Consider the following 144,179-nt stretch of genomic DNA (forward strand, 5'->3'; position numbering starts at 1 on the left):
AGGTTTCCTTTTAATGAGAGAGGCTTCTTTTCTATTACCACTTAAAAAATCTTCCCAATGCTATTGACTAGGGTTTCACTCTCCCCCTGCTGGACAAGCCTTCATATGCTCTTTGCACCTCCCCATCTGCCAAGTGTCAAAAAGAAAAAGAAAAAAACGAGTCGATAAGTTTGCTCTACTCTCCTTAAGACTGAGAAATGTTACAATCTCTTTTGACTTGTACTCATGCATATATTTATTCTTTTGACATTGCAATAAATGTCAAAATTACTGGGCAGGAGTTAAGAGCTGTGTGAACGGGCCCCTAAACACATAAGTTTCTCTTTGCCATTACTTGTCTGGGGCTGGACTCATTCAAAATGTATTTTATTATGAAGGTCATACCTTATTTATGAAGGTCATATCTTCAGCTGATGTAAATCTATTGCTTTCCAGGGTAGCCAAAGGAGTTGTGCCAGTTTACAGTGGCTGTGAAACTGTCATATAAAGATATATGGACACACACACAGTCCTGAATTCAATAAATTTGGAATTCAGGTCCTTTCTTTTTTTGCTGGAGGAGCAATAACACAGAAATAATTAGCTATTACCCTATAGGTGGCGCTGTTGTAACTAGAGACAGATTTAGAGCTCGGAAAGGCTGCAAAGTTTTATTCTGTGTTTCAACTTTTATTGTTCCTGAACTGATCAATTTTGTTGGTATTGCTAGATTATTTTAGTGTTCAGTTATGCTTTTTTGAAATGCGACTGGCTGGCTCGATATCCATGTCTAATTCTGAAGCATGTTTCTAGGTGACAATGTGCTTTTCCGTTCCCTTAATCATTTTGTTTGTCTTTCGAATGGCAGCTCCTCGACATTCAAAGCATCCCCAGTCATACAAATCATGTTTCAAAGACAACCTTATATGTGTTTTCAGATGTATGTGCCTTTATGAAGGCTTCTGCAAATGAAGAGACACAGACTTGGAAGGAATTTGATGATAAATGAAGGATAAAGCTATTTGTTTTGAAATTGAATACTGTTCTACAGCATCTCTGTTTCATCAGAGGCTATGGGTGGGATCCATCTAACCCTCTTCCACTGCGCCACTCAACATTCCCCCTGAAATTGGCTGTTGCAGGTTTGGGAGAATCTCCAGAAGAGGGAGGAAAGGGGGATGGTTTCATTTGCCAAGATGATATGCTTGCACAGATTGAATATTTTTAATAGCATGACATTTGAATTCTACCCTTTGCGTTTTAAAAGTTTCACAATGGATCACTTAAAAGGACAAATGGGATGATTGGTGTAGGTGCCTAATCTGACCTGCCCACCTCCCTCTCCAAACCATCAACTTGGAGGGGAAGGCAGTTGGCAAAGGCAGCAATGAGAGGGCTTCCTTGAGTATTAAGGAAGTGATGCCCAGAGCACCAGAAATAATGGGGCAGCAGTTAGTCATGTACACTCTCAAGGGCACTCTTTCAAAATGGCTGATGAGACAGTATATGGAGTGAGGATCCAGGCGGGGGTGGAGGCAGTGGTAAGAAACAGCCCCGTGTCTTATCAATGTAAAACCTCAAAGGGAGATCCCTAGCAAAAATGTATCATACTCATGATAATAAATGCTGGAAATGTAAGGAACAAGAAGGAACCTTTTACCACATGTGGTGGATGTGCCCCAAGGTAAAAGACTTCTGGGAAAGGATTTATAATGAACTGAAAAAAGTGTTGAAAAACACATTTATTAAGAAACCAGAAGCCTTTTTACTTGGTATAGTGGGGGGCGAAATCCCCCAAAAGGATGTTCCTTTTTTTCTGTATGCCACGACAGCTGCGGGAATATTACTAGCGAGGAATTGGAAGAAACAAGATTTACCAACTATCAAAGAATGGCAGATGAAGATGATGGACTATATGGAACTTGCCGAACTGACTGGGAGACTCTGAGACCAGAGAGAAGAGATGGTGGAAGAAGACGGGAAGAAGTTTAAAGAGTATTTGAAAAAATATGTTAATATTTAAATCTTAGAATAGCTTTGGAAGTGGATATAGGCTGTGGGGTTAGAAGTAGGAGATAATGTATTTTAAAATAGTATTATTTGTAAGTGATCAAATGTGAAGATTTTTATGGTAAAAATCTTTATGGTAAAAATCTGTGATTAAAAAAATGGTTAAAAATTATGATATATGTAATCTGCTAAAGATGATTTAAAATGAAAATCAGATGGGGGCACTTGGGGAAGCTCACCCAACAATGTTTAGAAAAAATAAGGATAAGGCAAGAATTTGTTTGTATTGTTTGTTTTTCTGTTTTTGTTGTTCATTTGTGTTACAAAATGAATAATATTTTTTTTTGAAAACAAACAAACAAAGGGAGATCCCTAGGATAGCAGCAGTTCTATGTCAGGGGAACACACACATGCCCGATAAGTGACTGATAGTAACTTCCAGGACTTCTACATGTTGGTCATTTCTGCATCTCCCATTTCTGCATCCCTGCAATGCCTTTCATATTTGGAAGCCACATATTTTCCTCCACATATGTGTGTTCAGCTTACTCCAGATCTAGCAGGTCTTTCTCTCAAAGGGAGAAGAGGGAGAACTGGAGAGAAGAAGCAATTGGCATTGAGTGTCAGGCAAATGGGAAGTAGAGGTCAGATGTGGTGGCGGGGGGGGGGACCTATGGTTGACGAAAGGGACAGAACAGCAGTAGATGAGCTGGGGAGTGTGGCAATGTCAGCAGCTTCACCTATGCCCACATCAGCCAGATAAGTGCTTTGGAGAAAGTGGTGATGAAGCTTGCATCTCCCACGCCAACCATGTTGGGCCAGAGCAGCTAGCTGAGCTCAGGAGAGTCTTCTTCTTCTTTTTTTAAAGGAACAGAACAGTTTCCTTTCTACTTCCTTACCTTTCATTTTGGATTTTCCATTTTTGTGACCCCTGCCTTGTGGTTAACACTTGGGTATGCAAATACAGAAGCAGTCCTTAGTAAACCTAACTACTATGAGCGTTCATCAAGCAATCATTACAATTTGTGCTCTTACCTATTTAAAACCAAGAGTTGTGGGTTCTTTTTTTTAAAACAATTCTGCAGCAGGAAGCTCAAAGGAAAGTTTCAGAATTGCTGTTTATATATACAATCGGTTAAAATTTTAATTAACATTGAACACTGCCAAGGCTAATATATATAGCTCTCCCTCCACATGGGATTTTAAACTACTAAGTGAGAACTTTAAGATGCCAATTATAAAATGATGCTTGTACAATTCCTGTCAGTTTAAAACACAACAATGAGCTTTTTTTCTTACATAAGCGAAAGAAAACACAGCATAAGGAACACTTTGCAAGTTTTCAAGCATTAAGTTCAGTATTAATGAACCTCCAGCATAGTTAGCCTATTTCCCCTAACCCATCTTTCATTTTTCTCTCAGTACAATAACTGCCCAATAAATATACATCATCCAATTTTAAGTGACCTTCTTAAAACAATTGGTTGACGTTTGGTCTTATGTAGTTTCTTCAGTGTAGTTCAAGGTTCAAAAGATGCCAAAAACACAACATGAAATTTATATAATGGAGTCTTGTTTATTAAGAACACAGCTCTGAACATTGCAAACACTCTGAGCATCTAATTGAAAACTGCCATGCTTTTGGTGAATCTATTGTAGTGTTCATTCTGAATCAGAATGTTTTCATTATGGCCAAGATTACTACAATGAGCGTTAAACATTTTCAGGGTATCTGCACTCTTGAAATAGGGAAATGTTACTAAACCATTATGTGATGGATCTATAACTATCTCCCTTTTGCACGTTACTCTTTTCTGTGATCAGGTGTGGCCAAGAATAAACTAGATATGCACAAGAAACATCCTTAAGATCAAAAACTTGTAAGAATTTCTGTGGGTTATAGCCAAATACAGTCATACCTTGGGTTGGGAACGTGATCTGTGCGGGAGGCACATTCGCAACCCACAGCATTCACAGCCTGAAGCGCCGCGTCTGCGCACACGTGTGATGCGATTTGATGCTTCTTTGCACGAAGTCATTTTGTGTTTCTGCACATGCACGAGTGCCGAAACCCGGAAGTAACCCGTTCCGGTACTTCCGGGTTTGGCGCGGTCCGTAACCTGAAAACACGCAATCCGCAGCGTTCATAACCCGAGGTATGACTGTATAACTTTGTGCTTGCCTAAGTGCTTCTGTAAAGTAGGGCAGCTGATTTTTACTGACCTCCTAACCAGTGTACCCTCCCACCCACCACCCAAAAAATTCTGAGGACTGGGAAATTCTCTGGAACTGTATGGGATATGACATAGCATGCTGAAATTGGTAGGATGGTACCTGAAAACGGGGTGTCTTGCCTTGGGCAAGTGTAAGCCCCTTCTGATAACGCAAAGCTGTATGATTATGTAGCTTTAATACTATATAATGCATTGTGCCCTTGCATCAAAATGTATGTATGAAAATATGCAGGGCCTTGAATTACACAGTTTATAAAATACTGAGCCAGGGAAAACATGACTAGAACTAGTGAAACTTGAGTCAACAGATGAACTGTGTACATGGAAAGGAAACAGAATTGGAATTTACATATATGAATACAAGAAGCTGCCTAAAAGAAGATGTGCCACAGGTCCATCTTCCTTTGTATTGTCTGCACTCTCCCAAGCCCACATTCCCAGCATATTTGTACCCTTGTCTCAGTGACATCTACAATGGCTTGGTCATGTCTACAGAATGGAAGACGGCAGGATCCCCAAGGACATGCTCTAAGCTGGCTTCAGGCACCAGGCCCACTGGCCTTCCAACTCTTTGTTACAAAGATGTATGCAAATGAGGCATGAAGGGCGGCACATCAACCCCACTCTGTGGGAATCCATTGCAGATGACTACAGTGCCTGAAGACAGACAGCCAGGTTGTGTACTCATGGTAGTGACCAGAGGAGGAAATGACCACTGGGAGGAGTGCAGAGATAAGAAATGCCACGGTGCATGTGTAGCAGCACAACTGGATGCCTTCATCTGCCCCAGCTGCAACAAAACATGTCTCTCCCGCATCGGTCTTTGCAGCCACAGCAGGCGCTTTAACTCTTCAGTGGTTTGACTTCACCTCCAAAGGCGCACACCTCCGTTGTTTCCCGAGACAGCTGCCAACAGCTTATCAGGCAAACTTCACAAAGTAGTTAACTTTAAAAACAACAACAACAACCCAGTATTAAGCATCAAAAAAAGTTGTGATGGACCAGTCCATGGTGGCCGATCACAAATATATATGAATGAATGCTAGATTGTGTCTCTTTTCCTTCCTGCTTCCTGCAGGACAAGAGAGCCAGTGTGGTGTAGTGGTTAAGAGCGGTAGTCTCATAATCTGGGGAACCGGGTTCGCGTCTCCGCTCCTCCACATGCAGCTGCTGGGTGACCTTGGGCCAGTCATGCTTCTTTGAAGTCTCTCAGCCCCACTCACCTCACAGAGTGTTTGTTATGGGGGAGGAAGGGAAAGGAGAATGTTAGCCGCTTTGAGACTCCTTAAAGGGAGTGAAAGGCAGGATATCAAATCCAAACTCTTCTCTTCTTCTTCTTCAGTTCTGAATAGTTCTCTGGTGGCACATGTGGAAGGAAGAAAATTGCAGTTCACTAGGCTATTTATATCACAGTCCTATGCATGTCTACTCAGAATCATGTTTAATGGAATGTACCCCCAGGCAAGGACAGAAGAAGAGCCTACTGGATCAAGCTAGTGGCCCATCTAGCCCAACATCCTGGTCTCACAATGGCCAATCAGATGTCAACAGGAAGCCCACAAGCAGGACCTGAATGCAGTAGCAGCTCTATGGTTTTCAGTAACTGGTTTTCAGAATCCTACTTCCTTTGACAGTGGAGATACATGTGTATAAGATTGCTTTACCCATTTCCTTCCTGCTTCCTGCAGGACAAGATGGTACTCAAGCTGCAAGTTTAAAGTGCATTAAGTGTTTAGTATATTTTGCTGTGGTGTTACTCACTGAAAAATGTTATGAAATCTGTGCCAAAAAAACTGGAATTTGTTTTCCTGTGGCATGAGAATATAGTGAACAAAAGAGCCCCTCCCCTTCTCAGAAAAATGTACTACTTTCAGAAAACAAATTATAGCAACATTTCAAGATATTTAAAGATGCTGCTGCTGCTGACATTGAAATGTGTGCAACATCTGTGGAGGAAGAATGCAGAATAAGGAAAATCTTTTTACAAACTTGGGTGAGAAAGAAATTGCAACTCTAAGTTACTCTTTTCATAATGTATTAGCAATGGAGTATTTGACTGTAGCAGTTATATTGATGGCCCATTGAGTTGGAAGTTAAACATTTAATGGAGCATCTAGTTCAATGTCTTACACCAAAGAGGCATACCCTATACTTATACCTGTCAATGTAGGTTTCTCTTAAACTTTTCAAAAGATATTATATAGAAACATAGGGAATTGCTTAATATGGAGTCAGAAAATAGGTCTATCTAGTTCAATGTTGTCTACTCTGACTGGCAGCATCTCTCCACGAAATCAGACAGACTTCTCTCCCAACCATAACTGGAACTATTCAAGGTATAACACTAAATCACAAAGTTCACAATAATGTGTTATTTCTTACCCATAGGAATGCCAAGGAAAATTGGCTGTGTTTGGTAAGGTTTTAAGATTTTTAATTATTAGAAGTCCAACATTCCTGCTGGGAAGAAACATTTTGAGAATAATTGACCATCTTGAAGGACCTCCTCTTTTATCTTTTCCCATTGGGGACCTTGCAACTTGTCCTAGAATTCCAGCCCCCCACTGGAAAGTGGCAATGTTCCATTAATCAATGGGAGGGCCCAGTACCACCTACCTGTTTCCCACAATACGAGTTTTTGCCTTTGTGGTGGTGGTGGGGACTGCAAGAGAGGAATGAAATAGGATCTGGGTGGGGACCTGCTTGTGTGCCTGCCTGGACTCTGCACATGGTCATTCAAGAAGAAGTTATCGATACAATAAAGATATCGTATATCGTATATATCGTAAGTGCTTCCATATTTAGGCACCCCTGCTTTAAATGTTCACCATATTCCTATTGGTGGCAATTAACGGGAAATCGGGAATCTTGTTGGCATTGTCATCTTGGACAATAAGATCTCAGATCATGTCGCCATAAAGAAGGTTGCACAGCAATCAATACAAGTCAAAAGATAAGTTTTACAGGATTTATTGAGATGGAAACTCTCTGATCATGCCCTTGCTACAACACTATAAGAATCTATTCATCCTTTTGATTGTACTATCCATAATATTTACCTTGTCTTTGTTGAATTCCAACTTATATCTGCACAATGTTTCCCCTTTTTTCTTACCCTTTCCCCTTTACTCCACCTCTCCCTGCCACTAGCTACATTGTTATTTCCAGCTATGTATAAAACTTCAATAAGAAATCTTCTAATCCAAGACAGTTTAAAAATAGAATGGGGAAAGCAAGCACACAGAGAATTCTTCCCAGCTCTTTTCTAATTTTGGATTCTTATTATCAGTTTCATTACAGGTGATATGCATTGCCTGTCTAACTAGCCTTCTGGTGGGGTTTTTTGATCATTCAAAAACATACTAACCACAGCAGAAAAATTAGGTCTGTCATTCTGGAACATCAGATGGGCTTTTTGTAGATTCAAAAGACTCTTTGTCTATTGCTTCTGTCTGAAGCTATCAGAAATTCCACATAGGTCAATGATACAATTTGCAGCCGACTTTTCATGTGTCTCTTCATCTTGATTATAAGGGGCTTCACCATCAACATCAAGAGCTGTTTAAAATAAACCTGCAGGGACTTAAAAATTGAACAAACATTAATTCCTAGCCCATTTTCGTATATTAGACTGTTTTCTTTATTAGTGCTGATTTCATGCACTTCTTTTAAGGGTGTAACATCAATGCAAGCTTAAGCTATATATAGTTTGGGAGGTTTTGCTGGTGTGTGTATGTATGAATTTTTAGAACAGCTTTTTTTTTTTTTTTGCCTTGGTGCTTACAGCTTGACAATAATGTATGTTAATTGCTATAGTTTAAATTTACTAAATCATTTCTGCTACACCAATGAAATTATTTTTATTTTTTGAAGTCTGTCAAGCATATTTGAAAGAGTGATGTGGGTTGATTTCAACACACAGTTTGTTTTAATGTATGGAACTGATCATGGATTTTGATTGAGCACTTTTTCAGAGAAACCTTTGCCATTTTGAAGGTTAGACATGACAATTATATGGCCAGTATACTACTCCAGATGTATTGCGGAAAATATTTTGATGTTTTCAATTGTGGGAATTGTGAGAACTCATAAGATGGCTTTATTATTTGTTTCTCTGACAGTTTATAGCTGTAAATAAGGATGTCTCTTTATAATATTAGAGATTTCAAAGAATAAATAAAAACCGAACAGCTTATATTGGTCTACTTCACTATTATTGTTATGTTTGGCTGTTTTTACATTGGTGCATGTCTGTATGCATCCACCTTGAAATCTATTTCAAGAGTGAATATAAACTTAAGAATAGATAAAGCAAATAAATACTATTTACTCCATATGTCACATAAGATTAATTGTGCTATCTCTTTGCATGTCTACTCAGATGTTAGTCCCAGGTAAGTGTGTGTCGGGGACTGGTTGGATGTAGAGGAATGGTGGGAGGAACCAGCTGGGAAACCCCCAAGGGAAGAAGGCTCAGAGCCTGGGGATTGGTGGAGGGACAATGGTGAGTGGTCAGAGGGAGAAGACTGGGAGGAGGAGGTATTGGAAGCTGAAGAGGTAGCAGGGCTTAATGAATGGGAGAGTCTGTGGCAGAGAGAAGTCCGGAAACAGACGCTGCAGCAGAGGAGTGGGAAGAGGGAGGCCAAGAGGCAGAGATGAGTCAGGCTGGTGAAGAGGCACAGGTGTGCTTCCATCCTGCTGTGACAAACTCCCCCCGCCCCGATCTCCCAGAACCAGGAGAGGCATGAAGCAGGAGGAGCAATGACACATGCAGGCACAGTCTCAGGTTGCTTGGAAAAAATGCTGGATAGGAGGGGACTTAGCCAGCTGTGCAGAGGTGAGGACCTTCAGTCTCTACAACTTCTTCATAGGGGCAAGACCTACCAAAGGAGAGTTGCTATGCTCATTAGGCCTGATATTGCTGTGTAGATCCTGTTTTCTTCTAATAAAAGTTAACTCCACTTTGTGTGATTTACTGCTAGTTCACTCCTGACCATGTATATAACAGGGATGGGAAAACTGGCTTTCCAGCTACTGTGGAGCTCCCATCCCTGTCCATTGGCCATCCTGGCTGAAAATATCTGGAGAGCTACAGGTTCCCTACCCTGCTGAAAAAGATATCAGCCTACCTGAGAATATATATATATATAGACCAGGAGCAGCCAACATGTTTCCTCCAGGTAACTCTGCATTACCACCCCCCATCATCCTTACTGTCTGGGGATCATGGGAGTTGGGAGTCTGGCAACATCTAGAGGAGTGCCTGTGTCTAAGACTGGCATATCAATGCATTGTTTTGTGTCTCTTAAGGGATGTGGATGCACAGGTGTCTTTAGTGGAACAGGTCTGATTTGTATGCTTTCTGGCTGAAAGCCCATGCTACTTGTAGGTTCTAAGACTAGAATGCAATTGGAGCTATACTAAAATGTAAAGTAGTAGTGCTTAATTTCACAATGCTGTCTTATTCTTTGATAGATTCTTCCCCTCCCCAGTTCCATAGGCACATGCTCAGTTTGACAGCCTTCTAAAGCTAAGCGTGATCTACAGTATTTAGGATATATGAAAGATGGACATTCTTAATTAGAGGGCTATTACTTGGAAAGAGTGGGAGGACGTGTGGCTTTTAAACCTGTCAGCTGCCATTCACAGTGCCATTCTAAAGCCAAGAGCTTTCGCTCAAGCAGAAAAGGGGAAGGTGGGCATAAGAAATGAGTGCTGAAAATAATCTGATCTGTCCTCCCATTTCTTATTGTTTTTAGTCCATGAACTGCCTTCATTTTGTCTCTCTGATCTCATTGAATGGCAGGTGTCACTCAATACCTTCCCCTGCCCTTTTTGTCGTGTGCTGTTATTGGTACTATTGCTGCTGCCCTTCTCTCAGTAATCTGCAACATCATTCAGTAAGGTTCATTTAAACAGCAAGCACATATGGTTATAGTCACACATAATCTGTGCTTTTAGTCTGTGGTTTTAGCAAATGTTGAGGTAGAACTATTCATCAGAGTAAATGCTTCAATGGAAATGCCAAGGTCAGCTGTTTCTAATATTGATCATCTGCCATGCCAATTTAATTATTCCCTGTATTCTGCATTGTCTCACAAAACATTTCTAGTACAATCCTATACATGTCTGCTCAAAAGCAAGTCACACTGAACTCAATGGAGCTTACTCCCAAGTAAGTGGATATGGAAAAAGTGAAAAAACCCAACCCCTTAATTACTTGGAAAAAATGGCCAGGTTTTAGGCACTTAAGCATTTTGAAATCTCAATGAGTACATGTCAAGGATTTCAAGCTAAAATCAACAGGACTCAACATGCTTAAATCTCCTTGATTTCAGTGAGAAACTTATGCTTGTCCTAAAAACTGTCTCTCGTTCAAATCAATGAGACTTCAGAGAGTCTGAGTTGAGTTATATCAGACCAGAGCCTGGCCAAGCGCATTTGAAAAAGGATCTAGTTCAAATGCAACACGTCCCAAAAAGTACTAATTCCAGTTCGTATTCATTCCTTTACAAAACAAACTGGTTTGGTTCATATTCAGCTCACAGTTCAGTTCAGGTTCATCCACATGAGCCTCTGAAAAAAAAATCAGCATTCAAAATATTATAAGTTGCTGTGATGACATATAAAATATATTTAAGACCAGGGCTTTTTTTCCAGCTGGAACTCACTGGAACTCACTTCTGGCACCTCTCAGGTGGGTGCCATTGCCATTATAAGAGGACAAGGGAGACATTCATGGTGAGTTCTGGTACCTCTTTTTCTAGAAAAATAGCACTGCTTAAGACTAAGTGAACATCAAAACACACACACAGTGGAATGTGAATTGTTTAATTGACCCCCCCCCAATTTTTTTGTGTGATATTTAATCTTAAAGGTCCAAAGGGTTCCAAGAGGAAAAAAACCACACCCATGTGTAGGAGAATGAAGATAAACTGGACCCCCCCCCCCCAAAAAAAATCAAACCCCAAAGGAACTGAATTAATGTTCAGTTTACCCAGCAATTATGTCAATCAGTTTCAGGTGTAGTTCAGTGATTTTTGAACTAATTTAGTGAACTTTGTTAAAATGAACTAAATCACTCCAAGCATTGTGTCAGAATAAGCTAGTCAGGACTAAAGTCCATTCATTTCAGTGGATTGGAAGCAAATGCTTATATCTTTCCCTATTTTCTGCCCAGTTCTATATTACTCCTCCTCAGAAAATATAGGTGCATATATGTTAGCTAAATATAGTGGTACCTTGGGTTAAGTACTTAATTCGTTCCGGAGGTCTGTTCTTGAAACTATTCTTAACCTGAAGCACCACTTTAGCTAATGGGGCCTCTTGCTGCTGCCGCGCTGCCGGAGCACGATTTCTGTTCTCATCCTGAAGCAAAGTTCTTAACCCAAGGTACTATTTCTGGGTTAGCGGAGTCTGTAACCTGAAGTGTATGTAACCTGAAGCGTATGTAACCCGAGGTACCACTGTACTGTACCTCCTAACCTGATTGTATTGTGCTGTCTGAAGTGTATGAAGAGGATCCTTCCCATTTGTACTGGGAAGCTGTGCCAAGGGGATGGAGGGATTCTTTACTGGAACTCTAAAACCCAGTTCCAAATTGTACTAATGGAGAAGATGGCTTGGATCCTCAGCACTGATGTTAAGAAGTTCCCTGGCATGAAGGAAGAACTGTCTGTCTTTCCAGAGGAGAAGTTTCTCTAAAAGAAAGAGACTTAAGAAATGACCCATTAATAAACACACACAGGGACTCAGTTCTGTTGTCCATTTCTTTTCTCGAGTAGCTGATACAAATTCCCAGAACTGTCATTCCTGCAACTCATCAGTTCTTTTAATTTTTTTGTCTTTGGGGAAAGAAAAAACTCAGATCTATAATGTTCTTTAATATTACTTACAATGGGCTCGGGGAAGAAATGAGGATTTAATGGGCAGGGACTCAAACAGGCCAATACATCAACTCTGTATGAAAGGTTTTGGCTCCAGCACATTTGAAAGTGACGCCCTCCTGCAGCTTTCAGTACAAAGGTTAGTATTAAAAAGCTTACTTGAAATGCATCAATTTCTGCAAAGGGATTAAGCCTGCAAGCTTTACCAAATGGGAATTGAAATTTAGGGCAGATTTATATCCTTTTTCTCTGCCTTTCCACCCCATACCTTTTTCTAAGTTTAGCACTGTTTCATCTTGGAAAGTTTGAATTAATCTTTCTGCCTTGGTACATTTAGGGATTTCCAGCTGTTTATTTATGACTGTATGATTCTACTGAAAAGGTTTTGCCTCATGTCATATGAAGGATCCTCCCATTCCACCAATCTGGAATCTAACCCACTATGTACATTCTTAGGGCATTTTCAACTGCCAGTCATATATTATATCCCTCTTCCTCTTTATTTTCACCCATTGTTCTTCAAATTAGACACGGAATACCTTTTGAATAAAACAAGAAGAGTTAACGAGATGCCATCCAAATGTTGTGAGACTACAGTTTCCATTACCCCTTCCTCTGGCCATTGTAGATGAGGCTGAAAGGTATTGTAGCCCAACACCACTTGGGTGGCAGTATGTTGGCCAGCCCTGCCACAAAATATTCCAAATTGCTATTCCTAACAGTTTTGTTGTTGTTGTTGTTGTTTAGTCGTTTAGTCGTGTCCGACTCTTTGTGATCCCATGGACCAGAGCACGCCAGGCACTCCTGTCTTCCACTGCCTCCCGCAGTTTGATCAAACTCATGCTGGTAGCTTCGAGAACACTGTCCAACCATCTCGTCCTCTGTCGTCTCCTTCTCCTTGTGCCCTCCATCTTTCCCAACATCAGGGTCTTTTCCAGGGAGTCTTCTCTTCTCATGAGGTGGCCAAAGTATTGGAGTCTCAGCTTCACGATCTGTCCTTTCAGTGAGCACTCAGGGCTGATTTCCTTAAGAATGGATAGGTTTGATCTTCTTGCTTTTCTCCCAAGAAGCAGGCGTCTTTTAATTTCATGGCTGCTGTCACCATCTGCAGTGATCATGGAGCCCAAGAAAGTAAAATCTCTCACTGCCTCTATTTCTTCCCCTTCTATTTGCCAGGAGGTGATGGGACCAGTGGCCAGTTAGTTCATCCAGAAAACTTAATTTCATGAAGGGGGAGGGGAAACTATGAGTTGGCCTGGAGGTTTTTGAAATATGCTTTCATTTAAAAAATCATAATCTGCCAGAAACAAACAAAAAAACCCCCAACCAACAAAATAAGTGCACATCATTTCATTATAATTCAGGAACCCACACTTTGTATTTAAAGTGTGGTTAAATTGTATAGGGCCTTTCTGATTAACAGCATTTGCAATTTACATTGGGCACATCGTAAGGAAGGCTACACTGGGTGCACTAGCCTAACACAATCAACCTTTACTCGTTCTGGCATAGTGATATTGACGTGATTAAGTGCACACTCTAGCATGAATAATATTAAGAACCACAGTTCAGCCCTCGGTTCGTAAGGTCTGAGATGTTACAGTAAAAGTAATCAATGTTTCAATTCTCTGCAAATACATGTGTGAAAAAGTGCATCTGAAAGCAATAAGGATATTAAGGCTAGAAATGGATGCTAGTCCCACCCCACCCCCCAAGTGCTAAAGGCTTATTTAAAGTGTGCATGCCCAATCCACTATCATCTCTGCTCATTGGCATTGCTGGGTTTGTTTGACCAAAAAAAAAGTTCAGGCAAGGCAACAGAACTCTATCATATCAATGGCAAATCTCTTTGAATGTTTGCCTTTCTCTAGACTCTGCTAGTAAGATAAGTTATTAATGCTTGCAGCATATATTGAGGTGGGTTGACTTACGTTTTGCATAGGCTCCTTTTTTTGTTTTACCAGAATTTGTATGGTTGAGGTATGGGTCTAATTTACTTTTCTGTGATCCTGAGCAAACGTTTTTCTTAAGAATCTTTTCCTCTTGTTGGATGCAAGCAAAGTCCATGTGGTCCAGCTTTCTTCACAAGAATTCTAGCACTAGGTGGTCCACCAGTGGTCTGTATTGTTGCTTGTGCCCATGCTAATTCTGGGTGGTGAAAGTGTATATTGATTACCTAAGACAACTACAGTGGAATGAAAAAAAACGCCAGTGTGTTTATTGTACTTACGTAAAAAGGCAATGTATATTAGTTTATTCCAAAGCAACATGAAAATTATCTCAAAGAGTCTCGGTAGTCTGTAGCTGAGAGGTGATTCCTTGCCCTCACTCAGGTTAAGTGTAGTGAGGGCTCTCTGAGGACTTCTCAAACCCCAGTGCAGAATTACTAATAGAGAACCATTTGGCTTGTGTGTGTTAGGATGGCCAAGTATGTCAGCTTCAGTTCTTCTTAATAGGTTTCTCATTTTCCAGTCTTAAAATCAGTTTGAATTTTTGAAAAAGTCTCTAGGAAAAGCTATACATGTTTGTGTGCATTTCTCCCAATGTACACATTTTTGCAAGTGATTTCTCCCAAAACAATGCAATTTGTATGCAGTTTCCCTGCTATTTAGCACATTTTGTGAGTGTGCGTGTTCCCCTAACAGACATATTTTTGTAAGCATTGTTTGGCGAACCACATCGCAAAATTCAGGAAGCTGTGAATTTCAAAGGATGGCTTTGTTTCAGTTCACATATTGGTTCTAGAAGTGCAAATTAGGTAACTAAATTTCTTCCCCCTCTTATGTGAGGGAGCTTGACTGAAGGAGAGAGCTGTTCTTGCCAAAGAAATAAAACAGGTAATATGCGTACATAAGCAGTTCCACTTGAGTTTCCACTTTCATTGGACTAGAATATGCAACACTGTAGCCGGATTCAGATACACCATTTCTTTCCCAAAAGTAACGGAATTAGAAAGGTGTCCAATGGGGTTTATCCCCCCCTCTTTTGTCCTGTCAATACCAAAGTAAGAAAATAGGATAATTTGTAAATCGGAAGTACTAGGTTTTTCAGTAAGTTACTTCAGACATTTCCAAGTTGATTTGCAAGTTTTCACATTGAGTGGTTTCTTGCATCAGTACTTGCAACGTTTTGAGTGTGCACTTCCTATAGAAAATTAGCTCCTACAGCTGGTAATTTCAACCACCTTTTCCTGAATTTGGCCTCATCTAATTTTCAGCTCTAGCAGCAAAGCTTTTGAGAGCAATACTGTTAATTGCTCAGAATGAATTAATGAGCATTAGATCTATCAGCCACCAGTAAATATTTCTGGCAGTTAAATGTGGTAGGTTCTGTGATTTAATTTCACTTCAGCAGATGCTTGAAAACTTTTCTTTCTTTCTTTTTTAAGCTGTTGGCTTGCATACCTCAAATCTGCTGTCTTCCCTGATTTCCATGGGTCAAATAGCCATCATTTTACAACTTAGGAGCACACAGAACAAGACTGGCATGCAGTTTGCACAAACACAAACCTCCCCTAAATCACAAGGGTCTTGAGATGAAGTACATATTTCAAATACTATGAGAAAACAGAAAATTAAGAGAAACCACACATTAGGGTGAGAGGAGATATAAATGACTAAAATTAAAGTGTCATTTTACCAAAGTGTTTGATGAATGTTTATGAGGGTCCACTCCCCCAATTCACAAACTGATGTGGAAATTGGAAGAACTGAACTTAAAATTGTAAAAATGAGAAACAGAGACACAACAAAATTCACACATTCAGCCACCCCTGGGGGTTCTCGTCAGGCCCATTGCAATGGCCTTCTGTGTGTCATTCCCAGCTCCTCCTTCTGCCTGACCTTCATGAGTTCAGCACAAAGGTGTGTTGAGATGCAGTTAGAATTGTCCTTTTGGTCTGAAATACGTTGGTTTTCCATACATGAGGAGGCTTCTAACTGTGTTCAGCTGAAAATGGTTAGAATCTATTGGCAGATCTTCATGCCTAAAAGTTTGGGAGAGAAGGGAGCAGAAACAATGTGAATGCCCTCATGGCCCCCCTTCCTCTAAATGCTAGTACCGTATTTTTCCGTCTATAAGACATCCCCATGTATAAGATGCCCCCTATTTTGGGGGACTCCGATTTAAGAAAATGGGGGGGGGAGAGATCTATCCATGTATAAGATGCCCCCAAATTTTGGACATTATTTTTTAGGGGAAAAACCTAGGGGAAAAACATACACGGAAAAATACGGTATTTTATCTGAAGGATAACTCTGCTGATTTATATGTGATTTAGAATCAAAGGCAATTCACAGAAAAGGAACTTGCAGTATAGAGAGCACTTGGATGTCACCCTCCTTTTCATGCCCACACAATGACTGGTGGTTTCATTTTATGCCTTCCATTTATTAAACTTACAGTAGTTATGAAATAAAATAGAAAGAGATTGGTGGGACCTCTTAGATTAGTTAATTCCTCTGTTCACACAGAGCTGATCTTGTAACATATTTTTAGCAGAATCTGGCTTCAAATGTAATGCGTTAATAACGGCAATTATGACTTAGGCTTTTATGGACGTGAACTGTATGAAGGAAGATGGGGCGGGGGAGAAGAAAGAGATGTTAAGTGGGGGAGGTGGAGAAGAACTATAGTCAAATTAAGCTTTCAGTCATTCCACTTGCAACGTTTAACTGGTAATATCTGGAAATATTTAGGTGGTGTAACTGGTAAGATTAACCCATTATTATTACATTATGCTCAGCACACCAGCTGTGGGAGGAAGGCATGGACTGCTCATGCAAGATCTCATGGGAATTTGGATTTCTGCACAAGATCTTGTGAGAGCATCCCAGAGCCGCTGCACTAAGGGGGCGTTGCCCCACTCCCAAGCAAGGCAGACAGCTTTAAAGTGCTTTCTGCACCAGGTAGCACCAAGGAGACCTGGTGCAATAAGAGTTTTTAAGCTCTCTGCCTTGCTTGGATTTAACTTGCACAGTTTCAACCAGCCTGCCTTGAACCCTGCATAGTTGAAATTGTGCACATTAGATGCACCTAAGATATGATCATGTTGTATTGCTTCATGTCCACCTTTATGACTCTGTGATCTGATTATTGTGCCAGATTCTTTCCTGACACAAGAAGTATGCCATCCTGGAGTGAGCTATCATGCCTCCATGCTTCTCCCAGGTACTGGCTAAAACCAACAGCAAGAAGGCATTCAGAATAGCCTTTTCATGACACAACAAATGTGAAGGCATCTCTTGTGTTTCCTTTTGCACTATTTTGCTTGACACCCAGAGAGTCAGTCCCCCAAAATACAACATATGAACTACACACATCCAGTATTTCCAATAGGATCTAAGAAAGTTTATTCTAAGATTGAAATTTTGCTGAAATACCCCAGGAAAGAAGCACAAATTAGCACAAATGTCTTTTGGCTCTTCTGATAATCCCTGGAATAGAACTGATTAAATGGTGTGCAAGAATAGGATGCAGGCCAATGAACTTAGAAACAAAGTCCCTATAAATGGGCCTCCTTTAAAAGAAGATGTACCGTACTTGTCATTCCTAGGGCTCTAACTACCAACCCTATAGAAGCAAGGAGTCTTTTTTTCCTGCTGACTTCAGTATGATTTCATTTGTGCTGAATTTCTCAAAGAATCACTTGAGCCAGCAAATACTTAAAATGCTTAAGTTTATCCAAAGGAAAGTGACTTAATTCTTCATGAATCAGGTCAGTGACCACATTGTAGCAAAGCACCCATGGCTTCTGTTTACTTACCCCAACTGAGTTTGCCGAAACTTTTCTTGGAGGATCAATTTCTGACATTTGCGGAGGATAAACTGCTGAAACCTTTAATAAAAGATAAGGAAGCACTAAGCTCTATCCAAAATTACACGAGGAGGAAGAGCAGAAGTAGCTGTCTTTGCCCACAATCCAGCCTACTTACAATCACAACCAGGACACTGCTTCACAGAAAAATGCAGGATAGGACTACCTGTAGTTCTTCCCTGAGAAGGTTGCTGTCTCACAGGGCAGCCACACACAGGTCCCAGTAGCTGCAGATATTCTGACAGTGGCTGCCCAGGGTCTCAGAATAAGGTCTTTCCCATCACTTAATACCTGAGATGGCAGGAGGGGGCAGACCTGGGCTGGCCATCTTCTAAATCCTAAACCAGCCCAGCTGCTCCTCCTGGCCCCCAATGCTATGCCAGCTTGGAGCAGCTGATGCAGCAGAAATCACTGCCCACCCCCTACTTTTTGAACAGTCCAATATAAGCAGAAGGGCTCTGCTGCCTAACTGGGAGTTTGGATTCAGTCCTAAACTAGTAACCACAATCTCATCTTGTGTGTCATTGCCTTCTTTGTCTTCATCTTCTTGTCTATCCATAATCTCATACCACTCCATTTCATGGGATGACCCTGAGCTCTAGGATTATGGCAGATTTTAGCCATTCTCTCAACAACCAGCCTTCCCCAACCTCTATGACCCAATAGTGATGATGGGAGCTGGGGTCCAAAGCATTTGGATGGAGTTGGATTGGGGAAGGCTGCTTTACAACATCAACATATGTACTAGTCTAGGAGCTGGCAAGATATGGGAGCTGGGGGCACTCTAGAGGCATTGGTGTGGACTGAGGTGGAACCTAAAATATATAAATTGGAATATAAAAAACGCTCTGAAAATGTTTTTTTAAAAACAAGTTTAAATCTATATACTGAATTTGCCAAGAGCTCACAATCGTCACCTAGTGTCACATTTGTATAATGCACTTCAAACATATTTGCAGCTGTATAGCTTGAGTCCTTCTGCAGACTTCTGGTGGATGGTGCCCATTGTTCTGATAAGGTGTCACTTCAGAGTAACTCTGTCCAGAGGCGGTTGCTGATGTTAAACCAATACAAATAGCTGCCTTTTGCAGCTGTGTCTGATAAAACAGCGAAAATACACCGAAATCGTACTCCTGCTCATGGTGCCTTTTCATGGGGCTGTTTAACCATTCTGCTTTGCTTGTTACATCCTTTAAAAAAAATAAAAATCTTTGGGTAGGGCAGAGATGGGTGGGGAGGTCAGATGCGATTTGAGGTTGAGTTCTGACGTGAAGAGATAAAACCTGTAACAGAGTGCTAGTCATTTTCTTCCCCATGACCACCTAAATGGCTTTATTAAAGCATCTGCCAGTTCATTCTGCCCCTGCTGCTAGCTGTCATTAGTGGGATAAAGCATCCATTTTGCAGCAGAGCCTCTGACAAAGAAAAGCTTTGCTTCAGTAGGTGCAGATTTAGTGCAGCTGATGAGCTGCTCTGCCACTAAATGGGTGCCCCACAAGGGAAGGAACGTGTTCAGAGAGCAGCTGAGGGGAGCGGCATGCTCATTTCAAAATGGGAGGTTAATTGAGAGGAAGGAAATGTGAATGTTCTCTTACACACCCTCACATATAGTCATGTTCCCATTGTTGTAAAGAAAACTCTGACCTATAGCCCTAATAGCTGAATCACAGACGAAAAGGGATGAACTTGTAAGAGAGGTTGCCATCATATGAATATAATTCCTGCGTAAACTAGTTATGCTAGATGTTTTATGCAAGCAACTAAAATCCATTCCCATCCGCTAACATCACAGGTAGCTTGGAAAACACTCCTTTTGATTAGCGGACTCCCCAGCTGCACCAGTTTTATAGGCTCAGCATCAACGTCTTCACCTACATTTGAAAGGTTGGCTGAGGTGTACAGAGTTTGCATCTAATACTGGAGCTCAGCTACCACTTGTACTTATTCTGGTTGGCATTATGCTGTCTGCCTCCCTTAATGATTGGATCCAGCAATTCTGGCAGCACATCCTTCAGCTTGAGCCACAGCTGCTGGAGTGGTAGCATGGGATTGACTTGTCTGTGTCCCTCATATCTTTTCTGTGCCTTGCTGATTTTTTAAAAAAATCTTTGAATTTCCAACCTCTTGGCCTAGTATTAATATTCATTTACTTGGATTCGTACCCATCACCATTCCAAAGAGTAATATCAGTTGCAAGGTTCTGTATCTATGCAAAATGGGACTGATGGCTCCTTTGGACTGGCAGTATTCTGTGGGAGGGATTCAAGTGCTTATTGACAAATTTAGATTTGCACAATTAAAGTGGGGATTAATGTTTTCTGCTGACATAGTGCAACAAATCCACTTTTAGAAAAAGAACCAGACTTTTGTTGTTAAGAAAGTGTTTGGGAAATGTATTGAAAAGTGTAGCAGGAAGATGCATAAACACCCCATGAGTAAATAGAGGATGAATGCTCATTGTCATATGATCACCCCACAGACAGATTAGAATGAATGCTCAATAAAAACCTAGCATAGTCTAACTTCTGTGTAAGCTTTTTGCAAGCAAATCAGGGTGAATGCTCAATAAATTAATCATCTGGAGGAGCCCTAAAATCTCAACAGAAACCAGCTTAAACATTTATCCTATCTACCTGTAGTATCTTGGACCAAGCAATCTTCCAAATGCATAGGTCCCTTAGGTACAACCTATTGGCAGCTATTCCTATGGCTACCAGGTTATATAGGATTTCTGTGCTAGCTGGGGAAATAAAAGGTATTGTTAGGGTATCTGCAGTCTTAAGAGTTGCATTTTGTGCCTCCCTCCCCATTTTTTTTTAGCCCTTGAATTTAACAGTTGTTAGGAACTCAGAAGCAATCCAGCTCAATGCATTGTGAAATGATATGTTTTATTTTTTTGCAGAAATATTATTTTCTGTGTGATGTTTATCTCATGGAAGATGATCAGAAGGAATATGCAGCAGTAATTAAGGCTTCTGGTTTTGTATTAGAGCCAGCATCTCATCAGCTGCAATAGCAAACATAACCAAACCCATCCCATAAACATGCTGAGAATCAACACTAAGCATTCAATTTTTTAAGCTAGTAATTTTTTTTTGAAAAAACAACAACATTAAATTATTGATTCACCCAGCAGAGTGTTTTTCTGATTTCTTTTCTCTGTGCATTACTGGGGGGGGGGGGGGAATCAGAGAGAGAGAAAGATCAGTTTGAAGGTTTTGAATTAACTGAAACTGTTTTAAAAACTCTGATTTGCTAAAACACCTGGTAAGTTATTCCACAGGTTATATTTTTCTTTTTCTTGTGGAATAAATGTACAGGAGACATTATAAATCTTTCAGGCAACAAAGCTAATATTGTGAGAGCAGAAACATAGATTTTCAGGGAAGTTCATAGCTAATTGAAATGGTCTGAAATTATTCTAGGAGCTTAGCAAAGCAATTCTTAAAAGTTCCCCACCTAAAAATAGTGGCCTAGACAAGATAGGGAAATGGACAAATAAAAGATGCTGAAATACATTTTTTGATGCTTTTTATGTGATTAGGCGATCAGATGGAAACATCAGGAAATAAAAGTGAAACAAAAAAACATAAACCCAAAACTAAATCTTTCATCTGGCTTGTACATACAAGGAATGCACGGCCAAGGATCAGGAATATGCCAGCACTTCATTCATCCTGCAACCCATGCCCTCCACAGATGTATGAAATGTTTCTCTTACTGCACTTGTTGCTATTGGATATGTTGGCTGTGTTTCCTAGATATGCTGGGTGTGAATGCCAGTTGTTGGAGTCACAAATGGGAAAGAACACTTTCTCTTCTTCGTCTCTCTCAGCAATATGTCAGGGACTGACAGGGCTCTGAAGGGTGTGTGGCAGAGGCAAGAGACCAGGGAAGAGACCTGTGGTTTTTTTTTCAGAGATGGGAACCTGGCCTTATGGTTCAACTTTGAACCTTTCTCAGTGCATTGGACCTGAACCTGTATTCAATTATTGAATGCATAGACTGTCAGACTCCTCTCTAGCGTTGCCCTTGGGACTGTGATCAATAGAACCTTCTGCTTAGACTACGTTGCTCACCATGTACAGTATCAGGACTTAACCTCAGAGTGCACCAGGGTTTTCAAACCTCTCTTAGTTTTCAAAAGATCAGTTTTTCACAGACCACACTTATGTAACTAAATATGTACTGTATTTTTTGCTCTATAAGACTCACTTTTCCCCTCTTAAAAAGTAAGGGGAAATGTGTGTGCGTCTTATGGAGCGAATGCAGGCTGTGCAGCTATCCCAGAAGCCAGAACAGCAAGAGGGATTGCTGCTTTCACTGCGCAGCAATCCCTCTTGCTGTTCTGGCTTCTGAGATTCAGAATATTTGTTTTCTTGTTTTCCTCCTCCAAAAACTAGGTGCGTCTTGTGGTCTGGTGTGTCTTATAATAATAATAATAATTTTTATTTATACCCCACCCTCCCCAGCCAAGGCCGGGCTCAGAGCGGCTTACAAGCAATAATAAAAACAAGTTGAATGATTACAACTTAAAAACAAAATTAAAATACAACATTAAAATATTGAAACATTAAAATATTAAAATGTAGCCTCATCGCAGGAGAAGGAAAAGAAAAAAGAAAGAGAGGGTACATTGTGTCTAAACCAAATCCTGTTCTAGTAAATGCATTGTAAAAGGTCCACACCATGGGTGGATCCACACACAGGAAAAAACCGCTATAAATAAGTCAGAAATTAAATCATTATAACAAAAGTGTGTGTGTGTGTGTGGGGGGAACCTATGTAAAAATATTATAGAAAGGTTTTGTGCTCTCTGACATCATCTAGTGTTGCATGTTTATAACACATTCAAATCACTGTTTTTGACTACTGTAGCTGAGTCCCATGTCTCAAACCATTTGTGAGCCGCTTTTCAAGATAATCAGTACTTTACTTTGTGGCTTTTCATAGAGTATTTGTGAACACTGAAGACATTACCAGTATCTGAAGCAGATCATGTTTGGGCTATTAATGTAAAGGCCATAAACTGAGTTGGAGCCTACAATATGTTTCAGGGATCCCATTGACACCCTTGCTTTGTGATCACTTAAATTAGGGGTGGGGAACCTTTGGTTGGGTTCCAAGTCCCATCTGCCCTAGCCAGCATGGCCAGCGGTCATGAATCATCAAACTTGGAGTCCAGTGTCAACTGGAGGACCACAGCTTAGCTACTGGCTTAAATATTGCTAGTCCTCCAATGGCTGCCCACACAGTCTTTACAAGGAGTTGCATTTTCAGCTCTCTATAGCATTCCTTATCCAAAACTGACACTCATTCCCCCACCCCCGTAGGCTCGTTCTCTATAATAATTTTGTGTGGCTTGTCTTTTGGCAAATATCCTGTCCTTCAGAAAACCTTTTTTCTCTCCCCCCTCCCCCCTTTTTTGCTGTATGAAGGATTAATTGCTCTAAACATGGGCCATGCTTCTGTGAGTTCAGCAACATCAGTCAATTCCTGCCAAATTAATTTTCTGTTTGTAGTTGGCCCATTAACTGCAATATAAAGCCCCTGTCCCCAGGCTAAAGATGTGCACAACTTTTTAATCTCCCCCCCCACTGCCCCCGGTGATAGAGCAGGCAAAACAGAGAATAAATACTTCTGCTGTCAACTTCAGACTAGGTTGGTTAGAACTGGGCAATTTTCCAACCTTATTGTTTAGGTGATGGGCAGGCTGTAAATACTTCACTTTCACAAGTTAAGCTCATAAATTATTAGTTTCAGGCTTGTCTCTCTAAAATATTTGGTGTCAAACCTCTCCTGGAGAACAGAATAACATTACCATCCTCAGAATATGATATCTTTGTTTTTTGTTTTTGTTTTAAGCTTGTAGGAACATACTGATTGTTCCTAGCCATGATGGGAGGTGGGAGCGGGAGCTGGAAGTTTTGTTTTTTTAAACAGCTGTGGGGGGCGATTCCAGCTGAAGAAGGGTGGAAATGGTTTAGAATACATATGATATATTATAGATGAAAATAGGGACACTTTCACTTCCTCTTAATGTCCCACTTGTAGATCAGATGCTGTTGCGGACATGGACATTTATAAGCAAGAAGCAGTAACCCAGTAACAGTTCTGCTAGGAAATATTATTAGGGAGGAGAACGGGAGAAAAAACAAACTATTGGTCTATGACTCAATTCGGAATGTGAATTATTCACGCACGGAGCTTGGAAAAATCAAAGAAATCAATTCAGAGTTTGTCCACAAAAAAGGCCTTGTTTTTGTAGTTTCTAAAATGATGCATTCAGGGAGCAGAGTGTTAGGTTGTAGTCATTGGGTGTAATGGATGGTGAGAGGGAGAATGGGTGAGTAGTTGTATGAATAGCATGTTTTATGCTGTTTGGGATTTTACATTATGATTCATTGTAGTGCTCTCTGGTGTTATTTACTGTATATTGATATCTTGGTTTTTTATGTGATTAGGCTATCAGATACATATGAATCTTTTGGGTTTTATTTTTTACATTCTTTTTGTTGTACTTACTGTGTGTGTGCCTTCAGCCTAAGGGTTAGAACCAGCCTCACTTAACCTCAGTCTTCTAAGGATTCAATTCTTCAAAACTCTATAATTGTCACCTTGAAATTGTCATAAAGAGTCATAGTTACGCCTGCCATTTACCCGAGCACCATTTTTATCAGAGCAACTGATGAAGGCAGAAGCAAAATATTGATAGAGGAATTAAGAAGTTCTCTTTTGCTCATCACTGTGTGTGTGTTGTGTGTGTGGATTGTAAACTGCTTCATGATTTCCAGATAGTAAAAGTATTCTATAAACAGAAATAAAAAGATTTTACTAATTGTAATTCACAGTTTCATTGTTTGACACATTTATAGACTGTCTTGTAGGTTAAAAACCATTAACACATGAATATACACCACTAGATGTGTCACTGCTAGCTTCCAGTTGTGTCTGTAGTTTAAACGTGACTCCGTTGAAAATAATTGTGTTTGAGGTCATAAGCTGACATAAAGGTTCTATGTGTGGTGTTTGATCCATATCCATAATATCTCATTCATAGATGCAATTGATGAATTCACACATTTGACCCAGTCACTAGTGTGATTTGTAAGTTGTAAGTTTATGGATCGTCTTGCCTTGATATATAGTGAATTAAAATTAATTATTGAGCTAAAACTGGCTTAAAAAACCCAGATATATGCAATATTCAGTACATGGAACTGGGGCATGTAAAACTGGATGTCTTCCTCATAGGATTAATTCAGTTTACTGTGCTGTTGTAATAAAATAATAGCACAAACCTAGGGTTCCCAAACTGTGGTCCCTGGACCACTGATGATTCATGAGCTTCATTCAGATGCCTGGGGGTATTTCTGGTTTGAAGATGGGAGACGATACATCCATCACACTAAATATTCAAATTAATGTTTTGTCAATTTTTACTGCTTCTTTTCTTTCTTATACATTGCATTTTACGATAACATGCAACTGAAAACCATACAGCATTGAGCACAGCACATTGCAATTGTTACAACAGGAAGAAAAATGATTAAGTGGTTCACCAAGACCCTCAGCAATTTTCAAGTGGTACAAGGAGGGAAAGGTTCAGGAACCACTGGTATAAAATCATAAGGAAGAGGTAGAAGAACAAAATCTGTAATTTATTGCACATGCTTCAGCTGTGTGCCTTGGATCTGAAGGATATACCTGCCTTTCTCCTATGTGAACACAGAAAAGAATTTATACAGGTCCAATAAATATATTGTGAGTTCTCTGTGTTTCCAGCTCTATCTTATCACGTCTTGTAAAAGCTTTCACAGATTCCATTCCTTCTTTGCTGAAATTGGGATTATATTTAATTCATAGCAGGAGCTGCTAGTATAATAACAAGATTCAGTCTTTCAAAAATTCTAGTGGCTAGGGATGGCAGCTGGCACAATAATGTAGCACTGGAGCAAATGAGTGAGGAATTGCTATGTTATATCAAAAGCAAACTATCCCACAGCATCACACAAGAATCTTCACACCGAAGCATTTATCGCCTTTTCAGTTTTTCAAAAACTGAGCTTTTTCGTTGTTGTATTCTTGTGGGCTACATGTGTCTACTAACGTTAAACCAAACAGAATTTGTACATATATGGGGAGAATTTACCACAGAACAAAAAGATAATTTGATCATATAAATAATGTCTTACACTAATTGATGGGGCAATTTTACACTTGCTGATAAATCACATGATTGGTTTTTTTTTTTAAAATTTAACATAGAACCTTCTGAAAAGTAGACTATAATCCAGGTTGTATGGAGCTAGGGATTGCTTACAACATGCATATTACCAAGGCAAAATAAAAATAAGCTGCACTTTCAAGTCAAAAAGGTATAGTGCATCCACCCACCACTCCCAATGCTGTTGGGAGTATGTGAATCTTCTGAAACAGAATGGGGAGGTGATATGGGAGAGGGCTTCAACCTGGAGGGAGAAACTGGTGAAAATCCATTCATGGCAGCCTCCATCCTTTTATGGAACTTTATGATCTCCACACATTGCCTCCTCCACTCAGCTTGACATCTCTCTCCACAGATAAGCTTTGCTCCCAAGCATGGCTCTGCCACTGGGTGCTAGGCTCCATGCCTCCTTTATCAATCTGTCTTGTTTATAGCAGCAGTCATATTTGCCCGACCATCCTGGGGAAGGATAGCTCAGCTCTTTGACCTATTGACAGCCCACCCTGCTTTTCCAGGTAGGCAGAAAAAGCAGGAGATTTGTTTAAAAGGACCCCACTGATACTGCACAAACTCCCCTGTTTATCCTTTGAACAAATTGAAAATTGTAGTAGTGATGGAGTACTATTGTTGAATGACTTTACTCTCACAATCCAGGCCACAAATGCTTAGGGAGTCTGAAATGTGCCACTTAGGTGTTCTCGTATTAAGAGAATATAGTCCAGCAAATGAGAACTTGTGGACCGGTGAATATAAAAAAGAAAGACCTCTTTTGGTGGCCTTGCTGTACAAAGACAGTGTAGCACCAGTATACCAACCCTGGAAGGTGCCATCTTCCTGTTCCTCCTTACTAGTTTAGATGCGCCTGTGTGGTGAAATGGTTGTTCCTAAACACCTTCTGGTTCATCTGAAGCAGAACTTTTACATTTCCCCTGATTCTGATCACACACACATATTTAAGCGGGGAACTGTGACTACTCTATTTAGAACAACAAAACAAAGTTAACTTTGTGCAAGTTATAATTGACTGTTTCTCTGAAAATCTAAAATGATGCAGAATGAAGTTTAGCCACCTCTCACTTTTCTATTATGAGCTTCTGATTTGTTTTGCTTTGATGTTAAAGGTCGCCACCAGGTTATTTAGTGGCGATCGGAGTAACATTGTGGAAAAAGCAATCCAGCCCAAGCGTACAGTGGAATTTCAATCCTGCTATATATATTCGAGTTGTCACCTAGGGAAATCTAGACTACAGCCTCCAGTAAAGATCAATTTACCCTCATGGACTCAGTCTCTGGTATAGATTGCATGCATCATTTTTATTAACTACCACACATGTCAGCAAAGGCATAGCAGCACATTACCCATAATCTTTATATTTAATTACATTTAAATTTTTAAGAAAGCAAATAAAGCTGAGTGTGAAATGTGGATTTATGGTGTCTTCTGCACAATACCCTGGCTTTATTAAGCATGCATAGAATAGCCTTCTAAGAATGTAGATGATTTCTATGAGATCTATATCTATATATAGGCAGTACTTAACATTTAAGGCACACTTAGCACTTTGGGTTTTCAGAGTAAAATCACCATGCCAAGCTGATCCAAGCAGCAGCTAGACATAGGGCACCGTGGAGCCATTTACACACGTCTTCCCCTCCTTTGTCATCCATCAGTGCCTTTATCTATGACAGTGGTTTTGACCTCAGCTGATAGAGCGCAAATATATATTTGTTGACCATTCAGATGATTATAAGTCTGTGAAGGTCTGTCGAGGGAGAGAAGACAAATATGTGGGAATATACATACCTTTGTTCTTCAAAGAATAAAGTAAGGAGAAACCTTTAAAAAGAGAGACAGAAAATAGAGGTGAGGATTGTAAATGTTTGATTCATGTGCGGCTGCTTTTGTTGTTGATATTGTTTCATACATTAGTCTAGGCTCTCCTGGAAGCAGAGCAGTTTGGACAATAACACCTACTAGAAATATCCACTACAATAAAACATACTAGGAGTAATAAATATCCATAGTAGTAGCAATTACACATCTACTATAAACACTCTGAACACGTGACACAAACGACACAAAGCCCCGTATAAACCATGGCTCACATAATATGCCACACACACACACACACACACACACACACACTCACAGCGAGAGAGAGAATGTCAGCTGGGGCATAAGAATTGGAGTGCATAAAAATTGGCCATTGTGAACACCAGGCTTCATGGACACAATATTTATCTTTCTCCATTGGCTTGGCTTAGGGACACGGGTGGTGCTGTGATCTAAACCACCGAGCTTCTTGGGCTTGCCGATCGATAGGTCGGCAGTTTGTATCTGCACGACAGGGTGAGCTCTCGTTGCTCTGTCCCAGCTCCTGCCAACCTAGCAGTTTGAAAGCATACCAGTGCAAGTAGATAAATAGGTACTGCTGCGACGGGAAGGTAAACGGTGTTTCCGTGCACTCTGGCTTCCGCCATGGTATTCTGTTGCACCAGAAGCGGCTCAGTCATGTTGGCCACATGACTTGGAAAGCTGTCTGTGGACAAATGCCGGCTCCCTCGGACTGAAGCAAGATGAGCACCACATCCCAAAGTTGAAATCAACTGAACTTAACCATCCAGGGGTCCTTTACCTTTACCTTACCTTGGCTAACGTAGGGAAACAATATTCACCATCATCCTATATTTCCACGGCACTGAAGCTGCATCAGAAGCAGATTCAGAGTTTTGGTTCTGTGACCCAAAGAGGGGCAGATTTGCATCACATACATAGCCCGCTCCCACAGTTCAGTCTCAACATATTCCAGTGGCAGGCACTTTTTTCTAAGGAAAGATAATATTGCTTTAATTATTATGTGGGTCTTGAATACAGTTTGAGAAATAGGTTTCTGGTTACATTAAAAACACTGCCGTTTTTCTTTCCTTATCTGGCATGAGCTCCCCCCACCCCCCACACTTTGATTTACAATAAGCTTTCTCATAAGGTGAACTATGATCACACAAAGAAAACTTTAATCATTTCAGAGGCCCACAGCGCCTCTGAACATTGTGATGCTGTCATGGTAACAAGCAGATCCACACGAGGGACATGGCAGGCTCAAGTTCTGGATTGTGCTGTTTGAGTGAGAAAAGACAACAGCATGTTTAATCTTGGAACCCCAAATGGAGCGGTTTAGAGTTAAAAAAAAAAAGCAGCGCACTAATCCCAATGCACATTTTTTGTTTATAGGCTTCATCTGAAATGATTTAGCTTCCATCTCAGTCGGTGCGACTGCTGGAAAGAAGGCTGGAGGACAGCAAGAGCGGAAGAAAGCCTCAACCAGGCTGATTAAAGTCTTCCCTCTGAACTACAATGCTGTTGACATCTCCAATGATTTGGGTAAGTTTAAAGCATGCAGCGCTGGAAGGAGACGGCTGTGCACAAACGGAAGAAAAAACTGGCCAAGACCGTAGCAGTAAAGGAAGGTGGGAAAGCTGGATGGTGGTGAAAGCAAGGAGAAGGAATGGAGTCACATAAGAATGGGCAAATCTGTCAATTTCATTTGCTCATTTTTTCAACTTTAAGTTTGGTTTTCCACATAAATTTTCATTTTAAAAAAATCCTCATGAATATTCATCAGCATTTCAGTGGAAATTTCCCTTAATACACACATTTTCCAAGCAATCTTGCCCCAAATACATAATTCTGCAAAGCAATTTTCCCACATGTAGTGCATTTTGTATATTACCCTTCCCTTCTATATGAGTTGTTATGCACAGTTGGCAATAATATATATATTTTCGTATGCAGTACTTGGATGGAGAACTGCACCACAAAATTTGGATAAGTTTACATTTCAAAGGATGGCTTTGTTTCAGTCTATGTATTGTTTTAGGAACAGGAAATAAGGTATGCTTGCCTTTAGATGTTAACTCAGTTGAATTCCTCTGCCAATCCCTAGGTGAGGGTGGGGGTGGGAGATGTCAATTTCAACAAGGGGAAATATGTTTTCATAAGTTTTTTTTTATTATAAAAAGCACACTCTTGAATACATTTAAAATACAGTTGTTAAAAAATCCCAAACACTTGTTGTTTCAAGACATTTGCTATAACTTTTATGTGCTTTGTAATAAACTATGGCAGTGTAAGTAGAGTCTTGCTGCATAAGATAAATGGTAAGGTAAAGGTAAAGGGACCCCTGACCATTAGGTCCAGTTGTGACCGACTCTGCGGTTGCGGCGCTCATCTCACTTTATTGGCCGAGGGAGCCGGTGTACAGCTTCCGGGTCATGTGGCCAGCATGACTAAGCCACTTCTGGCGAACCAGAGCAGCGCACGGAAACGCCGTTTACCTTCCCGCCGGAGCAGTACCTATTTATCTACTTGCATTTTGACGTGCTTTTGAACTGCTAGGTTGGCAGGAGCAGGGACTGAGCAACGGGCGCTCACCCCATCGCTGGGATTCGAACTGCCGACCTTCTGATCGGCAAGTCCTAGGCTCTGTGGTTTAACTCACAGCGCCACCCACGTCCCAAGATCAATGGTAAACTCTGCCAAATCCAGGATTCCATTTTTTTCAATGGTCAGCCAAATGTCCACAAACAGGACATGAATGGAAGGGCATTAGATTGCAGATGATTCATATGTTTCTTCATCATTGCATGAAGCCTGGAATGGTTGAAAGCGCAGTGGTTTGACTAGTGGTCTTTCTGTGTTTCCAGAAATAACTGAAAAGGACCTGACTGTGGGCAGTAGCCAACTAATGAATCCAAGGATTTCTACTTGTGTAGCCGGACTCCCCCCTTCTCTCCCTGTGTGTGTCCTGAGCCCTCCCCAAAATCTGCTTCAGGGGGTTGGGAGAACCCCTAGAACAGATTTAGGTGAGTGTAGGGGGAGGAGAAAACTCAGCACTAGTTAAGCTGCAAACCTATATTTTGAACCCTCTGGAGTGGCATATAACAACAGGAACAACTGGCCTATGGGTTAATCTCCCCACGAGCATGGCAGCATCAAAGTAGAGCTGAGTCATGAAAAAAGCAGTAGGGGAGAAAGCATTCTCAAACAACAGCTCCCATCATCCTCGACTATTGGTCATGTTGGCTAGGACAGATGGGAGTTGGAATCCAGCAATATGTTGAGGAAGCCTGCCTGCGTAAGAACATAAACGTTGGATTGCTTGATCAGCAATGAGATGATCCATCTCATTCAGCACTAACTAGGATTGCCATGTGTTGTGCTTTACAGAGAACAGGACTCTGTTTGAAGAAGGTCTCTATGTGAAGGGGTGTCCAGTTCAAAGAACCCTAAGAAGTGAGAATAGGGGCCTTGAAGTTGCCCATCAACTCTTAGCGCTTGGGCAGACTGAGGAGCCCCAACAAAACCTGGTGGGCATCAGGTCGAGGAAGGCTGTTCTTATGAGTAAGGAAAGGTTGTTTCTCACTTTATATCAAAGAATCCAGTTTCTGTTAAAAAGGCAGACCTAAAAGTCCAATTCAGAGTGCTCACTGGCAGCATCTCTCATAAAGCTCAACAAGCTGGAGGTGCCATTTATTTGTAACTGTGTGTACTCACCGTTGTAGCTGATTCTCCAGCGAGCCATTCTGGTCAGCAGCAGTATAAATTGATTTCCCAGTTCGCACATAGCTTTGGAATAAATGCTGCTGGAACCCAGGTATACCCAGCTCCTGTTCTGCAGCGGCTGCCCAGCAGAAAAACTAATTAATTGTTGTGGCCATGGCAAACAGTGCACGCTGCTCAGGATGCTAAGATCTCTGACTGGGGGGAAATGCTCCCCAATCTGTACTTTTAGGATATGCTGCCATTGGGCTTGCATAAACATTTGTGACAAATAATTTATAAATATATATTTAAAAAAGAAAACGTCAGAGGCATTTCTATGTAAAGCCCCCATTCTTAATTTTGATTTTAAATGTCTCGGCTGAACAGCAGGTGCTCCAGACAGCCACCACACCTCATTTTATTTCTCTAGTACTGAACTATACAGTAGTTATTTCTCATATAAGCCTGTTCCAGACACAAAAAGCTCAAGATAAATGCTCACTTTTCAGTGAGAGCCTCCATATTAACATATTGCCATGTTGCTCCGTGTTATGTTGGTACTAGATACTTTCATGTAAAACAACCACCACCACCAGAAATATTGATGACTAGCTTGATTTGAAATGAGCATTTAATCTCCACAATGCATTTAAAGGAAATTGGCCATGAATTACTTCTGAACATCATAATCTCCCAAAACAAAAGCCCGCCTATCGTAGAAACGTGAGTCAAGTTTGTGCTTTGTATCTAATGCAGTTTCACCCACACACATTAGTGTGGGAGTGACTGATTGCTTCGGGTTCCATTTGCGGTGCCTCAAGAAACAAGTTAATGATAAAATAAAATGGAATCTCAGTGTTGATGAAATCCTGGACTGAAAGATAGAGGCGACGGAGGCCTGATCCTTATGCGTTACTTTTCTGGTGGTGATGGCGGCTGGATGCAGTGGTGCACTGGAAGAATCTTGGAAAGGCAGAGGCCTTGTGGGTGGGTGTTCCCATGCCCAAGAGAGAGGTCAACTGCCTGTTCTGGATAGAGTGGAACGCCCTCTGCAGGAGCAGGTGCACAGTCTGAGAGTGCTTCTTGATCTATCACTTAGAGGTCCAAGTGATGTCTGTGTCCAGGAGTGCTTTTTGCCAGCTCTGGCTGGTAAGACAGCTGTGACTGACAGCTGGACTATGACAGCCTGACCACAGTGGTCCATGCATTGGTAACTTTATGGTTTGGTTAATGCAGACCCTCCAAGTGCCCCTATTTTCCAGGGACAGTCCTGGATTTTCAGAAGCTGTCCCGGTTTCTTATTTGATCCTGGAAATCCACTCCACTTCCCAGTGGGGAGGAGTTGTGGTGGACTGCGTGGTCACCCACTCCCCTCGGGGGCGGGGGACTTACCGTAGTCCCCTGCTTTTACTTACGGCAGAGAAATGTTGGAGAGTATGGAGTTATGCAACCCGCGAGCCAAGGAGATAAGTAACCAAACAACCCTCAGAAGACATCTGAAGGCAGCCCTGTTTTTTAATGTTTCATGTTTTCTTCTGTTTTTATATATGTTGGAAGCTGCCCAGAGTGGCTGGGGCAATCCAATCAGATGGACAGGGTTGTTGTTTAGTCGTTTAGTCATGTCCGACTCTTCGTGACCCCATGGACCAGAGCACGCCAGGCACTCCTGTCTTCCACTGCCTCCCGCAGTTTGGTCAGACTCATGTTTGTAGCTTCGAGAACACTGTCCAACCATCTCGTCCTCTGTCGTCCCCTTCTCCTTGTGCCCTCCATCTTTCCCAGCATCAGGGTCTTTTCCAGGGAGTCTTCTCTTCTCATGAGGTGGCCAAAATATTGGAGCCTCAGCTTCAGGATCTGTCCTTCCAGTGAGCACTCAGGGCCGATTTCCTTAAGAATGGAGAGGTTTGATTTATTTGCAGTCAATGGGACTCTCAAGAGTCTCCTCCAGCACCATAGATGGACAGGGTACAAATAATAAAATTCTTATTCTTATTATGGAATAGGACATCTTTCATTAGAGAAATGATGGTGGGTATGTTAGTGTGGTTTATAGCTGGGAAGCTTCAGCTAGTGAAGACCGCTCACAGGAGCAGATTACCGGCAACATGTTACCCCACTGCTGAGAAAGCTGCACTGGTTGCTGATTTGCTACCATGCCCGCTTCAAGTTTCTTATGTTAATTCACAAAGCCCTGAACAACTTGTGCCCAACAACTTGGAGAACTGTCTGATCCCTTATGGTCCACTTTGATCACTGAGATCCTCTGAGAGGGTACTTCTGGTGGTTTTCCGCACCCCTGAGGTTCAGTTGGCCTTCACTGTAGACCGAGCCTTTAGTGTGGTAGGCCCTACCCTGCGGAACTCCCTACCACAAGGAGTTTGTCAGAAACCATCCCTCCCTTCCTTCAGATGTCTTTTGAAAACTTCTTTGTTTAGACAGGCCTTTCCAGCACAAATTTTCTTCTTTAATTCAATCAGTATTGATGCTTGCCATGATGTTTTTAGAGATAATTTTTACATATTCTATCCTGCTTTGCTTTATTTATGAAAGTACAGATTATAAATTCATTTGTAAATAATTGAGTACTACAAGATATTTTGAGCATTATTCTTTGATATTCTTTTGCAAGGAATTGATCTTTTGCAAGGAATTGAACTCCCTTGATATTAATATCAGGCAATCACTTTTTGTACACAGTTTTAGAACATGCTAAACCAGTTGGATAGAGCGTGATGCCGATAACACCAAGGTTGCAGGTTCGATCTCCATAAGGGACAGCTGCATATTCCTGCATTGCAGAGGGTTGGACTAGATTATCCTTGGGATCCCTTTCAACTCTATGACTCTATGATATGCCAGTGTGGGGTGGAGCCAGAGTATCTAATGTGAATTTCACCTATGTACAGTAAGCTACTCACACTCCTTTTTATCAGGACAAGGAAAAGGCCTTGTCAGAGTTCAATGACACATTCTGGCCAGGCAGGGCCAGTGAGGTCTGTGGCCTGGGGACAGTTCTGAGGGCCAGATACAAAGGATTGAAGGGCCACATCTGCCCCCTGGGCCTGAGGTTCCCCGCCCTCGAATGACAGTCTTACAGCTGTACTTCAGCTTTTCATAAAGTTGCCTTTTCATTCCGAGCGATGCCACAGACTGCTACTGCTTGTCCAGTTGCTCCTACATTTCTGTCAAAGTGAATATATTTCACAGTTCATCAAGGGTTAACTATTCAGTTGGCTGGAGAAGGATGAGGGGCAAAACAACTCCATATGTGGACCATGAAGGAAGAGGTGAAATTATATGTACTGTTCCCTACAGCTCCTCTGTTATATTATTCTCCACAGCCCTTCCCCAAATTTATTGAGCTATTTCACTCGGCAGATAAAAATCCCTCTTTCGGCTGTGCGCTGAGGTCTGCAAATAAAATAGAGCCTGAATCGGAAGAGGAAAGCACTTGGTTCCCCCCTCCCTCAAAAAAAACCCAAAAAACGGTGCAGGCATAGCAATGCCGCACATAGAATAAGTTTGCGAATATTTTCTAAAGGCAGGACCATGCTTGGGGCTATATCTGAACTCATCATTGCCAACCGCCCAGCTGACAGACCTGCTGGAGTATTCATGGGGTGCCCAAAAGCCACCATAACAGTGTGACTGCCAATCTATCATTCTACTAACTGAAAGTTGCAGTTTTACTGTCATGCAGTGGATTAATTTAGCTCTGCAAAGGGGAGAGCCTGTGGTTCTTCTGTCGTGGGCAGTGAAAGGATTGAGCCAACATTTAAGCATCCTGCCTTGGTCCTCTGTCAAAAGAAAACAGCAGGGGAAGGTGAGGTGGGCCTCTGCTTCCCCTGGAGAAAGAGTGATTTAGGAGTAGATTTGTTACCTTTTATATACGTACACATGAGTATCAGACGCCATTCTCTTTGGTTCCAATCCTGCCTAAGACCAGGCCTTTGGTGAAATGAATGAGAGACTTGTTTCACTAAGGGGCTGAGGTTTCTGACCCCAGCGACAGTAGGTTTGAGATATTTGTGACACTCTTGATCCTTGGAGAAAACACTTCTCGCTGTGCTGCCATACAGGTGTGAGCAATTGACCCTGGACAGCCATTCTTTATTGGTTTTTATTTTGTCAGATGCTCTTTCACTTTAGCTATTACAAGGAGTAATCGCTTCAGACAGGCAGGACTGAGATGGTTGGCTGTTGCCTCTTTTTTCCAGAGTATCACAATCATGCACTGGTTGGAATTGGCTTTGCAGCACAACAGCTGTCTTATGTTTTCTGAAATAAAAAATCTGAACGTTTCAGTTTCTTTAAACACAATACTTATTCCATTCATAAAATTAAGATTCAGCTTTCATTTATGTGTAACTTTCATTTTTTAAATTAATTTGATATGAATGTAAAAAATACTGAGCTATATAGACCATTGGTGCAACTCGATATAAGGCAACTTGCTATGTTCCTAATTTTGGTGAGTGTAACTAACAAAGTGATCTGTGTGTGAATTCAGGAGATTACCACCATTGATGTTTAGTGAGCAAATTAATATTCTGTTGGGTAACACACACAAAGCAAGTCTTCATTTCCATCCTAATCACTACTGGGATTTTTATCTGGAGAACTAAACTTAGTTTGAATTTCTACTGATCCACTAATGTTGCTTCAGTGATAATATTTAATAATTTATTTTTATTTCTGTTTATATTGATTTAAGAGTTTTCTTATTCTAGAGTTATTAAAACATTCCAGATTAGGCAGGCTGATGGGAGTTCAAAGGTGAACCATAAATAGCTTGTTGGATTTTTTTTAAAAGAATAAAATTACAGAAATCTCTGTGTTCACAAGACTGTTACCTGTAATTATCCTGTCTTTGATTCAGCAGTGAGGGAATGAATTGTATGGAACTATACGCACAGAATTCTAGCTAGCACCTTCTTTTGTTTCCTTTGTCTTGAGTGACCCAGAGTGAAATGAGCTTATGGTTTTCTTCTTCTTTGTGATGAGTCGTGTGCTTCAGTAACCAGTAGGGGTTGAGCCAAAACTTAGTGGTACAACAGAGGCTAGGTTGGGAAAGGTTTCTGCCTGCCAGAACAGATTATTGGCATTGCTGAATTAAGGACCTGACTAAGTATAAGGCAGCTTCATAGGTTCTTAAAAGACTATGTGAATTTTGAGAAAGCCATTAGTTAAAATACAAAGAATCAATAAACAACCTTCCCAATACTAGACTTGCATATACACTGGCTCTATTCACACATTACACTGAACAGTGGTTTCATGGTATGTCCATGAGCTGGAACAAGTCCGAACAAGTTCAATCCCACATGATTGAAAAGAGGACTTTGGAACCACGTACTTTGTGGTTCAACTTTCATTGTGTCTAATCCTGGGATCATGGTTTAGCATTAAGTTTGGTTTATCAAAAGAAAGTCAGGTTCAAACTTTGAAGTGTGAAGCTGGCTTGTTTAAATTAAACATAGTATATAAACCACAGTCCACAGTTTGAATGAAATTGCAAGCTGTATTGAAGGGAGACTGAAAATAAATTTGTCTGAAGTTAGTTGTCATCCAGAGTGGCTGGGGCAACCTTGTCAGGTGGGCGGAGTATAAGTAATATATCACCACCACCACCACCACCACCACCACACCCTCTCCACTACAGTGGTACCTCAGGTTAAGAACTTAATTCGTTCCGGAGGTCCGTTCTTAACCTGAAACTGTTCTTAACCTGAAGTACTACTTTAGCTAATGGGGTCTCCCGCTGCCGCCATGCTGCTGGAGCACGATTTCTGTTCTCATCGTGAAGCAAAGTTCTTAACCCGAGGTACTATTTCTGGGTTAGCAGAGTCTGTAACCTGAAGCGTCTGTAACCTGAGATACCACTGTATGTGGGAAGAGAAGGCACAAGGAGGAACAGGTGAGCCTAGGGCTTGCTTGACCTTATTCCCATTTGTACATGTTCCACTAAACTGTGGTTCAGCTTGACATGTTGACATGGTTATTGAGTATATACATAAGTGTATGGTTCAAATTTCATCCCAGCCATGAACTCACTGAGTAGCCTTTGGCAAGCTCCTTTCTTTCAGCCTCCATCTGCAATAGGGAGATGAAGACGATACCAGTCTACATATTTGTTGAAGGGACTTCTCAGTTAAAGAAATGTGGAGCACATGTCATATAAATTAGTGCTGTGCCTAAACCTGTTCTCCAGTTTCTCAAAAGTTTTCTTCCCCAGCCAAGGAGGATTCTGGTTCCCTGTCTTATTTTCATGGTACATTAGACTTAAAAAACAAACAAAAAAAACTTGGTGTGGATGTAGCTTACCTTATGCTTGTGAGATGGCTGGCAGTGGTGTATAACCTTCACCCTGACTAAACATTTATCTGGCATTTTTCAGCCTCCCTGGCTGTCCCTTTTTCCTGATCTGAAAAAAAGTTCTACAGTTTAGTGTGAGGTGTGAAAACATGAGTTGCCTTATGAAATATTCCTGGTTTTTTAAGTGAAATACTCCAAGATGAGACGTACTACACTTTCCAAAAGATATCCTTGGCTTTTGGATGAGAGAGAAATGTATGGAAATGGTTGTTGTGTCATGTTAGTGGAATGTTTGTGAAGCAAACTGAGTCATATAGCCTTTTATTTTTCTTTGGAATTTGACTCCCACAATATGTTGCAAGGGAAATTAAAAGGTGTTGGAAATCATCTACAAAACTCCCATAATACGAGTGTGTAATGCCAGTGGTGAAGTTGGAAACTGAACCAAATAAAGTCATGTATGTTCTGGCACACTTGCTTGAGAGTCAGCCTCATTACACTTGATGGGATTTACTTCTGTATAAACATACATTGTGCTGCATGGCTTCAACCCTACGTATGCTTCCTTGGGCTCATGCCCACTGCGCAAATTGGCTCATCCTTCAGAGTAAACATTCATGGACTTGAGCTGCCCAATTTGCCCGCCTTCCTCCTAGAGCGCAGGTTGACAAATTATGCTGTGTCTGATGATCGTTAGGTGGCAGATGGCAGGTGATCAAGATTTCATTATCAAACACCGATTTTCTTCTAAAGGTGAAAAGATGACCAGCTGTTCTCTACTGCAGTGCCTAAGGGAGCTAATAGCTCTGGTTTAGCCAGTTACAAAATATAATAACAAACGTCCCTTAATTAATTTACATACAGCATTCAGCTTGGATTATTGCCATTCTGATATCATTTCAAACGAACTGAGGTGAAACTAATTATGGTCCGCGTAATGCAAATAATGACATTTCCTATGTACTATGAGCAATTGACTGAGGAACATTCTTATTTGTTCATTCTTCCTCTTGAAGGAAGCGTTGCCCATTATATTAAAAGGTGACAGATATAAAGACCAGATTGCATCAGCCTGTCTTCTAAAATGCCATTGTGATAATTTACTTAGGAGATTTACAGCTGCTGCTTCTCAATTGCTCTTACCGGAGAGTTTGCTACGTCTTAAGATTCTCAGAGTCAGTACTATGGGATGCTGGCCACAGCAGTATTTGCCAAGCTACCAGGGCCGAGCTAGATGCGATTTGAAATGCTACAGACATCATCAAGAAACTAAAGCTTTCCTATGTATACTTCATGTAGATTATATACTTGCTATCCAGTTGTGGCAGCTAGCTTGTGTGACAGTCATTTCACTAACAGGGACCATTCTTAGCACAGCACAACAGATAAATTTGCTTGCGCAAAATATTGTACAACTCTTAGTGGAGCTGCTATTGGTGACAGTTAAGCTTTGTGCATTACCTCCTCTGCTACAGCTTGCACCCCCTGCCAATGAGTGAGCTAAAATCTCAAGATGCTTCAAATTTTCCTTCCTGTATTGTCATGTGTATTAGTGAAAGACCTTGATGCCTTATCATGACTTCTTACAGTTTATATAATTGGGTGCCTTTAGATTGTATTTTTTAGTCATTAGTGAATTAACTATGATCAGAGAGCTCTTCAGACTGTTTCTACATTTTATTCTAATCAAGAAGATATAGACGTATAATTAGTCTTTAATTATTGAGAATTTATGTGATATATTGTCCCCTCTACAACCCCTGATGAAGGCTTAAAGTAACTGCAGACTGAAACATGTTTTTCTTTTGTTTTACTAATATATTTCATTTTCTTTTGTTTTACTAATATATTTCATTTGCAGTATCTTGAGATTTTCTCTCTCGGTTATTTTGCACACATAACATTTCCCCCTCTATTTTTGGAATCATTAGCACAGCAACATCAACTCTCAAACTTCTTGTGCTAGCATTATGTTGGATCTCATCCTATGAGCTTAACAGGAGAATTCATGGGGGTCTTTCCCACTATTGGAGAGGAGAAATCAGTATAAGCTATGCAGGACGGTGGCAGGCAATCAGGCAGGGCAGGATGATAAGGCGATGATAAGGCTGAGGCTTGTTGGAAGTGGTACCATGCCCTTTAGTTTCATATCAAGCCATGAGTGTGGCTGATGTTCATGCAGTGCAGCCCTAATCAGGTTGACTCAGAAGCCAGTCCCATTACAGTGGTACCTCGGGTTACATACGCTTCAGGTTACATACGCTTCAGGTTACAGACTCTGCTAACCCAGAAATATTACATTGGGTTAAGAACTTTGCTTCAGGATGAGAACAGAAATTGTGCAGTGGCAGCGCAGCAGCAGCAGGAGGCCTCATTAACTAAAGTGGTGCTTCAGGTTAAGAACAGTTTCAGGTTAAGAACGGACCTCTGGAACGAATTAAGTATGTAATCAGAGGTACCACTGCATGTGAAATGGGCCTTACTCCCAAGTAGGTATGTGCAGAGTTGCGGCCTACGGCTGTGATCTTAAAGACCACTAAAGTATAACACAAAATCATTCACTCACAATTAGGTAGTTATGCTGTCATCAGTTGATCTCCTGCAAAAGCAAGAGCTATTGTCAGGTGTATAACTAGCCACTCCCCTGATCATTCTGCATTGAATATTAACAGCTAGGATGGTAACCAGGTCTCATAACTGAGATAAGGCTTCGCAACAAAACTGTGATCATTAATTTTTCTTTTCTGATTTCTCCGGGTTTTGAAGTTCTGCCAAAGCTTTGTCCCAGATTATTGCCTGAGGCACCACTCAGGGAAATGATAGCTCACTGAACTACAAAAAAACAGACACCAGAGTAATTTTTTACAACCTCTTTGCCAGTTCCTTTGCTGCATGAGAGACAAAAGTAAAACATGGTATACTTTCCTATAACAGTAGACATGGGAATTGGAATTCAAAAATATGAAGCAAAAGCTTTAAACTTTCATTGCAATTTGCAAGCAGAGATAAGCATAAACTAATAACTTGCTTACTTTTATGCTTATTCCAATGAGGATAAGAAAGACCTAGAGCTTAAACAAATGCATCCCATAAACTTTCCTCAGGAATCTCTCTTGTAAAACTTGAATATTCAGCACCAGTATTTTAGACCCACTGATATTTAATATAACATTTTTCCATTTCACTGTAATAAGTGTTTAGGATTTGACAATCTCTGATGGGTGGCCTGCAGTGGTAGATAGTATTTCACAGTATTTGATAGTTTTTACTAAGTTTATGTTGGGGGAAGTGGGGGACAGTTGCTACATTTTGTGGGCAAAATCTGGCCTAAGGAAAATTGCTAGAAGACACCATGATTAAGCTGGGAGTGTTGCTGTTTCTGTCTTGGTCAACACTATAAATCAAGAGAATGCATTGCTCCGGCTAATAGTGAACTTAAGTAGTGAGTGCAGATGGGTATACAACTAAAACAGGGGACTCAGCTACATTAGTAAAACAATAACCACCACAGCACTTGGTTATAAACATGCAACACCAGATGGCTCTAGAGAGCAAAAAAATTCTTCGTGATTTCCCATAGCATTTTCTTTCTTTTGTTATAACGACTTAATTTCTGACTTACTTATAGCGGTCCCCGCCCCCCCCCCCCCCCGTGTGTAGATCCACCCAAGGTTTCTGAAAAGCAACAGAAGAGATGCCTGCATGCTTGGTAAGTGGAAAACAACTGCTTGAAGGGTTGGGCTGGCTTGTTCCCTGGAAGCACTCTTGTCAAAAAGGACTAAATACACTTGTTTGATGTTGGTTTGATGGCCAAATGAATGGAATGATGGAAAGATTATACTGTCAAAGGAGAGGAAGGAAAAGCAGAATGAAATATTTGTGTATGTGTAGGGCCCAGTGCTTCCTGTTGATCTGGATGGTATTGTGTTTTGTTTCATACGTTTGCTTGGTTAGGAGAAGTGTGGGAAGCTGTATGCACATATGCTTTCATTGCATTTGGGGCACATGAAGATGTCTCCAGTCTAGAATAGAAACTAGAATACCCCTTCAAGCAAACAAAATGACTTGCTAAAATGGCCATCTTGAAATACGTATGAAAGTAGAGGGCAAATGAAAATGATAGAAAGGAAACCACATGTCATCTTAAATTATGTATGCATACCAAAGCAAGTTAATGAATTACCATTAATTCTAGTTCATTTAAATTAGATTTTTGATGCAGTTATGTACTGAGTTGAATAGGATCCAAAATGCAGCAGTCTGATTGGTCCTAGAACAATAGGATTCAGAATGCAGCACTCTGATTGGTCCTAGAACAATGCAGCAGTATGATTGCTCCGCAGGAGCCACCCAATCCAGCTCCAGGTGGAAGTGAATCCGCAACCTGATTGGCCTACAGGTGAATCCCAGAATTAGCCAATCACGTGGGGCCCATTGTGTAAATAATGTATATAAAGCAGATATTTTGGGGGAACATTCATTTCTCCTCACCACTATGAGCTGAATAAAGAGCATGAAATCCACTCTCAACTCCGAGTATATTTCAGATGCCATGTGTCTGTTAAAAATACACACAGTAGCAGCAGCAGCCATTAACAACAGCAACAACAAATAAAGCACCAGAGAGCCATTCCTTTCCTTGGAGGTTTTTAAGCAGAGGTTGGATGGCCATCTGTCATGGATGCTTTAGCTGAGATTTCTGCATTGCAGGGGGCTGGACTAGATGACCCTTGGGGTCCCTTTCATATCTACAATTCTATGAGTCTGTGGTTCTAGGAAAAACATCAGCCAGGAACACTATCATTAGCAGCTGGGAAAGATTTTCAGGGTGTATAAACAACATGATCTTGTTTCAGATCTGCACCTACAAGACCACTTATTAGAACACACACACACACACAACCCCCAGTAACTTAATATATCAAAATCTTTCTTTCTTTTTTTATTTAGGACAGGTGTGGGGAGCTCCAGACCTACAACTCCCATCAATCCTGGCTGTTGGCCATGCTTGCTGGGGCTGTTGAGTTGCAGTACAGCAACATCTGGAAGAGCAAAGGTTTCTGTACCAAGTTCAGGGCATAGGAGAACCTATTTCTACAAATGGGCTAGCCTCCACTCAAAGGGCTTTGCTTGATTTACTAGATCTGGTACCATTGCCGAACACTCGGCTTGGTGTGACTTTGGGCAGTGTTGGTGCACCTGTTTGAGAGAGGAAGGGGAGGGGAGGCAGAATTCCATCTCCCTCGCTCTCCTCCACCTCCAACAGGTGATTGGCGCTGTCATCTTTGACGGTGCCAACCATCTGCTCTGCACAGAACACAGCACTGCATGCAAGGTTATCTGGACAGGAGCCAATGAAGATGATGGATATGATCCATGTTGCCAAGTTCTGGCTGCTTTCTCGAATATGGGGTCAGAAGGGGGAAAGCCTGAGGGAGAAGCAGTCTATTTAAAGCTTGCATATTCATCTCTGCTAATTACTTATACATTTGGGGGATAGGAATTATTTTTAGATTAAAGAAAAAGTGTTGTCCTTCTAGATCTAGCTATATATCTATAAAGAAAGATGATGATGATAATGTGTGGTGAAACAGATATTATTTGGCATTTTATCCTCCCTTCTTCACCTGCAACCTCAATGCCTGTTACTATAACTTCCTTATTTCAAACTACATGGCCTCCATGCTGTGAAAGAAAAATTGCTATGTGTAGGGGTGCCTTTTTGCTGTAATTGTCTACTGAGACCTTGAAAGCTTCAGAATAGAAGACATTGCAGTGGTAATGGATGGGGGGGGGGGAGGAATTGGTTGCAGGCCTAAAATGCTTACTCTGAGGAAATGATGTAGAAGACTCCTCTTTACTTATGAGTAGGAAAGAAAGGTATATTACATTTTACAAAAAAGCGAGTCATAATGATTAAATATTTTGCATATATTAGGGTTGCCATATTTCAAAAAGTAAAAACCTGGACACCCCAAATAAATTATTATTATTACTGTAATTTCATTACAGCCTGGCATACAACTGCCAGCATCTTGACATGCTGTTGGTGCTCTGCCTCCATCTGTGGGAACGTTAGAAGTTGCTTTCTACTGAGCCAAACCATTGGTCCATCAAGCGCAGGGTTTCCCAAGCTTGGGTCTCCAGCTATTTTTGGACTACAACTCCCATCATCCCTAGTTAGCAGGACCAGTGGTCAGGGATGATGGGAACTGTAGTCCAGCTGGACACCCAAGTTTGGGAAACACTGGTCTAGCTCAACATTGTCTATGCTGAGCATCAGTGGCTCTCCATGATTCCAGACAGGAGACATTCTAAGTCTGACTTGGAGATACTTGGAACCAGTCCTTTTTTCTGGAGGGACACATACCCCTAAACATTTTGTGAATCTAAGTTTGGCCTCATTGAGGGGCAGTATTTCAGTATAAGTAGGAAAATGAGAGTACCCCTAAACATATTTTTTTTTAGAAAAAAAGCACTGATTGGAACCAAACCTTTCTTTTCTGCATGGAAAGCACAGAGCCCTTTACCACAGAGCTATGGACCTTCCACATTCAATCTGGCTGTTCTTGGGTCTGTTAAAACACCAGCTGCATATTATGCGTCCATGTTCTTTGTGTGAGATGGCAATGGGAGTGGGGCACGATAAGCATCTCATTTCTGCAGAGGTTAATATGAGAAGCAGCTCTGATTAAAGCGTAATGTGACCCTCCGAAGTTCACGCCACTGGTCTCTCACTGGTCCTGTAGGGAGTGCCAGCGAAGGATTAGAGAATTAGCTACATTCCTAGTGTCTAGTTTCTTTAGCTGAGAATCTAATAATGCAAAATGAACTGGCTGCGGTAGACATCACAGGCTGATGTGCTCCCAAAGGTACTGTGCTCAGCAAAGGCTATCAGGATTTTAAACAGCTGCACAGGCGAGATACTGCTTTACAGAACCTGTAAACACATTACTGCAGCTGTCCCTCACGGTATTCTTTGCTCTCACCCTCCATTCCAAGCTCAGCTGTTCTGCGCATTTAGATAAAGCCATGCTGCAGGCGACTGTGGCAGGTAGCAGGACCCTGAAATTAAGGTGATGCCTAACACACACTGTTATTTGCATATCCCACACTGTGCTGCTAAGTCATCCCCATGGTGAAATTCTCGTTGGCCCAGTTCTCCTCCTTTGTTATAGAAAAGTAACTATTAAAATGAGTTCCATTTCTCTCTGCACCCAATCGTTCCGAGTTTGTACCACGGGCTTATTAGAGGCAATATTCACAGATGGATTGCTGGCTTTACTTAGAGACCTGCAAGCACTTGTCCTGAATCTTCAATGAGAACAAGCATTTTCTCTTTCTTTCCGTGTGTACTTTTGTTTGTTTTGTTTTGTTCTGACCATTTTTTCCCTCCAATCTTTTTCAAACACTTGAGTTAAATAGTTGTTGCCAGGGCTCCAGGCAGCGTGAGTCAAATTCACTGCACTTTTCAATTACCCAGGTTTCTCTTGCGACACACATTCTGGGATAAGAATGCAAAATGGTGCAGAACCTTGTCTGAAGAAATATTTCTTTCATTTGTCAAGACATCATTAATGAATGGAATCCACTACCATGAAATGTTGTGATGTCCACTAGCTCGAGTGGTGCTGCTGCTGCTGCTGCTGCTGCTGCTGCTGCTGCTTCTTCTTCTTCTTCTTCTTCTTCTTCTTCTTCTTCTTCTTCTTCTTCTTCTTAAAAATGGTGTTAGTTCAGGGATGGGGAAGCTGTGGCCCCTCCAGATGTTATTGGACCCCAACTCCCATCAGCCCCAGCCAGTATGGCCAATGGTCAGGGAGGATCTGTAGTCTAGCCCCATCTAGGGGGCCACAGCTTTCCCATCCATTGGCTAGATAAAACCATGGAGGACAGGTCTATGGATGCCCACAAGTCATTGAAACTAGGTGGAACCTTCATGTTCCAAATGAGGAAGGGAACAAAACAACGTTACTCCGTCCTGCCCAACAGGTCTGTATTCATTTGTGGTGCTGGCTCAGGAACCTCTAGAAAACAGAAAGTTCTGGGTCCATTCTGTAAATCTTAACACCCCATGTCCTGCTTTAAATGATGGTTCTAGTCTGGATTCCTGAAAAGCTGAATAGGATAGGGTTGCCATATTTCAAAAAGTGAAAATCCGGACAAACTTCCGACATGGGTTGCCATACATCTGGGTTTCCCCAGACATTTAAGCGATTTCTGCCTGGTCACTGTTTTCGACAGCCAAATCCAGGCAATGTCCTGGAAATTCTGGATGTATGGCAACCCTAGAATAGGATTGCTTATTCTTAAGGATGAGAATTAGGCTGCCTACACGCTATACCTGTAAAGCACATTCAAAGCACATTCCCTCCCACAGGGAATTCTGGGTAGTGTAGTTTGTCAAGGAAATTTTAACTCTGTGAGGGATAAAGCTGCAGTGTTCAGAATGTTTAGGGAAGCTTTTAATGTTTAACAGGTTATTATATTTTAGTGTTTTGTTGGAAGCCGCCCAGAGTGGCTGGAGAAACCCAGCCAGATGGGTGGGGTATAAATAAATTATTATTATTATTATTATTATTATTATTATTATTATTCTCTGAGGGAAGGAATGTGCTTTGAATTCACTTTAAAAGTATATAGTGTGTATGTAGCCCAGTCCTCATCTTTAAGAATAAGCACCCCTATTCAGTTTTTTAAAATCAACTTAAGTGGTGGTGGAGGAGTGCTGGTGCAGCCCCGCATTTCTAGCCTCACTGGCTTTACTTCTAACTGAAGCTCTGAAGAGGAGTTTGAAGTGAATGCATCGGAGTGCTTAGAGAAACATCTGTCTGCTTGGAAACCCTGATAATATGGATTTACCAATTGTCGGGGAGGCTTCCAAGTGTGTTCAACTGAAGCCCCCTTCAGACCGCATGGATTGTGTTGTTGCACCCCACCCCACTCTCTGAGCTGTGTGAGTTTTCAGAGGTTCCAGGCTCTTCCCCAGGGTTTGGTTTCCTTTGAATGATGAACAGTGGAGACTGGTGTTTTTCTGATATATGATTTATTTACACACGTAGACAACCTGAACCTACAATGGAGGGGCTCACAGCATTAACACTCCAAGAGGATATTGCGTTTCCCCTAGCCGCAGCCTTGGATTCAAGCAGAGATCAGGCATGCCTCTGTCTCTCTGGCTTCCCAGCCTGCTTCTAGCTTCTAGCTCACACCTCAGCTCTGCTCTTTGTCTTTCTAACTGCCAGGTAGTTGAGGGACCAGGAGAAAACAAGCTTGTTCCCACTTCCATTTGACAGTTCTTGGCTATCATGCCTCCTCTCAGTCTCCTCTTTCCCAGGCTAAACATCCCCAACTCCCTCATAAGGCTTGGTTTCCAGACCCTTGATCATCTTGGTTGCCCTCCTCTGCACACGTTCCAGCTTGTTAACACCCTTCCTAAATTGTGGTGCCCAGAACTGGACACAGTATTCCAGGTGTGGTCTTACTGAAGCAGAATAGAGTGATACTATTCCTTACCTTGATCTGGACACTATACTTCTGTTGATGCAGCCTAGAATAGCATTTGCTTTTTTTTTGCTTTCTTTCTGATGACTCATGTTAAGCTTGTGGTCCATCAAGACCCCTATATCCTTTTCACATGTACTGCTATTAAACCATCAACATTATAGATTTTGAAGTAGGCAGAGAGAATTTTCACTGCTAAGCAGTGAGGGGGGAAAACAACTCTGAACATTTTTCTTTATTTCCAAAAATCTTCCCTGTGCAGATGTGGAGCACAGCTGTTTTCAAAGCTATTGTTTCTCCCCATTGTTCCTGTTTGTTAATTCCAATCCCAAAATATCAAGCCCAAGAAGGGCTCCATTTCCATTTGCCACCAAGGAAGAGTTTATAGAGTGTTAACTATAATAAATAAGAGATTAACAATGCCCTCTTGTTCTCATGTAAAAAATTCTATTTTGCTGAAATATTTATAGTTAATCTTTTTTTTCCTGAGCTGCAATGAACATTTAATGAGCTCTGAGCAACACTGCTAACCATATTGATTAATAGATCAAGTGAAAATGTTTCAATTTTGCCATGATATAATCAACGTGATTATAGCAGCATGTTTGTCATCTCCCTTTGTATACGATTAATAATTAGATTCTGCAAGAGATGAGATGCAGTTGACAATTTGGAAGCAAAATGATTAGTGGTTACAAATCAATTCTTACTGTTAAATTATAGAAACCACTTAATAAAAGGCATCCAAAGCAAGATTGCCAACTGTAATCGAGTTTTTCTGGTACTTGCTATACTTTGTGTTAAACTTTATAACTATGATACATTTATTGTTTCAGTGTAAGATGTTCCTTAGGCACTTACAAGAGGGAATAGCAACTAAATATTGCAGTGTGTTACCATCACACCTAACAGGACTACTCCTGCTGGGCAGACGGATATACTTTCCCCTGGCATATAAACTCGAACAAGCCAAAGCTGAACTGGACCTTGTCAGAGGGTCCTACCTGAGAGTTAGCCATCCCCCAGAAGGTGGGAATCCAGAAATATTCTGAAGCCTCAAAATCATTGCTGGGTTAAAAGATAGGCAGAGTGGGCACTGGCCTATGGGCCCCACACCTTTTAGGGGTCCCGTGACAATGGATCAAAATAATATTGATTTGATCTTGAAAGAAAATTACAAAAAAAATAATAAAAAATTAGGAGATAATTTGCAAGCCTCCCTCCACAGGGTTTAATCTGACACTGCTCAAAGTGTCAGGTTTCCGAATGATATACTGTAGTCTCAATCAAGAGAGTCATAGTTATCAGTTCCATTTCCTTACGCAACAGTGACTTGGACCAAAAAGAACCAAACATGAATTCTTGCTCAGATATGGAACTTTCTGGGGGTTACCTATCTCACCATCTCACAGCCTAACTTTTCTAACAGGGTTAGACTGGGCAAGCTGGGGTTCAAATCCCTACCTAGCCAGAAGGCTCACTAGTGGTCTCAGGTCAGTTCCTATCTCTCATCATAACCTTCCTTACAGAACTGTTGAGGGTATAATATGCGGAGGGTGAGACTGATTTTGTTGACTCTAGTTCCATGGAGGAAGGCTGGGAAAGAAATGCAGTAGTGTGTATTTTGTGTGTGTGTGTGTGTGTGTGTGTGTGTGTGTGTATACACACACACACACACACACACACACACACACAGTATACAAAATGAGCCAGATAATAGTGTGCCATTATCAGATTATAGCATGCCACTTTTAAAATGAAGGAACAATGTTTCCCATGTCAAAGGATGCCTCGTAGGCAAGGAATATGTTTATCAAAACAAATCCAAATTACTGATGGGAAAACTCTTCTCAGCTTGATTTGAAAATGGGTAATCAATTGCAAGTATTACTTTTTGTTGAGAACTCTCAGAACAATCTTGCTTTCTGCTCTCTGTCCTCACCCAGCGAGGGTTCCAAAGTGACTCATAATTTTGGTTGCACTAAATTGTGTTGACTTAACATGTCACTTATTTGGTTGTCTTTTTCTCCCAGGTCCTGGGTGTTAACCTCAGCTCAAATAGACCTGCTGAGGGATTTGTATTTCTATGCTAGAAAGCACGAAACTCAGAAAAGGGCCTTAAAGCACAGTTTTCCTGTTGTACTTTTGGAACCAAGCGTGCCGACTTGCTCCCCACCCCGTGACGTGAGCACGCCACGTACTGGGTGTGAGTAAGTACATTGCACAGCGTATGCACATGGCTGCCGTAGAATTTTGAGGGGGCCAGGCCCCCTCCTTGAAAATTTTGTTGAGACCCTTGGCCCCCAGCCCCCCTAATTTGGCACCTCTGTTTGGAATTGAAACCATAGTTTGGGGTTGCTAAACTGTGGTTAGGACAAACCATGGTTTGGTGTCACAGCCACATGCCTGCCTTATATGACAGGAAAAACGGTTTATCCTGATTTTGAACATTATGATGATTGGATAAAGTACTACAGCGCAAATGTAAGAGTTAGGCAAGTACCACTGGCTGGGTGAATACAGACAACAATTTAAAGGCACATTCTGCTATATCCTTTATTGAAACCAACTTTTGAAGTACGGCAAAATACACCATGTGGCATAGTGATACTGATGGCTAATCTATGGCAAAGTGAGAGAGCTGTTCTGAGGTAGTTTGGTTCTCTGGTCAAGTCAAGTGGGAAGAACTTTACCAATCTAGATGCAGATAAATGTTTGAATAAATACAAACATGTGATTAATCCCTCTTCAACTCCGCAGAAAACCTTACAGATGAGCATCACACTGCGGTAAACTATTACTTGATAAGATTTGTAACAGGTGTAAGCACTGCAACCAGCTGGCCAGATGCTATTTTGCCTACTGGTGATTCTGTTCACATCTTCACTTTGAGTCTGGCCGCCATTTTGCCAGTTTAGAAAACAAGGAAGGCTGAGTTTAGTTGCTGGTTCAGAGGGTCCTGATCTTAGTGCCGATTGTGGTTTTTGCTAAGGCATTAAAACTGCAATCTCTATGCACGCTTATCTGGGAGCAAGCCCCATTGCACTCAGTGGGATTTACCGGTACATCTGAGTAGACATCACTACATTTGCACTGTAAGGTTGCAATCCTATGCATGCTTCTTAGGGAGCAGCATTGAAATCAATGGGATTTATTACTGAATGCATACATAGCACTGCCTTGGAGGTCTTTTTGTGACTTTCCTGGAATTCAATCCGATGAAGGATTGACATCTCTAGAAAAGTTCTGTTTCCTGCTTGTTGTTATTTTGAAGGGCTTCAATCCAAATAATGATTGCATTGTAGGAAATTGTAATTAGTGCATAGATAATATTCCCCAAGCAGAAAAAACAGATTAAATATAATGAGTTGGTAGAAATTGCTCATTCAGCTGCAGAGACAACTTAGGGAAATTTTGCAAACCAGAAAATTTGTCTATCTGTCTGTGTAGAAACTGAGTTGCATTAAGAGGTTTAAAAAAAACTTCACCGTGGTACATATTCCACACTCTGGACTCTACCATCAGCCAGGGACCAGGGGCCACTGGAAGAATGGTTTTTCCTGTCTCCCTGGAAGAGCATCATGGCAAAGGGCAGATCAATCTGATCCCATCCATTGGCCAAAGAGGAGCAGATGAAGTGACTTTGCTTCCAGAAAGAACACACTGCCAGAAGTGGCTCATTAAATGGGGCAGAGCTGCTAATCCAGCTTCCAGGTAGGTGGGTCGCTGTTCAGTTCTGGGAAGGATGAAGTGGTGGGAACAGTGATGTAGCATACAGGGGCCAGGGGGGCTGTGGCCCCGAGCACAAATTTCTGAGGGGCCCAACCAGACACCCCCACAACAAGTTCCCTCATCAAAGCCGGAGCTGTGGGGAGGCAAGTCCCGCCTGGGCTGGGCCTTCGGGGCTGGAGCAATGGCAGCACCCACTTCTGGTGGTTGATGACGGGATACCCCCATGCCTGGGGCGGTTGAGAGGGAAGGAGGGTAAGAGGCACTACCGCCACCCACTGAGGGAGAAAGAGGAAAGCAAGAAAGCATTGCTAGAGTCATGTGCGTTGCCCAGAGTGCCTTGCTGCCAGGACAGGAGGACGAGGAGACACAGAGGCACTCCTGGTTTTGCGTTCGTCTGCCTTATATCTGCTCCCAGGTTGGGGCTAACTTGCAAGGAGAGACTCCCATTTATGCTGGCCAACGAAGGGACTGTCTGCTGCCCAGTCCATGGGGGGGGCACGCGCAAAACCTGCCCCTTTCTGGGTGCCAGCAACCCACGCTACGCCCCCAGACGAGGAGGTCACTGCTGTGCAAACCCACATGCAGAATCAATATGGCACCCTTGCTGTTACTTTTGCACTATGCCAACCTCCTCACCACCTGACCGCCTTCTCAGTCCCAGCAAGCAACAGTGATCCACCTTCCAGGAAGCTACTGTAGTGACTCTACCCCACTTCTGCAATCTGCTCCATAAGGCAGTTGCACTGGGTCTGCAGAAGCAAGGGGGGAAAGGGCCCCCAGACTCCCATCCATTTGTCAAAAGGAAGAGAGCCACTAACCAATTTAAAAGCAAAAATGCTAGCAAGGGAAGGAAGATCAGCCTGGCCTGACCTGGATACAAATGCCTGTTTATAGCTCAGCCCTTCGTTCTGCTCTTCAATAACTAATCTCCTAAAACACTGTTTCCAATTTGGCATCTAACCTTGGACAAAAGCCATCAAACTGGATAAAAAAGTTTGCTCCCTACAAAAAAAAGGTGGCAATTGAATAGGGAGAATTCACGGAGCATATCTAAACATATATTGACTGTCATGGCTGTCCCCCTCACCCTAAGAGTCCTGGGAATTTTAGTTTGAGTGAAAGTGCCAATAATTCTATTAGAGATACCTAGTTTTTCTTTCTGAACTAGAGTTTCTTGGGTTCCCTAGTAAACTTCTTCAAGCCTGTGGTGCTGATATGTCCACAGATGCCCCATATTCCCCATTTGGATTGTGCTATTTTTATTGATAGAGAAATCAGTCGACTGACACAGATGCTCTTTGTTTGAGAACGACAATGTGAAGTTTATTTCGCGTGCACACAAAAATGCAATCCCAAGCTCAGGAGCAGAACAATGCTTACAGCAGAGCAATAAGCTCAGTGCATTAAAAGGCTTGTATGAATTATTTAAATCGGATCTGAAGGATTTATTATTTTAATAATTATCTGAACAATTATGCAGTTATTAAGGCACTCTGCACTCATCTGTTCAACAGGCTTTCAATTTTTAAAAAGGTTACAGTCAGAAAATGAAGGTGATTGATGAGGATATAATGATTAAGAGAGAGAAGGGGAGTGGGTCTGCGTGTTCAGCACTGTGGAAGAAACACACACACACAACCACATACCCAGGAGTCATTAAGTTGCTAGGACTGCAGGGGCCCTGATGCAGTTGACACAATTTCAAAAGGTCATCCCTCCACCTTCTGAATTGGCAATTCCTTGGAGTCTACAGTGTGAAGGATCATGGTTTGTTTGTTAAGTTCATCTGTAATTCTACAGCATATTGCAAAAGGATCCCTTCCCATACTTAGCAGTGGGTCTGGAGTCGAAACCTAGCACTCCCCACCCCCCTAATCTCCCTCGCAAGCTGTCTCTTGTAGATGCTGCGAGAGCAGCTGTCTTTTCCACTGGCACATATTGCAAGAACATACAGGGTGAAGCGTTGCTTGAATCTTTTCCAGTTTTCTTCCATGTTTCCAGAAGGATTCATGTCTGGTAACTTGCTTTTACTCGCCTCCATCATTAACCCTTTTGTTGCCATTTAAAATTGTTTTTAGTATTTCCAGAAACGTGCAGGCGTTGGAGGGTGTCTCACTCATGCACCTGGCTAGAGCCAATCTGTACTTAGGATAGGGATCATTTTGGTTTCTCTCGGTTTCTCAATTTTCCAGTCTTCTCCACATTTCTCGATCACCTTTTTTTTTTTTTTTAAAAAAGAATTCCTCACATCTCCTCCATTATATGTATTTTTCCATGCAATTTTTCTTACTATGTTGCATTTTTTTTGGGGGGGGGTTACATTATTTTTAGTAACATATTCAGTTTTATGCAAACTGTACATGAAGTGCTTTGTATGCAGATGGTTCCAGTTTCAATCCCTGGCATCCCTAGGTAGGGCTGTCTGAACCCCCCTGTCTGAAACCTTGGAGAGCTTCTGCCAGTCAGTGTAGACAATATTGAGCTAGTATGAGGCTGACTCAGTATGAGGCTGCTTCATGTGTTCCTATATTGCAATTAGATCATTGTACATTTTGATGTGCATGCAAGTGTGAGCGAGATTTGCAGGTGAGTCTGCAAAGCAGAAGAGGCAAACAGTTTTCAGAGGTAGAGGACTAAGGTGATGGAACACTGAAAATCCATCATCTTTATCACTTGCAGTGTGGCACTTTAACCTCACTATGTGGCAGTACTGGCATTTGTTGAAAAAAATGAGATGAAGAGGTGGGAAGGAATCTACCTGAGAGTCTTTCAAGACATTGCTTGTGTTTTGGAGTCTATCGATTTTGATGGGTATTTTGTCACTGACTTTAATGAAGTTAAGACTCTGTCTGAGACATCTATTGAAATGCATTGCCCAATTCTCCCGATCAGTCTTCTGGTTCTCTTAAATCCATCACTGTTCCTTCATAGCCAGAAGTGTTTCGCTGCCTCATAAAATGGCAATGGCTTTTTGTTTGTTTGTACCTATCACACTATTGTCCAAGTTTTTGTAACCCTAAGGCAAAGCTCCTGTAATGTAAACTACATCTTTGAAAAAATATATGGAACCTTTGGTTGGTGTTCAATATTGTCCTCAGTCCACCGATGGGAGAGGGAGCATATAAGCAGCAGCTTCCTCCCTAAGATATGCTTCTCTGTGTCCTATCCAGTGCTGTGCCAAAACTTGTCCTCAACAGCTTTCTCTTGCTATGAAAGAGGCTACCATTTTCCTCCCATGTAATCAGGGTGGTTGAGCACTTTGGCAGCTATGGCTCTTTTTTATTTATTAAAAAACCTGCATCCTGCTGTCTCCTAAAAAAAAACACCACACACAAAAACAAAGCAGTTTACAAGAACCACAGAACAAACCATATTATAAAAACTGCATGCAAAAAATAAAATCTGAGATCATCAACTACCTCTTACAGAAATACATTTTCGTAATTGTCTGCGTAAGTCTGGTAGCATATATTTGATTTTCAGTCCAATGCTGAATATCTGTTGAAAGAGCATTCACAGGATTGGGCCAATGACAATAAAGGTTCGGTTTCATATTCTGGAGGAGGTATATACACAAGTAATCAGCATTCACTGGGAGAAGGTCAGGTGGGCCAAAGGTCAGAATGAGCTTATGGACCTCCAGCAAATGGAGTTCCAGTGACTTCTTCCATTCTCTCAATAGCTGCATGTGAACATGCAATGCTACAGAGATGTAGTGATGTGAGAGAGACTCACCTGTTGAATTTAAGCCTGTTGGGGCATAGGGGTCCTGCCAGGGCGGAAAGAGGGTGAAAAGTATTGAGAGTAAAAAGGGGACAGACATAAGGGACTTGCGGTAAGATTGTTTCTCAAGTCTCTTTTTCTGCTGCTTATTTAATCTTTGGTCACATGCTTGATTTGATAGGACTATTTTCCCTCAGACGCTATAGTAGCAATATCTCAAAGATTCCTTGGATATCTACAGCCCCTTGTTGAAATGCCATTATCTGGATTTTGTACCTTGTCTTTCCTATAAAAACATTCCTCCTACCCCGCTTTTCTAATATTCGCAGTTGCTGTTTCCCATTATTTCCATCATTCGCTTTTCATTCTCATTGTCTCTGCTTTATTAAGTTGTCATATTATTATTTGATCAAGTGTGCTCCCTTCTTTTGCACTCCAATTATTGTAACACTTAAATTCCCCTTGCAATTCAAAGGATATTAGTCATGAAACAAATTGATGGCCCAGCTCTCTATTCTGGGCTTACTATTGTGTGAGACAACTTTCATCTCTGTGTGCATCTGGCATAACCCACACCTATGAAATTCTTATTCCCCCCTCATTTCAAATGTGGCCAACAACATTGTTTTGAAAGGATCAAAACAGATCCCTCAGGTGTTGCTGGACCACAGACCCTCCCAATTCTGACCACTGACCATTCTGTCTGGGGCTGTTGGGAGTTGAGGTCCAATAACATCTAGAAGCCCATAGGTTATCCATCCAACATCTAGAAGCTCCCATAGCAGAATCTGGTTTTGACAGTGTGGAGGTGGCTTAAATAAAGTGGAGATTTTCCTTTGATAAGTTGGTCCAAACAGTAGTGGCAACAATTTGAATAGAGCAGCAAAGAATCATGTGTGTGGTTGGTATAATTTCTGCAAAAATAATTTTCGATAAAATGTTAACCTTTAATGACTTTGCCATCTTGGTTTTTGCCTGATTTTAAGCTCTTTTAATAGTCAAACCTACCACATTGATTATGTACCAAGACACTAATTTTACTGACTGAACCTTTTACAGCTCCCTTTTATCCTAGGCTATTTCCCCCCTCATCTTTGTTAAGAGCATGTTCACATATTAGGGTGCAAGGCACTTTAACTCCTATGTACAGCATCGGCTTGTGAGAGCAGGGCAGAGGCAGCTGTGTCTTCCTGGTGGAGCCACTGCATTCATGGGGATGGGACAGGGTGAGGCAGCAGCAAGGTTGCACAAGATCTCCTGGTTTCATTGTCTCATCCCATCCCTCACCCAAAGAGCATAACTCCAGTAAATTGGCACTGAGCTCCCCATTTCTTTTCCCCTCTCACTCTTCCTCCTGGTAAGAACCTTTGCTTTAGAATGGTAAGATTCTGAAGACAAGTATGTCGGATATTCTACTAGGACTGCTGATTGACCAAAACAATAATGGATCTAGCTGAGATTGTTTTGCCAGAATTCTGTTGCCAGATTTATTCATTTATTTATTTGTCAGAACCAGATGGCTGCTGCTTGTTTTTAGAAATATAGATACGTTGTTAAGTAGAAGTCAGTATACATGTTTGAATAGTGTAATAAGCACATTTACCAGGGTTTCCAAAATTTGGGTCTCCAGCTGTTGTTGAACTACAACTCCCATAATCTCAAGCTGCCTGGCCACTGGTCAGGGATGATGGGAATTGTAGTCCAAAAGCAGCAAGAGACCAAAGTTTGGGAAACCCTGACCTATACAGTAGTAGAGCATGGAAAAGGATCCTGTGACCCTGAAGATGATGATATGGACTACAGCTCCCATCAGCCCCAAGCAGCATGGCCAATCATCAAGGATGATGGGAGTTGTAATCCAACAACATCTGGTGGCTTCCACGGGAGCCATTCCTGCACTAGAGTGCTAGGTGGTTGTGCTCCATTTCCACGCACCATTTCACAATGTAGCAAATTCACTGCTTACAGCATCCCTGGTGGGTGAACATCCTGCCTCTGCTCAAGAACCTCTAATGGAGGAGATCTTGCCACCTACCTAGGCAGTCTGTTCCACCGTCTTGTGCAGTTTGTACTGTCAGGAAGTCCTGACAGTACAGGATTTCCTCAGAAGGTCGTCAAGGATTCTCAATGAGAGAATCAGTCATAATGGACAAACTTTTCTGGAAGACAGTTTGCCTGTCACTACATCTTTTCCTCTGTAATCCAGGGCGAGAAAGGAGGGTCCGGCAAGTTCCAGTGTGGGCTTGCAGTCCATGTGGGTTGATGGTCTGGTACAACAGGCCAAGCCTGTGTCATGTATGGGACAGCTGCTTCCAACCAAGTCAGACCATCTAGAAAAGTATTCCATAGTGACTGGAAGCTTCAGACAAGAATTTTCCACTCTACCTGGAGATGTGGTGGGTTGAACCTTCTATGTGTAAAGTAGGTGCTCTCCCATCGAGCTACAACCCTTCCCAAACTATGAACTCTCTCTGTATGCTTCAGAGCATATCCCAGAATCCTCTGGAAGGATCCATAGTAGACATACATGTTTCCCAACAGATGGGTTGAGAAAGTGTTCCTGAATGTAGAAAGTTTGAAAACACTGCCTCAAATCTACCATGCAGGACAGGTATTTGTTTCCCTCCCCCTAAAATTATGAAAAAATATTCTAATATAGTGTATTTAGGGAACTTTAACAAATGATAAGTGGGCAGAGGAGTTAAAAATAAGCAAGCTTTCTACTATAACATAATAAGCAGTAATGCAATGAATTTGTCATCATGCAAACTCTGAAACTTAAGGACATAATTATTTCTCCTTGTCTTCCTAATAAGTGGTAGGCATGGATAAATTCCCTTCTGAGTGTGCACTTAATCAGGGCAGCCGTAATTGCTGCTTTACAGCAGAAAATGCAGGAAACTCGAATACCATATATTTCTGTGAAAAGACATTCTGATTTCCACTAACTAAATAAATAGTGGAAAGAAGATAAAGCACTCATCCATCTACCCAAATTCACTGTAGCTCATGACTCCTTTGAGTGCTTTTGAATGGTTTTGTTCAGTTTCCCCTTAGAAAAAAACAACTCCTGTAATAAAATTACTGGGTATAAAAAGACATGAGAAAAACATTAGGTTTCAGGCAAACAGAATGCTTAAAGCGTTGCTTGCAAGGAATATGAAGTTGGGGGGGGGGTGACTCCTTGATCATGAAGACAGCTGCATCAACGTATTGAGCTCCACTTTTCAAAGTATTGAGCTCCACTGCAGTTTTCCTGCAGTGTACAAAGTGATATTACAAAATATAGATAATACCCAAGTGATGAACAGATCGGTCTATTTCCAGTCTGTGTTTATTTCACATGTGTTCTTTCATAAATCCAAACTGAACAATTTCTGCATTCCCCCCAAACCCCCCCCCCCGTTATCAGTAGTTTTCTTTCTCTTAAACTAATGTTTATTTATTTGCCTCTTAACATGTTGCTCAATTTTTCTGACCTCCTCTCAGATCCAACCAGCCTCCACTGTGCCTCATTCCAAAAGGAAGCATGAACCCTGGGAGATTGGGGTGGCACAATTTATTATGCATCCCCATTGCACTGAGTTTCCTTTGCAATGAAATGAATGGGGTGGAATAAAGCAATGACAATGTACTTTCCATAATTACATAAGTTACATAATTTCACCAGAGTGGTGAGGGAGACAAATAACATAGGTGTGGGGGAGAAGATGAACTAGGGGAAGAAAGATAAACTCCCTGGTGAGAGGGTCTACTTTTTTGTGTATGGGAAAAAATGGATTGTATGGGGGGGGGGGAGAGCTTTTGTATTCATTTTGTTCTTTGTGTTTGTTCTTCTGCCTCTCTACTTTCCTTTTTTATTATTATTTAGGGTTTTCTTTTTTCTTTTTCTTTAGATGACTTTGGCTTTTATTGTATGCTGTGTAGAAAACTTTCAATAAAATTATTTACAAACGAGAACTACACCATAAAATTCAGAGAAATGCGTTGCTTTGGAAGGTGCAAATTAGGCAGGTTTCTCTTTAAGTTGTTGTTGTTGTTGTTTAGTCGTTTAGTCGTGTCCGACTCTTCGTGACCCCATGGACCAGAGCACACCAGGCACTTCTGTCTTCCACTGTCTCCCGCAGTTTGGTCAGACTCATGTTTGTAGCTTCGAGAACACTGTCCAACCATCTCGTCCTCTGTCGTCCCCTTCTCCTGGTGCCCTCCATCTTTCCCAACATCAGGGTCTTTTCCAGGGAGTCTTCTCTTCTCATGAGGTGGCCAAAGTATTGGAGCCTCAGCTTCACAATCTGTCCTTCCAGTGAGCACTCAGGGCTGATTTCCTTAAGAATGGATGCGTTTGATCTTCTTGCAGTCCATGGGACTCTCAAGAGTCTCCTCCAGCACCATAATTCAAAAGCATCAATTCTTCTCTTTAAGTGCAAATCATCAAATTTCTCCCCCATTCCTAGTTGTAAACAGGACTCAGTGGCTCAATGCAGTCTAAGTCCCACATTCCTTCCTACACATAACCTATCTCTGTATCTACACATCCATGAAAAATTAAAATAGAAGTGGAGCCCTTCAGAAACATACAACAACTTTCATTTCTGGCCTGTCTTCCAGACGGTGCAATATTTGTAGTGGAGATGAGCTCCATGAGACATCTTCAAGGCTTTGTTTGTGCAAAGCATCACTGTGTCATCGTTTCTTCACAGAATTTAGCCCATCTGGACGTACTGCTTTCATGCTTCCAGTCAAGTGATTTCCCCCTCCTCCTTTCCCTGCCACCAGGATAATATGAACAGACATCTGTGCCAACTTTGAAAACAAACAAGCATATGTTCCATCCCAAACAAGGATGCATGGAAGCATTCAAATGTACAAATGCTTCATTTATGGCTGAATGAAAGATTCAAATCAAGTAACTAATAATAACAATAATGTAGCACATGGATAGCTCCTGGAACAAACTGGATGCATTTGGAGTCAAAACCTGAACATCTTCCTTCCTGCAGAGAAGCAGGAAGTACAAACAGTGTTCCAGGATACCCCGCGGTCCCTTTGAATGTCACTGGAGTCCTTCATAGAGAATAGTAGCAGTGGCAAACAAGATTCCCTGCAACTGAGGTCACCACCTCTTCTTCTCTTGCAGTCTGCATCCAGCAAGGCATGCATGGAGTGTGGGAAGAATTCTCGGAAAGACTTCCAACTCAAGCAGCTCAGTGGTGAAACTCGACACACTTTACATGGAACAAGTTGTGTAACCCTTTTGGAGCATGCCTCAGAGTCCTTTGCTAATGTGCTGTGGTTCTGTATCAGACATGCAAGGATTCCTTGTCAGCAGTAGCAGGCAGAGGGGTGGAATGAGGCTGCTCACCTGACCTCTGGCCATTTGGATCGCTGCTGCTTATGGGGAGGCAGAGGGGAACAGGTGAGGGAGGTGTGGGGCAGATGCACCAGCGGCCAAAATGAGTGGCTTCACCCCACTGTGCCATCCATTCCTCCTTGTCAGATTCACTGCTCTTGATAATAAGAAATTTGAAAACCATGCCACTTTAACAATTGGCGCTCCAACTTGCTTTCTCCCTTCTCTCCCCTCCCGGTTCCTTATTGATTTTGTGCTGTCTTTTAGATTGTAAACCTGAGGGCAAGGGATTATCTTGTAGACCACTTTGTCTTTTTGATAAGGAGTGGAATAAAATGTTTTATATTAAACCACTGATATGCCCTAATGAATGAAACCACACTGAACCACCCCACACATGCCATTAACATGGAATAAATGAATGGTCATTTAAATGTTTGTTGCCAATTATCCACACACTAAATATAAACACCTGGATGAAGATTTATCTGCTTATATTATATTATATCTGCTCATGAACTTGCTCCAAGCACCAAGGACTAAAGTGGCCCAGGGTCAGTTTCATGATATATGCAGTAATATTTTACTTTTCAATTTAGTTTTCAGCATGCACAAAATGATAGGAGGACTGAATTTAAGAAATATGCTTCTTTGTATTTGGGGATTCATAGCCTTAATTTGCTAATATTTGGACAGCTGGTAGGCTATTCAGGGAGATATTTGCAAACTGTGAAGCTACAATGTTATTTAGCACCATTAATGATTTATATGAAATTTCACAGATTTGGCTACTTGTTACTTATTAACTCATTAGATGATAAAACAATGGTTCCTTAATTGGGTTTAAAATTGCAAACCTTGGACAGCTGATGAAACATTCCCTCAGAAGTGGGGGGGGGGGGGAGCAATCACAGAAATATAAATAGGCACGGTTTGAGGAACGGAGGTTTGTAAATTCATTGTGCAGTGATTTGAAAAAAGATATAGATAGATATATGCTATAATCATCCAGTGCCTTCTTAGTGCAAACAACAATTCTGAATCACTATGATACATTGCATGATGCCTATACATGCATGCAAAGCTTTCCATCTGGATATGGGTGGTGTGGTTGTATTTTTCCTAGACAGCATGAAATGCTAGTTTACCAGTGACTTAGTTGTGTGTGTACAGAGAGGGGAGCTCCTTGGGGTTCTGCTGCAGGAAAGGATGCTTTGGATAATTCTAAGCATTACATCTTGCACGCACACATCTGCACACACAAAAATCACACCACACCAAACCCAAGTCATCTAGCAATAGCTCCACTTTAACAAATTAAAGCTATTATACATTTCCTCTTATTTTCTTAATACAGCACTAACATGTTGCTGTTACCATCTATAATGCTTTTACAAAAGAGTTTTTCTCTAATCTTCCAGTGTGACAAGGAAAAAGGATGGGAATATGTAAATAGGCAGAAAGAGAAAGATCTATTCATGCAATTGCTACATTTTTATCCACCTTATCTTTGCAAACCCCATGTATGAGATTTCCAATTTCAAGTGCTTTCTTGTTCAGGACTAGTGGCTGGCAGCCATAAGTAGGAGATTGCTTACTGACTCATGTCATGCTTGCAGGCTTCCCATAGGCATCTGGTTGTCCACTGTGAGAACAAAATGCTGGACCAAAGATGACTTGGAGTGATCCAGCAAGGTTCTGACGTTCTTATGGCCAAGGGGTGGAACTATAGCAGTGGGGTGAGAAGGGGTGGGGATGAACAATGTTCTCCAGGTTCACCTCTACCAGGCACACCAACTTGGGTAGGAGATAACAGGGCTGATGTTGAGCACGATGCCACAGTATCAGGACGTTGTATCTGAGTGTTGCATACAACATCATGATGCCCGGACGCTGGACACAGCATTGTTGCACACAACATCTGGGCGTTGTGTGGGAGCTCCACTTTCATGACTGGCAATGCTGGTGGTTCCTCCTCCTCCTGCCTCCACCAAAAGGAAAAGGATGTGAAAGGGTAAATGGATAAGGTCAATAAAGGTAAAGGAGATAGAGTAAATAGCTGCTGTCATCTCAAAGCAACGGTAACAATAGTAACTTCTCTTTAAAGCAACAGTAACACATTACTTAAGTTTACATGCATGTTGCATATTGTCTTTTTAAGTAATAATAACATATTGTTTCTAATAGTAAGCCAAATTTATTTTACAACTTACCTGCAAGTAAACGTGTTATGTTTTGTTTATAAAAGGCTTTAATAAAGCTTGGCATCGTTGCAGAGCACGAAACTCCAGTTTGTTTTGTCCCATGCCTACAGCCAGTCACTGTATTTGGGGAAAACGGGTAAGAAGTAAATAAAAGTGTCTTGAAATAAATGGTGCTGGGGAGCAGAAAATGATAAAAGAAACCAAGTATTTGATTTAGCTGAAGGTTTAAAGTGGTGGCAAAATTAGTTGGGTCAGAAAGCACCAGGGCCACAGTTCTCGATAAAGTCCAGGCACTAATGGGATAGAAACTCCCTGTTGTCCCACCGGAGCCTCCTCAGGCTGCTATGCACTTATGTGCAAGCCATCCATCAGAATCCCTAATTCTTTTGCTTCTCAGTTTCTCAGACATTCCACTCGAGCACGGCATATGTTTCCTCTGTACAGTTCCTCTCTTTTCATGCATATTTTTAGCATTTGTGCAACATGCTCTCAAGTACAGCAAGTGGCTGTGTGTGTGTGGCTGGGTATGTCTTTCATGTGATGCTGCCAGTATTAAATACTCCCTAATTTCTACCCTGCCAAGAAATAAAACTTGGCACACCTGAAACGTGCAGCTGGCCACCCTGTTTCTTTGACTTACCTTTTCAATTCACTTCTTCAATTCTGCCTTGTGCTTTCTCGTCTCTTTTTAAAAATTATGTCTGCTGGAGATATCAGTGTGGTGGACTAGGGAGTGTTTGTCATGGATAGTTAGAATTTTTTTTTTTAAAAAAAGAAGATATTGCATGGATTCCCGGGCAAAAGAAAAGCCCCAGAAGCTAAATATGTCCCTCCAAGCCTCTGTATCTGACCCACAGGACTCTTCCCACACCACATATTTTCCACAGTCACTTCTGTCTCCCTCACCATCCTGCTTTGCACCCTCCGTGAGATGTTTTGCCTTGCTGGAATGTGTCCTTGAACTTGGATAATGTTTTTGGTTGCCTGCATGGAGGAAAGAGAGGTACGTGTCTAGAAACTAACCTATTGCACAAAGGTAAACATTGCGTTTGTTGCTCTGTCCATTTTTGCATGTGGCCCCTAGAAGGTTGTTTCACTTGGGGTGAAGAAGGATCCTTCACCCTACTGTTAGGGATGCCCTCTTCTCAGTTTAAAGGACTGGGTTGATAGATATTGCTAAGTGGAATATTTCTTTCTGATCTGGTCCTTGTGTTGGGGTGTGTGGGGAGTTAGGAGAGGCATAGAACCTCTGGTGTGGGCCATGCCATGCTCCTTCTGGGGTAGCTTGTCCACCTTTGGACACCACCCTGCACTCAGCTCTCACCTGTGGCTCCTAGAAGCTGTCAGCATTCAGCAGCAGAAACACTGGTAACAGCTTTGAGAGGCCAGCTAAACCAGGTGAGGGTAGTCAATCTGTAACAAACCCTCTTGAGTTAGGGCATTCCCCTGCATGCAAAGACAGGAGACAAGACTAAGAGTGGGTCCCACGGTCAAGAAGGCGGTTTCTGCACGTGCTGAAGAAGGAAGCGAGGAACAGTTGGGGCTCATCAACCTGGGAAGGTAGCCCATCTAGGAGCAGGAAAACTCTGGTCCTAAACCTCCACTGCCTCGTGGAATATCTTCGGGAGAAGAAAAGGCTATGGAGTAAACCCTACACAAATCTGGAGTGGAGTCTCTAAGACAGCTGTGTGGCACCTTGTACACCTCCTTCTGACAATTCCTGCAGCCAAGTTGTTGCCAAATGTATTGTTCTGCTTTCCTTTGGACCACATTGGGGTGCGGGAATGTCTTGTCATCTGGGCAGCCCAGGACCTCCATATATACTGCCCAGGCTTCCACCTTGGGGAGTTCACTTTGTTGCCACTAACACAGTGGTTTGACTTCACCCCTGGAGGCGCACGCCATTGTCTCTTGAGACACGGGTGCCAGTAAGGTCCTTGTGTAGAAATAAATTCTTCAATGCAAGAAGAATAAGTTCTAAAGCTTTACTTGCAGAAATTCGGTTACGAAAACAATAAATCTGTTACATTTGTCTTCGTCTTACAAAGTCCCTGACCACTCATCCCAGCGTGATGACTTCAAAAACCTTTACAGAAGAAAATATAGCTATCCAGATAAAATACCAGCTCCATGGAAGCATAGAATCATAGAATTTTTGAGTTGAAAGGGACCCCAAGGGTGACCTGGTCCAACCCCTTGCAATTCAGAAATCTAAGCTAAAGCATCCATGACAGATGGCTGTCCAAGCTATGCTTAAAAACTTCCAAGGAAAGAGAGTCCACAGCCTCCGGAGGGAAACCAATACCAATAATGTATTAAATGTATTTAAAATACTAATAATGTATTTAAACATTCTTTACAGTAACTTGGATACAATGCATTTAAAATATACAGCATTTTATGTAATATTAAACATAATTTCATCATAGCAAGAGAGAATCTCGGGATGAGCCAATCTGTTCAAATGTGAGATGTATTCTCTTAGGGGATCCAAGGTCCCTTTTCCAGGATGCAACACAAATCCCATTTCATCACTAAAGTCCCACACGTAGTAGCTAACCTCATTCACAATAGTATTCAAAAATGATCAGGGTGATGATTATACAATATCTAGAACTTGCTTAAACACGTTTTCAGCAGGGAAGAAAACCCTGCTTCCTACATAAAAAAGAACCATTGTATGTTGACTCTTAATGTTTCAGCTGACATGAGAGCTATAACAGATCGCAGCGGAAGAGAGCAAAACTGAAATGCATCTCTATGAAACACACATAATAAAAATGTTAGTAAGCAAAATAAGGTCTAAAATAAAAGGAGAATAGATAATAGGAAAAATAATGTGATACTAAACCATCCTTCTTTTGCAGCAGCCACAGCTTCTAGTTTGGAAAATTATATATATATGATATTAAACAAAACTATTACCAAATGTTTGTTATGTCTCATCCCTATAAATGTGTTTGCGTATATTGCTGGTATCATTCTAGTTTTTCCTATTTAAAAAAATATATTCTTCCTTCACATGATCTCAGCTCTTCAAAATCTCCCATGTTGTAAACCCAGTTTCAGGATGCCATGAGAGCCACAAAACTGCTGCCATTGTGCGTCCCTTTCTCATTTCTTGCTGGTAATGAATGACTAAGCATAATGTTATCTAGGGATAGGTGAATCTGTCGATTTCAATTTCTCTCAGTTATTCATTTCCCCCCAATATTTCCTCTCAACTTTTATTGTCCGTGTCTGCTACCTTCAAGGTTAGATTACTGCAATGTGTTATATGTAGGGCAGCCTCTAGAGTTGGTTCAACTGAAGCAGAATTTGGCGACCACTGGGGCAAGGTGGGTTGGGCATATTACACTGATCCTGGCAGGCAATTAGTTTCCATACTCAATTCAAAGTGCTGGTTTGGACCTATAAAGCCTTAGACAGCTCAGGACTGCAATACCTCAAGGACTGCCTCTCCCCATAAGAAATGACTTGGACCCTGCGATCATCATCTGAGGCCCTCCTCTGAATGACATCTCCATGAGAAGTCAGTGGCCTTTTCTGTGGTAGCTGTCTGTTTGGGGAATGCTCTCCCCAGAGAGGCTCACCTGGCAGCTTCATTACATACCTTCAGGAGCCAGGCAAAAATGTTTTTCTTTTGTCCTTTGACTGATTCTGTGTCCTTTTAAATGTGTTTGTGGGAGGAGGGTTATCGGGTTGTTTCTGTTCTTTTTTAAAATGTATTTTCTTTTTTAAAATGTATTTTAAATGTATTTTAAATGTATTTTAATACATATTGTATTATGTTGTGGACCACCTTGTAGTCTTTGGATGAAAGGCAGTATACAAATTTCAATAATAATAATAATAATAATAATAATAGTAGTAGTAGTAGTACAGTGGTACCTCGGGTTAAGTACTTAATTCATTCTGGAGGTTCGTTCTTAACCTGAAACTGTTCTTAACTTGAAGCACCACTTTAGTTAATGGGGCCTCCTGCTAACGCCATGCTGCTGGAGCCCGATTTCTGTTCTCATCCTGAAGCAAAGTTCTTAACCTGAAGCACTATTTCTGGGTTAGCGGAGTCTGTAACCTGAAGCGTATGTAACCCGAGGTACCACTGTAGTCTTATTACAAATATGTTATTACATGGTGCATTTCTTCAACACAGTTGTCTAGGAGGGAATAATACAGAAGGGCAAGCATCTTGCATCATGCTTGGTGTGATACTAGATATTTTGTCCTCTCTTGTGACTTCTGCTGGCTGAAATTACTCTTTACATGGCAAAATTAATTTCCTGCAACATCTATTTTCTCTCTTTTGTTTCATTTGGTGGGGTTTTCACATCTGCTGCATCTCTTCAACAAGCTGGTGAAACAACCTTCCATGGCCTTAGTTACAGATAGGTAGCCGTGTTGGTCTGCCATAGTCAAAATAAAAAAAAATCCTTCCAGTAGCACCTTTAAGACCAACTCAGTTAGTTCTTGGTATGAGCTTTCGTGTGCAAGCACACTTCTTCAGATACACTGAAACAGAAGTTGCCAGATCCTTCTATATAGTGAGAAGGTGGGGAGGGGTATTACTCAGAAGGGTGGTGGGAATGGGAGATTGGCAGATAGCTGAGATGAGCCTGCTGACGACTCTTAACGACTGTAATAGGTCTTACAGGAAAAGGCAAGGGGTGAGAAGGTGAGAAATGGCTTAGTCATGTATAATGGGATAAGAATCCAATGTCTTTGTTCAAACCAGGTCTCTCCATGGTTTTAAGTTTGGTAATGAGTTGCAATTCAGCAGCTTCTCTTTCCAGTCTATTTCTGAAATTCCTTTGTAGTAAAACAGCTACTTTGAGATCTTGTATAGAATGTCCTGGGAGATTGAAGTGTTCTCCTACTGGTTTCTCTGTTTTGTGATTCTTGATGTCAGATTTATGTCCATTTATTCTTTGGCGTAAGGTTTGGCCTGTTTGTCCAATATAGAGAGCTGAAGGACACTGTTGGCATTTGATGCCATACACAATGTTAGATGATGAGCAATTGAATAGTCCCGAGATGGTATGTGTGATGTTGTTGGGGCCAGTAATGGTGTTGTCCGGGTGTATGTGGCAGCAAAGTTGGCATCTGGGTTTATTGCAGGCTCTGGTGCCAGTGTCCGTGTTAAGTCTGGTTGTAGTATTATTGTGGGTTAGGAGTTGTTTAAGATTGGGTGGCTGTCTGTAGGCAATGAAAGGTCTTCCTCCCAGAGCTTGAGAAAGAGAACTGTCATTGTCCAGGAGAGGTTGTAGATCTCTGATGATGCGTTGTACTGTTTTAACTTGGGAGCTGTATGTGATGACTAGAGGTGTTCTGTTATTTTCTTTTTTGGGTCTGTCTTGCAGCAAGTTCTCTCTGGGTATAAGTCTGGCTCTGTTGATCTGTTGTCTAACTTCATCTGCTGGGTATTTTAGTTCTGAAAAGGTTTGCTGTAGATCTCTTAGGTGAGAGTCTCTGTCTGTAGAATTGGAACAGATGCGGCTGTAACGTAGTGCCTGGCTATATACAATGGACTGTTTGGTATGTTTGGGATGGTAGCTAGAGGCATGTAGATATGTTTGTCGGTCAGTTGGTTTACGGTATAAGGTGGTGTCTATGCGCCCATCCTGTATTTTTATAGTAGTGTCCAAAAAATGTATTTCTTGCATAGATTGATTCATTGTAAGGTTGATTGTGGGGTGAAAATCATTAAATTTCTGGTGAAAGGTGTCCAGGGTCTGTTGACCATGTGTCCAGATGATAAAAATATCGTCAATGTATCGCAGGTACAAGAGAGGTTTGAGTGGGTAGGAGTTTAGGAAACGTTGTTCTAAATCTGCCATGAAGATGTTGGCATACTGTGGGGCCATGCGGGTGCCCATTGCTGTGCCGCTGATCTGAAGGAACAGGTCATCACCGAATTTGAAGTTGTTGTGGGTAAGGACAAATTGGCAGAGTTTGGTGGCAAGGTCCGCTGTGGTTTTATCTGAAATGGTGTTCCTTATATCTTGTAAACCATCGTTGCGTGGGATGTTGGTATACAGAGATTCCACATCCATAGTAGCTAGTATAGTATTGTTGGGAAGATTATTTAAAGATTGTATTTTCCTCAGAAAATCTGTGGTGTCACGTACATAGCTGGGAGCACTGATGGCATATGGTTTCAGAACAGAGTCCATATAACCGGAGACACCCACTGTAATAGTGCCAATACCTGAAATGATGGGGCGTCCTGGATTTCCTGGTTTGTGTATTTTAGGTAGAAGATAGAAAGTTCCTGGTCGAGGTTCTGTTGGTGTGTTGGTGAGGATCTGTTCTTGGATGTGTGGGGGTAGCTCCTTAACAATCTTGTTCAGTTCTTTCTTGTATTCTTGTGTGGGGTCTGAGTCCAATTTTGTGTAAAAGGCGGTATTGGAAAGTTGTCTGTGAGCCTCCTGAATGTAGTCAGTTTTGTTCATGATGACGACAGCTCCACCTTTGTCTGCTTCTTTAATTATAATGTCTGGGTTGTTTCTGAGATTATCTATGGCTCTCCTTTCAGCATGGTTTAGATTTTGTTGTAAGCGATGGTGTTTTCTGGTCACATCTGTTTGGATTCTGTGGCGGAAGCAGTCAATGTACAAGTCCAGTGTGGTATTGCGTCCATCAGGAGGGGTCCATGTGGAGTCCCTTTTTGTGTAACACTTTTTTGGAGGTAGTTGGTGGTCAGTGTTCTGTTGGGAGGGTGGTTGTTGTTCTCCAGTGGGTTGAGAGGTGTTGTGTTGTGAAGTTGTTGTTTGTTCTGATTTGTCTTGTTGTTGTGTGTGTTGAAAATACTCCTTCAGGCGTAAACAGATGTGACCAGAAAACACCATCGCTTACAACAAAATCTAAACCATGCTGAAAGGAGAGCCATAGATAATCTCAGAAACAACCCAGACATTATAATTAAAGAAGCAGAACACTGACCACCAACTACCTCCGAAAAAGTGTTACACAAAAAGGGACTCCACATGGACCCCTCCTGATGGACGCAATACCACACTGGACTTGTACATTGACTGCTTCCGCCACAGAATCCAAACAGATGTGACCAGAAAACACCATCGCTTACAACAAAATCTAAACCATGCTGAAAGGAGAGCCATAGATAATCTCAGAAACAACCCAGACATTATAATTAAAGAAGCAGACAAAGGTGGAGCTGTCGTCATCATGAACAAAACTGACTACATTCAGGAGGCTCACAGACAACTTTCCAATACCGCCTTTTACACAAAATTGGACTCAGACCCCACACAAGAATACAAGAAAGAACTGAACAAGATTGTTAAGGAGCTACCCCCACACATCCAAGAACAGATCCTCACCAACACACCAACAGAACCTCGACCAGGAACTTTCTATCTTCTACCTAAAATACACAAACCAGGAAATCCAGGACGCCCCATCATTTCAGGTATTGGCACTATTACAGTGGGTGTCTCCGGTTATATGGACTCTGTTCTGAAACCATATGCCATCAGTGCTCCCAGCTATGTACGTGACACCACAGATTTTCTGAGGAAAATACAATCTTTAAATAATCTTCCCAACAATACTATACTAGCTACTATGGATGTGGAATCTCTGTATACCAACATCCCACGCAACGATGGTTTACAAGATATAAGGAACACCATTTCAGATAAAACCACAGCGGACCTTGCCACCAAACTCTGCCAATTTGTCCTTACCCACAACAACTTCAAATTCGGTGATGACCTGTTCCTTCAGATCAGCGGCACAGCAATGGGCACCCGCATGGCCCCACAGTATGCCAACATCTTCATGGCAGATTTAGAACAACGTTTCCTAAACTCCTACCCACTCAAACCTCTCTTGTACCTGCGATACATTGACGATATTTTTATCATCTGGACACATGGTCAACAGACCCTGGACACCTTTCACCAGAAATTTAATGATTTTCACCCCACAATCAACCTTACAATGAATCAATCTATGCAAGAAATACATTTTTTGGACACTACTATAAAAATACAGGATGGGCGCATAGACACCACCTTATACCGTAAACCAACTGACCGACAAACATATCTACATGCCTCTAGCTACCATCCCAAACATACCAAACAGTCCATTGTATATAGCCAGGCACTACGTTACAGCCGCATCTGTTCCAATTCTACAGACAGAGACTCTCACCTAAGAGATCTACAGCAAACCTTTTCAGAACTAAAATACCCAGCAGATGAAGTTAGACAACAGATCAACAGAGCCAGACTTATACCCAGAGAGAACTTGCTGCAAGACAGACCCAAAAAAGAAAATAACAGAACACCTCTAGTCATCACATACAGCTCCCAAGTTAAAACAGTACAACGCATCATCAGAGATCTACAACCTCTCCTGGACAATGACAGTTCTCTTTCTCAAGCTCTGGGAGGAAGACCTTTCATTGCCTACAGACAGCCACCCAATCTTAAACAACTCCTAACCCACAATAATACTACAACCAGACTTAACACGGACACTGGCACCAGAGCCTGCAATAAACCCAGATGCCAACTTTGCTGCCACATACACCCGGACAACACCATTACTGGCCCCAACAACATCACACATACCATCTCGGGACTATTCAATTGCTCATCATCTAACATTGTGTATGGCATCAAATGCCAACAGTGTCCTTCAGCTCTCTATATTGGACAAACAGGCCAAACCTTACGCCAAAGAATAAATGGACATAAATCTGACATCAAGAATCACAAAACAGAGAAACCAGTAGGAGAACACTTCAATCTCCCAGGACATTCTATACAAGATCTCAAAGTAGCTGTTTTACTACAAAGGAATTTCAGAAATAGACTGGAAAGAGAAGCTGCTGAATTGCAACTCATTACCAAACTTAAAACCATGGAGAGACCTGGTTTGAACAAAGACATTGGATTCTTATCCCATTATACATGACTAAGCCATTTCTCACCTTCTCACCCCTTGCCTTTTCCTGTAAGACCTATTACAGTCGTTAAGAGTCGTCAGCAGGCTCATCTCAGCTATCTGCCAATCTCCCATTCCCACCACCCTTCTGAGTAATACCCCTCCCCACCTTCTCACTATATAGAAGGATCTGGCAACTTCTGTTTCAGTGTATCTGAAGAAGTGTGCTTGCACACGAAAGCTCATACCAAGAACTAACTGAGTTGGTCTTAAAGGTGCTACTGGAAGGATTTTTCCATGGCCTTGTTATAGAACTAGCAAAAGTTACTATATCTGGAATTACATTTGTCCACAACATTTGCTGCAGAGGGCAAAATTATGTGTTTTTATTATTTCATGCAGTTTATTTATACTCCTGCCAAGGGCCTTGGTATCTTTTTGCATATACTATCTTAATCTAGCCTATAAGCAATGAAGAATCTTGTGCTAGGCAAGTTTCAGCACAGAGGTTTTAGCAGTTCAATAACATGCCTTTAATAGATAATGTGTTGGCTTGTTATAAATGTTACTTTGAAGTTCTACATATTCCAGTTATTCTTACTGAAATTTGAGCAGGCTTCTTTTAATGAAGTATTAAGGAATCTAGATATTAAACATGAACTAGTGGTAATTTTGGAAGCAAAACTGAGAGCGAGAGAGAAAGAAGGCGTGCAAAGGTAGCCTTATAAATGGTAGAAATTGACTATTCAGCAAATATTGTTTCAGTGTATTGTTTACCATTTATGAGAGCTGGGCCTTGTGCAGTATATCTTGCATATTAGTAGAGTAAAGGTCAAGCAATTTTCATTTTGCAAGGAATTTTGTAGATAAGCAGGGTTCCTAATGGTTTCCAAGAAGGTCATTTAATAATTGGGCTGTCTTTGAGACTTATCTTGCAAACCTCAAGGAGGGGAAGAGGCGGTGGTTAATTTCTGAAGTGAGATGCCAGGGTTCCAAGCAACCTTGAAGCCACATCCTCTGACCTGCCACACCTGACCCGAATCTCAGGTGTCTGTATAGGTGCCCAGGCTTATTTGTGAAAAGCAAAAGACATTCCCATTCAGAGGCATTCGTAGTCTAACCTGCCTCACTGGGTTGTTGAGGATACAATGAAAAGGGAATACTGTACATGCCACCTTGAGATCATTAGGGGAATGGTGGGATATAAATATGATAAATTAAAATCTCAAGGCTAATGTGGCATGCCCCTCCCCAAATAACCTAGTTAAGACTTCAAGAGGGGGAGCTTGCATGTGGTAGGAAAGTAAGTAATTCTATGTATAATCAGGAACCATTGACTTAAGAGCCCCAGTATCTTTGTAGAAAGAGCTGTCTAATTTTTTTCTTATTAGCATACCGCCACACGTTAACAATTTCTGGAGCACCCTTTACATAAAAGACACCTGCTGCAAAGGGGGAAAAATAATGAAAATAACGACAGCACATCCCCTAATTATAAAATGAGAAGACTTTCTCGTAGGAAGTAATTAATGCTGGTTAATTATCTGATGAGGCTTATTCAGATTTTAGGTGTTCTAAAAGAAAAGAGAAAAACAACAAATCACCTCTAAAGCTAACAAGATCACTGCCTTATTAAAAATGCATTCATTACTGAATTTTAATGGTAACATTTGTCATGTGAAAACTTCCTATTCTGACTCGTCCTCAAAACTAGAGCTATTAATATGAATAATGCCTATTCAAATTACTTTTAAATATTTAAAACACTCTACTGTTTAAGCCCTTGCCATATTTTATTTCTTTGCAGGGCACAGGTATTGTAGCTGTAAAAGGTGAAAAATCAGTGGATTAAGTCAAGTATTAAGAGAGTTCCTGAAGTAACACAGGTAATTCAAAGTTCACAATTCCATTATAATACTAATGGGCATTAGATTAAAAAAGATCAGCTTGTTTTCTGAGTTTGGATAAGAACTGATAAAGCTTTCTGCTACTGTGGAAAGGTAGCAGAAAGGTGGAATACATAGGTTTTGCTGGTCCTGCATGGAATATAGCTTTGAGAGATGCTGTGGACGAAGGTGCTTAGCTCAGTAGTAGAACATCTGCTTTGCATGTAGAATGTACCAGAACTAGGGTTAGGAAGGTGAAAAGTCAGCTTAGTAGTTGCATGAAGGGGAAGCTCTAGGGAGTTGACGTTGGGGAATGGCAGGGGGGTTGATGAGTGGCAGAGACAGGGACACAGCCCCTAGGAATATATATTTTCTCTCTTTTAAGCTAACATCTACATTGTACACCTCTTCATTTTGAGGAGTAGAGTGATGTTGTTCTAAATTATCCTTCTTGTGCCTCAGATTTATCAAAGAAAGTAGGTAATTCTTAATTTCTGATGTGTTTGTGCTACTAAGATGTCTAGGATTCCATTTAGAACCAGGGACTCAGCTCCATTAGTAAAGAAACAGTGACTTGAATGCACTATAAACATGCAACACTAGAAGGCACCATGGAGCAGGAAATTTTAAAACACGCTTTTCCATAGGGATTTCTTTCTTTTGTTATAACAATCTAATTTCTGACTTATTTATAGCGTGTTTTCCCCCTGTGTCTAGATCTACCCCAGGTGACCAATTTCACTGATGCTTATATATTAATGTTTCAGTTCAGAATTCCACTTCACTTTCACCATTATGTTCTTAAGGTTGCTTTCTGTTTTGTGGTCCAGGGAGTAACATCTGTGGCTGAGTTTTACCATGTGATATTTGTTCTTTTCTTTATCTGCAAAAGTGCTGATTGGAGCTCTGCTGTGTTGAATTAAGCTAATGCATAGATAACTGTCCTAAGAAAGTCTGTAGATATGAGAAACTTGAACTTTATCTGCTAAATCTCTGGTTCCTCACTGGGAAAGTAGAAAATGCCATTTTAGATGAGACCAGTGATTCAAATATAGTTACGCTGAAATTAGTAGCAGATGCTTCAGTAACCAGGCGTAAAAAATGACATAAGGGACAGATTTTTGGAACTAACTTTCTGTGGGGGATTCCTCCTCCAATCCTATTCCCTCCCAAACAGATTTGATTGATTCCACCCCTCTTGAAATCTTTTGTGGGTTTTAGTATCATTTACAGTAAGACCAAAAAAATAGTAGCATGGATTTGTGGAGGGGCAGGAGTAGAATACAGGTGGACTGGCATGAAGGCAGGTGATAGGAGACCATTCAAGAACAGCAGAAGATTCTCCAGGTGTTAAGAGCATTGTTTGCCTGAATGACTACAGTGAATTGTTATGAGGTTTGGGGATGAGGGAGAAAGCAAGCAGGAATGGCATGGCTCTTTATTAGAAACCAGTAGTTGTGCAATAGGATAGAATCCCTGAGGGGTCTCTTCTGATGAAAAAGAGAGTCCAGGCAGCTGGAGGAGGATGAATGCCTTCTCTCTAAATCAGGGAGGGGGAAACTGTGGCCCTCTGGCTGTTGTTGGACTTCCATCAGTCCCAGCCAACATGGTTAATGATAGAGATGGTGGAAATTATGGTGCAGAAGTACCGTCTGCTCCTGCCATTGCTGCCTGGTTCATGGGCCAAGTGAATGATGTTGCACTATGAAGACAGATCCTTTTTAGAGTTTAAGCAGTGCTTCCCTGCATTTCTTTTTCAGCATGGGGGAACCTTTGTTGATTCCCATCTGTGGATATGCACGTACATACTGAAATACTAAGGGCTCAGATTTTTGATTATTATTTTTATTTTATTTTTTTTGAGATTGTATTGGAAAACAGGAGAAAGTGGTTAGGTATGTGAGCTGCAAACCACTTGGAATTTAATAGGTCAAATCCAATGTCTGGAAATTGTGGCCAGAAGGCTACTGGAATCATTTGAAGTGCAGACCCTGAAGTCAAGGAGAAATGTGCTCCAGAAATCATTCCTATTTAGAGATGGGCGGCCAACTCCCCCCACTCCTCAAATCATTTGCAACTTCCAGCAAGTTATCAAGGGCAGCCTGAAGCATGGCTTATTAACACTAGTCCAGCCTCAAGGCTTCAAAGGAGATGGTATGTAAGTTGCCACAACAAAATCTCAAAGGAAAGAGCCAGAGTCTTCTCATCATACACATGGCAGTGTAAAGTGCTTCTGGCCTCTGCTGATGCCTAAAGCTCCACTAGATTTAGAAGAACCTAAAAGCTCTGATCTTGCACACGGGTACATGAGAGAAAAAGTTTAGTTGAACTCAGCTGCAATTTACTCCTGAGTAACCACATACAGTATTGCATATAAGCACATATATCGTATCGGCAGCAACTACGCAAACAAAACCCTCTTTTGTTTGGATTGACGCTGTGCTCTGGAACGTTAGGGTTTACCATTCTTGTTAGCAAACCACCTATGAAATTCTGTTTACACTTTTACTGCTTGGGAATGGACAAACAGATTGCGATTGATCAAGACCTTTTCTAGAAGAGTGGCTTGAAATTGCCTCCATGAACAAATGCAAAAGGGTCACAAACCCACCTAGTCTGCTGAATTTAATCAAGCATACTTGTCTTCCAATGCCTGGTGTGTGTGTGTGTGTGTGTGCGCGCGATTGGGGGCTACTGTCAATGGACATATGTCACTATGCAGACACCACTATGATGGCCTGAAGGTGGCTCAGTTGGTTAGAGCATTGTTCTGATAATGGCAAGTTTGTGGGTTTAATCCAGCTGCATTTTCCTGCATTGCAGGTGGTTAGACTAGACGATTCTCTGGGTCTCTTACAACTCTACAGTTCTATGATTCATTCTATGATTCTATAATACCAGAAGCAGCTATGATTCCTTGTATTCTATAACCAAAAAAAGAAGAAAAGAAAAAGAAAAAAAAAGAAGAAAAGGGGGGGAAAAAGAAAGAAAATGATTGAGGTGCTAACTTTGCACAGTTAGTTAAGGAGCTTGGAGTATTTCTGGCACATTGTTAATTTCCAGTCCAAAGTCTAGCTTTCCCGTATTCTTAGAATTTTCGCACTATGCCAAAATAACTAATAATTAGCACACTAAACCCATTACAAACCTCTTAACACCAGGCAGAGAATACTTACGAATTCTCTGCAACAAAATACAAAACCTACTCATTAGCAATTATATTGAACGGTTTGCTTCCAAGATGCCACAATGCAGGCATAATTAGCCAATTAAGGAACAAAATAAATAATTATCAAATATAAAAGTGAAAGGGAGAGTGTGGGCAATTTCCCTCTGGGAACATAAATACATTTCCAAGAGTCCAGGCGACATTGGCAGCCCCTTTCATTGTGTGAAGCATCATGCTGATTTTTTTTTAAAAAAAAATAATAATACAGATAATTCTGCAGATGCATGAGAATTTTCTCTGCAGCTATGGGGCAGGAATATTTGTGCATGCAAATAGCCAAATGCACCAAGATCGGGCATGTATAATTTATTGGACTGGATCCAGATGAAACATGAGCACTGATTTCCATGGATCTACTCTTAAGCATGACTAAATCTGGATCCAATCTATTACTGTTGCTATTCCTTCTTAAACATGTTTCCAATCACATGGCACCGAAGGCAACATACAATCCCCTTTTTAAAAAAATCCAACAGATAAGCCAATGTTTGTATTTTACTCTCCACCCTGGAGACTAGAACTGCGTTCCCATGGCAGTTTATCCCTTTTCCCTGATGTTTCCCTGACTGTAAATTTCCACATTATGTTTGAGCTTTCACATGACATACTGTAAAAACAACTTCTGAAAAACTAATTGAATATAGCTCATGTTTAGTGCTCATTGCGCTGCTATTTGATTCCAGAAAAATAATAATCTGTGGATGTAAGGTAAAGGACCCCTGACTATTAGGTCCAGTCGTGACCGACTCTGGGGTTGTGCCGCTCATCTCGCTTTATTGGCCAAGGGAACCGGCATACAGCTTCTAGGTCATGTGCCCAGCATGACTAAGCCACTTCTGGCGAACCAGAGCAGCGCACGGAAACGCCGTTTACCTTCCCGCAAGAGTGGTGCCTATTTATCTACTTGCACTTTGACGTGCTTTCTAACTGCTACTTGGGCAGGAGCAGGGACCGAGCAACAGGAGCTCACCCCGTCGCGGGGATTCAAACCACCAACCTTCTGATCAGCAAGTCCTAGGCTCTGTGGTTTAACCCACAGCGCCACCCTTTCCAAATGCCCAGACCTTAATTCTGCCTCATCCCACCCAGGTGTTGATATTGGAAAAGTCACCCTGATTTGACAGATGTCATAAGCTGAACCTTAACCCAGGATTGACCCTGCCAAGCAATCAGCCAGCAGATGGGTTAGGTGATTCAGGATCAGGATACACACCCAATGCCTACGCCAAAGCCTACTGACATCTGTAATCAACCAAATTGTGGGTTTGTTAATCCCAAGATGTTTGTCCTGTGTTTCTCACATCTCTCATGCTTGAGCCCCCACTGCTGGTGGGCTCACTGGGCCTGGGACTGCAAATCACAACTGGGAAGGGGGGTAGTTCTATGAAAGAGCACCAACCTTGCATTCTGAGGCACCCAGGGTTTATACCGCTGGCATGCCCAGGTAGGCATGGGAAAGGCTCTGTCTGAAGCCTTAAATAAGAATAATATAATAATAATGTATTATTTATACCCTGCCCATCTGGCTGAGTTTCCCCAGTCACTCTGGGCGGCTCCCAATCGAGTGTTAAAAACAATACAGCATTAAATCTTAAAAACTTCCCTAAACAGGGCTGCCTTCAGATGTCTTTGAAAAATAGGAGAGCTGCTTATTTCCTTGACATCTGTTGGGAGGGTGTTCCACAGGGCGGGTGCCACTACTGAGAAGGCCCTCTGCCTGGTTCCCTGTAACCTCACTTCTCGCAGTGAGGGAAACACCAGAAGGCCCTCGGAGCTTGACCTCAGTATCCGGGCTGAACAATGGGGGTGGAGATGCTCCTTCAGTGTAGACAATGAAACTGTAGACAATACAGAGCCATATACACCAATGGTTCTGCTCAGCCCAAGGCAGCTTCCTATGTTGCATTCTTACAGAGAGGCAAGGTGACCAAAAAAGAAGCTTTACTTCGTACCCTCCCAACATTTCTCCAATGAAAATAGGAATGTCCTATTCAATAATAACAATAACAATAACAATAATTTTATTTATACCCCACCCATTTGACTGAATTGCCCCAGCCACTCTGAGTAGCTTCCAACATATGTAAAAACATAAGAAAACATTAAGCATTTTAAAACTTCCCTGTACAGGGCTGCCTTCAGATGTCTTCTAAGGGTTGTGTAGTTACTTATCTCTTTGGCTCGGGGGTCGCATAACTCCATACCTGCCAACATTTCTTCAATGAAAATAGAGATGTCCTGAGGAAAAGTTGGGCTTCCTGAGATTAAATCAAAAACTGGGATAGCTTCTGTAAATCTGGGACTGTCCCTGGAAAATAGCGACACTTGGAGGGTCTGTTGCTTGGGTATGCACCATCAAAACCCATTTAGAGGGTTACGATGGTTGAAGTGGAAGCCAACCACACAGTGTCTTTTTCTTATTTCTTTTTAGTACTAGGCAGACTTAGCAGATGATATTTTGATTTAACTGTGGGTGTAAGAGATTTTCCCCAGGCGCTCTCTCTCTCCCCCCATATATATATATATATATATATATATATATATATATATATATATAGTGGTTATAGCTCCCCCCCCCTTTTTTGTTGGAAAACACGCTGCTTTGGGGAACAGGCAGGAAAGCTCTTAAAATGCATGAGGATTATTTCTATGACACATTCTATACAATAGACAGCCTCAAAATATGGTAATGCTCCTAACTTCCAATGTTTTTACAAAAGCCTCACTGTTGTCAAGCGGAAAAACGACAGTTTTTAAAAGAACAAGAAAGCGGATTATGTACAGACTGCCAGCATTCATCTGTGATTTGTGTGAAGGATTTATAATGGCAATCCTCAGATTGCTCGCTCTGGAGAAATGAGGCTGCACATGGGATGGGGGGTTGAGGGCCGCCGTCTCACTAATCTAAGTTACAACCGGATTTTTAAAAATGAAGATGGCCTTTGTGTCTTGATCAATCCTGTGGAATAGGATAGTGCTTTTTTTTTAAGAGCATTCAAGTTTTAGTTCTGGTGAGAGAACTGGACTAAAATTAACAAGCATCCAAATGGATAATAGAAATTAGTTTTCTTCTCTGGCTCTGCACTCTTTTAGTAAAATGATTAGGAATGGCAGAGAACTTCAATTCAGTTCACATTTAAAGGCACATCTAACCAATCTGCACTTTCAGAAACAATATACAAAGGGGAACACAGCCATCCTTCAAAATCCACACTTCTCTGTCTCTTGCAATGAAGTTATCCAGCCAAGGAACATGTACAAAATGCATCTACTAGGCTAAAGCGTGCATAAAAATGCATATATTTGGAAATTTGCCTTGTAAAAATGTGTGTATCAGGAAAAATCCGCAGTAAAATGTGGATGAATCTTGATAGAGACTTTTTTAAAAAAATGCAAACTGATGTGGAAATGTGGAGAACTGAATTTATGATTTGAAAAATGAGATTCTTTGCAGTGTGGGGATCTCAAGTGCTTTTTTTAGATCTGACCTTGGTAGATCTCTGGGCATTCTCCAAGCTGTTGACAAATATCATTAGGTCAACAGTTTGCTTTTGCTTACCTTTGCACTGCTAAATAGGTCAGGGATACTTGTGCATTTGTTAAATGTATTGCTGTGGAGGTGATGACTTGGCAGGGAGCATCTCTGATGAGGCAGTATTGTTGTGCTCCTGAAATAGTTTCAACGGCCAGTACTAGAAAACTATAGACACATCTAAGGTTGCAATTATAAGCATACTGTACTTACCACTAAGCAAAAAACCCTCGATGAAATTGATTCTCGAAATGATGTGTTCAGGACCATGTGGTAAGAAAGCAATATTGCTTTAATCAGTTAACATTCACCTCCAGTAGACATGCCTGTTCAGATGTTGCCGTCCTTGAGAATGTGACCACCAGATGAAATCTGGACATGTACAAGAGGTTTGAACAGCGTAGTGAAAGCGGCAAATTAGTCATCCCTTGGATATTTTATGATTTTTCTGCAGCCTTTGACCTCTGCTTGAATGAAATAATTTAAATGGAAATGGACCTCTTAGCACAATATAGCGGCCGGCTCTAAATGAAAGGGAGAAGAAACCTTACATTTTTGGTGTTTTCTTTATCTTGCAGTGACATTCGGGGATTGAACAAAAATGGCCAATTCAACTAATCCCTAAGGAAACCTTACGAAAAAGACAATGTTGTGCAAGGCTGCAGAAATATTGGCTTGCATCTAACCAAAGGCGCATGATAGTTGGCTTGTTTACTGAAAACTAACACAGGATTGTTAACTTTATTTTTGTATCTGTGTCTTCAACAGTATATTTTTAAAAAAATATTAGCAGGGTATAATGTTTATTTACCTGCTAATTTTCCCAATCAAGCAACTTTTAAAGGGAAAGGAGTGGATTGAGCTCCAATCCCACCCTCATGTCAGCTGGCAATCTGACCCCAACAGAATATTTAGGGTGGAATTCAACAAATGTACCCATACAGAATATTTAGAGAGGAATCGTTCCATCAGCACAAGCATTTTTGCTTGGCAGACAGAACAGATGTTGTCCCCTCCAGTGCCCCCCATTCTGGGGGTTCTCCTATCCCAAACAGATTTGGGAAGGGCACAGCGGGTGCATGCATGGGGGAAGAGGAGGGGTGAAAGCCCCACTACATTAGTGGGGACTCATTGCACTGGCTGCTGCTATTGAAATGATTTAGCTACATGTGACAAAGAGGCAATAAGGTATTGACTGACAATTGCAAGGTTCCCACATGAACAGCTGGAACATCAGTATGTGTGCATGCATGAAGGGGTTCTCCTCAAGTACCAGTTAAGCCACGTAAGTTTGGGTGGGACTTGCCACTGTGATGTCATCTCTCATGCCCATATATGCACGTTCACTGAATACATTCTGATTGATTAGAGCTAACTCATCATCAGAGGAGTCCTATGCAAATTTAGACTGCTATTCAATGGAATAGGGTTACAAAAGGCGCAAGGTCATTTGATCCCTGAAAAATTGCACACTTTCAAAATCCCTTGCAAAATAGGAGGCCTCCCTGCCTTTGTCAGGATCACGAAAGCCTAGAATATGGGAGGACACATAGACCGCAGAGTTGTAAAACACCTCCTTTAGTAAACACTCACATACAGGCTTGGGATGAAGTTATGTGCAAATGTACACTTCCCCTACCAACTGCTTCTGAAGGCTCATTTCACACTTAGAAAGCCAGGGCTCTGAAACAATCCCCAGTTTACCTGCCATGAAAATTAAAACAGCTTTACAGTGAGCAGCAGCTATTGAATCTGTGCTGCAAGCAAAACACAGAAGGTCACAATTCTGTTTTGCAGACAGTTCTAAATTGGCATTCAGGAGACCCGTCTTCCTCACATCCACGGCGACATTTAACCCTGTGCAAACAAGGTCTGGAGTCTGACTGAGAACTGCATAGAAGGTGACAGAAAAACGTTTTGACCACAGCTACTGTCTCTCCCCGCCCCCACCCAATATAGAACTGAGTGAAATAATTCTCCCTTAGCTTTCATTACAAAATGTATGTGTTTTGAAAAAGATTGCATTGCTAGTCCTGAGAATTGATGCCTATACCTATATATGTTCCTCTCAAGGGCTGCTTGCAAATCAGTGAACTGCTGGAGGCAGCTTCTCAAGGGAAGGTACCTTCAGGCCTTAGACTGACCTCGTCCAATCAATGTGCCAATTGGAACTTCCAGACCCTCCAAGCTGTCCTGGTTTCTGATTTGATAACGGAATGTCTCAGTTTTCCTTAGGATGTCCCTAATTTCATCGGAGAAATGTTGGAGGGTATGGAGTTATCCGACCCCCGAGCCATCTGCAGGCAGCCCAGTATAGAGAAGTTTTAAAATGTTTAATGTTTTAGTATGTTTTTATGTATGTTTGAAGCTTCCCTGAGTGGCTGGGGCAACCCAGTCAGATGGGTGGGTTATAAATAGGAAAATGATGTTGATGATGGAATAGGACATTCCTGTTTTCATCAGAGAAATGTTGAAGGGTATGCTTTTCCTGAGCGGCGAGGAATATTAACTATTTCCTATTTCAGTTTAACCTTGCTTGAACAACAAGGTCATCCTGAGCTCTGGTGTGTTGGCTATTCCCTTGGATATTCTTCACTCATACCTCCTCGTTTGTCCCTTGGTCCTGAATACTGCCTTGGCCTGTGACTCTGTCAGCTCAGAATGCTGACAGAAGAAGCAACTTGGCGGTCATTGTTGCTTATTGGGAAGAGGCAGCAGGGAGGCTGGCTCGTGCAAATGTACTAACAGGACTGCTGGGTTGGCTTTGCCAGTGCGCTGGATGCTTGGAGCAAATCTGTATATGAAGAAAGGCACACAGTGCACCTTTCCTGGAAGTTTACAATTTCAGAATACAGTTTTGAAATGGTGAGATAAGTGACACACTTATTTACAGGCTGCACACCAAACTAAATCACCATCGATCTGTTACAATATTTGCTTGGTGGGAGAAAAAGCATGGAATCCTGAGAATAGTTAGATCTACCTGATTTCCTATTTGTCAGAATGCAGCTTTCTGGAGCAAAAGTTTACTAACTCCCCCCCCCCCCCGGCACTCCACCTTTCTTCTTAAAATGTGCTTTACCTGATCAGTTGACCTATCTTGAAACTTTTTAAAAAAGAATCTGGATAACTTGAAAGTAAGTAGAAAGAGAGGTGTCATGCTGAATATAACTTAAATTGATTGCATTGACCTTTATTTGAGTTCTCTGCTCCAGCAAGGGGAAGCACTGTGAGAGTTTAACAATACAACAAAACCAGCAGGTTGTGTTTTGTTTTTAATTTTTTAAATTTTTATTTCATATATATATGCCACTTTCCCAGCAACAAGGTTGAGCTCCAAGCAACGCATCAAAAACTTAACAAGTAATAGCATTCAATATATAACAGTATCCACTGATAGTGATGTTCATACAAGGATGGAGTAGTATCCCAACACCTTCCTCTTCCATCAGCTTAGGTAAACACCAGCATTACTTGCATTTTGGCACATCCAGAAAAGACTGGGAAAATCTTTTTAATATCTGATACTAATGGTTTGCTCGTGATTTTAACCTTAATCAGGGCTATTAGCTCTGTTTCACTTGTATTGCATTTCCATTGTTTGAAATCTATATTTTAAATGCTGTTTTATACCACCTCAACATCTGTAATGGTTTCTAAGGAGTTGCTCGTGCGCAAGCAGGCAACTATCTCCCTGGCTGGGTGCAAACATTTGCCCTCTGCCACAGGGCCACGCTCTTTGTGCCCCTAACAACCCATCTTTAGTGGGTAAAGGGCAGCCTGGCTATTTCAGCAACTGAATTCCTGGATCCAGGAATTAGAAGTGGGGAAGAGGTAATAATTCAGCCTAAGCCCTTCCCTGGGCAATTTCCTGGACACAAGACCCCAGCCTGGTTTGTGTTTTAACATGCTAAATCCAGTGTCTGGCACCCAGGAATTAGAAGGGAGGTCCAGGCACCCCCACAAACTCATAGCAGTACATTTTTGCTCTAAGCATTTAAATTATGACAAATAAATAGACAGAATCAATTATACTCACAGCTTCACCTTTTTTTGTCCGTCAAGAAAAAAAAGACTGCAATAGATCAATGATGAGTAAGTTTGGCAGCTGACATTTAACTAAGCAGATGGCTCATCTGATAATTTGTTAGACCTTCTTTGACTTGGGCCTTCGTGTGAGACCTTGAGAGACCTCCACAGGCAAGGATCAATCCTTCTCATATAATTACTGTTTCCCACTCCAAGTCCTTGGCATGTTTAGATTTAAATGTATTGTTATAGTTGCAGACATCCAATTTAGGCTCACTGGCCTAAACTTGTAAATAACAGGAGAGCCATGTTATACGTGGCAATGTGAAGTAGTACATGCAAATGTAGCATTTGCAGTTTTCTCTTAATGATGCCAGTCTGTTGATTGGAGCAGTTAAACTGAAGATGAGTGGACAGGAGAACACTCATCAGACTCCTGAAGGAATGTCACATAAGGCTTGTCCTTACATTATACTTAACACAGTTCACAAGCTGTCTCTACACATGTACAAGTGTTTTTGTGAAAGAGTGGGCAATTTTTGATTTGTGCAGCTTAGCTACTGTGTACACAGGCTGTGCGTTCATTGAACATTACATGTGAACAGCTGTACAAGGGTGTATACAGGTACAGACTGTACATTTGTTGAATATCATGTATGAACATGCATGTAGAAAAGGGCAAAGATGTTTTCCCTGCTGACCCAGGGGCCACTTCTGGATCTAATCTAAGTTACAGGAAGGTAGATTTCAGCTGAATGTTAGGAACAACATGCTGGTGAGAGCAGTTCTACAATTCAACCAGGTCCCAGAGGTTAGAGATGGACCGAGGAGCCTATTTCTTTGCATATGTTTATTTATATGTCCTTTCCATCAGTCTGTGTCATGAACTGGCAGGATGATGTGGAGGAGGAAGAGGATCCCTGGGGCACACCGGGGCAAACTGGGGATGGGGAAGGAAGTACTCACAGGGTGATGGAGGATAACAAGGGTATGGGGGTCAATGCACAGGAAACACAGCAGCAGGCCCCATCACCAGAAGGGTCCCAGTCTCCACAAGCACAGTGGACTCTGAGGAATAGGGTGTCGGAACTCCACTTGGCCAAGCCGATAAGGCCTCATCTTCCTCCGAGCCTTTGAAATCGCCTCCGACGTGTTTAATCACCTGAGCCTTTGATAAGGCCTCAAGCACATTCTACCCAGCAGGGTTCCCAGCACAGGGAAGAGACGAGAGGTTTGGCTACATTGTAAAGAGTTTTATTTCTAAACTACGCAGAACAGAAAAGACATCCTCTCTCTATGAAAGCTGAGAGCAACAGAAACAAAGGAACAAAGGAAACAGGAAACCACTAACGTCACATCCCGTCTCCCTTCCCGTGAGACTTCCAAGAGTCTGGACTGTCTCTGGAATGTAAACAGAGTCCTGTGACTCCCAGCAGCTGCACAGTGAGAAACAGAAACTAACATAAGGAGCAGTGGTGCTCTAGGAGGCTGAGGCAGGCAAGGGCCCACAGCCCAGCTCCCTAGCTGGCCAGGTGGGACTCACTAGCTCTAGGAAGAGGTGTGCGATTCCTCAGCTGGAGTAGGCTTGGGTAAGGGTCACCTGCCTGGCCAAGCCCGGATGCTGCAGTCAGCATACAGAGTACAAAAGGAAGCAGAGCTGGGGTGCTGTGTTTACTTAGTTGCCCATGCTGATGGACCTTGACCTGGATGCTCCTGGACCTCTATGGGACTGTGCTTTGGATTTGTCTCTGCACTGTATGCTGACTGCTGGACTTCAGACTTGGCTACTTGGATTGGCCTTGTACTGCGTTTCCTGACCTCCAGACTTTGGATTTTGGACTTTGCTTAAATGGATTGACCCCTGGACTTTGAACTTTGGATTTGGCATAGCGTCTTGCTGCCAGGTAGGCCAGGGGTTTGGGACAATCTTTCTTTTTAAAAAACTGCATTGAAATTAGTTTTAGTATTACTTTTAATGTATTTCCCCTTTGGGGTAGATTCAACTAATTAGTTGGACTATATCACCTCTCCTTCCCCTGTGCCACCCCAAAATTGGCTCTGGAGTGGGGGGTGGTAGGAGAACCCCCAGAACACCACACGGGGAGGAGAGGGGAGAATGTTTCATCAGCCAAACTGAAATGCTTATGTTGGTGGAACCTTCATCTTTGAGCAGCATTTAATTCTTCCATCTATATTCCACTGGAAGAGCAGGAGGCTCTTAGGGGCACGAAAGCTACCCAAGGCTGACTCAGCTCCTACTGGGTGTCTCCCCATCCATCTCGAACCTCTGTTATCATTAGACTCATGTTTATTGCTGTTGGGCAGCATTATAGGACAGAGGTAATAAATAAATATGGCTATGAGTTATAACTGCCAAGTCAGAATGGAATGAAAGCTCATCCAAATGAAAAAGGGATCTGTAGTCAAATAGCCCAATGATTTATGGGCCACAGAACGGGCTTTAGTGTATATCAACATTTGATTCCCAAGGTTTATTTTAGTCAAATGCAGTTTGATGTGACAGCTCTGAAATGAAAAAGGTGTTCAGGCTGGCCAATGGATGATATATAACAAGAAAACATTATGCACTTTCAGGGGGATTTGTCAAATAAAGCATCTCATGAATATATTGCCTGTGTTCCCTTTTAAACTCTCTCATTGTAGAGCATTTAAATAAGGGCAAGCCTTAAAGAGTTTGCACTTTTCTCGTGCTGACACCGCTGGGGAAGAATCCTGTCCTGTTGATGAATTGCCAGCACAATTCGGAACAATGGGGGAAGAATAAAACCAGGGGCCTTAGAAGTATCTAACCTCCACTGAGCTAAGCGATCATAGATTTTAGTGATACAAAGACTACAATAGGAGAAGAAAAATCCCCTTCTCTTCTCTTATGCTTTACATTTCTAGCTCAGGATCACACACAAAAAAAGGAAGTGAGGGCGAATCTGCCTATAGGAAAAACAAGGTTCAGTTTCTTCTCTTCCATCCTGAATTCTCGTCCTATATAGTTTCAGTGCCCATGGCGTTGTTTTAGGGGGTAGCCCAAGTCTTTTCTACTGTACCAAAACCCAATAAGTAAAATGTCTCTTGGAAATTTGAGTGGGACAGAAATATAAAATCATTTGTTTGCCTCCACAATCTGGAATTGAGAAATACAATCTTTCAGGGTTTTTTTGGTGTTTATTTTTTAACCAAGCAACGAAATTTTTGTGCATCTCACAAGCTTCTAATCCCTAAAATGGACATGTTTGCTAACAATTCTACATGCTTATTTTCTTGATAATGCATATCATGTGTGTCTTGACTAACTTGCTTGAGTTTTCTGTTTTGCACACAGGAGAGTTTCTTCTTTTCTAATTGTTGTACAGATTGTGTTCTTTGGTTGCTGGGTATAATGTGTGGATGGTATTGACTGGTGACAAAGGGCTTGTAAGTATATGCAATAGCTTAGGGTGGCCATATTTCAAGAAGTAAGTGTTATGTACTGAAGTTCTCACCCTGGGCCAGCAGGGGGATACTGTAGATAGTTATGCAAATGAAGGATCGAAAGTGACGTTCAGTGATTGAATAGTTTGTATGCAAATGAAGGATCGAAAGTGACGTTCAGTGATTGGCTAGTTACAGAAAATGGTTACTGTTGCATTCTAGTGGAGCTCTATATAAGCAGGCTGACTGAGCTCCTCAGTTCAGTTCTGTCCCACCTTACAAATAAAGAGCTGCTTTGGAAGAATCGCTGTGTCGTCTGATATGTTCGCCCACAACTTAACAGTAAGAATCCAGACACAAATAGTTGTTGAGCTTTTTCGAAAAATCACCCTAAGACATTCTGGACCCAGGAAATTCTATTTCCATACCACAGTTCATAGTAAACCCCCAACAACAAACACCAAGTTTGTATTTGTCCTTTTTGAAAGTCATCCTAAAGTTGTATCTACACATACAAATTAGCATATGCCTGTTTTGTGCAAATTTATGTCACTCATGGGTCTGTGCCCAAATTCTTTTAAGCATCTAGAAACACCCCTGCTTAGTGCAATACCTCATCTATAGTTAAAATATCTTATTTTGCTCAACTTGAACTCTCTTGTGGATTTACATTATGTAATTGTACATTTTTCTCTGCATAGTGTGGAAGGGGGCATCATTTGTGGGACCAAAAAATGAAGCTTTCTTTTTCATAAACCGCCAAGATGTTGGTTAACAATGGAGAAACAAGATGGATCCCTCCCCAAACTTACTTGCCCTCACTTAACTTTCCTTCTCCTCCATGTGCTGGAAATGTAAAGGATTACTGCAGAGGCTCCTACTGCGTTGAAGGATGGGTAAACCCTATATAGGGAGCTGTGCTGACAAGATAAGCAAAACTGACTCCTATGACCGCCTTGACTCAGTAGCACCCCAAACACGATTGTCATGGTGAGTCATTTACAAGCCAAGGACAGTCAGCTGAATTCCAAATGAAATATAACTTAAAACTACATGCCTTTCCAACACTTGGACATTTAACATGGTTTAAAGTTTTGTCTATTAGTGTACAGTATATCTTTGCAAACTTTGAACTGCATAGCGATAAATTAGAAGGAATATTGACAACCACCTTTTGATTATTATTTTTTCTAAAGGTGAGTTAGGGTGGAACTAAACATGTTCTCATTTCCATTTCTGTTGAAATTCTCTGACATTATTACACAGGAGAGCTGATATATATGGGAACTCCTCAAAAGTTGTGCATGTCAAGTTCACAGACCCAAGGTAAACTTAGGATTGGAAGGAAATTCTCTCTCCTTGCTATCAGGAAGAATCTTTGGGCAACAGAAGCTGTGGAATCTTTCTTGCTGACTTTTCAAAGCAGGGAGAGCATGTTCTGGAGATGGTCTATATCAGGGACCATGGACCAAATGTGCCCCCCCCCAAGCTCTTTACAGGCCCTGCATTCTCCCCAGGCCACACATCACAAAGGACCTACTCCTTGACTTCTTGCATGACTTGAATGTAGTGACATCTGTTCCCACCCACTTGCCCCTCATCCCACCCACCACCACCATGTGGCCACCATGTGACCCTTGAACTAAAAAAACCTTGCTCCCCTCCTAGTGTGAAGGGGATAATACTAAGTAACTCTCACTCTGCCTCAATCGCTAACATTTTATGATTTTTCTCTTTAATCCTTTTAACTATGGGGTTTAACAAGTAATCAAGTGTATTCCCAGTGGAACAGAAACTGTGTGGGCTACTTCTCAGTTCCTTGCTATCTCCAAAGTGCTGTTGTGATTTTGCTGATATATTTTGAAAGCCATAATAAATATGCATCATAGTGACTGACAGTCAACATACTAGTCTCTCATGTATGATTGGCTTTTAAAAAGACTGTCAGCTCTATCGAGTCTGTGTTACAACCCAGCCTACAAACAGTGACTTGATTGGGAGAGGGGCTAACTAAGTCACTAGTGCCACCAGAACCTGGACCAGGAATCTGAGACTTCTAACTTAAGTCTGGAAGTCAAGGCCCCCAGAGACTTCAGCATCTGAGCCTTCAGATCACCCTTCCCCCAAAAGGTCACATGTGCAAAGTCTTTCCACTGCAGGCAGGGGGCAACAGAGAAACAACATGGTGCCAGGCTTCATTTCAGAAGCCCGTCTCTTTAATGATCTCCATTCTCCAGTAAGAGGGCAGAACCTGGGCGGGCAGTCAGGCTGAGGGACTATATTAGATCTCAGCCAGCAACCATCAATTGTTGGAAGAAGTTGTCTCTACCCTTGAACCTGTCAATGATTCTGATCTACCAGTCTCTGACTACTATTGTTTTTCGATCTGTGACTCACAAGCAGATATATCCTCATTCCCTGTCAGTTCCCCACTCCTGCTATTTGGAGCCTCCAGGCTCCATTGCATCCTCATCATGCCGCCTGGCAGAGCTTTTTTGGGTAGTATGGGGCCTTTTACAGTCTGGCCCAAGGTAGGTGGTAAAATCAACGGTGGCTCGCTGTGACTTGTTTGCAAAATATCTGGGGGATAAAATTGCTTGCATCCACTGGGACCTTGACTCTACAGTGGTACCTCTAGTTGCGGACTTAATCTGTTTTGGGGTACCGTTTGCAGCAGGAGTGCCTCTTCTGAGCTTCTGAGATCACTTCTGTGCATGCACGGGCGGTGAACTGGGAAGTAAACACTTCTGGGGTTGCCGTGTTCATAAGCTGAAAGTCCGTAACAAGAGCGGAACGCAACACGAGATATGACTGTACAGTGGTACCTCAGGTTACGAACACTTCAACTTACTTTTTTTGGGTTATGAACGATTGTAACCCGGAAGTAAGTTGTCCAAGCTCTTGGAGGCCTCGCCGCTGCCTGGAGGCAAACCCGGACATCGGCGGGGCCTACGGAGCTCTCTGAGGCCTCCGCGAATGCCAGGAACCAAGCCCCAACATCCGCAGTGCCTAGAGCGGCTCCGCGAATGCTGGGAGCCAAGCCCCGATATCGATGGTGCCTAGAGCGGCTCCGCGAATGCTGGGAACCAAGCCCTGACATCCGTGGTGCCTGCAGGGCTCCATGAATGCCGGGAGCCAAGCCCCGACATTCACGGTGCCTAGAGTGGCTCCGTGAATGCTGGGAGTCTAGCCCTGGCATCTGCGGTGCCTGCAGGGCTCCGCAGATGTCGGGAGCCAAGCCCTGGCATCCATGGTGCCTGCAGAGGCTCTGCGACTAGGCTCCAGCTGCAGGAGCTCTCTGAGGCCTCCACGAATACAGGGAATCAAGCCGATTGTGATTGTGGAAGAGGACCCTGAGCCCCCTCCAAACAGTGAGTTTGGAAACAAATATTAATTTTTTTCATCTAAAATACTGTCTTATTTATTTTATAGTACAGTACATTGATTATTGCCTTCATTTTATGGATCAATGGTCTCGTGAAACAGTAAGATTCGTGTTAAATTGCTGTTTTAGGGGGTGTTTTTTCAACGTCTGGAACGGATCAATCCACTTTCCATTACTTTCAATGGGAAAGTCCGCTTCAGGTTAAGAACGCTTCAGGTTAAGTACAGACTTCCGGAACCAATTAAGTACTTAACCTGAGGTACCACTGTACTGTTAGAGCAGATGAATCTTGGGAGGTGTCCAGAGCACTGTGTAGTCCTGGTATGCTGGATGAGTTTCAGTTAGTAAGGCTTGAGGATGTGGACAAAGTGCTTGGATTGGTTAGGGCAATCACTTGTGCTCTGGACTCTTGCCCCCTTGGCTGATAAAAACTAGCAGGTAGGGGATGGCTGGCTGGGCCAGGGAGGTGATTAATGCCTCCTTGCAGGAGGGGGGTGGTCCCTGCCTGATTGAAGGAGGCAGTGGTAAGACCACTCCTTAAGAAATCTTCCTTGGACTCAGAAAATCTAAATAACTACCGGCCAGTTGTCAATCATGTGAAGGGAATGAGCCTACAATGGAGTCTGCATGAAGCAGATTCATAGGATTGTCACTCGTGCGAGTGGGAACTCTGAAACAGAGCTTTGATGAGAGCTGCTTCTGTTCCCAGGAAATACTGAAACACCTACACTTTTGCCTGACCTGAATTTTTTATTATATTGTATACAGATTAAGCCACCCAGGTCCAAGTTCTTTCTTCATTCTTCTGTGGTTGTGCCTTGTGAAAATCCAGTCTTAACCTGCTGAAGCAAAGCTCAGTTAAGCAAAATATTTATTTGGATTTCCTGCGCATCTTACAAGATCCAATTCAGTGGCTAAGATTGGAGTTTCACTAGCCACAGCTGCAGAACAACAAGAGATGCTCTCAGACCTGGGGGAATTAATCGGTACACAAAATACGGGTCAAGCGAACTTGTGGATGAGCTCTTACACAGTTCTTCACGAGGTCTTAAGTCTGACTATATTCCACCTCAATGTTTTTGTTGGTTTAAAAGTTTTGTTATGGGATAGTTATGGGTTGCTTTCCCAGTAGGCATTTAGTATGGAGTTGCAATGCTTTGTTCATTTACTATTTCAATGACATCATCCTCAAATTCTCCTGTGTTACCCTCCATCCTTCTGTTTGTTTCAGATTAACTTGTGCTTGGGATGGTAAAGCTGTTCAGAAGGACAGGTAAATTTGACTGCTTGCAGATAAGTGGGGTAGCTATTATTATAGAATATGCTTCTGCTTGGGGTGGATTTTGCTACCCAGTTGAGCTTTTAAATGGCTGTGAGATTTGAGCATGTGTTTTTATTTTATCTAATTTTAACTACTCAGTTCAGTGTGATTCTGAATGATATGTGTTTGAGTCCCATGCAAAGGGAAGGGAGTAGTGGGGCTATAAAAATTGAAGGGGGTGATCAGAACACATGAGGCATTTTCATATTAGCTTTCAGAGTTAAGCAAATGGTGCGCTGATTAAGAAACAGCTAAGTACTGTTATGCAGTTGTCTGCCGAGACAATATAAGCTGTTTGAAAGGTCAGGAGGGTGAATTAATGTAATTTAAGTAAATAAATTGGATGAACTTTAGTGTCAGAAAATTAGTCTTTGTACAAATTAATTTGCATGCTAGGTTGAAAGGTTCTGAGCAGTCTTTGCATTCTTTGTGGTAAATCTCCTCCCTGTACAGAGATTGGCAGTTAGTGTATGAAAGCAAAGGGACGAAAATTCTCCCTTCTGTATCGTTACTACAATATTCCCACTGTAAACTTCATGTTCTATCAAATCTCAACATGTGCTGATTCTGTTTTTTGGTAGAATACAAAAATTTTCAGAAGACTTTCCAAGTTGGTACATAAGGGAGGGCAGGGGTTCCAACTTGAATAAAATATTTGGAAGGGGCCAAGTAAACCCTGCCCCACATAATCAATCTCATGACACGGGACACACATACCATTTGATTGGCAGTGCCCACCAACTTTCTAGGGGTGGGGGGAGTGTGAAATATTTTATTGGGGGGAGTCACCCTAGGAGGTGACTCCTATGAGGGAGGATATGGAAGTATTGTTGCATAGGAATGTTAGGATATTTCCGTTCCACCTTAAAAGGGAGCAGGCTTTGTGAGTCAGAGTCTGCGTATTTCCTGTTCACAGGATGTTTATGTTTTCTGTTGCTTTCGTTTTCTCTCTCTGTGTCGTAGACACTAAAGCAGGCAGTCATGTTTTTCTGTGTTCTGATCAATGCTGAATAAACTTGTAAATAATGCTCTCCTGAGTGCAACTTTTGGCTGTGCATTATCTGCTGATAGAGCGTGCATGAGCTCTGGAATGTGGCAAGATATTTTCTAGAAACTCATGTCGCTGCGTGCCTACGGGAGGTCGATGGATCGTCCGGCAGACGGCTTGGGGGCCTTGATGGACTTTATCTCCCTGGCAGTATCCCAACAACAGGTTTCGGGCCCAGATTCACAGCACTTACAGGAGTAAGACTGCGGCAGACTGCGCAGAGTAAGACTGCGGCAGACTGCTGAAAGGTATGTGGAAGAAAAGCGAAAGTGAGGCTTTTCTGTTTGCCGAGGCAAGGGCCTTTGAACTCCGGCAGACTAATGGATCTGGGAGCCGCGCCAAAGGCTTCGTGATTAATGAGCTGCCGAGATAAGGCGTCTCTGAAGTGAATAAGACTCACGGCTCAAATAAAAAGCTGGAATGGAGTTTTTCCAAGCTTCTGAGGCTGCTAAGTGCCCAAAGTTAAATCGGCACAACTATCAGACCTGGGCAAAATGGTGTGAGAGTTTGCTGCGTCAGTTTGGAGTGTGGCATACTGTGTGTGAGGCCCCTCCAGTTCCTCTGACAGATAGATGGAAGGCCGAAAATTCGAAGGCGATAGACTTAATAGTCTTGTCCGTCTCTCTGGAGGAAATAAAAACGCTTGCTGGCAATGTGACTGCACGTAAGATGTGGAATGCTTTGAAAGTAGCCCATCTGCCAATCATCCCAGCCCAGAGTTTGACTGCATCGGAGGTCCTGGCTGTTTCCCAGAATGCGAGTGAATGCAGGGATGCCGAGGGCACCGGTTGCAAGCTGCAGGGGGAGCTGACTGTCACGTCATCCCAGGCAGCATTCCAGCCTCCACGGGGAGCCAAAGAGTCGGCAGCTGAGAGCTCTATTTCTCATGGGAGCCAAGGTCATCGCCTTTGCAGAGGCCGGAAGGGCAAAGGTAAACAGAGGCAGACGCCTGCAGATGGCCAGAAGCAGAGGGAGGGTGAAGAGCCCATGCCAGAGGAAAACAAGGCTTTCTTTGCTGGCACAGCTTCACCAAAGGCTAAAGGCAAGTCTGATGGCCAGGAGCAGGGGGGCAAGCTGCAAAAGCCCACGCCGGTGGAAAACAAGGTTTTGCTTGCTGCAAAGGCTGCTCCAAAGGCCAAAGCCAGGTTTGTTGTTGATTCAGGCTGTACCCGCCATGTCTCAAAAGACCGCCATCTCTTTATCTCCTTCAAACCTCAAGAAGGTGAGATCCACCTGGCTGATGGAAAGACGTTGCGGATCGCAGGAGAAGGGACTGTGAAACTGGCAAGTCTGCACACAACCATCAAAGATGTACTATATGTTCCAGGTGCTGCAGACAATTTGCTCAGTGTCCCACAGCTGACTGGGCGTGGCTTTGAGATTTCCTTCAAGAGGAGCGTCTGTGTCATCAGAAAAGGCAAAGAGGACATTTTGCATGCAAAGTTTATGGATGGCTTATTCTGTATAACTTATGACGACAGTGCTGCTGTTGTGTCTAATGTTGATTCTTGTTGTGTTGCACAAACTAACAAAGTTCTTCATGCAGGATGCATTCACGATGCACATCGAAGGTTTTGTCACCTCTCTTGGAAGGCACTGGCCAAGATGCCAGAGATGGTTGAGGGTTTGAACATCAAACCCTGTAAGTTTCACATGAAATGTGTATCTTGTGCAGAGAACAAGGTGAAGGTTGCTCCAAAAGGCAAGGAGTCTAGCAGGCAGGCTTCCAAACCCTACCAGCTAGTGCACGCAGACCTGGTTGGTCCACTTGCGCCCTCTTTGGGTGGAGCAAGGTACTGCATGGTTCTAATTGATTCTTTTTCCAGGTACATTCATGTGTTTATGCTCGAGCAGAAATCGCAAGCGTTTCCTAAGTTCAAGGCATTCTGTGCTTGGTTGGAGAATGTTCACGGTAAACGTATTGGCTGTCTGTTTACTGATCGAGGCGGGGAGTTCACTTCTCAGCAGTTTGAAGCTTTCCTGACTGAGAAGGGAATTCAGCATGACTTGTCAACGCCTAGATCGCCATGGATGAATGGGCTTGCGGAGCGAGCAAATCAAACGTTGCTGCAAGGAATGAAAACATTGTTGCATGATGCCAATCTCCCTGATAAGTTTTGGGGGGAGGCTCTGTCGAATTTTGTTTACACTTTTAATCGCAGATTGTCATCACCTATTGGTTGTACTCCCTATGAGAAGATGTTTGGTAAGAAACCCAACATCAAACACATGAGAATCTTTGGTTCTGACATGTGGGTACACACCCCACAAAGCAACAAGCTTGGGAAGCGTGGGGCACATGGTTTGTTCATGGGGTACGAAAAAGGAGCATACAGGGTATGGATGACTGACTCTAAGTCCATTAAGTTCACAAAGAGTGTTGAGTACAATCCTAAGTGGGGGGAAAATGTGGGAATTTTCCAGAGTTACCCAGAGGAGGATGAAGGTGATGTCAAAGAAGCAGCTAAAGCTGAGGAAGCTGCTGAGGATGATGATGACGATGATGATCAGAGTTCGGATTCCTGTTCAGAGGGCGGTGCTGCTGCTGGTGTCAGTGACAGTGATGACACAGCAGCCTACAAGAGCGCAAAGGCCTCAGTCAGACCATCTGATGCGTCTGACAATGAACTGGAAGAACCACTGTTCACCATTGGTCACTTTTCTCCTAAGAAGGAGGAGATGAGTCCAGAAGACTTGCGTCTAGTACGCAGATCTGAGAGAGCCACGAAGGGCAGACCTCCAAAGAGATTTGCTGATGAGTTTGCTAAGACGGCAACTGCTGTTCTTAGTAGCTCAGAGAAGGTGTGGGAACCTTCAATCTTCAAAGAGGTTCAGGAGTTAACCTCTAAAGATGCTGAGCCTTGGCTTAATGCCATGAAGGCTGAAGTTGATTCCTTGAATAGGAACCAGACTTGGGAGTTGGTACCGGTAGTCCCAGGAATGAGACTGGTTGGCAGCAAATGGGTCTTCAAGGCCAAGACAGACCAGAATGGCAAGGTTGTCAGACACAAAGCCAGGTTGGTTGCCAGAGGTTTTTCACAGGTACCAGGACAGGTTTACCACGAGACCTACTCACCCACCGTCAAATATGAGAGCATTCGGCTGATGCTCAAGATAGCTGCAGAGGAGAAACTGCATGTTTCCCATCATGACATTAATACAGCTTTTTTGTACGGGATTCTGGAGGAGGAGCTGTTTATGCTTCCACCTGATGGGATGCAGATACGGAAGGGAATGGTCTGTAAACTGCGGAAATCCTTATATGGTCTCAAGCAGAGTGCCAGGTGTTGGAACACGAAACTCACTGAGACATTGCTTTCTCTAGGTTTTCACCAGGGCAAAGCTGATCCATGTGTGTTTGTCAAGGAGGAGGGGCAAAACAAACTGTATTGTTTATGTTTTGTTGATGATCTTCTGATGTTTTGGAAGAATCAGGCTTTCTACCAAAGCACCCTAGCTCAGCTGAAGGAGCACTTTGACATGAAGGATCTTGGTGAGGTATCCAACTATCTTTCTCTGCAGGTGGAGAGGGACCAAGCAGGTAATTTTCTGGTACACCAAACACAGAAAATTGCTGATGTATTAACCAGGTTGAATTTGGTTGATGCAAACCCAGCAGACACACCGATGGTGACAGGTTACCAGGTAGATAGTACTGCTGAAGCGTTTTCTGACACAACGCTGTACAGATGCATTCTAGGCAAGTTGAATTTCATTGCTAGATGCTCAAGACCTGACATAGCTGTAAGCTGTAACCTGCTTAGCAGACATGCCAACAATCCTACTGTTCAGGATTGGAAAGCTCTGAAGCGCATAGCCCGCTATTTGAAAGGGACTTTGCACTACAGGCTGAGGTTCACCAGTCAGAAGACTGGAGGTCTTGAAATCTTTGCAGATGCAAGTTTTGGAAGTGACACCACGGATGGTACAAGCACTTCTGGAGTATGCTACATGTACAACCACTGCCTGTTTGACTGGTTGTGCAAAAAGCAGACGACAGTGAGCCTAAGTTCCTGTGAAGCAGAACTCAATGCTCTGTCATTTTCACTCATGGATTGTGAATGGTTGATGCAACTGTTTAAGGACATCGGGGTTTCTGTGAAATGTCCTGTACAAGTGTATCAAGACAATAGATCGTGTTTGGCTTTGCTGAACTCGGAGAGTTGCAAGCAAAGGACCAAGTACTTGCAGATTAAGCTACATCGTGCAAGAGAGTATATTCAGAAAGGACTCATTCAGGTGTCCTACATGCCAGGAAATGAAATCCCTGCTGATCTGTTGTCTAAGGTTGTTAACAGAGAACAACTTAAGGTTTATGTACAAAGGTTGCAATTGGGTTGAACCACAGGTACTACAGGTTACACGGAAAGGGGGAGGATGTTAGGATATTTCCGTTCCACCTTAAAAGGGAGCAGGCTTTGTGAGTCAGAGTCTGCGTATTTCCTGTTCACAGGATGTTTATGTTTTCTGTTGCTTTCATTTTCTCTCTCTGTGTCGTAGACACTAAAGCAGGCAGTCATGTTTTTCTGTGTTCTGATCAACGCTGAATAAACTTGTAAATAATGCTCTCCTGATTGCAACTTTTGGCTGTGCATTATCTGCTGATAGAGCGTGCATGAGCTCTGGAATGTGGCAAGATATTTTCTAGAAACTCATGTCGCTGCGTGCCTACGGGAGGTCGATGGATCGTCCGGCAGACGGCTTGGGGGCCTTGATGGACTTTATCTCCCTGGCAGTATCCCAACAAGGAAGGACTATAGCTGCAGTCTATATACACACTCAAGAGTCTTCCACAAGTAGGGAATGTTCAGGTGGCTTTCTTACTGATCTGAGAAATGTAGTGTTCGGATTTAATCCTCCTAACAATACAGCCAGACAAAGAATATCATGGGACAAGTTGATGAAGTCTCCGTGGGTGGATCCACACAAAGGAAAAAACCAACAACACTATAAATAAGACAGAAATTAAACCATTATAACAAAAGGGGGGGGGACACTATGGAAAATCACATAGAATTTTTTCGCGCTCCAGCGCCATCTGGTGTTGCATGTTTATAACTCATTCAAAATGCTGGTTTTTGACTAATGTAGCTAAGTCCCATATGTCCCTGAGGGATTAAGTTATAATTTGAGAAAACAAGAGACTTGTGTAGTGTCTGTGTAGAGTTTCATATTCACACAGAACTGTACAAATATAATTCCTCATGGCAACCCTCAGTGATAGTAAATATAATTATGAGTTTTCAAGTGTGTGGGTGGGTGTTAGGCTGAACGCTTGGCCCCCGTTCTAATTCTTGGAATAGCCAGGCTAGCTTCCTGGTGAGGTGATAGCCTACGTAATGAGCCATTACTGGAACAAATGAAGCGGCTCAGCATCAGAGGCAAAATGGGTGGACCCCCTCCATCAACTGGCTGATAGAAAGACAAAGGGGGGGGGGGCTGGAAAGCCATAGTGACAGCCATATCTGATTTCTGTTTGAATTCAAGGCTATGGGAGAAACAATACCCCTTTGGGTTGTTGATTCTGTGAACCCCTCTGTCATAGGCTCAGGTTGCGTATAAATAAACCATGTGTCATAAAGACACCGCAGTTTCTGCTGTGCCTCATTCCAAACGGAAATGTGAACCCCTGGAATCTTGCACTGCTCGGAGATTGGGGTGGCATGCAGCAATATAATCCATTTAATGTATGGTGAAATTCTGAGCAGAGAGGGCTTGTTCTTCCCATCTTTGTGCTTCTTCAAAATGGGAGCTTCCCACGGGGGCCATTTGTGAGCCTCCATTTCAGACATGTCAAAGTAGCATGAAAACAGGGAGCATGATTCAGTTTTACTTTCTGCCCAGGCAGTGGCGTAGCGTGGGTTGTCAGCACCCGGGGCAAGGCAAGTAATTTGCGCCCCCTAACCCGTGGATTTGCGCCCCCTAACCCTAACCCCCAGATGTTGCGCCCGGTGCGGCCGGCCCCCCCCTGCACCCCCCACACTACGCCACTGTGCCCAGGTGTCTAATTACTCTTTTTATAAGCAGTTCAATAGTAAGATCTTCTAAAATGACAAAATTGCTTATCTTAAAATGCCTCAAAATACCATCTGGTGAGTGACTGTTTTAATTATTTTTACACGAAAGTAGTTACAAGGGATAGCTCAATCTGCTAGAGTGTGGTGCTGATAATGCCACGGTTGCAGGTTCGATCCCCGTAAGGGATAGCTGCATATTCCTGCATTGCAGGGGGTTGGGCTAGATGATCCTCAAGATTCCTTCCGGTTCTATGATCTATGAATATTTGGATCCCTCCTATTGTTGTGGACTACATTTCCCATCACCCTGGGCTACTGGCTAACTTCACTGGGGCTGATGGGAGCTGTAGTCCACAACCTTCCTCTTTCAATGTGCCCTTTATGTAGAAATCTTTCCCAGTCTGTTTTTGTGTTAGAGCTGTTGCATGCCCAGCTGCAGAGTGAGTAGGAAAGGACCAGATACTTCGCATTCACTGGGCAGGATCCAGAGAGCCTTTTATACGTATGAAAGCCACTCCAACTCACACGGAGTCTCCTGCTACTGCTGCTGCTTCTCACAGAGAAGGTGGTGGAGCATGTGACTTGTATGCAGTGCTTTTTTCAAGAAAAATAGGTGCCAGAAGTCACCACAAAGCTCTTACAGTAAGTCACCAGGAGACTCGGGGCAGCCCTGAGCAGATGCTGGTTTGACGATGGCTGCGTTCACCACTCATGGAGGTGCTAAAAATCACAGCAAGAATTCTCATTGGGAAATACTGGAAGACACAAGAATTGCCTACCCGAGAAGAATGGCAGATGAAAGTGATGGACTATATGGAACTGGCTGAGATGACCGGCAGAATTCGAGACCAGGAAGAAGGGTCGATGGAAGAAGATTGGAAAAAATTTAAAATATATCTTCAGAAATACTGCAATATAAAAGAATGTTAGAAAAAGGTTGGAAAAGAATATTAGGCCGTATTGGCAGATATGGTATAATGGAGTAAGTAAAAATGAAGTGTAAAATGAGGATAGAGGAGGATTAAATATTATCGAATGTTAAAATAAGTAAAAGAAAAGAAGGTTAGAAGGATTTGCTGGAGATACGATCTAAACTAGAATACAAAGCAGGGAGGTGAGAGGAAGTCATGGAAATAAGTAAAAGGGAAAAAGGTTGTAAAGGTTTAATTTGATTTTTGTCATTCTTTATTGTAATGTATGTTTATTCTTTGCTGAGTTTTTCTTATTGTTTGTTTTTTGTAACATGTTATATCTTTTTTTTTCTTTTTTTGTATGGTTTTTTTCTTTCTTTTTGTAACTTTAAAATTGGAATAAATATTCTATTAAAAAAAATCAAAAAAAATCAAATCACAGCAAGCTGGTTTTGGGGGTCGCCCTCTGGTTCTGGTGCAGGTCAAATAAATGCGTCCCCCGCCTCCCTCTTTTTTAGATTCAGGTGGATGGCGAGGGCAGCTCGGAAGGGTCCTTACACAAAGTTGTGTGTGAGAAAAGGATGGAAGAAAAGGAAATACAAGTTGGCCTCGCCCCATAGCTTGGCCAATCATGGCTAGGAGCGGGCTGGAGTCATCGATCTTTTAAAAAAGTGTAGGACTCACGCCGCTGGCCAGCTACTGCTCTGACTTGAAATGTTCATTTGGGGCGTCTCAGAAGTATGTAAAGGCAAGAAGCGGGCAGGGGAGCCCTGGCCCATGATGGCACCCACCTGAGAGGTGCTGGAACTGTGTTCTGGCACACTCTGGCTGGAAGAAAAAGCACTGCTTGCATGCAGAAGGTTGGGCTGGGAGAGGCCCTTCTCTCAGACCTTGCAGAGCTGCTGCCAGTCTTGATGGAGACAATATCTGACTCAGTATAAGGCAATTTCTGATGCATCTCCATATGCAGCCCTCCAAACCACATCCTGTGTCATTGTGCATGTGTGTTTGTGTGTCCTAACCCTCAGGAGCAGCTGCTTTGGGTGATCACAATGGGCTGCAGGGTGGAAGGAGGAGGTAGGGAATCCCCATCACAAAAACATTGCTTGGCTCTTAATTCTTTTTTGTCCTTTTATTGAAGAAAATGAACTTGGAAGTGTGACAGTTGTGAGGTTATTTTCCCCTGTTACAGATCCTATTTCCACACTTCTGCGTCTCGGGCACAGCAACATTTTTTTCCCTTTGCACTTAAATCTTCATGAAAATAATTGCATGTAAATGGATGTTCTAATAATATGTTGATTAAAAATGCATTAATTTTACATCACCAAATCATCATCATTAGTTGAAGCCCAATACACTACAAAATGCCTAATTTTTCTTCAGCCGTTTTGCATTTGTTGGTAACAGAGATTAACACGGCACTGAAAAAGCTCATTACGCATTCCTAGAGATTTTCTTTTGTTAATTTGTCCAAAAAAAGACCATACATTTAATCAATTTTCCACAAAAAAAGCTATGCTAAAGTGCTGTTAAACTATCACTAATTAAACCAGCTGTATCGAAAAAGGGAAGGGTTTGTTTCTGTAACAGATATAGTGCTCATTTCATGAGCACAGCGTTTCATTTCTGCTTTGGGATTCCTCTTGCAGCTGGAGAGAACAGAAGTACAACATGGGAAGTGCTGATGGCAATTGGGAATGCTGCTCCATTTATTGAAATCTCACCATTTGAGCAGTCACTTTCTTTAGAGCTTCAAATTGCATAAGAACAGCAGGAGAGCCTGCTGAGTTGAACCAATGGCCCAACTAGTTCAGCATCTGAGTCTCATAGCGACCAATCAGTTCCCTCTGGGAAACCTGTAAGCTGGACCTGAACACAAGAGCACTCTCTCTTCCTTTGTCAAGGGGATGAAGCTACTTTTTCACAGAGAAGTTGCTTCTTCCCTTTATAATTTTGGTTGCCCTTTTATTGTCACTCTGCAATTTTGTTTTTAAGGGAAGGCGATCAGAACTGTACACAGTATTCCAAATGTGGTTGTACCATAGGTTTAACAGCATTATGATATTAGCTTAATTTTCCATTCCTTTCCTAATGATCCCTAGTGTAGAATTCATCTTTTTCACAGTTGTCATACACCGAGTTGACACCTTCAGTGAGCTAACTACCAGAACCCCAATATCTCATTGCTAGTCAGTCATATATATATATATATATTTGCCTTGACATGCAACATTGAATTGCTTCTGTCGTTTTACTACCCTTTCCTCAGTTTGGTTAGGTTCTTTTGGCGCTCTTTGCCATCTCTTTTTGTTTTAAACATCAATAACTATTAAGTTTCAAAAACCTGGACCACCTCACTGCTCACCCCTAACTCTAGTTAATTTAGTAACCAGTTAAAAAGCACAGGTCCCAATATTCATCCTTGTGGGTCTACTTTCTACATGCCTCCATTTGAAGAACAGTCCATTTATTCCTACTGTTTCCTGCTACTTAACTAATATTCCACATGGCTCTGCTTACTGTGTTTGTAAGTCACTTTGTCATTTTACTCAAAGTGACTCAAAAATTACTCAAATAAATAAGTTACTACTGGAAATATGAGAAGAAGCATAACCCACACTTCTCTCACGGCTTCCCATGAACACCTGAAACCATTTATAGATTAGAGTCTTATCATCATGATTACTGCACCCATTGGTGGAGAGACAAGCTATACATTGATAAGCTTATCTTATCACATGTAGCAACAATTTCTTTCCACTTTCCTAAAATAACTGTACATACTTTCCCTCCCAGTCCTATTGTGTCTGCTTCTACATCATGAATGACCACTTTAATGTAACATCTTTCCTCTTTAAAGAAAAATGGGCATCTCATTCAAATTGACTTTGCTGAAGTGTCCTCCTATTGTGTCTCTTTTTTTGTTATTATTGTACGGCAGACAATTGTTGAAATTTGTATTCAAACATGTACCCATTGTGCACTCCTGTAGATAGTTGAGAGTGGTTTTGCATCTATTCAGAGTATACCATCTGAACACTGAGAGATTTCAGTTTGCTTTAATATATATTGGGTGTCATTTGATAGGTCAGACCGTAGATGCCATACAAAATAAAGTGCCTTGGAAGATTTTCTAAATGACTTGGGGAGGATCTGCTTTCAAAATGGCATTGCCATTCAAAACCTGAAGACATGCTCAGTCTCCTTTTATCTCTGTTTTGGAAGAATGTGAGCCTGGTGTATCATTTTGGAGCAGGAGAAAGGCTGCACCCTGCTAAGACAACGAAGATGTTTTTGACGCTTAGAGTTAATGATATCATAGAGGGTAAATGTATGATGAGGAGCGCTAATATAATAATAATAATAATAATAATAATAATAATAATAATAATTTATTATTTATACCCCGCCCATCTGGCTGGGTTTCCCCAGCCACTCTGGGCGGCTTCCAAAAGAATATTAAAATACTGTGATACATCAAACATTAAAAGCTTCCCTAAACAGGGCTGCCTTCAGATGTCTTCTAAAAGTCTGGTAGTTGTTGTTCTCTTTGACATCTGGTGGGAGGGCGTTCCACAGGGCAGGTGCCACTACCAAGAAGGCCCTCTGCCTGGTTCCCTGTAACTTGGCTTGAAGGCCCTCGGTGCTGGACCTCAGTGTCCGGGTAGAACGATGGGGGTGGAGACGCTCCTTCAGGTATGCTGGGCCGAGGCTGTTTAGGGCTTTAAAGGTCAGCACCAACACTTTGAATTGTGCTCGGAAACGTACTGGGAGCCAATGTAGGTCTTTCAAGACCGGTGTTATATGGTCTCGGCAGCCGCTCCCAGTCACCAGTCTGGCTGCTGCATTCTGGATTAGTTGTACTGCAAAATTAATGAATGTTAGAATGATGTTGGATTGAAGTTAAATGGTTTCTAGCAGCAATGTTATAAAGGAATATGTAAAAGTGGATTGCTAACAGGTGATAATCTAAAGTTACAATATATTAAGATAAAAGATTAAGATAGAATCAAAGAGGGAAAGGATTTGCTGAATTAACTAATTTGAACTGGAATACAAAAAAGGGAGGTGCAAGGAGGTCGGGGAAACAAGCAAAGGAAAGTTAAGATATGGAAAGACTAATCTGTTTTTTTAACTGTTTTTATTTTGTATTTTCATTTTCTATTTCCCCCCTCTTTTTTTCTTTCTTTTTTCGCTTATTTTTGTATTATGTTGAAACTTTAATAAATATCTTATAAAAAAAGAAAAAAAAAGTTGTAGTTTCCGGGTCACCTTCAAAGGTAGCCCCACGTAGAGCGCATTGCAGTAGTCCAAGCGGGAGATAACCAGAGCATGCACCACTCTGGCGAGGCTGTCCGCGGGCAGATAGGGTCTCAGCCTACGTACCAGATGGAGCTGGTACACAGCTGCCCTGGACACGGATTTAACCTGTGCCTCCATGGACAACTGTGAGTCCAAAATGACTCCCAGGCTGCACACCTGGTCCTTCAGGGGCACAGTTACCCCATTCAGGACCAGGGAATCCTCCACACCTGCCCGCCTCCTGTCCCCCAGAAACAGTACTTCTGTCTTGTCAGGATTCAATCTCAATCTGTTTGCCGCCATCCATCCTCCAACCGCCTCCAGACACTCACACAGGACCGTCACCGCCTTCACTGGTTCTGATTTGAAAGAGAGGTAGAGCTGGGTATCATCCGCATACTGATGAACACCCAGCCCAAACCCCCTGATGATCTCTCCCAACGGCTGCATGTAGATGTTGAAAAGCAAGGGGGAGAGGACAGAACCCTTAGGCACCCCACAAGTGAGAGCCCAGGGGTCTGAACACTCATCCCCCACCACCACTTTCTGAACACGGCCCAGGAGGAAGGAGCGGAACCACTGTATGACAGTACCCCCAGCTCCCAGCCCCTCAAGACGGTCCAGAAGGATGTTATGGTTGATGGTATCAAAGGCCGCTGAGAGATCCAGCAGAACTAGGAAACAGCTCTCACCTTTGTCCCTAGCCCGCTGGAGATCATCAACCAGTGCGACCAAGGCAGTTTCAGTCCCGTGATGAGGCCTGAATCCTGACTGGAAGGGATTCAAATGGTCCGCTTCTTCCAGGCATCTCCTCTGAAGATTAGTGTGCGGGGTGAGAATTTGAAATTCATGGGGTGGGGATTGGCTTAAATTACTTAGGATGTATCTGAGTTGGTAGCATTTGCTATTTTCAGGTGGAATCCAGTTCCATGCTGGGAATTTCATATTGCACAATTATAGATTATTAAGAGGTCTTGTGCAAGAAACCCACATCCACAAAATCTCAGACTTTTTGTGATAAGGAGAGGATGGTGGCAATTCACTGTAAAGTGTGGGATAACACATGTTTTGACATGGTGTCATCTTACCTCCCCAAAAACAAATGAGACCAAAAGATAATTAAATAGCCAATATCATCTCATCTCCCTGCAAACATATCATATGGAGCAAGGTTGTCTGTATTATGGATGTGACCCTCTCTTGTCCCTCTCAGCCTAACTAGAATTTAGATAAGGTCTCTTAAGGAGCAGGCATGATGTAATTGGGAGAGGAAGGTAACTTAGACCTAAGCCATATAGTAAGTGCTACGTATTTTGTGATTTTAATATATTACCCTGTTCCTCTGGGATGGGGTGGACTGAAACTCAAACTGATGCACATGAAACTGTCCCAAATGACTATTAAAAATCATATTTTGACTGAGAACATCTGTTGTGGTTCGAGGACCCGACCCCCGCGATGTGAAATAAATACACAAGGACACGTGATATAAGGTTAATGGGCAAGAAAAGGCCACAACTTTATTGATTACAGCAGTGAAAAGGTATTGGCTTAGGCATTGGATGTCTAAAACAAGGGGGTTTATTCACCAGTAGGTGGAGCCTGTTGATGCTAATCCAACTATAGGCTCTCCCCTGATGTCACCGGGGGCCGTGCCATGGCCTCCCGCCAAGCAGGCATCGGACAGAGTACACGACCGCCAGATTCCTTTAACAGAATACCCAAAAATTGAAGGCATAGGCGATGGCCACACCCAGCCCTTCGACACACCACAACACATTATTCCAATGCCTAACCTATCCACCAATACCACAAAAAGTTGTGACAATTGCTACGAGGTAGGCGAAAAAACCAAAAAGCCTAATGCCAAATGGAAAAATTCCTACCAGGCCCCCTAGACAATCAGGGCGACCAACCTAAGGTCCATAGCAAGGCCAAAGAACAAAGACCCTGAGCTAAAAGGGAGTGGAGGGTGGGTGACTCGCGATGAGAGGACGGAGAAGAATGAGGCCGAGGAGAGGCTGGCGCCGCCGCAAAAGGCTGCTGAACACGCCCCCTCGAAGGCACCTGGTTGGATGCCTGCCGAGGGGGCGTGGGCGCCAGCCAGGTGAGAGGAGGAGGCAGGGGGCTAATGCCCCCTGCTAGGGGCGGTGCTCGGGCTCCCGCCCACAACCACTCCCCTCTCTTCCAGGGAGGAGAGTCTTTGTTATACATAAATGTACAGCACTTATTACTGTTGTCCCAGTTGGTTGGGGAAAAATTAGTTGTACATCCCAATGTGGCAGTTAGAAATCCCTGTGGGGAGAGTTAATTTGGGCTGTTTATACTGACAGAATAGACGAGCATATTCCAAGAAAGCTAAATGGCCTTTGATGCTTCCAACAACACGTTGGCTAGTTCACATGCCTCTGGTGGAGCAGCCAATGTCAGAAATGCTGGCTTCCAGTTATAGATAGGGAAGGGCCCTCCTCATGGGCATGGACTTTGATATAGAAGGTGATTTTGTTAAGGGCAATGCTGGGTGGGTAAATACCACACAACAGAAGATGGATTGTGAACTGTCATTTGTCATAGCACTTACGTAAGTTTTCTTGTTGCAGAACTGCAGCAGAATGTCTAAGGGTGATGGGTGTCTTAGCAAAAAACAACAACCAATCTTGGCTGTGAGTCCTGGAAGACCTGCTGGTGTTTATGTTAATTTTTTGGATCTTTCTTTTGGATCTTCTGATTTATGTGGTTTGGTTGTGTACAATTCAATGGTTTATTTCTTGTTTATTACTACTTTTGTTATGTTTGTAGTTTTGCAATTTTTTAAATATGTTGTAAGCTGACTTGGGCATGGTTTTAACTTTGGAAAGGTGGCATACAAATAAAATGATTGATGATTAATAGGGACAAAACATGCTTACTAGAGGAAATTCATTACGTTCAAGGGATAATAGCTGGATGAGAGGTGTCACCTGCATTAGATTTTTGCATTTGTTCTGGGAGATTAATTAGGCATGCACTAAATGTCATGGCCCATGTGAAGGTCTAAGTTTTAGGTCACTGTAGGGAAATCCCCCTATACAACCACCAATATGGTGGGATGCTGTGAGGGTTGGCAGGAACTTCAGGGACTTTCCCTGAATATATGATACATAGCTTCCTCTGATTATTCATGCAATCTTGGCTCAGAGAAAATCCAGACCTATCATCTCAGGGCATGTGCAGACATCCAGCCAAACTGAGCTGCTTGAGAACAGCAGGCTGCCCATGAAGGATATATGAATGGTGGAGCAGGAAATGTAAGGGAGTTTTCAAGTGTGAAACTTAAAGGGTTACACAACATTGTTACCAGTTTGCAAACAAACAATGCACACACAGCAACAATGTACATTCATTACATGCACATGTGTGTGTATATCTGAATTGCCCGTGCGCATGCATACACACATGCACACATACACAGAATGGTAGAATGTTTGTTCCTCTTTGAAAATGCTAATTTAAAACTTTGCTGCACGCTTTATGTATAAACTGGCTTGACAGTAGTTGCACCATCTGGTAGCCCTTCAGGGATTTTCTTTTCCTTTTTTATTTAAATATGCACTACCAAATACTGGAAGAAGCAAATCAGATGGAAATGCAATAAAAGGCAATTCAAAACAATGTGATCTCTTTATCAAATATGGCAAAAATTAGAAGACAAACATCTCCAGGGCACAACAGTAAATGAACCATAACTGGAACAGAAAAAGATAGAATTTAAACTCACTACTGAATATTACTGAATTTAAACTTGGTATAAATATGTTGCTAAAGCTGCAAACAATGTCTGGTTTCATTACAACTAGAAATGTGTGTTGTTTTACAGTTAGTATGGAAGCAGACCCTCTTGAACAATCTTCCTTAAACTCATTATTCTCTGTTAGCATCATATTTATTACAGGAACATTCTCAGATGTCCTCTTTCTCACATTCAAGGCCCTGTGGTATGTTTACGCTGTTCTCTGTTTAGCCCGTTTTCCAGCTGTTTTACATGCGAAGCCCCCAGTGAATTTAGAAGCCCTACTTATTACTTGAAAATCCATCAGCATGTAATTTATTGAGAAATAAATTTTGTAATAATTAAGAGCAGAATTATAAACAGAACGCCAAACCCTGAGAATTGCAGGTGACCTGGATTACTTTTAAATACACAGTTGGAAAACAATAAGCATGATTAACAAAAGGATATTAGCTTGTAAATATTTCTCAGATAGATTTATAAACTTAGGTTCCAGGTCCTAGAATCTTCCTTTCTCTTCCCATGCCCTCATTGCATCCTTCTCAGGGGTAACACTTGGAATGCTAAGACTGTTAAAGGCAAAATGACATATTGCACTTCACTGGGTTTTAGTAACAGACAAGATGCAATCATTCTGTTTAGTGATATGCTTCTTCTAAAGAAGACTATGACGCTCAGAAGTGTCACATTTTAAATCTAGGGACTTGGCGTTAATGCCATATTGTATCTGTACCTGTATCAGTGTTAGTTTCAAGATTCAGTACTCTGATCATCAATTCTTTAAGCACTGCTGAGGAGTGTTCCATATCTTTCCATAGACTTTGTCACAGAATCATAGAATTGTAGAGTTGGAAGGAACAACAAGGACTGTCTAGTCCAACCACCTGCAATGTAGGAATCTTTCATTCAACCTGGGGCTTGAACCCATGACCTTGAAATTAAGAGTCTCATGCTGTAATGCATGAGCTATTGCAGTTCAAACCATATGACACACAGCAGCAAGTGCAATTCATTTGCTGCGTCCTAAACAGACATTGATTTACAAAATGCAACTGAGAGTGCTGCTGAGTTGGGTGGGGGCTTTTGAGTGCATAAGCGAGGAAACCTTGGATAACTGAAGTTGCAAAAGAGACTCCTTCATGACAATTAGCAATTGTCACATTGGGAGCCCTAATGGCAGTTGGCACCTTGAATTCACTATGTATTCAGATGAACACGATTATCCAGAGCTCTGTGTTAAAATCAGACGTATTGTGTTGCTGCTGGTACAATCGTTGGCATCTCAACTTAAAGCGGGGATGGGGCAGCTGTGATTTCACAGATCTTGCTGGACCACAACCCCCAGCAACACTGATTGTTGGCCATACTGGCTGGGGCTGAGTCCAACAACATCCAGAAAGTGACGTGTTCTCTATCCCTGAAATCAAAGGCTCTTCAGACTTGCTCTCTGCAACCTTCCTTGAAGGGGAAGGCCCCTTGGTGATAGGAGGCAGCCTCAGAGGTGGTTCCATGGTAGTAGTAGTAGTAATAATAATAATAATAATTTATTATTTATACCCCATCCACCTGGCAGGGTTTCCCCAGCTACTCTGGGCGGCTTCCAACAAAACACTAAAATACAATAACCTATGAAACATTAAAAGCTTCCCTAAACAGGGCTGCCTTCAGATGTCTTCTAAAAGTTTGGTAGATATTTTTCTCTTTGACATCTGGTGGGGGGGCGTTCCACAGGGCAGGTGCCATTACCGAGAAGGCCCTCTGCCTGGTTCCCTGTAACTTGACTTCTCACAGTGAGGGAACCGCCAGAAGGCCCTCGGCGCTGGACCTCAGCGTCCGGGCAGAATGATGGAGGTGGAGATGCTCCCTCAGGTATACTAGACCGAGGCCATTTAGGGCTTTAAAGGTCAGCACCAACACTTTGAATTGTGCTTGGAAACGTACTGGGAGCCAGTGTAGGTCTTTCAAGACCGGTGTTATATGGTCTCAGCGGCCGCTGCCAGTCACCAGTCTAGCTTCCGTATTGGTTGAAATCATTGGACTAGGGTGTCAGGTGTCATAGGGTTGGGGCTCTTTTTTGACAGCCCATTTGGTCCTTCCTGGGATCCAGATCTCCAGTCCCCAGCCAGCTGAGTCTCTCTTGCAGTCTCAATTCCACCGCCCCTCCCTTGTTGGGACCTGCCCCTTGCTGTCCCCTTGTTGTTGTTCTTGGCAAATCCTCTGTTCACTCTGGTGCCCTGTGAGAATAGGACACGCACTAGGATGGTGTTGCCAATACAAAGGCACTGTCTCCTAAGTGTTCTGTAGTTTCCAGTGCCTACACATAGCCATGGTTTGTCATTGACTTGCTGCAGGGCCTAGTTTGGGATTAATGAAGTGATCCTTCATCTCATTTACTACATTGAGCCAACATTCCAGTGTGTCTATGGAATTACTTTTGCATGTCCTACCATTTTTTGTTTTGCCTTGTTTTTACAGTTTGCCTTCTTATTTTCATTTGTCTATTCTATATATCATCATTACTACAATCTCTTTATTAGTGTGTTAATCCTTTGGTCTTCCAGTTTCAGGTCTACATGTTACCATTAATTTTAAACACACAAATGTCTCCAGGTGGCATTTCCACTACTAGTGGCTGCCTTAATTTACACTTTAAAAGCCTTTTTAAAAAAACAACCCTTTCCTCCTGTTGGTAATCATTTACAATTGGAATCTTGTACTAATGACTCCAGACTTCAAAATCCGTTTTTCCTTTTGCTTAAGCCATTTGCAAGCTTGAAAGGATCAGAGAAATGTGTGTGATAAGCTCTTGATTGCATTAGAGGGCCAAGGCATTGCTCTTTCTGCAAAAAGCAAATGACCTGATCACTGCATCTCACATATGTTTTGGTTCAGCATAAAAAAGAAAATGAGATAATACAATAAGAACAGTACTTGATCACTTGCTACAGAAGCACATTGCCATTTGATTCTATTGTTTCCTCTACCTATGAAGTAAAAATTGCCTATTGAAACCCAAGTAAGGTTTTTAATTGGAGGGCTGCTTCACCTTTAAGAGTTGCAGAAATGCAGCTCCATACAAGTGAAGGGTTCACATTATATTTTTGCTAACCATGCAGATTTTTTCATCTTATCAGTGCAACAGAAATGCAGATACTCATGTACACACATTTATATTAGTTTTTTGGGGGAACCCCCCTAAACCCTAGAAATTAATAAATGGCAAGATATTTGGGGTGAGAAGGGATAAATACCAGCTGCAGAGGAATTCCTGAGCTAGCCTATGCAAAATGACCTGGCCAACCTAGGACCATTAAGAAACAATATGGCACCATTGAGAACCATTGGCAGTGCAGGAGAACTGTCCTTCCCCCTTGCCCTAAGGTATGAACAGAGTCTGGGGGGTTGGAAGCTTGCCAGGGTAACTAGGTGTGAGGTGCCACAAAGAGTATTTTAGCAAGGTGTTCTGGTAAGAAGGACAAGGAAGAAAGACTGGGATCCATCTTGGGCAGGATGGCTGCTTGCTGGCTGGGGGAGATGACTTGGATTCCAGGGCTACACTGCTGTGGAGTACAAGCCCCTCTTGAAAGGACTGTCCTGTAAGATCTGGACTCCCTCCATACAGACTGAAGCTGTAAATAAATGAATAAATTATATTTCTTAAAGCTACGGCACTCTCTGTCATGTCTCAATTCTCCAAAGCAGGCATAGGCAAATACGGCCCTCCAGATGTTTTGGGACTACAACTCCCATCATCTCTAGCTAACAGGACCAGTGGTCATTTGGGAGTTGTAGTCCCAAAACATCTGGAGGACTGAGTTTGCCTATGCCTGCTACAAAGGAACACAAATCCTGGGTGAGTGCCTGGAACCCCATGGGCTCTTGCCACTGCTAGGCAGAGAGAGGGGGAGACACCCAACTTTTATAACAATATAATCATCAGATCTGTATGGTGAATCAATGGCTAACCAAATGGAGGGGCGTCTCCTGATAGAAATTCTAAAACAACAGCAGGAAGACGGTCAATCACATAGTTGATAGGCTTCACAAGTTTGTCCTCAGAAAAATATACCCACTGGACACTTTTAAAGTTAATACAAAGGGTAATGCAAAACATCATTTATTTGTTAAAACTATTTCTGTACCACCTGTCATGTAAAAACAACAAGGCAGTGGAGAAAAATAGATTCAAAATTAGGTTAAACCTTATTTATCAAATAAATAAGGTAATTTTTAATTGAAAATAATATTTCTTTTTACTGACTGCTCCCATATGTAGCCCTCTGTCATGCCAAAAGATTTTTGTGTCTCCAGCAACGCCCCCCACATTTGTCCTTGACAATGCGTCACAACCATATTTTCACTCTGACCCTGCCCACTTGTATTTAGTGGGGTTGCCATACGTCTGGAACATAGCTGGCAATTGGCCATCAGAAGCAGTGTCCAGGTGGAAATCGCTGAAATGTCCAGGAAAATCAGGATGTATGGCAACACAAGTTGAGGTTTTTCCTAGGTTTTGCAAAAAACGAAAAAAAACCCCCTATATTTAGCCACACCTACCTTGACATGTGGTCCTCTCTGCCCAAGAAACATCACCACCTCTGATGTATACAGTAGGCAGTATATGTTCTAGCAGAATCAAAAGTTAAGCTTAGCCATTTTGGGGATTTATACACACATACATATGGGAAGCTGATATATATTTTATACTTCTCTGCCCCCTCCAAGTGGCTAATAGCAGATTGGGGGGAGAGGACGATTTAAATTGGGGGAAAAGATTGGGATGAAAGGCTGAATCACTTCTCCCCAATGCCATGACTCTGATTCAGTTTGCCTTTAAGTCTAAAAAAGAAAAAAGAAGATCAAAGCCATTAACTGACCTGTGATCAGATTTTCTATGTTATGCCTAGGCTGGCCCAACTGCAAGAAGAAATAATCATGTTTTATGTCTGCAGTGTGAAACCACAAGCCAGGTGAGATTTTTACCTTGAACTTGTCTGCTCTGTAGTGATGTTACTTCTGGGGAAAAGCAAGCAGTAGATTTCATCTACGGGTGTGTAGCAGTGCATGAGAAACTTCTGCAGTTTACTTTACGCACCAGTGTTGCCAATTGCACTTATTCCGATTATTCCGTTTCAATGAGACAGACATATCATTCAAATATACAGCTATGTGTGCTGAAGTATGGCAGCCATAACGTTCATGTTGCTTCAGCTGGGTTTGAGGTGCTATGTTGTTTTTTTGTGGAAACAGTGCAGTGTATTGTGTGCATATTTTGACCTTGCTCCAAAGCCTGTTTACTCATAAGAAAGTGCCATTGATATCAGCAGGACCTACTTAAAGTAAATATCTCCTTTAATACCCTTGGGTGCAGCTCATGAGGCTCTGGAGATATGAATTCATTTAAAGTAGCTAGGTGTTCCCTCACTGCCTCTTGGGCTGCAGCTCCCTCTGTGCATCATTTATTCTGTTATCGCCAGGTTGAACACTGCTTTTGTTTTGGGTGAAGACACAGGCAAAGCAGAAGTGGAGCAGTTCTTCCTTCTCTCTGTCACCCAATAGCATTTATCCATCTTCTCCACACGGAGGACCTACTGTTTGTCCTTCCTCTTGCTTCAAACATAGCTGAAGAAACCTTTTAGGATTTACCGTATTTTTCGCTCTATAAGACACACTTTTCCCCCTTCAAAAAATAAGGGGAAATGTGTGTGCGTCTTATGGAGCGAATGCAGGCTCCTTGGCTTCAGCGATAGCAACGCGAAGCCTCCTAAGCGCAGAGGGAGAGCTCCCCCCGCGCTCCGGAGGCTTCGCGTTGCTTTTGCTGAAGCCGCCTGAAGCCCCCAGAGTGCAGCGTGAACTCCCACTGTACTCTGGGGGCTTCAGGCAGCTATCCGCAAGCCTTCGGAGCGCAGCAGGAGTTCCCGCTGTGCTCCAAAGACTTGCGGATAGCCGCCTGAAGCCTGGAGAGCGAGAGGGGTCGGTGCACACCAATCCCTCTTCTTCTCCAGGCTTTGCTTCGCTGGAGAGGCGCTGCACAGTTTTCCCTCTCTGCGCAGCGCCCCTTCAGCAAAGTGGGAGGAGAAATGGAAGGGGCTCTGTTTCTCCTGCCGCTTCACTGAAGGGGCACTGAGCAGAGAGGGGGAGAATTTCCCCCCCTGTTCTCCCCCTCCTATGGTCCAGTGCGTCCTATAGAGCGAAAAATACGGTATTTTTAAACTCTCACCATTCTGAGCTCATGCTGAACTTTGGTCCGCCTAACCTTCTCCATGCAATTGTTGACTACTTCTGTAACCATAAGCTTAAAATACAATGAAAAGAAACTTTCCCCTAAGAGTTGAATCCTGGCCAAGTTGATAGATTGAAAGCTAAAGAGTACCAGAGCCTACCAAAATTCCTCTTTGATCATTACTATGGAGAGGAACAGAAAGCTCTGCAATTTCATTTTCCTGATCCTCTTCCAGTTCTTGGTTACGGAGAAAGCTGCCACGTCTAATTTTGTTTGTGTAGTCCTTCCATTTGCATGAAAGGAGATAATGTAAACGAAGAGGAGGGGAAAACACTCCGGAGGATGACAAGTTCAGATTACTAGCAGAAGCGAGCCAATTTGCTATTCATTAAATGCTAATGAACTCAGCACCCATGTTTTATTTGTTGTACCTCGCTTCAGACTATGATGGTCATGAATCACAGTCAAAGTCCATGATAAACAAACATGTCAAAACAAGGCTTCCTTATAGCACAATGTGTCAGTCTTCAAATTCCAGGGAGCAGAGAGAGCCACGACCTTGGAACCCATTGTGATGTTACCCATAGCTGCTCTTTTTAGGAGACTACTGTGGCACGATTTGCCTAAAATGGGAATAAATGAGGAGGGTGGGTATAGGGCCCCCTGCCTTCCACCAGTTCCAATGGGTACCAGCCACCACTGTAGATATGTTATAACCATGGGGTAGAAAATTGTCTACATAAAAAGAATAAATAAGCATCCCTATCCCTGGAGTGGGCTTTCTCCTTCAGAGCCTCAATGCCAACCCTGGATAGCAGCTGTAAGCCATGTCTGATGGGCAAATGGGCCTCTGCAAGGGCAAAAATTTCTTCTTCTTCTGTGTGGGGATTGCCTTCATGTGCCTCCCTAAGTGGTATTTGTTCCTTTTTTGTTAAAGATCCAGGGCCATTTCTGGCCCATTGGCTCCTCTGAGTACAGTTTGCCTTTTTTTTATATGGCTGTCCCTATTTAGGTTATTAAGCATAATCTTATTGCTAGTAAGCAACCTAATGTTAAACCATTTAGCTTCTCCTAGATTACATCAGTGAAATGAGGACTAATATGGGAAATTAATAATACAGCAAAGCTTTCATGTTATGCTAATATAGGTATGTCATTCATGCCAGCTGGCTCTCATTTAGTCTTGTTGTGAATATGAACAGGATGGAATGCTTCAGAAACAGGAAGGCTTTGGATATCCTTCTCAGTCACTTAACAAATACATCATTTTTGAATTCAGTAGCCTACCCAGACTGCAAACAATAATTGACAATTAATAATGAATTATTAATATATCGTTACTGTTATTATTATTTCTGTTCTCATCTTGAATCTAATCACTGAGTTGGGTTTTGCTTTTCTATATTTCACTGAAGGAGGATTAAGTGATCCAAAACAGAAATCATTTATAAAGGTTGAATGTTTAGTCCAGAGAAAGGAAGAAAGGAAGAAAGGAATATATTTTTAAACATGTAAATGGGGCATCGAAAGATGAGGGTCAATTGTTCACCTTGTCGATCAAAGACAGGAAGCAATGGGTTTTAGCCTTCTTTCCTATTACATGGATTATGTAGATTGCAAATCTGAAAGACTAATTTATGCATGAAATAATGGTTCTCTAATTTGCATTTGTGAAAACTGAATATGTTCCATTCATAATTGTTATTTATATAAGTTTGAAAGTTAATCATGCAATGATGTGATAATTTCATATTTCCTGTATTTATGGAATGCTTGTAGTTCATAAATATAAATGGTGATATTATCTGCATATCAACTGCAAAATTCAGTGGATGCCTGCATTAAAATTCATATGTAGATACATAAGAAATGGTGTTTGTTCATTCACTTTTCACAAATGAATTTCCCCCCTATTACTTATCATGGTAATAGCACTGGCCCACAATGTGTTTGTAAATGACCCCCTACCATGTTTTGAAAATTAATAGGCAGTATCTACTATTTTCTAATTGTGCTAAATTATATTATTAAAAGCTAACAAAAACCAAATTCTTAGGACAATGTTTTCATAAAAGTTCTACAAAGGCAAGTTTCTTACCCAGGGCCCCTAGCTTTCAAACTGATTTCTCACAAAAGACATGGGGAGGGAATGCCATTTCTATTTTCCCACCCCAAAAGGGTAAAATCTGTCCTTGTGGCAGAACTTTTGCTCTTATCTTTCTGAAATTTGGCAGGCTTTATCCTCTCAGAAGCGGCAACCGTAATAACAATTTACATCCAATTCTTGCAGAAAATAAAAAAGAGACTTAAGAAACACACACATTAAATGTTTCCTACATGAAAACTCCTGGAGTTTTCTGCCTAAAATTTTGCTGGCTTAATCTATTCTGCAGCAATTCTTTTGCCTGCAAATTTCATTCGCTTTTGTGCAAACAAAGTTATATTTTTAGATTCTCCATTATAGGCAGTAAGGATGAAACAAATCTTTGGATTTTCATTATTTGGACCTGAATAATGAATCAAATTGGAATGATATGGAATAGATCCAAAAGAAATTGGGCTGCTTCATATCAGGCCAGTGCAGAGCTTGTCTGAGGCCCAGGGCAGGAGTCTTGTTAGCATAAAGTTATAAACTCAAAGAAAAAAAGCAGCTAGTCCCTGGTGGGTCCTACCATCCGGCTTAGCCCTCCGGGGCCCAGGGCAAGTGTACCCAACTGCCCCCACCCTCTGCACAGGCCTGCTGCAGATAGAGATACAAGGTGACTCATATGGTTGCTGAACACCCGTCATAAATAAAATGGGGAATGCAAAAAGGACAGGGAAAGAGAACTGTAGGAAGGGAGAAATATTGATACAATACTTCTGTTAACAACTGAAGTTATGCTGTTTGCCTAAGCATTTAACAGACTGATCAGCTGGTTCATGCCATCAGGTTAATAGAGACAAATTGCCATCTATTTAACAGTCTCTCCATAGGGTATTCTTCACTACTGACAAATGTCAGGAACAAAGATCAGCCAAACAGAAAGTCATATTTTGTTGTTTATGAAACAACAGCCTTTCATCAATTACAGCCATTGTCATATATTTTAAAAGGCCTTTGAAATAATAAATATAAAATAATGTGTGATTTATAGTTGCATTATACTTTCATAAAGCTCTTGGTGGAATATATACTGTTTTTATCCATGTTGCTTTTATAATTACTGTGCTGCTTACCACAACCAGTCTTTCTTAATGGCCTGTGGGCATTTAGGACTCGTTTGGCACAGGTTTTTAAACTGGGGGTGTGTGTGTTGCGGGGCTGCCAGGGAATGCCCCGGAGCTGAGGGAGGGGGAAGAACAGGAGCCTTTAGAAAAGACATGAGAGGGAGAGGAGGACAAGCATGTGGAAGGAACTCAAGTGGCGAGGACGCTCCCGGATGCTGGAGACCAGCAACACCACTCGACCAGTTCAGGGACAGAGAGAGATTCAATGCGTATTCCTTCAGCACAGGAAAGGAGGGGGTTAAAATGTAGGGAACAAAGGAGGCGTTTGGGTCTTCCCAAGCTCCTCTGCTGGAAGAGGAGCTGAAAGCTCTCACTTCCTGTATCTGCTACTGAGGATTCGAACGCATGAAGCTATGTTCTGTACCTTGTAAAGATGTATGTAGATAAAGACTGTAAATCTATCTATGAGTGAGCAGAGGTATTCCTTGAGAAAGGCTTCCAGACCCATCACAGGGGGATATATATATTCTGTCATGAAGAACTCAGTTCATCCAATTTAGCATATTCCCCAGTGTACCTTCCCCAACCTGGTGCCCTCCAGATAGTTTGGTCTTCAGAATTCCCATTAGATGTGCCGGCTTATAGTTCAAAACATTTGGAGGGCACCAGATAGGGAAGGCTGCCTTAAATCAAACTCTAATGATAGATAGTAAAATGGAGATTCTCTATTTCCTTCTTTTGCTCCATGATACATAGGTACATAGAAAGCTGTCTGGAGTGTGGTGTAGTGGTTAAGAGCGGTAGTCTCATAATCTGGTGAACCGGGTTCGCGTCTCTGCTCCTCCACATGCAGCTGCTGGGTGACCTTGGGCTAGTCACACTTCTTTGAAGTCTCTCAGCCTCACTCACCTCACAGAGTGTTTGTTCTGGGGGAGGAAGGGAAAGGAGAATGTTAGCTGCTTTGAGACTCCTTCGGGTAGTGATAAAGCAGGATATCAAATCCAAACTCTTCTTCTTATACTAGGTCTATGTGGCTCCGAATTTTCTACACTGACTGCCACCAGCTCCCCAGGGTTTTAGACAGAGGACAATCACTATAGAGATGTCGAGATGCCAGGGACTGAACCTGGGACTACGCGCTAACATGTGTTTTGTCACTGAGTTATATGATAGTTTCTCAAGAGAAACAACTAAAGAATTCTGTTTCTTACCAAAACATAGCTTACTTTAAAGAAATGTTTCCACATGCAATTACTGTTGGGATATGTGACTGTAATAAAAAGAGATAAAGACACAAAAGGGGAAAGATGCAACAGTGGTGGTGGCAGGGTCAGGATGCTATTCCTGAGCACCTAGCCCACATGCCAAATCCCTGGTTCTGCCTTATGTTTGTGTGATGGAGCCACAGTCTAATAGATGCCGAGGTGCATAAAGACTCAAGCAATGCAATTGTTGCTCCAGAAATGGTGATGATTGTGTGGCTCAGACCTAAGCACATTGGACACGACACACCTAGATCCCTATTCTACTGTGACATTTCAATGTGCAGTTGTCAGGTGTGGTCTAAGGTGGGCGAGAAGCATTAGAGACAACACAATCTGGATATCCTGCTGCCCACAGGTTTTACAGAGAGCTGTGTTTGCAGGAGCTGGGGCTGTAAAACTTCTCTGACTTCCCTCTGGCCTAGTCACAGCTGCATATTGGGATGGAGAGGAAGAGAGGTGAGGTTGGAGTGCTGCAGACATGCTGGCAGGAGCACTGGAGCACTGCATTGGCTCTCTGGTGCATTTGCAATGTGTCTCCTCTCCCCTTATCAATCCCAGGATGCAGCATTGACTTGGCAGGGGTGTGTGTGTGTCAGGTAAGTAGCACAGCCCCACTATGTCACCCCCTGCCACATGTTTGCAATCTGCTCTTGATTCAGTGATCCTGATATTGGGTGTTTTCACTACTTTTGTTCCCAAATGAAACTTACTGAAAGGCAGGGTGGGGGAATCATAGCCCACAATCAATATTGCCTCCATCTCAAAGACACCAAATTGCACATAAATAGTTTGTTTGTAGCTTGAACTGAGCTGAGCTGAAGCATCTCCCTCCAATTTCCATTTAGTAGCCTCAGCCAGCTTTTTGCCATGACCTGAGTGTTATTTAAACACTGTTGTTCTGTTTCATGTATTATTATTTCTTCTAGCCGTGTTTTGGTCTGTGTTGGCTGTTTCTTTCCTGACCTCATTTGCTCTCTTGGCTGCCTACATTGTCGACTGCTGTGCTTGCTGGTTGGAAAGTCTGTTGTTGCAGTGACAGATTTCCCAAACAGATTTCTGACTGACTACTTTGCCCTCCTGGATGCCTTTCTACAATGCTCTCTCTGGATTCAGAATCTTCAGTACTGAACCGATGTAATCATTGCTGTACTTAATTCCCCCAGCATCCTTCACTGCAGTGTATCTCGCTCATGGAATGAGAACATATAGCACATTTATTGCTTTTCACTAAATATATCACACACAATTATTCCACAACAGCACTTACTTGATTGTATCCAATGTTGCAGCCCCTCCATATGTGTTTTTTATTTATTGTTTGTGTTCATGATGGTTTGGAGGTGGTTATACTGCATTCAGGACAGCTTTCATTTGCAAAAGTTTCAGGCTGAGAATACTGCTCCATTTCCAGTCAATGCATGTCCTGTAACTTTCTGTTGATATCCTGTAACTTTTTATACCACAAATGGAAAGTGTTCGGAAATTCAATTTCCCCTGGAAGAAGAGAGGGCTTTAGATGTGGATGTGGGACAACAACAATGTAACATGTTTGCTCCACAGCAAAAACACAAACAGAGAAGATGCTCACCAATGCTGGTTGGTCAGGTGGTCTAGTCACATGGTTCACAGGAAACGATGATAGTTTCATGGAGAGTAAGCATTTACCTACAAAGTGACTACATTTGCAGTCCATGCAGTTTCACAGCAAATAACAAGCCTTCAAATATGAGGGTTAATTCTGCACATGTGGCTTCTACAGATTTACTATCCTCGAGTACCTGGTCTACTTAGTGCTCATGTGCAGAATGTCTTTTAGCATTCTGAGCCACCGACGAGCTACATGGAAAGAATATTGCTCTAATTATCATACAATCAAGCTCTGTAAGATGGACTAATTCATATACTGACTGCAATGTGAGTATTGCGCCATCCCAATCTCTACGCAGTACGAGATTCCAGGGGTTCCATGTGCTTACCCAGGATTTTGTTTCCTTTTAGATATGAGACACAGTGGTGACTGTGAATATACAGCTTATATATATATAAACTGAGTCTATGAGGGAGGGGTTCACAGCATTAACATTCCAAAAGGGTCTTGTTCCTCCCAGCCTTGGATTCAAACAGAAATCAGCCATTGCTCTCAAATGTTGCTCTGACTCTCTGTCCAGCTTGTCACATCACTGCAACCCAACTCTAAACTCTGCTCTGTCCTTCTAACTAATCGCAAGCTGCCCCACTCATTTGCCATCTCACACAGAGCCTGTTTCCTTTGTTTCCCTTAATGGCCCATTGCCCAGGCTATCACTTCAACATACAGTAGGAAGCTAGCCTGGCTTATATTTTAACACTTGTCGGATCCAGGGGTTAGAAGGATCTCACATAGAGCCTACTTCCCTCTGCCCCCACAACTCATAACAGTATAAAGTTCAGCAACCTTACCAACCATGGCTGCTTTTTTCAGGCTTTTATGGGAAGAGGAAAGTCCTAAGACATGGGCCCATTCAGGGTTAAAATACAAAAGAGGTGTTCTTTAAGAATGCTATGGCTTGATTCCTGATGCAGATAATGTCACGTTATCATAAATCAATGAAATGCAATGAACTGTGTAGAATCCTAAAGGCTGCAGTTCTATACTCACTTGTCTGGGAGTTACCCAACAGAGCTGACTTTTTAGGAAACATGCATAGTATGCATAGAATAGCAAAGTTCACAGGTAGGAGAAAAATGGCTTTCATGGTGTGTGTGTTTATAAAGAAGGTCACTATTATCCATGCCAATAAGTAAATAAAATACTCATGTTCTTTGCTATAAGAAGAAGGAAGCTGAATGAGGGTAGTGTTGTAGAAGGACACAGGGAGATTTATATTCCAAGTTGTTTTGAGAAAATCCTAAAATAGGTTTGTGGCCAGCAAAAAGTCTCAGTTTATAGATTTGAGCAAAACCACCATACGATTTTGCCATGAGATGGCAGTATTATGTTGTTGCTTCCTTAATTATGCACCTTCTGGCTTGATTGCTCCATGTGTAATTTAGCTTGTAAACATCTGGTTTTGCCGTTATTGTTAGACCTTGTAGTTACTGACCAATCCATCCCCATACAGAAGCTGTCCAAGTCCCCTATAAAGAGTAATGCTGCATGCACCAGGATTCACCCTCACACGCAGGAAACATTCTTCAGTTGCTCAGAGCGCAGAATGGGGAAAAACAACCCCTCTGCATGCAGATCAGGCCCGGAGCATTTTGGTCTATGAAACCGTTGACACACACTCCAGCTTTTATAGGGGTTGACTATGTTGGTAGAGACATGCAAGCTTTCCAGTCTAAAGAAAAATCCCTAACACTCTCCCAATAGTGCTGTTACTTTTTGAATCTGATCACACAAGCACAAATTATGTGTTGCATGCAAAATATAATTTAAAAGCTGAGCTCTGCTTTAGTTTTCATATTCAGTGGACGATAGTGCTTGCTTCTTAAATGTTCCAAAGTTTATGAATCTGTAGCAGTTTTTAGATTATTAACTTTTAATGATTGCATTTTCTTAACCCCCCCCCATATTTAGGGAAATATCCAGGAAGATAAAAGCTAGCAAAAATAAAAATAAAAATCTGAGTCAACTGTAGGTGAAGACCCAAGTTACATAGTAGTATCCCCCCCCCCCTTTTTTAAAAGCAGGCACGTAGATGAGACAATTCATTGCTCTCACAGCACAGGAAGAGGTGATAAAATCATCACACTGATTCTCCAGTGAAAATTCCTCCCCCATAGCTGCCGATACAGCAGAGGTAGTCCTTTGGCCCAGCTGGCTGGGCCTGACTGGAGCTTGACTCCAACAATTGGAGGGCCTTTATCCCTGAGGTGGAGACACAATGAGTGACCCCCTCCTTCTGCAGTTGCCGTCAATTCCCCCACTTCAGCTTTTACGAAAAGAAAAACACACTGGGAGGCCCAGTGAATTCCCCATGTAATAGGAAATTTGGTCCCCACTCTGTGTCATTAAAAGAAGAAGAGTGATTCTGGTGACTTTAAACAACAACGTAAGAGTTTCTAGGCTGTAAGCTACCCTCAGGACATGAAAGTAGAACTAATAACAGACTAGTATTTGAAAGCAGTTGGCAGAATGTTTTCTATATAGGAACATAAGAATAGCCCTGCAGGAGAAGGCCAGTGGCCCATCTAGTCCAGCAGTGACCAACCAAATGCCCATGGCCAGCCTACAAGCAGGACCTGAGCACAACAGCATCCTCACCTTCTGAGGTCCAGTAGCTGTTATTCAGAAGCATACTGTCTCCACAGTCCATGAAGGCAGAGCATAGCCACTGATAGACTTGTCCTCCATGAATTTGTCTGAACCTCCTCTAAAAGCATCCAGATTGGAGGCCAACATGGCCTCTTGTGGGAGCAAAACTCATAGTTTAACTATGTGCTGTGTGAAGAAGTACTTTCTTTTATCTGTCCTGAATGTTCCAAGACTCATCTTCATTCAGTGTCTCCAAGTTCTGCTGTTGTGAGAACGGTAGGATGTCTGTTTCTACAGCCTATATATTTTGAGCCCAAATTATTCTTTTTTTAAAATTCTTTTTTTATTCAATTTCCAATATAAAATTTAAACATACATTTTCAATATTATCACAAATACAAATTTTGACTTCCTTCGACTCATCCGCAAATCTTCCGTTATCAAATCTTCTATCCGCAATTCTAAATTTAACATTGCCTTTTGTTTTAAATAAACTTACTCCCTTGTTCCCTTTTTTACAGTGTTTCTAATATTATTTCTTCACAAAGCTTCCTGTAAGCCCACAAACGTTGTTTGCTCATCACATATGCTTTTCACATAATCCACAAATTTACTCCAGTTGAGCCCAAATTATTCATTGCACATCTAGAGTGGAATGTTAGGCAGGCTCTGGCCCTTCACCGGAAACCATCAGTTCCCTATTGCCATAAGCAAGAAGCAGGCAAATCTATGTGTAACCCTTGCCTTAGACTGTCATTGAACTTGACAGCAATCATAGAATCATATGGGTAGAGGTATTCATTTGGCTTTAACAGCCAACTCTCATTAAGCAACAGATCTGAGGTGAAATTCTTCCAGAGAAGAATTTTCTGTCAAACATTTTGAATATTTTCTCTTTTTTAATTCTTCCTGAATTAGTGCAAGAGTTTGGCAAGATGGCCTCCCCAATTTCACCACCCATGAAATGGGGGCCCAACAGTCAATCCTGCCTTAACATTGCTTAATATAGGGTTGTCATACGTCCGGAATTTCCCAGATATTGCTGGGATTTGCCCGTCGGAAGCAGTGTCTGGGCAAAAATCACTTACCGTAAATGTCCAGGAAAAAAATCCGGATGTATGGCAACCCATGTCGGAAGTGTAGATTTTGGCAAATTTCCTTAAAAATAGCTCAAAAATAGCTCTCCTCCTCCTCCTCCTCCTTTTCTACTTGCAAATCTCAACAACTTTTGTGGTCGGATTTTCACTTTTTGAAATATGGCAACCCTACCTAATCATATTTTTCAAATTGTTGAAGAAAGCAATAGGCTTGGTTCCTGCTCCTTCCACTCTTCCTCTCTTAACTCATCATTTCACTCACCCACCTATATGAGTGACTCAAAATTTCTCAGGGGAGAAATTGGCAAAATGACAAATAGCATGGAGAAATCTGAGAAGCCATTTTTGTTTGGTCCTATTTAGCAATAATTCGATGCCAACTTTATAACTGAAAGTCAATGCTGTTCTCAACTGTTTAACACAGAAGTGGTTTTCTTTGTGTAACTGTGACTAATTTGCCCTTTTCTCTGTATGACTAGAAAGGAAGATAACACATTTTATACAACTCAGTTTTTAATTAGTCTGTTTTGGTATATTGAGGATTCTGTTTTCTTCCCTGACTGCTGACTGCATTCGGTTATTCCACAAGGGGTAATTGTATTGCAGCATCTCCTGTCCTGTCCCCAATTTATTATGTATATTCAATGAATGTCTAGATATCTGATGGGGAAAGGTACTCATCTGATGAGTCAATGGTACTGTGGCAGGTGGGCTAACTTTCCTCCTTCCTCATGCCATTTTGTGGTCTAAATCCTGCCCCCCACCATAAAATGTTGTTTTCCCCACAAAGAAAGACATGCAGGTGCCTATAGAAGCTAGGAGTAGGAATTTAGATAGGAAAAATAATATGGGGAATTTTTTTGCAGAAGAGTTATATGAATGTTTGCCCAGAAGTAAGTACCTCTGTGTACCTTTCCTGGAACTTACTCCCAGGAAAGTGTGCATATGATTAAACCCTTAAACTCTATTCCCTTCTGTACTGTAGCCCTGATCCAATTCAGGATTCCCTGCCCACCAACCCTCAAGAACTTGTACACAACTTTAATGACTTTATGCTATGAAGTGGTCAATAAATTAAATATTAAATATTAAATTAAATTAAATTAATAATTGCATCAACTTTTAACATGGATCCCCTGACATCCTGTCTAGTTTGGTGCTTAGGTTATTTTAGAAGTGGTGGGAATGTATGCTTGGGTTAGTTCTTGCAGTACATTGAAGCTGGCTCTGCAATGGACAGAAAAGTGTAGGACTGAGTCGCTCACCTCAGACGGTAGCGTAGGCTGAGCAACACCAATTTACTGAAAGCTGTCTGGTGACCCATAGTGTCCTGCAGTGCACACAAAACTAAGCATGCGTTCAATAAGTTGTTCTCGCCATGTGATAATTGATTATGTAAGCAAGTGATTGAGTCATAACTATTAAAACACTCCCCCTATTTAAAAAGAAGCAATTAGTGTAAATTAATATTCATGTTGTTCCTTAAAAAGGAAGCAATGCAGCACAGAACGTTATAGGTGTGCTGGAGTATATGTGATTTGTCATTCATTAACACTCATTTTCCACCTATTTCATTGCTTCTAAGAGGACTCAAATGTCTATTGAAGTTATTCTGTCCCCCCCTTTTCTGCAATATTGTAGAGTTTCACCCACATGTTTCTGCCTTGCTGTTTGCTGTGTTCATAGTGCAGATTATGAAGCCCATGTTCTCAAGCCCTAGCATCTGTGTATAATAATAACTTTCTCGGTAGACAGGGGTGGGTGGGGGTGGGGGTGGAATCTATATTTCCTCTCTACTAAAGCTTTATTCAAAGGTAAACATTAAACAGCATGGCCATAACAGTGAAGTGCTGTTGAAATCTCCTTTTGAAGGCTACAGAAGGGGGGGGGGGATCCTTATTAAAATCTTTGCGTGCCTGCTGGCTATTGATTTTTATAGTTTTTGTATGCACCTTTGGCAATTTCTTTTGCATTTGATTAAAAATGATAGTCTTCCATCAGGCAGTTTTATTGCTTTTCATTAAGTTTCTTTAATAAAATGTGAGATGCTCAAAACCGGGGCAAAGCATCTAGGCTTGCATGCAAAATTTGGAACTGAAGATAAGAAGCTGGGTTGAGTGGGGTGGAATTTGAAGAATGGCAGGGTTCAGTCCAGTGCTCAGGGGTGCCATCTCCTAGGGGCTGAGACCTTTTGGGGCCCCCAATATTTTTGGGAGGGGGAAAAGCCCTACCCAATGTTCAAAGGGGTGGACAAGGCCAAGGGTGGAGTTGAGCGTGGCATTGCTTCAGTGGCTGTCTCCATCTCCTCCTCCTCCTCCTGCTGCTGCAGAGGGGAAGGAGTAGGAAAGCAGCCCCTGACTGCTGCTGGCCGTGGCAGCAGCAGGAAGCCCCATGGCCATTGCAGCCATGCTGCTGCTATATTGCTGCTGCGTTAGGCCCTGCTCCAGCTCCTTCCAGTGTCCTGACATCACTTATTTTTCATAATAAGTGGCAGGGTGCTTAGTATGAAAAACAGTGATGCAGGAAGCTGATGCTCAATGCTGATAACAATTTTGCACAAGCCTACCTACCATCCTGGGGTGACTTAAATATTTGTTCTTGTAGGCCGTGAGTGAGGAACCTGTGCTCCTCCATTTGTTGAGCTACAACTCCCACCGGCCCCTGCCAGCATGGCCAACGGCTAGGAATGATGGGAGTTGTAGTCTAGAAACATCTGGAAGGCTACACACTCCCCATCCCCATTGTAGGCTTTCAAGAAAATTGATCTGATACCTCTAAAAAGCATCCATGCTTCAATATGGTGTTAATAAGAAATGAAATTAAGTTTGTGGCATCAAGAGGATAAATAACCTTAAAGAAATGACACCAAATAGACTCCTTATTCCATGATATCTAATCCACTGTTTTCAATGTCTAGACCTGATTATTGCTCATAATTAAGTTCATTAGTACCTCAGAGCCCTATAAGACATTTGAATCATACTTGTTCTAATTAATATTTCTTCTTGAAAGCTGTTTAGAGTCCCCCAAACTTTCTGAAATGGACTGGTAATTGCTGCTTTAAATTTGCCAGCTGTGCAAATACATAGCTACGAGGACACATGAGGGCTTTCGCAGACGCAGTGCCACATTGGATCGGTTAATTAACTATTTGCATGCTGCTGAGACATTTAACTTACAGGTGCTCTCAGACAATCATCTCCTTTCATTTTATATTTACTCCATGAGGGATATCATTTGAGGTTTTGGCAGGAGAGTTGGGACTACAGAGAAGCTGCTGTCAAATGACAAGATATTTTAAACGAACATGTTATTGAAGATTTCATTTTTTAATCATACATACCACACCCTTTTCCACCTCCTCTTTCACTTACTCATTGCTATAACATATAAGGAACTCATCTTTTAACAATCATTCTGATTTTTGGAGGGTGGGGTGGGGTGGGGAATGGCACCCACCACAAAAAAGTCCAGCCACCATTGGGGTCTGCAATTATAGAATTCTCTGGAATGAAGCAAAGTTTGGAGCATTGGAGGGGGTTGGGTTGTGGCCCTCAGGAGCAGTCGCAGAAATCAGCTGTGCTGCTGTTAGCAAAAGTACCCGCAGAATCAATAAAAAGCCCAGGAAAAACGAATGTAACACAACCAATGCCTAAAAAGTGAAGAACAAAACGAAAGACGACCTTTATAAGAAAAACTAATGGAATAGCAAACTGAAACAATGTTCCTTGCATGCCACTAATATATGTATCTGTGAAATCGTTTTTAATTTTGCAGCATCTGGACCGTACATAGGAAATATATCGTACTTGCTATCCTGCTGGATTCAGAGCTCCCATTATACTTGCTGTTTCCTACTCCCAGCCATCTCCTTGGTCACTCTTTCAGTAGACTTAGTTTAGTATTAATCAGCGTGGAGTTTGGCATGTTTACTTCAGTCTGCATGTTGTTTTTAAGTGGCTATGTGTTTCCTCCCTCTAGCTTTCCAAGATATCTAGCTGCAAATTGTTGCCTTGCATTTGGCTTGGCAGCTGACTTCACAATACTGTGTGCAGCTCCTCCCCCCCCCCCCGCAAAAAAAGAACGTTCCTTGAGCCTCCCAAGTCATCTCCTTCCTCCATATTATTTTTCAGGTCAAGGCAGGTTATAGTTTCATGTTATAGTAGGAAAGTACATCTTGAGATTTCCACATGTTCTATCTTGAAAGCTGCACTTCCTTGGCATAGACCTAATCTGTACAGTCAGCTGGAGTTTCCCCCCTAGAGTTTAAGCACACCCACCCAGTATCCACCACATCACTGTATATGAAATTAACTCTCTCTCCCTCTCTCTCTCTCTCTCTCACTGACCCACACACCCACACACCCTACAACAGTTTAATAATGGATAGCATGGGGAAGAGAAATTTGTTGTCCTTATTTAGCAGCTAATACCCTGCCTCTTGTGGATGTGGTGTCATATCACTAAACAGCAACTACCCTACCATTCATCTGTGGTGGTTGTCACCTGAAAAAGAATGACTTTAAGCTGTAATCCCCTAACCAGAATCAACAAGAAGCAATGAAATTCAACAAACGTGCAAACTGTAAAGTTTCGTAGCAGTTATGAACTAAAGCTACGAAACATGTAGGAGGATTTTGGCCATGGGGCATTGCTGAATAGTAAGAAAATAAGAAGAGCCCAGCAGGCTCAAAAGTCCATCTAACCCAACATCCTGTTCTCAAAGTAGTCAACCAGATCCATATGGGAGGCCTGCAAGCAGGACCTGAGCGAAACAGCACTCTTCCCACTTGAACTCTCTCCCCCCTCCATTTTTTAATTGGTTTTCCACATTTATAAATAACATAAAAGAAAAACATTACAATATAACAAACAAACAAACAAACAAACAAACAAACATTGCTCCTAACTGTTATAATCCCACTTTTGTTACCATTGTTAGATGATTTCCTCAAATCCCCCTAGCTGAGTTTCCATATAACTCGTAGCAGTTTTCCAATACTATTTTCATATAAAATTAACTTAGTCAATTAACATCTTTCTTTTTTTCATATTAACTTCTATCCGTAGTATTATGCAATTTAACATATTTAACTCCTAACCCAATTTGGTACTCACAAATAATTCTACTTATTTTATCTTAGAATATTTAACCAAATAATCCTTAAATTTCTTCCATTCTTCTTGGTACTCCTTCTCTTTCTGTTTGCGGATTCTTCCAGTCAGGTTGGCCAGCTCCAAAAAGTCCATCATCTTCATCTGCCATTCCTCCATCTTCCCACTTGAACTCTTGCCTCCCCTCAGAAGGGATATTGTAGAGCTGATGGTGATTTCATTAACTGACATGTGGCTAGGATCTACAGTCATATCTCGGGTTGAAGACGCTTCGAGTTGAGCGTGTTCATGTTGTGCTCCTCGGCAACCTGGAAGTAACAGAGCGCGTTACTTCCGGATTTTGCCGCTTGCGCATGCGCAGACACTCAAAATGACGTCACGTGCATGCGCAGAAGCAGCAAAAAGCGACGTCGCTAGTTACGTTTACTTCTAGATACGAATGGGGCTCCGGAACGGATCCCGTTCATAACTAGAGGTACCACTGTACTCCAAGAGAAACATTATATTAAATTGCGGCTATTATCTTTCCAATTTCCATTTCCACACCTTAGTTCTGTTAGGTTTTGGAGAGATTTCTATATATCAACAATTCAAAAACAGGGCAAAATAGGACTTTTGGCTAAGCACTGAATCTTACGTTATATCTTCAAGACATACAATCTTTATTTTAAAGCTTTTATTTATACTTTTCAAGTTTATACATTTCATTAGTTTTACAAACAATTTAGCATTTCAAAGTTTGACTTCCTTCCCTCTCTTTCTGCATTTTCTTAAATTTATTTTTTAATATCTTCTGCATATGCAAATTCATTTAATTTGCTCATTTAATTATCTACTTTAAATATATACTCTTATGAAACTGCAGGTTATTACAATAATCCTGCTAATGTTTCTTTCTGTTTGCAATTTATCTGTAAATATTCAATAAATTATTCCATTCTTTTATAAAAAGTTATTTGATTATTTATTCTTCTGGTAAGTTTCATCATTTCTGCGTATTCCATTCTTTTTGCATCCATTCTTCCTTTGCTGGGACTTCTGCTTCTTTCCACTTTGGGGCAAGTAGTATGTAGTAGCATACATAAATAAATTTCTATACAATTTAGGTAGTTCTGTCCCTGTAATTCTAAAAAGAAAAGCTTTTAGTTGCTGTTTTTTTTAAAATAAAAGTTATTTTGAACATCCTTTTCAATTCATTGTATATCATTTCCCAGTACGGCAAGACCACCACATATGATGAAAAGAACCTTCTTTCTCTTTACATTTTCAACACTTGTTTGATTTAGATTTATACATTTTTGCCAGTTTTCTCCGTGTTAGATACCAAAATATATCATTTTCATACAATCAATAAAACAAGTCAATATTAGCATTGGAAAGTAAATATTTGTTCAGAACCAGAGATAAGCAAGTGAGGTTCCACTTGCACAATGGGGTTTCTCTGACCATCACTGAAGCCACCTGTGCCCTTCAACTCACTGCCAAGATCAAGGGACCTTCTGGAATGGCATCTGGAAAGGCTGCAACAGGATGTGGAAATGTCTTGTAGATGTGAAAGTAGTTTTTCACCAACACAAAATATCTCTGGATCCAAGTCATTATTTAGAAATATATTATTCAGAGCGAGACTATTTAATACGGTTTACTCAAGCCCAGTGCAATGGTTTTCAGAGTGCATCCATTTTGTGTGCAACAAATTGAAGCTTGGACAGCAGCAGCCCCTAACGTTTAAGACTGTAGATGACCAACAGCATGGGATCAACTGGGAACTTAAAGAGGCTGACCTACTGTCACACACTTACGATGCATCTGTGCATACTAGGTAAAGAATTACTACCAGCACCCCTCAAAACACTATCCTGCTTGAACTGCCTACCTAGGCTTTATAAGACACAGACAGAATTCTGCAATCACAAGGCCCCAAGGCAGGAATACACTTATTGTGTATGCTATCTGTCTTATGTCCTTTGGGAGATTCCTTTGCAGATTTTTTTTTAAGTCATCCTGCAAGACTCCGTCAAAGGGATGAGTGCATATATCTATGGTCCTTTCAAGCAGCTGTTATGTTTCAGATCTGTTACAGAATTCTTATGACAATTCAACTTGAAATTTAAATCCAGCAGGTGGCCGGCTAGTACTTTTTATATGGATATTTGCTGTGCTGATTACTGTGTGCTCGACCAGCACTCTGGAGACAGGAGGGCTGATTCAAAAACTTATTGCTATTAGCAAAACGCTAATACTAAGGTAAGAATTTACTGAAGCTGGAGAAACCATCATGGCCTAGAGCTAGGATCTTCTTTTCTATATAAAGTCTCCTCCACCTGTCTCTGGCAGTGTCTCCCTTATATATTCTTTTGTCTGAAACAGGGCTGAAATGGTACCCCAGTCCTACTAGCGCCAACATTTTAAAGAGTGTTGCTGCCCCATTCAGACCCCAGTTCAGCTTTCCCACTCTCATGCTGCCCCCTGAAGCAGGTCACTTCAACCTCGTGAAAACAACATGCACACATTAATCACATTAGACAAAACTGCTTTGCAAAAAAATATGTAAAGGTAAAGGACCCCTGACAGTTAAGTCCAGTCTCAAATGACTCTGGGGTTGCGGCGCTCATCTCACTTTACTGGCCGAGGGAGCCGATGTTTGTCCGCAGTTTTTCCAGGTCATGTGACCAGCATGACTAAGCCGCTTCTGGTGAAACCAGAGCAGCGCACGGAAATGCCGTTTACCTTCCTGCCAGAGCAGTACCTATTTATCTACTTGCACTTTGACGTGATTTTGAACTGCTAGGTTGGCAGGAGCTGGGACCGAACAACGGGAGCTCACCCCATTGTGGGGATTCGAACCACCGACTTTCCGATCGGCAAGTCCTAGGCTCTGTGGTTTACACCACAGCACCACCTGTGTATATGATGATAAATTCACACTAAAATGTGGATGAATTTCCATGAAGGCTTAAAAAACAACAACAACCCACACCACAAACTGGGAAAATGTGATGACCTGACCTTAATATTGGAGAAATGAGAAAATGAGAGAAATTGTCAGGTTTTCCCATTCCTTCTCCTGGTTCATCGGGATGACAGTCTTCTGTGCTGCATACTTGTCTCCCAGCCCCACAGGTGAGATGAGCTCTTGTTGGGTCAAGAGGAGACAGAAGCAGAGGTGCCAACTTGAATAAAATATTGAGGCGTTCTAGATAAGTCCCGCCTTGCATAATCAATCACAAGCACACACACCTTTTGAATGGCAATGCCCATCAACGTGGCCCCCCCCTCAAATGTTTAAATTGGTGTATGTGTGTGAAGTGATCTTGGCCCCTAGGAGCCGGCTCCTATGGACAAAAGGGAGGGAAATGGAGGCAACTATATAAAAAAGAGGGAAGAGGGAAGACGGGGAAAGAGGGAAGACGGGGAGAGGCACAGAAAAAGAACAGGAAGTGACATGCTATTAGCAGAGGTTTTCAGATGTAGGGAGAAACAGCTTTCCCAGAGATCACTGGTCAGTTTCCCCAGCCTCCTCAGTGACTACAGGAAATGTAGTCTCTAGCACCACTTACTTGACCAGAGAGTTTGGGTCTGTACTAGACTCTGTGCTTGGAAGTCGAAGGAGGAAGCTACACCTTCCTTCATGGTAGGAACAGATTAGGAGAGCTTCTAGAGGACCTGTTTCCCAAGCATTCAACCTGGTTATGTTTGCACTAGGTTTATGGCAAAGTTAGATGCCAGCTATTTAATGAGCATTCATTCTGGCTTATTTGCTGGGAGGTTAGATGATCTGTCATTATGGGTATGGGCTGTCCTGTTTTGTCACCTGATGTGAAATAGGAAGTTGACGTCCTTGCTGCCCCCCCCAACCTCACTTACTGGGGTTGCGTGTCTGCTGTGGCATTGCTGGCTTCTGGTGAACTCTCGTGGATGTTGTGAGATATCGCTGGAAGCCAATGCATGACCCCAGCAGTGGTGGGTGGGGTGACTGCAGGGGCAAAGCAAGTGTTATTTCACACTTTCCAGTTGATTTCCCCACTGCTTTTCTTATCACAGTAGGCCTGATATTTGGGGGGATATTGGTTTTTTTTTTTAAGTACTGCAAATCAGCTTTAATTGCACAGTTGGAATTTGAGATTTAATCCCAGTCGCCCAAAACATTTTGAAAGGGTATTTGGGTTAACTGTGACCAATAGGGAGGGAGTCCTGGATCATTCTCAACCGTTAGTAGTTTGCGTATCCGGAATGAAGATGCTGGCAGCCAGGTAATCCTGCGCAGTTTGACTGTAAATGAGAGAAGACTGATACAGAACCAATAGGGGAAAGTACTTTTTCTAGGCCTAAGAGAATTACTGGAGGAGGGGGAGGAATAACTACCTAAATTACCTGCCTAACACCCCTTTTTGACTCTGTCATAATTCTAGGCAACATCCTTCAGCTATGCATGTGAACTGGATCCTTAAAAAAAAAATGCTGTAAGACTTGACTTCCCATGCCTCTAGAAGGCAGCTGTGAATTTAGGGCATTTCATCAAATTACTGCTCACTGAATATTTACGGTGTTGCTTGTAAGGGAATGTCTCTAAATTATTAACTCTTTCCACACACACTTTCTTCCTTATCAGTGTGCACTGGCTCTCTTTTTTATATATAAAGCTAAGGCAAGGCTCTATGTGACTGCAAGTTCTTCTTAGTATTCATATCCTCTTTGCCCAGATCCATATTTCAGAAGAAAGGAGTTTGCAAATGCTGCAAGAGGGATGGAAGTTTTCACTCTGTTATCGCAGACTCCCACTCTTGGTACAGTCTAAAGTGTACACAGATAAGGGGGTGGGGGGAAATATATCTGTGCAAGTTCCTTGCTTTCTGGAGCCAATACAGTGAGCCAGAATCATATGTGCTAGTCTAGCTGTTATCACAGACTTTCACTGCATGTACTAATTTCATGTACTCTGATATGTAAGGAGAGGAAGGGATGTAATGGCTTTTTCTTGAATTTTAATTCTCACAAGTAAATAACCAAATTAACAATGAATATGCAGCTACAATAGTGAACCGTAGGTAGTTTGCATGAGAAACGATCAATACTAGATTATAAAACAACTAAATGTTGAGTAGTAACAAAGAAGTTTGCTTCACTCTAGGAAGGAACTTTTAATCTCAAGGCTGCACATTGTGTATAATATTAAAATTAATGCAGCCATGCTTCTTCTCTTATTGGAAAATCCCCCCTCAATTGCAGATTGGTCAGTTACAAGCAAATGCAAGGCAGCCATTTCATGGGTGAGTAATACCACTGAATTACCATGTGGCTCAAAGCCCCAAACCTAATTTTGGCAGTTTAATAACAAGTGTATTACAAACCATCTTGCATATGCAATCACAAAATATATGTTTAAAATATGATGTGCCTGATTCCCACTGGTAGAAACTAGCAGGCAACCCTGATTAAGTCTCCTGATTAATGGAGCTGTATCCTCATGCATATTATACACATGTATTCAAAATAGAAATATACTATATGCTGAGGGGGAAAAAACCAATTTTAGGCATCCATGTTAGAAGAATGCATTCATATGTGCACAGACACCAAGCTACTCCACTTGCAATTATTCCTCATTGTGATGCTACCACTGCAAAATGTGGTAGATGAAATAACGGTGGGTTTTTTTTGTTTTTGTTTTTTTGAAGCAACAGTTCCCTGTTATTTGTAAAACTCTGCCTTCCTAACTTGAATCTGCTATGGCAAATCTCTTTCCAAAGAAGACAGATTTTATTTATTTATTTAACAACATTTCTAACCTCTTACTATTTTAAAAGTCTCTCTGTGGTGTACACTATGTCTGAGTATATAATAAGATTGTAAGGTTGTTGTCATGCTGCAGTTTGCATGGCAAAAAATAACAGCTGGCAGGCAGCCCAGGTAGGCAGGATGGAACAAACAGTGGGCAGCCTAGGCAAGCTGCAGAGGACCAGGCAGACCAGGCTGTGACAGCTCACCAGCAGCCATCTTGCTATGCTGCTGCTTCCCACCTCACATCTTTCTCCTATTCTTTCTGCTTCCTGCTTGTAGTGGGTGGCGGCGGTGGCAGAAGTAGTGAGATGAAGGGTAGAAGCAACTTATATCCTTCACTTCCCTTTCTGTTGATGCTGCCACCACTACTATTGTCACTGGTGGTGGTGGCAGAGGCAGATTTAGGGCAGCATGACTGGTTCCTTCGCACAGGGTGCAGAAGCCAAGGGGCCCACTTCCCAATTCATTCCCAAAGCCTAGGAAAGACTGGGATTTGGGAAGAAGACATGAAAGCTTTGATAGGGTCCTAGAGCCCTCCTGCCTGCTTCCCAAAGCCTACTTGGCACTTGGCCAGCTTTGGAAAGGATGCAAAATACCAAATACAGTGGTTGAAAGAGACATAATGCCCTGTGCATAAAAAAGGGGAAAAACCTAGGTGTGCATGTTCAGAACATTTTTAAAAGTTGAAATATTTTGTGTTTTTATGTTTCCCAAATGTTGCTGTTAACACCTAATCCTGCTGAGGAATGTGTAGTCTGACAGCTTGCTTTTAAATGTTGCTTTGTTTTCGTTTTGTTTTTTAAAAATGTATTCTCTCTTTCTCTGTGATTCTCACTTTTTCTTTGACACTCTAGTATATTAAGTTTAGGATTCTAGTTATGTATGCTACAGTAGTTCTTGGAAAATCTGATGTCTGAATGACATCTGATAGTGGCTGAATGACAGAGAAGTAACTATGCAAAGGCCCCCTTGACCTTTCCACCAAGTTCAATTATTGTATTAGTGCCCCACTGAACCGTAAAGCACATCTGGGGTCATGAAACTGGTGGATCAAATTGGTGGAAAGTGCTCTAAAATAGAGCATCTGACTTAGAGCCATCATGTCTCTTCCCCAGCCCCTTCCAGAAACCTCTCCTTGTGGTAAAACTACTCAAGAAATCTCTGTCAGCTGCATTTCTGTGTTGCAGAGCTAGTGCAAGTGTTTTGCTACTCTCTTTGGCATTATGTAGCACAAGAAGACCTTAGGATAACCTGAGATCTGTATGCTTAGTTTCTCTGAGAAGAAAATAGCAAATAATAATAATAATAATAATTTATTTATACCCCGCCCATCTGGCTGGGTTTCCCCAGCCACTGGGCGGTTTCCAACACAATATTAAAATACAGTATTGCATCAAACATTAAAGGCTTCCTTAAACAGGGCTGCCTTCAGATGTCTTCTAAAAGTCTGGTAGTTGTTGTTCTCTTTGACATCTGGTGACATCTGGTGGGAGGGTGTTCCACAGGGTGGGTGCCATTACCGAGAAGGCCCTCTGCCTGGTTCCCTGTAACTTGGCTTCTCGCAGTGAGGGAACCGCCAGAAGGCCCTCGGTGCTGGACCTCAGTGTCCAGGTAGAACGATGGGGGTGGAGACGCTCCTTCAGATATACTGGACCGAGGCTGTGAGTCTGAAAGCAAGAAGGGGTCCCTGCATCAGAAAAAGGTGACACTTAGAACTTACCATTTTAACATCAAGGATTGAATGCTGCAATTCATTTGTGTGTGTGTGTGATGCTACTCTTCACGTCTTCATAGTTACATAATGTTGCAGTCCATCTTCCTGTTACTACTTGACTATGCAGGCATTCCTGCTCAAATTCTTACAAGCAATGGTGCTATTAGGCTTTAGGATCCAAATCCATATAGCAGAGGGCCCCTCTAAATGATGCCAGTCAACAGATATCATGGTGCTGGAAGGCACAATGGGAGTAAACCACAGCAGTATTTGGGAGGAAAACACTACTCTGGCAGCCTGCCATGTTCCCTGATTGATTGATTGATTGATTGATTGATTGATTGATTGACTTGAAATATTTCTCCAAAATGAGAGGGGCATTGAGCTGAGCCAAACACCACCTTCCAGGGACATGATTGGTTCGGTTAAAAATGTAGATGAAAAGAAATCCTCAGGTCTCCCTGGTGTGTGCTGGTGCAGAGTAGATTAGGGAATTGTGATTTCATGCCCATTTCCCCAAATGGCGACCATGGCAGCTTTGCCTCCCTGCACAGATGGCCTCTAGTTGGATTAGAGTGCAGGTCTAGAAACATTTGGGAAATTCAGAGTCTCCCTTTTGCTCCCTGCTCTCAAATTCATTTGTGCAGCTTTTGCTGGGGATGGCAAATTTATAGCTTTAGCATTCACTGCTTGGAGAAACAGCCCAAAAAGTTTGAAGCACCAAAGCCTGAAATCTCTAGTGAAATATCAGAACAGTTGAAAGATTAAGTTTCAGTGCTTCTTTCTTGGCCACTTCTCAAATGTATTTTCTCCTGTCAGGAGAAAACCCATCATGGAATGTTAAAACACATTTCTTTTTTACGTTAGGGAATCAGCTTTTAAAATGTTTCTCATCCACCTTATCTTCTGTCCCCCACCCTCCCTTCTCTGGCTGCAAGTCACTGAAAAATGAATATAATCTGAGTTGGCCACACTTTTGTTCCCTGTTCCTCTCTCCTCCCCACCCCTCACCCCGTTTGTCGCTCATCACTCAGTGAACAAGAAATGTATGAATATTATTAAATCGCTGCTTCGGTCATTATGCATCTGAAGGAACAACTCCTTGAAATATTTGGGCAAAGGTTTTCTCCTGTTCAGAATGACGAAGAAGGATTTCAGAGATTAGCCCAAGAAGCATCTTAGAAAATCTAGCGTTCAGATATGGTAATGCCTTCTTTTCTATCATCATTATTCTCATCTTTGGGACTAGTTTTGACAAACTTTTCAAGTTTTTCTTCCTGGCTGAAAGACGTATCAAAGAGACAAACAAAACCCTATTTGCATGCAACTGGCAGTCTAAATGGTGTACAGAAATCAATCATGGGGACGTCTTTCATAAGTTTGCTAGGGCATGCATTACAATGCACGGGCTTGTATTACATTTGAAGTGGCAATATATCGCCGCAATAATCTTGATGGATCTAGCGCTGGATAAAATGGTCTATCTCTGCTCTTTGTCACTTTCACATGTATTCACTCATTAAACTGTTCCCTCTCATCTATGCATTAACCTGCAGGAATATGTGCATTTTTGCACAAACCTGCCAGCTGGAAGCATCATTTGTGGCCAGCAGGGTGTGTGATGCGGTATGTTTCTGGGGTGTGTGGGTTAGGGGGCTGTTTATACTCGTGCCTGCTTCCTCTCCTCGTCCTTGGACTGACGTGGACCACTTTAGGCTGTTGTACATATCTTAGTGTGCCTTTTTGTGTGGGGCTGAGTAGGATTTTTGTTGTTGTTCATCCTCAAATTGGCTTGGCCAGCAGGTTTTTTCACCTACTGCATGCAGTGGCTGTAAGGTAATGACTGTGGCCAAATTGGTAACATTGTCGGCTTTGGAATTGAGGGGTGTTTCTTCCTGGCTGTGTGACCTGTGGTGCTGGACACAGGAATCCTTGGGGACTCACCCACCAGGAGTTGCATGGCCCTGTGGTGGGTCTGAGAAGTCTCCCAGCGAGGGCTCAGATAAGGAGTTATGCCCTTGTCAGAAGCAGAGTGGCTCACTCAAGTTTGGCTGAGTTATGGTTGCTCCCACATTCCATTTATCCTCTGCTGAGATCTATAATAGTGTTGCCATATTTCAAAAAGTGAGCATCTGGACACAAAAGTTGTTGAGTATTCCCCCCCCCCACACACACAAAATTGAAGTTTTTTTTTACTTTGTTAAAAAGGGAAATCAGGCTACCATATGCCCAGGTTTCCCTGGACCTTTTAGCCGTTTTTGGAAAAATCTGCCCAGACACCATTTTCAACAGATGAATCCCGGCTATGTCCGGGAAATTCTGGACTTACGGCAGCCCTAATCTAGAATGATTTAAATGTGCCCTAGTTCAACCCCACATGTTGCCTCTTTTTACTCATTCAGGTCACAAAAATACCAATTTCTACATGTTTTGCACTTAAAGTACGTATTTTGAGAATACATTTTCAAGTATTTATTTTTAACCAAGAACTCTGTTGGAACTAAAGGGACGCGTGTTGGGATGAAATCACGACAGACGAGTAGCAAGTGTCATGTGAGAGGCATCTCTCGAGCAAGCCCCCGAGGAGTCTCTTTTATTGAATATTACAACCTTTCCACATATGTGCTTGTTGCTGATTGGTTAACACAAGTACAAAGCAAAGGTTGCATATAGGCATTAATCACCAATAGATTAAAGGCTGGGAAAGGGAGCACAGAACTAGACAGGCATGAAACCTCCTAATTAAATTATAACTAATGATTGATATAGCAAGACTAAAACAATTACTAATGATTGATCATAACATGAAAGAATACAACAATCACGTTCCGTAGATGTGGTCAGCAATGCATTAAGAACAGGTCAGGGTATACTGTTTCATGAACTCAATGGGAACTGTTCAGAACATTCTCAGACTCATGTGCAGAGGCAAAAACTTCCCAGCAGATGCGGGTGGCGCTGTGGGTTAAACCACAGAACCTAGGACTTGCCGATCAGAAGGTTGGCGGTTCAAATCCCCGCGACAGGGTGTTGCTCGGTCCTTGCTCCTGCCAACCTAGCAGTTTGAAAGCACATCAAAGTGCAAGTAGATAAATAGGTACCACTCCAGCGGGAAGGTAAACGGCGTTTCCGTGCGCTGCTCTGGTTCACCAGAAGCAACTTAGTCATGCTGGTCACATGACCCAGAAGCTGTACGCCGGCTCCCTCGGCCAATAAAGTGAGATGAGCGCCGCAACCCCAGAGTCGGTTACGACTGGACCTAATGGTCACGGGTCCCTTTACCTTTACTATTGAACTAAATGTGTTGTGATCGTGGTAGTTTTCACTCCCTTTCCTGATGATTCCCAACATGAAGCAGTCAAACTCTGGGTCGACATTTTCATGAAATTATCTGCCATAACCTTGAAATCCCTTTCCTGGTCAGTCACTGCCAGCTGAGTCTACAACACAGTAAATATGAAATTGCTGGGGAAGGTGCCTCATAGCGCATCATTTTACATTTGTTTTCATTGAACTGCATTTGCCATTTTAATGTCCATTCATCTACTTTGGAGAGATCCTTTTTGAATTCTTTTATATTCCTTTTGTATATCTATCTCACATACATAAAGTATAAGAATTCCTAAATTGATATATCTGGACCAGTCAGAGAAGAGAAGACTAGACTGAGCCATCCCTGAACATGGATGAGGTAATATCTCAATTTAAGTTTCTCTTAGTTTGTGACTTTTTTTTTTAAGTCCTCATGAAGATTCATCATCAGCTGCTCTTGCTCTATCATGATTGATATCTTGCTTCATCTTATTTACTGTTCTTAAAAAGGTAAAGGTACCCCTGCCCGTACGGGCCAGTCGTGACCGACTCTGGGGTTGTGCGCCCATCTCGCTTAAGAGGCCGGGGGCCAGCGCTGTCCACAGACACTTCCGGGTCACGTGGCCAGTGTGATGAAGCTGCTCTGGTGAACCTGCACCAGCGCAGCACACGGAAATGCCGTCCTTTACTGTTCTTAGTCCGTCTAAAATCCTTTTGTTTTGATTTTATGTTACATTTGTTGTATCATTGAAAATCAATAAAAATAGTGTTAAAATAAGTCACGAGCATCTTAATGCCAGTGTCTCCTAACACTTTACCCATGTTTATGCATTTTTGTACACCTCACTTTGCTGGAGAACTGCATTGCAAAACTGAGAGAAATGCAAATTTTGAAAGGTGGCTGTGTTTCTGTTTGAGCATTGTTTTGGAAAGTGCAAATTAGCTAAGTTTGCCTCTAAATGCAAACTGAATTGAAATTCTCTCCATCCCTAACTCCAAAGGACCTAGCTCAAGGGAAGCAACAACAAAACATCCCCTTTATGTACCCTGTATAAGCTTCCAGGGCATAGAGGGAAAGCTCTCAGTTGACTTTTCACAGGGCACTTCTGAAATTGTGGAGAAAATGGAAGAGAGTTTTTGAGAACCTCTATTAGGACACATCTGGCGCATTAAGTGAGAGTTCATTCTAGTCTCACTGGAACTATGGACTGCATTTTAAATACATTTCAATCAAGTGAGGCCATATGTTTTCAGATTTGGTTAGATGAACTTTGCTGTATTCAGTAGCCCCTTTCCCCAGCATTTCAACTGTATTTTCTAGCTAAGGACAACTGAATTTTCAGGGAACAGAAAAGCATTTTACTACAGTACATTTTTTTTATTAAAAAAAGTGCTTAAATGAGTCATTTATTTGATTGGAACCTATCAAGCAAAAAAAGTTTTTTAAAAAAGTTGAATGATAAATTGTACTTAATAAGCTCAAAGGGGAAATAGTCAGGGATGAAAAGCAGGCTTGGGTTTTACCGTGGTTCTTTAGATTCTCATTCTTTAAACAACTTTATTTTACAATGCATGGTTTGCCGTGTAATCCTTAAACCTAAAATGGATTATGGTATATTCTGTCACATGTTTTAAAAAGGTCTGATTTTATGCTTCCTGCAGCACGATATGCTGAGAACTGAGACTACTGTCAGTAATCTGTGTAGGCAGATTGTGCTGTATCAATGCAGGTTATAATGACAGGCGAGGTTAGTGAGAAAGGTTGTAGACTGAGAAATCTTTCGAATGGAGTCCTGGTGCTGCTGGATTGCAACTCTGGCCATCATCTCTGGCCATTGGACAGGCTTGCTGGGGCTGATGGGAGTTGCAGTTCCGCAGCATATTAGGGCCAAGGATTCCCCACACCAGCCATACATACTCTGTCCATAAAGTCCCTACAAGGGCAATTGCTCTCTGTTCCATGAGTATCAGAGGAGCACCACCACTAGAGCTCTGTCCTCTCTGCATAGCACCACCTTTCATCCAAACAATCCCATCATTGGTTCAATTTCATTGTCAGTGCTCTTTGGGCTGTTTTTGGAATGTTTCCACCCCTCTCCTTTTGGCTTTGTTTCTTTTTATGGCGGCAGAGGTTGCATGGACACCCATGTGCACAATCCCAGCTACACCGCAATATTGGATTTCTTCTTTGACATCTAGAGATAGCTCTCTACTGGGTCTAGCTGACATTTTAAAATAGCCTCTCAGTAGGAATCAGTCATAAAGAACCAATTGGATGGTTCTTTCTACACTTTTTCATATCTCTCTGTGTCTCTTCCTTCCTTCCCAGCCACTCAATTCCATGCCCCTTCTGACCTATGTTCAGTTTTTTCTCCTATCAAGGGACATCCACACCATACATTTAAAGCACTATAATATTACCTTAAACAACCATGGTTCCTTCCCCCCCAAATATGGGAGCTGTGGTTTGTTAAGGGTGCTGAGAGTTGTTAAGAAGTCCTTATTCCCCTCCCAGAGGTACAATTTCCAGAGTGGTTTAACAATCCATACATCTTCAGAATGTCAGAGACCTTTTTCTAAGAGAAAGGCATACTTCCTTAAATATCAACCATTCACTAAATGATACTGGTCTTCGGAAGGTTGGAGTATCCCATCTGAATATTGTTCACAAATTTATATATTATTTATTATTGCAACTTTCATAAAGAAAGAAAAAAGCTCATTTCAGGACAAGGTATGGCTGATGGCTATTGCTCTCTCATCTGAATTTGCTATTCATGAAATCACATTGATTTGGATCTCAGGATATTCCTTGATGTGGAGATGCAAAGATGACGAAAATTATTGACGCAGTTTTTTTTTATGAGAGCTGAAATTCAGCAGTACGTTTTAAAAGGCAGAGTGGAGATGTAGGAAGTCAAGTTATGCTGAGCAATTGTCTGAAATTCAGGGATAAGGACAGTCAATGTGCTCTTCTTTTTTTCCTGAATATCTTGTACATTGCTGAATCAATATGGATGAGTCTTGATTTAGTACACCATGGTGATTTTCCTGACAAAAATCAAGACAGGCCTATAAGAAGCATATTGCTTCACGCCTCCTTCCCTTGTGCAAAAAGGGAATGTTATTTACTTTCACTGATGTTCCTGTGAAACATTTTACTAAGGAGTAGACCCAGCTGAACAGTGGAACTTAGTTCTGAGTAAGCCTGGATAAGAACTTAGGAATTCAGTGCAAGCTACCATGTCTGAAGCCCAGCATGATACATTGTAAGAGATGGAGCAGTGGCTGGGTCTCCCTTTAATCAACTGAATAATCCATCACACATTTCTGTGACATCCATCCTAAGAGACGTGGCTTTTTAATAAATATTTTTGCTCAGGTTCAAAGGTCTGTGAGCGCAGATTCTCATTCCCATTGCTAAAGGGGGGGGGGGAATGGGTTGATGGAAGTGTATTTTCATGATGATTTTAAAACATTATAATGGTCATATAACCAAACTGAGTTAATAGCATTCTTTTCTTGCACTTTTGGAACTATATATATTTTTCTACTTCCTTCACCTTCACCTTCTAATCCTGAACTCTGGCTGATGAATATACAAGCTCAGGATTATCACGCAATGTACATTCATGTGTAAAATGAAATTCCTATTAAAAGTTCATTGCTTCAAATGAAATATGCTTTGTAGCATTCCCTGTAGCGATCCCTGCTGAGTTCTGTCATGATATGCTCACATTTGGTCTTGCTCCTCTCATCCTTCTACTTAACACTGTGAGATTTTGACATCATTTTGTATACGATGCTTTGCGCAGAAAAAGAAAAAGGAAAAAAAAGACAGCAGAGGCCAGAAGCTGTTGCATTATTCAACAAGTGCATTCGAGAGCAATAGGAAATGAGCAATGAATGACATTTATTGAAAGGGAAACA

At 42.0% G+C, this 144,179-nt stretch overlaps 1 long non-coding RNA gene across 1 annotated transcript; it reads left to right on the forward strand.

Moving 5' to 3' along the window:
• The first annotated feature begins 24,225 nt into the window (after positions 1-24,225).
• On the forward strand, positions 24,226-116,244 carry LOC308458652. The gene is made up of 6 exons (XR_013977608.1): positions 24,226-24,270; positions 29,384-29,533; positions 73,245-73,323; positions 92,156-92,197; positions 113,203-113,265; positions 114,754-116,244. It is a non-coding gene; the product is annotated as an uncharacterized lncRNA (long non-coding RNA).
• Positions 116,245-144,179: the final 27,935 nt, after the last annotated feature.

This window comes from Podarcis pityusensis (genome assembly GCF_964106645.2).
Source record: "Podarcis pityusensis genome assembly, chromosome: 1".
Lineage (NCBI taxonomy): Eukaryota > Metazoa > Chordata > Lepidosauria > Squamata > Lacertidae > Podarcis > Podarcis pityusensis.